This window comes from Podarcis filfolensis, assembly GCF_964270895.1.
Source record: "Podarcis filfolensis genome assembly, chromosome: Z".
In the NCBI taxonomy this organism is placed as follows: domain Eukaryota; kingdom Metazoa; phylum Chordata; class Lepidosauria; order Squamata; family Lacertidae; genus Podarcis; species Podarcis filfolensis.
The window spans coordinates 38,984,810-39,128,988 of NC_139617.1; the positions used below are offsets into that span (position 1 = coordinate 38,984,810).

At 44.8% G+C, this 144,179-nt stretch overlaps 1 protein-coding gene and 1 long non-coding RNA gene across 7 annotated transcripts; one reads left to right on the forward strand and one right to left on the reverse strand.

Annotated features, from left to right (window-relative positions):
* Positions 1-14,082: 14,082 nt before the first annotated feature.
* LOC310754809 lies at positions 14,083-17,216 on the reverse strand. Its single transcript, XR_014544043.1, has 3 exons — positions 15,955-17,216; positions 14,856-15,338; positions 14,083-14,408 (listed from the first exon to the last, which is right to left on the reverse strand). It is a non-coding gene; the product is annotated as an uncharacterized lncRNA (long non-coding RNA).
* Positions 17,217-18,488: 1,272 nt separating this feature from the next.
* On the forward strand, positions 18,489-117,059 carry MVB12B (multivesicular body subunit 12B). Of its 6 annotated transcripts, XM_083597065.1 has the most exons (12): positions 19,081-19,550; positions 32,184-32,306; positions 46,135-46,242; positions 49,054-49,150; positions 50,034-50,163; positions 50,362-50,484; positions 59,568-59,665; positions 93,549-93,604; positions 96,754-96,813; positions 111,866-115,312; positions 115,486-115,968; positions 116,131-117,059. In XM_083597065.1, exons 1-10 carry the CDS (start codon positions 19,485-19,487, stop codon positions 111,950-111,952), a joined length of 948 nt encoding a protein of 315 aa, XP_083453191.1. In that variant the 5' UTR covers positions 19,081-19,484; the 3' UTR covers positions 111,953-115,312; positions 115,486-115,968; positions 116,131-117,059. The 6 variants fall into 6 exon arrangements, with proteins under 6 accessions (XP_083453194.1, XP_083453193.1, XP_083453192.1 ...); XM_083597068.1 differs by lacking the exon at positions 19,081-19,550 and adding an exon at positions 18,489-19,003 and having other exon boundaries at positions 111,866-115,968; XM_083597067.1 differs by lacking the exon at positions 19,081-19,550 and adding an exon at positions 18,490-18,859 and having other exon boundaries at positions 111,866-115,968.
* Positions 117,060-144,179: the final 27,120 nt, after the last annotated feature.

The following is a 144,179-nucleotide window of genomic DNA, read 5'->3' on the forward strand; positions in this document are numbered from 1 at the left end:
AAACAGACGCTGCGGGTCTGGAAGCCGTTTCTCACAATGGCAAAGAAAGAAAGAAAGAAAGAAAGAAAGAAAGAAAGAAAGAAAGAAAGAAAGAAAGAAATTGATAGCAGAAGAGGTTAAGGAAGGACCTCTTTCCTGAATCCAAGCTGCAGGGAGAGATTTTGCAAGCCAAACTAGTCTTCTCTGTCCTGCTCTGATGGAGGGGGGAATAAATATCATCCATGGATGTATCATAAATGGTACTTCACACAAAAACACACATGGAATGGATGCAGAGGTGAAGTGTGTGGGGGGGGGGGTTTCAATTATTTTCACTTTCTGAAACAAGACATAAACTGAAATGCACTTAGCCTTCAAAATTCACACTTCCCTGAATTGTTCAGTGCAGTGCTCCAACCAAATCATGTTTACAAAAAGTTATACAGTAGGATGAAATGCATACAAAAATGTATATATCATAAGAAATCTGCACTAAAATTCTGCCAGGTTATTTGCATTGACTTTTAAGAAAAAAACAGCAAGGTGGAGAACTGGGTTTAAGACTGGAAAAATAAAAAAGGAAATTGATAGATGCATTTTTCCCAAATGCATCATATAGATAGATGATGGATAGATAGATAGATAGATAGATAGATGATAGATAGATAGATAGATAGATAGATAGATAGATAGATAGATAGATAGATGATAGATAGATAGATAGATATCCTTATTATAATTCAAAGGCTCTGATGTGTTAATGGATATTTGGCAATCTCTGGCTGAACAACAGTGATGTTTCTTCATGCACACGTGAGTTACTTCTATAACAGATCAAAAGCATGGGCAGGATTTCTGGATCACCTCAAACACAACACTTTTCGCACATTTGGCTGTCACTTATGACAGCTTAGCTTACGCATGGTTGTGCATCACTTGTCATTCCTATCATCAGCTGCTGGTGCATGGTGTAAGGTCCGGGGGGGGAGGCCTCTTGAACACTCTGGGACTCTGGGAGCGGGGCCCCAGGCACCTTACTTCCTCTGCCCACAGGTCTATTCTTGGACTGTCCAAGGAAGTTTCCAACCTATCTGCTGTGCTGCAATGGTCAAGGGCACTAGTGCATCTCGTTAGCCCAGCTGCACCAGGTGACTGGAGGAATTAATTGGGGCCTCTGTTTATAATCCTGAGCAATTTGTCCACCTGGAAAGGTGCTAATCAGTTTTGCCTTCTTTGGAAACAGGTCACCAGTCCAACTTAGTCCATTTGCCACAATACTTTTCTCTGCCTCTTCTAGCGCCTGGCTACCAGCTTGTTTAGACCACCACACCATTTCTTTCTTTCTTTCTTTCTTTCTTTCTTTCTTTCTTTCTTTCTTTCTTTCTTTCTTTCATATTTCACCCTACTGGGCAGCTGCTGCCAGTCAGTGCAGACTATACTGAGCTAGATGGACCAATGGTTTCTCTCTGTAGAAGGCAGCCTCCAGCATTCCTATCTGAGTCAGTCCCTTATTCCTTTAATTTATAGCTTGCCTTTCCTCTCCAATGAGCCCAGGGTGACTAACAAGCACACAATTAAAAAACAAGCAAAATCATTATAAAACTGATGCTAAAAACAATCTCAGGGATGCTAGGGACAGTACTCTTCAGCCACCAAATGCCTGGGTAAAGAGGAATGTTTTCAAATTCCTCCTGAAAGTTAGTAACAATGGAGACAGGAACATTCCATAATTGGGAAACCACCACTGAAAAGGCCCTGTCACAGGTAAGTGCCAACCTGTCCGCCCCCGGTGGTGGCACCACCAGCTAGGTCTGAATTGCAAATTGTAGGGTCTGAGGTGCTTAGCACTGGGTCCAAACTACTTGGGTCCAAAGCCATTTAGGCAGGGCTGTCTTAAGCATATGCAGCGCCGGGGTGCAAAAATCTGCCTGGTGCCCCCCCCATGGAGCTCCTGCGGCTGGAGCTTGGTCGGATGCCTGATGTTGGTGACAGGGAGGGGGTTACAAATCAAATAAAATGGCCAGGGACTCCGCCAAGCCAATTTCTTTGTCGGCTGCGATGCCCTCCCTGCTCATGTCGCCCTCTGTCTCCAGCGAGGCACCTAAAATTTGGGAAGCAGAGAAAGGGAAAGAGGAAAGTTAAGGGTGGCGGCCACCGGGCACCTAAGTGGCAAGCCTCTTCAGGCGGCTCATGAAAGCCTGTCCAGGGGCTCGGAGCGCCTGCTCACTTTGGTCCCGCGGTGCCATGGCACCTTAAGACTTTGACAATGACTCTGCTGTCAGACGCTGGGCAGGAGGGCGGGGGGTTGGGGTGGAGAACCACCCACAGCAGAAGAGCCTGCCAGGGCACTCCGACAGACGGACAGGCTCTTCCCCGGACTCAACTCTTGGGCCACGGACTCTCGGCCTGGCGCCCCTGAGAGCCTGGTGCCCGGGTGCCCCGCACCCCTAGCGCCTATGGGTAAGACGGCCCTGCATTTAGGGCTCTAAATGCTAGTGCTAACACCTTGAATTGTGCCTGGTAGTTCACTGGCAGCTGGTGCAGTGCTTTCAGGACCGGGGTCATATGACCTCTCTCAGCTGCCCCACTTAACCTAGCAGCCACATTCTGCACCAGCTGCAGCCTCTGAACAGTCTTCAAGGGCAACCCATGTAGAGCACATTACAGTAGTAAAAGTAGTCCTAAGAGCCACTGAGCCTCACCACGTGTCAGCTCAGCAAATCTGCTGACATGCACCACCTCAAATGTGATGACTGTCATCCCATTCACAACTGTAAGCTATCCCTGAATTTGCAATCATCAGAGCATACCTTCCAACATTTCTCTGATGAAAATAGGGACGTCCCATTCCATAATGATAATTTTACTATTTATACCCCACACATCTGACTGGGTTGCCCCAGCCACTCTGGGCAGCTTCCAACATATATAAAAAACATCATTAAACATTTTAAAAAAATCTTCCCTATACAGGATTGCCTTCAGATGGCTCGGGGGGTCAGATAATTCCATACTCTCCAACATTTCTAATGAAAATAGGGACATCCTAAGGAAAAATGGGACATTCCGGGATCAAATCAGAAACTGGGACGACTTCTGTAAATCAGGGGTGTCCCTGGAAAATAAGGACACTTGGAGGGTCTTTCAAAGTGTTGAGGGACTCTACCTTCAAAGGCAGAATACTTCATTTCACCAGATGCTGGGGACAAGCTGTAGGGGATGGCCATTACCACCATAAAGCCCACTATTTGTGATGTTCAGGCATTTGACATCCTTATGTAGCCAAAACAGCACTACCCCATGCAGAGGAAGTAGGGAAGGATGCTTAGCAGAGCCAGGAGGTTTTCAAAAAGGCACTGGCGGAGGAAGGGGGTGCAGGGGGTATGGCTCACCCCGGGTGTCACCCCTGAGAGGGGGTGACATCGCCATGCTGCCCCCAGGATGCTAGCCCCACCCCTGGGTGCACAGCATGTGCGCTGCTCCGGGTGCTGGAGCAGCTAGCCCCGCCTCTGCAAAAAGGACAAGATAAATCTACAGTCATACCTCATGTTACGTTCGCTTCATGTTACATTCTTTCAGGTTACGTCCTGTGGTGACCCAGAAGTACCAGAAATGGTTACTTCCAGGTTTCGTCGCTCGCGCATGCACAGAAGCACAAAATGACATCATGCGCATGCACAGAAGCGGCGAATCGCAAGCTGCACATGCACTGCTGCAGGTTGCACTCTTTTCATGTTGCGAACGGGCCTCCGGAATGGATCCAGTTCGCAACCAGAGGTACCACTGTATAGGGAGAAGGAAAGCCTAAAAGGGGGCATCTTTAGAATACTGACTAGCTTGGGGTGGGGAGATGGAAAACAAGGATGAAGAATGGAATCAAGAGGTTGGAATCCTAAAAGGTAGCATTTTATAGAATCATAGAATTGTAAAGTTGGAAGAGACCACGAGGAAAATCTAGTCCAAACCCACGTAGCCCAGGAATCTTTTGTCCAACGTGGGGCCTGAACCCACAATAGAAGTTCCCTTTAGCTATTTTGCTAAAGCAATTACTCTGTGAAATGGTGTTCCTGTACTTGTTATTTATTAATGGCTTCTAAGCAATTTAGAAGTGTAGAAAAAAAACACAAGTATGAAATCCATACATTATTAAAACACAAAACAATACTATCAAAACATTAGGATGAAAAAAACCCCAATGATTAAAATTTACAATAAAACAAGCCAGTTAAAAACTATGCCAACTTAAACTGTTATAACAAGGATTAACACAATCAGAATCTGGAAGTTCAGGTTCAGGGAGAAGCTTGCTAAAACAAGAGCTGGCAGAATGCCAATATGAATGACACCTCTCATATTTCTGCAGAAGGAACATTCCAGAACCCAGGTGCTGCCAGTGAAAAAACCCTCCTCTGTGTTAGCACCAACTGACAATCATCAGGCTGTGGCAAAACTATCATCTATGCTAATATCCATCAACGTATCTTGTGGCAGTGAGTTCCATAAGTGAACAATGGGTGGCATGCAACCTCCAGAGACCATTTTGGTTGTGACTCCTGGAAGACCTGCTCCCTGCCTCACAGGCGTTTTCCACCTGGCCTAGGAGAATGGGGCCCTGACTGACTCCAGCTACAAAAGCTGTGTACAAAAGCTGTGTTACTTAGGGGGTTTTCTTGAGGGAGGAGTTGGTTGGTGCTGTCACTGATATTCATTTTTTGTATCTTTATTTTTAGTTCTATGATTTATGTGCAAATTGTTCTGATGTGTTTTATTGTTTATGACTGCTTTTGTTATGTATCTAAATTGGTAAATGTTTTTTATAATTCGCCTTGAACACAATTTTAAACTATGGAAAGGCAGCGTACAAATATATTTTATGTTGATGGTGGTGTTGATTAACTCCAAGCACAGGAGTGGGTTGCTTGTGGGCCTCCTAGAAATGTATTCATCCATTCATTCATTCATTCTATTTATATACTGTTCTTCATCAAAAGATCTCAAGGCAGTTCACAAGATAAGAACTGATAAACCAATTAATCAAAAATAAATAAATTCCTAAGCAACATACATTTAAAAACCAATTTATTGTGGCCAGCCTTAGCCCTACTCAGAGCAGACTCATTTAAATCGATGGACATGACTAACTCAGGCCTGTTCATTGCAGAGGGTCTACTCTGAGTAAAACCTACTTGAATAAAACCCAGAATTTGCTTGGCCTTGTTGGAGACAGGTTACTGGGTCTGATGCCCCCTTTCATTTTCCAAATGCAGCCAATTTACACATTCAACCAGATTACAACTCCGAACACAATTTACTCATCGGAGGCTTTGCTGGAATTAAGCAAAATCATGCCACCTGACAACCACTGCCAATAAATAAACTGTGGTGACTCCTGGCCAGCTACAGAGAGGGGGTAATCTGACAATGGTAGAGAGCAGGACAGCGGCTCCCTCTTCAGGTTAGTTATGATACTGCCACACAATTAAAATGTCTGGAAGTTTTTTCCTTGAGACCTCTCAGCTGCGAGTCAGTGAAATGGGCATCCCCAGCTTTCTTCAAATCAGAAAACGTCCCCTAATGAAAGGTTTTCTGCGCAGATGGCATCGTTACCAATTTATGTGCCTTTCTGGATTCAGGCAAGAAGGCAACTTCCTAACTCATAAATGCTTTTGCCTGCTTTGTTCTGCCAAGGCAGAGTAACTTTCCCTTTGATGAGTTAATGAATACATTGCTGTGTTGGAAAAAAAACACACGAAAGCACCACCATTAATGGGCTGAGAGGAATCTCTAATTTCATTCGCCGTCCCATAAGGGAAGTGAAAAATCTGTCCAAGAGTTTCTCCATTGCTCTTCAAAATAAGTAAAGAGAAATAACAAAACTCCTTAATGACGGAATTTATCACCCCCTCCCCAATTGCCACCAAAATGAAACTAATTTTTCCCCACACTTCCCATTTTCCAGATTTCTGAACAGCTGAGATTAAAAAAATTTCAGCTGTTATATTTGTCAGTGCAACAGAACAACAGAGAGCAAGTGGCTTTGAGAGTCAGTCTTATTCGTGTTCAGTCAGAACACATTGTTGGTGACAAGACCTCTTTTAATGGCAGTTAGTAGGAATCACAATAAGGGGGAGTCCATCTGGTTGGCCACTGTGAGAACAGGATGCTGAAGTAGATGGGCATGTTTATACAGTGGTACCTCGGGTTAAGAACTTAATTCATTCTGGAGGTCCGTTCTTAACCTGAAACTGTTCTTAACCTGAAGCACCACTTTAGCTAATGGGGCCTCCCACTGCTGCTGCGCCCCAGTGGCACGATTTCTGTTCTCATCCTGAAGCAAAGTTCTTAACCTGAGGTACTATTTCTTGGTTAGTGGAGTCTGTAACCTGAAGCGTATGTAACCTGAAGCATATGTAACCCGAGGTACCATTGTATACTGAATTTCTATCCTGTCCTTCATCCCAAAGGAGCCCAGATAAAACCAGATAAAACATCTGGTTTTATTTGGCATTTTAAAGGTATACATTTTCGCCATTAAGGTGTCTGTCAGTGCTGTTAAATAAATAAGTAAAATACAACCCAGACATGTAATTTTGTCATGGGTTTTAACATGTAATATGTGTATGAACGTGTGGAGAGAGAGAGAGAGAGAGAGAGAGAGAGAGAGAGAGAGAGAGAGATGCCTGGTTTTAGTTAAACTTTGAAAAATGGTTAGGTCGCTTTTGTTCACTTTAGCACCTGAACAGCGTATTCAGTGTTAGTCCTACTCAGAGTAAACTCTTTGAAAAACGAATACCGTTTATTTTGCATACTAATGAAAAGGGTTTACAAAATACATTTTCAGCTACATTGCTACATATCTGCATGTCATGACTATGTTATACTTGTTGCTACTTTAGTTGGAGGTGATTTTAATGAGGAGGGCTGTTTCCATACATCCCTGATGGAATAAGATGGGAGAATCCTGCCGAAGAATTAAATACAAGAATATTACAGTGGCATGAGTACCTATTGTGCTCAGTCGCCAGGGAGTGAGGTTTTATGTCGTTATTTACATTCATTGTCTATTTATGGGGTGTGTGGGGAGGGGGGGTTAGTACCTCTGGTGGAGGTCAAGTTCCTTCTGGTGTAGTTTGTCCACCTTTGGCCTTCACTCTGCACTCATCTCACACCTGTGGCTCCTAGAAGCTGTCAGCATGCAACAGTGGCCAGGCCAAGAGGGGTCTTTCTGCATAGGCAGCCCAAAACCTCCACACACACTACCCAGACTTGCACCCCAGGCAGGTCTCTTTAGTGCTGCTAACACAGATGTTTGACTTCACCCCTGGAGGTGTACTCCATTGTCTCATGAGACAGATGCCAACAATATATTTAAGAAAACTATTAAAAAAATACTCCACATGCCTAGGTTTGATCCGTTAATTTCAGTGGGTCTACTCTGAGTAGAACTTAGTTGGAGAAACCCATAGTGTATATCAGTATCTTTTATGATACGCTTTAAATTGTGTTATACAAACGCCTTAGAGGGCTTGATGATTATATGAACCCCACTAAACAAATGCATAAATAAAATAAAGGAATTACAGTGCGGCAACATCTACACTTTGGAACTCCCTGCCTATTGATAGCTGACAGGCACCTTTGCTGCACTCATTTCAGTGCCTGCTAAAAACATTTTTGTTTTGACAAGCTTACCCAGAGACCTAATAAAGTTGATGTGAATTTTAATCTGTTTTTAGTTTATCCCCCCCCCAGTTTTTTTTTAAGTCTCAAATTATTGTTATTAATTCTAGATATTGATAATATTATTTCTTTATCTTTTTTTTCAAAACCTCTGAGGGTTGTTTTTTTAAAAAAAAAATACAATCAGTGTAGAAACTTTATTAAATAAAATAAATAAAATTTTGATGAGGACACTGCATGAAACCTGCATGTGTGAGCATCCTCGAATCCATGGCACTCCTTTCCCAGCAAGTCAGGACAGGGCCTGAACCCATTTTTATTTTAGAATTGTCATTGGAAAGTGACTTTGGACTGGTTGAAGCACTTTATTTATATAGAAGACTTATAAGCTGCTTAATCAAAGAAGCTCTGTGAAGTGGGGCATACAACTGTAATTAAAACACAGCTAAAAATCCACAGCACTTTACAAAAGATTTAGAAAGCATTATCAGTAACACAAGAGATAAAGTTATATAGGTGACTAAATTATGCATGTTGGTAGGCTTGCTGGCTTTTCCTTTTTTTCAATACAACAACCTGAGCAGTATTCAGCTAAGAGGAGGTGATGGCTAGTATCCCTTGGGCCTGGCAGGATGGAAGGCAGGGAGCCCAGCAGAACCAGAGACAATGACAGGCCACACCCATTCGTTCTGGTTTTGACCCTATCCACCTCTCTGCATGTTATGTACTGAGTTGAATAGGATCCAAAATGCAGCAGTCTGATTGGTCCTAGAACAATGCAGCAGTATGATTGGTCTGCAGGAGCCACCCAATCCGGCTCCAGATGGAAGTGAATCCACAACCTGATTGGCCTACAGAATTCCGGAATTAGCCAATCACGTGCAGCCCATTGTGTAAATAATGTATATAAAGCAGATACTATGAGCTGAATAAAGAGCATGAAATCCACTCTCGACTCTGAGTATATTTCACTGCAGAAATCCACAAGGGCAACATTAAGATTTCAGAAGAGGAAGCTGACTGGGTGTAAGTAAAAAAGGAGGTGGCAAGAGGGGACAACTGAGAGCAGACTGATGTCGGAGAGGCTGTGCCCCATTTGCCCAAGCAAACCAGTCAGTCTCCACCAGCACAGGCTTGAACACTACCCATAGGCAAAAAGAGGAAGCACATGTTAGTTTTTTGCATGAAAAGTAGCTAGTCCCTATGAGGCAGGGCGAGATGGGTGGGGAGACACACAGCTTGTTGTGGACGATGCCTCCATCCTGAAAAAAATTAAAACCACCACCATATGTTTGCAATATACACAGCAATGTTTCCTGGCTACTAAGTACCAATTAGATGCTTCCTTGGGAAGCCATGGGTGCCCCCTTGCTGCCGGATCTTATTGAAACGCAAGGTTTATAAAAAATATTATTACTCTAAAGATTGTCTCAGTAACAGCAGATCCATGGGGAAGCATTAACACTTCAAAATGTGTGCCAGTTTTTTCAGTTTGAGGAATCTTCTTGCATTTGTTAATGGGGCGTTGGGGGCATCTATTATGTATGGGGCGAATATTCCGCCTGCCAAACAACCGTTGCTGTCTTAAAATTATTCTCCATTCTAAAGCAAAGCGGGGGTGGGGGGGCGGCAGGCAGCGGCAAGATAGACCATTGTATTTCTGATAGCCTTAAGACCCTGAAATGAAAGGAAGCACAATATCAAATCCAGAGATCCAAGCTAGATCTGGACATTATGAGCCCTACTTATATTCCATAGCTTCTTGGATTGGCTAGGGGAATGGCCATAGCTCTGTGATACATCATGTGCCTTGCATGCAGATAGGTTCAGTCCTTGACATCTCCAGGTACGACTGGGAAAGACAATGAAGTCAATGCTGCACTCAACAGACCAATGGCCTGATTCTGTATACAGTGGTACCTCAGGTTAAGTACTTAATTCATTCCGGAGGTCCGTTCTAAACCTGAAACTGTTCTTAACCTGAGGTACCACTTTAGCTAATGGGGCCTCCTGCTGCCACCGCGCCGCCAGAACACGATTTCTGTTCTCATCCTGAAGCAAAGTTCTTAACCTGAGGTACTATTTCTGGGTTGGAGGATTCTGTAACCTGAAGCGTATGTAACCTGAAGAGTATGTAAACCAAGGTACCACTGTACAGTCATACCTCAGGTTGAATGCGCTTCGGGTTGAGCGCGTTCGAGTTGCGCTCCACGGCAACCCAGAAGTAACGGAGTGTGTTACTTCCGGGTTTCGCCGCTTGCGCATGTGCTCAAAATGACGTCACGCGCATGCGCAGAAGTGGCAAAAAGTGACGTGCGTGTGGGCAGACGTGCCATCACTAGTTACGTTTGCTTCTGGATGCGAACGGGGCTCCGTAACAGATCCTGCTTGTATCCAGAGGTACCACTGTATGTGGCTCTCCAGTGTTTCATACAAGGGGTTTCTTTTCTGGCCTTACCTGGAGATGCAGTAATTCAAGGCACCAGGAAGGAAGGCTGGCTTTAAAGGAAGGCAACAATGGAGGATCAAGGAGGGCAATGGAGGGATGGGGTGATTTGCAGAGGAGAACTGGAAAGCATTTGGAACCTGTTCAGCTCCCAGTAAATCACTGGGATTGTGACAGCCTTAAGAATTTTCCATGCCCCAAAATTTGTGGTGGGTAAAAGGAATCGCAAATCAAACCAAGAGGCATTGTCTTGTCACTTGGATATTTTCTAGAAAGACAGGATAAACACTGTGATAATAGATAAGCAAAATAAACAAATGAACATTGTTATCTATTTATGGATAAAAAAAGATTTGAAAGCCACCATTCAGCCTTAACAACTTTCTGAGGCAGCTTTTGAATCCTGTGAAAACTGCTAAAGGTTTTTTTGGGGGGAGGGGTCATTCAGAATGATATCTGTGGACCCCCTCCAGGTCTATGATCCCATGAGGTGTCAGGAACTGGAGTCAGGTGTAAGTCAGCAATAAAAAAAACATGGTGTCGGTGAAAGCTCTTTATTCAGAGAAGCCAAAACAGTGCAGACCTAGTGATCACAGCAACTCTTCCCAGTAGGTCTTCCCCCAATGAGGCAGTTGTGAGGACTGAATGTCTCTGCCTCCCCACAGCTACCTAAGTCCCCGACTCTCCAGGGTTCCCCGCCCCCCCAAGCAATCGGAAACTGTGTTTGTGCGCAACCAATCTCTTCTCTGCTCTTTTCATTTCTCTGCATGTTCTGAGAGACCAGGGGGGAGTGAAGCTGTTCACAGCAGGAGAGAGACTCCCTGGCTTCTTCAGCAGCTTGCTTCATCCCTGTCTCTTGGCCCACCTCCTCTTCTGCTTCTGAGCCTGGACTGCTCTCTGCCCAGCTTCTTCCTGCTCACTAAACCCTGTTGCCGCTTCAGCTTCCAGCACCTCCTCCTCCTCTTCTCCTTCTGACCACACATCACCGTCCCACCACCAATCCCCTGGCTCTGAGCCTTCTTCCTTTGGGGGTTGCCAGACCCTCCAGGTGTCCCTATTTTCCAGGGACATCCCTGATTTAGAAAAGCCATCCACATTTCTGACTTGATCCCGGAATGTCTCCCTTTTCCTTAGAATGTCCCTATTTTCATTGGGGAGATGTTGGAGGGTATGGAGTTATCTGGCCCCCGAGCCGTCCAAAGGCAATCCTGTATGGGGAAGGTGTTTTTTTAATTGTTTAATGTTTTCTTATCTTTATATAGATATTGCAAGCTGCCCAGAGTAGCTGTGGCAACCCAGTGTAAGATGTGTGGGGTATAAATAGTCAAATTATCGTTATGGAATGGGACGTTCCTATTTCCATCAGAGAAATGTTGGAGGGTATGGGTTCCCTAGCTGGTGCCTCCCACCACTCCTCTGAATCCAGCCAGTCCGTTGCCTGAGGTTCAGAATCTAGTCAAGAGGCTGCTAAACTAGTCAGACAAGTCTGTTTATAAGATAATCGCCTTAGCTGGCTGGCCAGGTACTGCCATTTACATGTCCAAAGATGTTGCCCCATTGCTGTGGAGACAAATAGGTGGGTCTTTCCCCACCTCACCTATTTGGATGCCACCATCACCCTAGGAAGAAGCACAATAGGCCAAAAGGATGCTGTCCGTGTGTGCGTTTTGGCTGATGCTGGAAGCTGACACCTCTCACAAAACCATATAACATAACAATCAAAAAGGCGACAGGCTAAAAAAATAAATTAAGCAGAGTATGTGACCAGAAGCTGTGTGCAGGTTCTGATTAAAACAGTCATCACATCCAATTACTAAAAATTGCAAGATGAAAAGCTCTGGCAAACAGGACCTGCTTCATCTGATGGCAAGGGGAAGAGATCACAGAACCAGGGAACCACCACTAAGAAGGCTCCTTGCCCACTTTGTGATAGAAAGCTGCTTTAACACATTCTGGCGATTACTGGTTCATCTTATTGCAACAGTGGGGAGTCTCAGACTAGGAAACCAAATACAGCCATCTAGGTATCTCTCAGTGGCGTAGCGTGGGTTGTCAGCACCCGGGGCAAGGCAAGTAATTTGCGCCCCCTAACCCGTGGATTTGCGCCCCCTAACCCATGGATTTGCCCTAACCCCAGATGTTGCGCCCGGCCCCCCCTGCACCCCCCACGCTACGCCACTGGTATCTCTGTCTGGCCCTTGGGATGCTTCTCTGACCACAGCCCCTATTTTGTCTGTCTCTTACTGCAGACCCAGGTCACTGAGCCTGAGCTTCCACAGCCGCTGTCTGCCATTAACCACCCTTGTGTTGCAAATGGAACAATCTGACAATCCAAAAGCAGCACAGTAGGCTAATAAGAAGATTTGACGTTTTCTTCCCCAAAAAGTTTTTGATTTGAGTTTCTACTGATATGAGGCTGCATTTTAATGTTGTACTTTTATCTTGTTTTTAAGTTGCATTTTAATCAATTATTTTATACCTGGTGTTAGCCGCCTTGAGCCCGGTCTTGGCTGGGGAGGGTGGGGTATAAATAAAATTCATTATTATTATTATTAATACTAATAACAATATACTTACAATACTTTTATATCACTACTGAATTATGTCTTAATTTACAATCAGATAACGTACAATAAATACATGGTGACACCAACTAATGAGAGTTAAGAAAACGTCCCAAAGTGAGGGATTTTAAGGCTAGTATAAGGTCACAAAGAATCACTAAAGTTTGAGGCAACATGCCTTCCAAAGTAGGTGTCTTATGCAGTGTTTTGCAGGGAGTGGGCTGAAGGATGTTGCTGCTCTAAACACAGCAACAGGACAGTCCTTCCTGTTATACTAGCCTTAAAATCCCTCACTCGGGACATTTTCTTAACTCATATTAGTTGGTATCACCATGTATATATTGTACGTTATCTGATTGCAAATTAAGACATAATTCAGTAGTGATATAAAAGTATTGCAAGTCTATTATTAGCCTACCGTGTTGCTTCTGAATTGTCAGATTAACCACCCTTGGCAGGATTGGCAGCAACAGCAGCAGACATGTTCCACGCTTATGATAATGTTTTATTCTTTTGCTAATTGTGGTGTTTTAAACGTGCATTATATATTTGATGTCCTTTAGTAACGTTTTCTTTTGAAATCTTTAAGATAATATTTTAGTTTCTTGTTAATCATGTTGCTTTGAACGTATACTTCATATCTGACTTTCTTCAGTAATGTTTTGCGTATTCTGGATTGTTTTATTTGATGTTTTAAGGGAGGCTGCAAAACACTTCTGAGATTTAAAAAAAAATAAATAAAGTGGTATAGAAATGAAATTAATAACAGCAGCAGCAGCAACAACAATAATAATAATAAATCATCCAGACTACAGCCAGTGTTCCTGCCCCATGCCCTCCTTGAGAGCTATTTCACTCATTCATGTCTGGAATTCTTTGCTGCAGGACAAAGTAATAGTTGCCGTTTCAGATTACTTTACATAGGAACCTGTCTCATTCCGAGTCAGAGCCATTGGTCCACCCAGCTCAGCACTGCCTATACTGACTGGCAGAAGCTCTCCAAGGTTTCAGGGAGGGGTCTCTCCCAGCCCTGTCTGGAGATGCACAGGAAACTTTTATATGTAAACCAGGGAGTTTTTATATGTGAAGCAGATGCTCTGCTCTCCGAGTTACAACCACTTTATGAACAATAGATCTATGGTCCAGGGGCCCAATACCTATGAATACCTATGTAGGAAGAAACCCAAGGAACATGATGAGATTTCTTTCGGAGGCTAAGGGCATATAGTGGGGACCCGACAGTGTTGGTTGTGATCACCCCCACTTTTTTCAATGTGTTTGGGTTCCCTGAATGTAACGCTGCTCCTTTGAGCTGCCTCCAACTAAGTTCCACTTAAAGAAATCCCTCTGAAATCAATGCACCTACGTTAGGCATGTCCACAAGTTTGAATGGGTCTACTCTGAGTTGGGCTAACATTGGGTGCAACTTTTTGAATTCAATTTTGGTTTTAAAATTGTGAAATGTTGCCACTGATGCATTTTCAGCTACTGATGGCTCACTGTTTTGCCAATTAACACTGCAGGTTCCTTGGTAGTCAATAGCTGAGGGAAAATATATTTTCATTTGAACAGAATAGGAAAACCTCCTCAAACAGCAACAACAACCCCCCCAAACAGTAAACCTCAAATAGAAAACGAGAAATAACCCCAAAGAAACAATTTTCCCCACCAGACCTTTACCCGCCTCAGCAGTGTTTGGTCCATCCTCCTCCTACCATATTGCCATCCACTATTTGTACCTGCCCAGTAGTGATGTATGGAAGTGAGAGCTGGACCATAAAGAAGGCTGATCGTCGAAGAATTGATGCTTTTGAATTCTGGTGCTGGAGGAGACTCTTGAGAGTCCCATGGACTGCAAGAAGATCAAACCTCTCCATTCTGAAGGAAATCAGCCCTGAGTGCTCACTGGAAGGACAGATCGTGAAGCTGAGGCTCCAATACTTTGGCCACCTCATGAGAAGAGAAGACTCCCTGGAAAAGACCCTGATGTTGGGAAAGATGGAGGGCACAAGGAGAAGGGGACGACAGAGGATGAGATGGTTGGAGAGTGTTCTCGAGGCTACCAACATGAGTTTGACCAAACTGCAGGAGGCAGTGGAAGACAGGAGTGCCTGGCGTGCTCTGGTCCATGGGGTCACGAAGAGTCGGACACGACTAAACGACTAAACAACAACAACAATTTGTACCTGCCTCAACCAGGTGAGGCTGGATGTCTCCAAGGCTGCCACCTGTGCTGATTGGTGCTCCTAATATTGGCAGCAAACGTTGGCTGCATGAGGCCAAACCTACATCTCCTCAGTTTTTCTTCCACATTTTTCACTACAGTCACCACCCGTATTTGGGATTAATTACTGAGAGGTTTTCTCCAAAGGTGGATTTTTTTAAAGCTAAAGATTAGTGTTTTTCCATCTTTAAGGAAAATCTGTACTTGCTAATACAAATTTAAATATGATATACGCTTGATATTTTTAGGATTGCTATTTTGAGTCAAAATGGTCAGTACTTTTAAACTGTTTTAAATTATGGAATCTGTTATGCTCTTTCTTTAAAAGGCACATTCTTTGTGCATGCATATTATGTGCCCTCCCAAGCTGTGATTGTCTTAATAACCCTGTGTTATATCGGATATTTATTGTCTGCAAACCAACTAAACTACTACAGTGGTACCTCTGGTTACGTTCTTAATTCATTCCAGAGGTCTGTTCTTAACCTGAAACTGTTCTTAACCTGAAGCACCACTTTAGCTAATGGGGCCTCCCGCTGCCGCCACACGATTTCTGTTCTCATCCTGAAGCAAAGTTCTTAACCTGAGGTACTCTTTCTGCATCAGCGGAGTCTGTAACCTGAAGCGTCTGTAACCTGAAGCGTATGTAACCTGAGGTACCACTGTATTTATTTATTTGCTTCCATTTATGAATAAAAAGGTAAAGGTATCCCTGCCCGTACGGGCCAGTCGTGTCCAACTCTAGGGTTGTGCGCTCATCTCACTTAAGAGGCCGGGAGCCAGCGCTGTCTGAAGACACTTCTGGGTCACGTGGCCAGCGTGACGAAGCTGCTCTGGCGAGCCAGCACCAGCGCAGCACACGGAAACGCTGTTTACCTTCCCGCTATAAAGCGGTACCTATTTATCTACTTGCACTTAAGAGTGCTTTCGAACTGCTAGGTGGGCAGGAGCTGGGACCGAAAGACGGGAGCTCACCCCGCCGCGGGGATTCGAACCGCCGACCATACGATCGGCAAGTCCTAGGCACTGAGGTTTTACCCACAGCGCCACCCGCGTCCCACCCATTTATGAATAGCTTCCCATAAAAACTCTGTAAAAGGTGTTTGACAATGAAATAGATTGCCTCAGGTGATGAACTCTCCTTCGTTGGAAGCTTTTAAACAGAGGTTGCATGGCCACCTGTCAGGGATTCCTTAGCTGAGATTTCTTCATTGCAGGGGGTTGGACTAGATGACCCTTGGTGTCCCTTCCAACTCTATAATTCTGCGATTCTATGAAATACCTTTCCAGTAAAAATAATAATATCAAAAATAAAAGCAATAAAAACAATAAAAACAATTCCACATGTAAAAACAATCAAAACAATTCTGTATGATATATAACTCAAAACAATTAACAGAATAATAGAATTGTAGAGTTGGGATCCCAAGGGTCATCTAGTCCAACCCCCTGAAATGCTAAGCATCCATGACACGGTGATCCATCCAAAGCATCCCCACCAAAAACAAAACAAAACACCTATTTAGAACTATAACATCAAACATTGATTAACCTGCCTGTTGGAATAAAAATAAAAAGTTTTCAGTAGGCATCAGAAGTTCAAAGGGGGGGGCTGTCTGATCTCAATTGGGAGGAGTTTCACAAAACCAAGCCCATAATACTGAATGCAAGGCTCCTGGTGAATCCAACGGGTGCATCTGGGGCACCACTAACACTGACTCCCCCCAAGTCCTCAGTGGCCAGGGATATAAGGGATCAGGCGGTCCTTGAAGTATCCTGGATTCAAATGGTTAAGGGCCATGTGAATTAATACAGGACTAAATGCAGTAATGTAAGGGTGTTTTTTTAAATATATATATATATATATATATATATATATGCAGTGGGGTTTTTTCTGGCAGTCCTCAAGGGTACACAGTACTGGCACTTCTCTCCCTCCCCCCCATGTTAAAAGTGTCTCACCAGCATCAAGTGAATACTGGCACTTTTTTTTCTATAAACAAAAAAAGCACTGTATATATGGATACACTGGCAGAGGAACGGGAGTGCGGAGGGAGCGGGCCGCCCCCAGCACCACTGTTCTGGTAGGGTGCCATCACGGCACACACACCCCCGGATACGCGCCACGCACCACGCCCCCACAGGCAGCGCGCCACGTCCCCAGAATGTGCGCCATGCCCATGGGCAGCACATCACGCCCCCAGGGGGGTGCCAGTCACCCCCCCGCCTGCTCTCTGCCCCCAGTAGCGGAGCATGCAGCTTCGCCGCTGTATGGATATGTTTGTGCAAGCCACTTTGAGAATAATTTGGAAACATGGCAAATAAATACCGTATTTTTTGCACCATAACACTCACTTTTTTCCTCCTAGAAAGTAAGGGGAAATGTCTGTGCGTGTTATGGAGCGAATGCCTACGGGTGGCTTGGGGGGGATCTGCTGCAGTCGTGAGCAGAGGATCCATGGTTCCCCTTCCTTCCCTCCTCCGTGGCTCGCTTTGAAACAGCAAAGCGGGAGAGGAGCCGCTTACACAGGTGTAAGCAGCTCCTGTCTGGTTGGCTGCTTTAAACCGTGCTCTCTGTCCCTCTCTCCTCCCCACTCAGCTCGCTAAATAGCAGCAAAGCTTTTCAGCTCTCTAAGCCGGGGAGGAGGGAGAGAAGCAGAGCCTGCTTGTTTTAAAGGAGCAAAGTGGGAGAGGAGAGGAGCCTTCTCCCCTTATACCCCTCTTCTGCATTATTAGCAGCATCCTTCTCCACACACCCCACGCATGCTCGTCCCTTGAGTGCTTTTCCTTCCCTCCCCACTTAAAACGTGGTTACAAAGCACGGATCCACATGGATCCTCAGGATTTTTGCATTGGGCTACCCCAAACTCACCGTCAGATCACATGTCTGTGGCCACAGCATGAACCACAAAAATCATACATCCACTGTTTCGTTTAGAATATTTTTTTTCTTGTTTTCCTCCTCTAAAAACTACGTGCGTGTTATGGTCAGGTGCGTGTTATAGAGCGAAAAATACAGTACATTTGATGGTAATAGCACCCTACGGAACTCACTGTTACAAGATGCAGTGACATTTGCTGATGATACAATGAACTCTAAAAGGATCTCTTCAAACTGGGTGAAAAGGGAACAAAAAGGCAAATGCAATTTGATGCAAAAGCAAGTGTAAGCTTGTGCACACTGGGGCAGTGTTGTGTACTGGTGAAGTGTGTTGGACCAGGACTTCGGAGACCAAGGATCAATACCCACAGTCATGAAGCACCCTGGATGAATTAAGGCGGGTCACTGGCCTAACCATAGCTGTCAATGTTTCCGTTTTTTAAAGGGAAATTCCCTTATTCCGAATAGGATTCCTCGCAAGAAAAGGGAAAAGTTGACAGCTAGGGGCCTAACGCTCTTCACGGGATTTTTGTGAGGATAAAATGGGGGAGAACCACACACACCACCTTGAGCTAACTGGAGGGAAATCTGGGATATAAATGCAATAAATAAATAAATAATTCCTAATTCCATATATGCAACAGCTAGGGTCTGAAATCGAGATGACAGCCCACGGAGGACTGGAGACTGCAGTGGATCGCTCAATGAAGATGCGCAGCAGCCTTCAGAAAGGGCAAAGGCCCATCTAATCTGGCATCCTGTACTCACAGGCTAATGGAACGTTTGAAAGCGTGGCCCGCGCGCAGCAGCGACTCTCTCCGCTCGCGGTGCCCAGCAGCTGCTACTCAGAAGCATTACTGCCTCCTGCGCTGGGAAGCTGTATATGCGCTCCTGAGCCAAAGCTGCATAGGATTGCAGCCGAAGAGGCACCTCTAGCTCTCGTGTTCGCCAGGTGCCACCCTGGGGCTCTTCTTCCCCACCACCAGGAGACGCCTAGGGTTCAACCACGTGCACGCCGTGCGTAGGGAAGCGAGAACGAGGCGTTCGGCTAGGGGCACCTCGCCCTATCGGGAGCCTCCCCCAAGGTAGTAAAGAGGGCGGGCGTGATTTTTAATTTTACTGTATTTTTAAACGGCAACTCTACGGGAGGCCTCGGCGTGGTGGAGACGACGAGGCCAAAGGATTCCATTTGGGAAGGGCTGCCTGGGCGTGCGCCCTGGGCGCAAAGCGTAAGTCTCCAAGGGGCCCCTGGTGGTTGCGCTTGGGACGCAGGAGGCTCGTTCGGGGCGGGGGCCAGGCTCGCCCATTCATTCTCTCTGGGCCGGTCAGGGTGCTTGGGAGGTGAATCGAGAAAGCAGAGCGAGCGGCAGTGCGGGCTCCGGGAGGCAGGGGGCTCTGTGCTTGCGCCGCGGCGCCGGTGTCTTCTCCTCCTCATCGGAGCGCCTCAGAGGCGGCGCCAGGCTCGACTCGGCCGCCTTCCTCCGCCCTCGCCCATGGCTCCCGCCGGCGGCCTCGGCTCCTGATGGGCTCCTGCGCTCGGTGCAACGGGCTGTTGGGGAGCGGGGGCTCGGTCTAGCGCGCCCGCCCGGGTAAGGATCGCCACCGCCGCCTGCGGGCCCTGAGAGGGCCGCCTCTCCTTCCCACTTGCCGCTGCTTCTCCGCTTCTCCTCCTCCTCCTGTTCCTGCCTCCGCTCCCCGCCCTGCCGGGCAATGAGAAGCTGCTTCTGCTTGAAACGGGGGAGCCGGGATCAGCCGCCGCCAGCGCCCCGGGCAACAGTTAAGTGTCTCCCCTCCAAGGAGCCTTCGGGGCCAGGCCCGGCTGGCCCACCCACCCCCTTTACCCCCCACTCCGGACTGGGCCCTGCGCCTTCTCCTTCCCCTGCTTCTCTTTTCTCCCTGGGGGTGAGGGCTTTGCATTGCTTCCTTTTCCCCCTCCCCACCTCACCTTTTGGTTTTGTGACCTCCAAACCCTACACACACCTTGTGTTGCAGGGGTGCCTTTTGTTGTAAGCGGGGCTTCCTCCGCAATAGATAGGATGCTTCTCCTGGATTGAGAGGGGGGGAGGTACTCAAAACAAGCCGACAAACAAACAACAAAACGTGCTCTAGGGTGCTAGTGATGGTGGGGGCATCCCTCAGCCGCTTCCTTTCATTGTGTGGACACAGCTTTCCCTTGTTCGAAATCCTCTGGGAGCCTGAGAATAGGTCTTCTTTTAAGGAAGAAATAAATGATTTCCTGGTAAGGATTCATAACAATGGACTGGCCTTCAGCCTAAATATCTCTTCCCATCCCTTGTCCATCTCCTGATCCAGGGGAAACTATAAGTATATATGGATATCCCAAACAATCAGTAGATTCTAACCAATCAGTGGAAATCCAGCCAGGCACATGCCATGGGGCTAGACCTACTCAGAGTAAACCTACTGAAACTAATAACCATGGCTTAATCAGGTCTGTTGTTTCCACTGGGTCTACTCTGAGTAGGCCTAGCATTGGATACAACAGCCCATGTTTTTCAATATGTCACGTGATGCTTTGGCTTTGGCTAGGTATTTATAACCCTCTGGCTACCAGCTGGTACCACCCTGCCATTTGTCGACTTTGTGAAGCACCACTGTATACTGGGTTGAACTGTTGACTGCTTGGCCTTGGCTGGTGCGCCCTGCTTTGATTGGCAGCTGATTTCCCAGTCCTTTGATGAGAATCTCTCTACACACATGATGACAGGTTTAATACAAGGGTTAAACCTGTCATCCGCTGTCTTCTTGGTAGGGTGTGTTTCTGGGCAGAGCCACAGCATATGATTCAAGCACATTTAACAGAGAGCCTGGGGACTGTAGTTTTCCCCATACGATTCCCAGCACACTTGACAAACTACAGTTCCCAGGATCCTTTGAGGAGGGTGTCACAGGCTTTGAATGTGCTTTAAGTGTATTGTGTGTTTCTTCCTGTTTAAAAAGTAAGGTAACATAAGACAGATCCATAGGACAATACATTTATGAGGTGAATACAAAAGTCACATCCTTGTGAGTGAGCTCTTGAGTTCTCCAGGCGAGGTCATGGTTTGGAGAACTTGTGGTCCTCTAGATGTTGCTGGACTCCAGCTGCCATCAGCCCCAGCCAACATTGCCACGGGTCAGGGAGTAATGGGTATTGGAGTCCACCTGGAGGGTCACAGGTTCCTTATCTGTGAGCTAGTTGTCAAGCAAAGTAGAGAGGGAGGCCAGAGGGAACCAACTACCTTAGTGTTAAGTCCAGGGGTCAGCAAACTTTTTCAGCAGGGGGGGGCTGGTCCACTGTCCCCCAGACCTTGTGGGGGGCCGGACTATATTTTTAAGGGGGAAAATGAACGAATTCCTATGCCCCACAAATAACCCAGAGATGCATTTTAAATAAAAACACACATTCTACTCATGCAAAAACACAGAGTCCCGGACCGTCCGCAGGCCGGATTTAGAAGGCGATTGAGCCAGATCCGGCCCCCGGGCCTTAGTTTGCCTAAGTTAAGACCATCAAGTCTGCATTGAAGTTGAACATTGGAAGATTCAGGACAGATAAAAGCAAGTGTTTTTTCATGCAGCGCATAATTAAATTAGGGAACTTGCTCCCACTGGAGGCACTGGTGGCCATTAGCTTGGATGGCTTTAAGAAGGTTGGACATATTCATAGAGAATAAGACTGCCAATGAGTTCTGCTTCCACAGTCAGATGCAGCAGTGCTTCTGAAGACCACAGGAGAGGAGTTGTGATTGGGTTCTGCTTGAGCGTTTTCCATTGGGGCATCTGGGCGACTGCTGTAAAAACAGGATGCTGGACTAGATAGGCTATTGGCCTAATCCAGGAGGCTCTTGTTACCATACGTTCTTATGAACATGGATTTTTTTTTCTTGTTCTTTTTTAAAAACAAACAACAAACAAAAAACCTGTGCAGTTTTTCATATCTTCACACCCACCTCTTAGTTACCACTTCAGGTTGGATGATTTCTACAACACTCCAGTCCCAGTTAATGTGAGCCATTTTAAAAACACATTGCAGTGAGATATTCTACCGAAAGTGTACAATCATGCAATGAACAGGACTTTGCACTTTGAAAGGGAAGCTTTATCATTTTTTTTGAAGATAGAGTCACAGAGCTGTGGAACTCCTTGCTGCATGAATACAAAGGGTATTATTAAGACATATCGCCATAGTATTTGGGGGTGGAGAGCTCTGTCCTAAGAGCACTTTAAACAAAGTGATAAACCTTGCAGGAAATGAAAACAGCACCTTTGTTGGGGTGACTGGTGTTGTGATTGCTCCATCTCGGCTGGAAAAATGAACAGCAATGTGCAGCTCCAGATTGTCAAGGGGTTAGAGCACTGTGCTTGCAAATAAAGGGTCACTTAAGTTTAGAACAGGGGTGGCTAAGCTGTGGACCTCCACATGTTTCTGAACTACAACTCCCATCAGCTGCAACCAGCGTGATCAATATTTGGGGCCCATGGGAGCTGTTGTTTAGCAATATCTAGAAAGGGTACAGGTTCCTCATCCCTGGTTTAGAAATGGAAAGAGGGTGCGCCACATAAGTGCACAGAATTACAAACAGTTGTGTGCGCGCATGTGCACACACACATACAGAGCAACATTCCTTTTATAAATCTAAAACTCAGGATCATTTGAATGAGTTCAGGGCTCTCAAAACGTAGCCTACTTTTTTCATACAAGGCATAATTGACAGTACGATTCTAATCATGTTCATTCAGAAGCAAGTGTTGTTTTTGTTAGTGGGAGTTGGTGGCCACTAGCTTAAAAGGGATTATATAGGAATTAAAAGTTCAGGCAGCCACATTCTGCATTAATTGAAGTTCCCGAGTGGTCTTCAAGGGCAGCCCCTGTAGCAAAATACCACAGTAATCCAATTGGAGAGGTTGCTAGACCATGAGAGTACATCTGTCCAGAAATGGTGGCAGCCAAAGCTAGAAAAACAGACCTTCTGTGACACCGAGTCCACCTGGGCTTCTAGTGACAATGCTGCATCCAGGGTACATACACCTGAGCTTGCTGTTGATAGTAGGCCTCTTCCACCCAGCTATACTGGTCACATTAAACAGATTCTCAAAGACACGGCTCTCTTACATGGCCTTTTAATGGATGGGGCTGTAGCTTAAGAGAGCCAGTGTGGTATAGAAGAAGAAGAAGAAGAGTTTGGATTTGATATCCCGCCTTTCACTCCCCTTCAGGAGTCTCAAAGCGGCTAACAATCTCCTTTCCCTTCCTCCCCCACAACGAACACTCTGTGAGGTGAGTGGGGCTGAGAGACTTCAGAGAAGTGTGACTGGCCCAAGGTCACCCAGCAGCTGCATGTGGAGGAGCGGAGACGCGAACCCGGTTCCCCAGATTACGAGACTACCGCTCTTAACCACTACACCACACTGGCTCTATACCACTGGTATAGTGGTTAAGAGCGGTGGACTCATAATCTAGTGAACCGGGTTCGCTTCCCTGCTCCTCCACATGCAGCTGCTGTGGAGCTAGTCACACTTCTCTGAAGTCTCTCAGCCTCACTCACCTCACAGAGTGTTTGTTGTGAAGGAGGAAGGGAAGGGAGATTGTTAGCCGCTTTGAGACTCCTTCGGGTAGTGATAAAGCGGGGTATCAAATCCAAACTCTTCTTCTTCTTAATTGAGCTGTGCATTTTTGCAGCCAAAAGGTCCAAGCTTCAATCCCAAACATTTCCAGGTAGGACTGGGAAAGGCTCTTTCCTGAAACCTTGGAGAGTCGCAGGCAATGAGTGTGGGCAATTCTGAGCTAGATGTTTGCAGGGAGCAGATATCATTGTTGTGGGGAGGGGACACACAAACACTTAGCATACCACATTGTCTGTGTTCTGATGTTTCTTTAGGTCACTTTCTTAGATCTTATGTTTAAAGCACTATGATATTACTTTTTAAAAACACCTGTGGCTTCCTTCGTAAAATGCTAGGGACAGAAGTTTGCTAAGAGTGCTGAGAGCTGTTAGATTTCTAACAGAGCTGCAGTTCCCAGCACCCTTAATCTCCAGGTCCCAGGATTCTTGGGCGAAGCAGTGACTGTTGGAAGTGGCCTAAGAGTGCTTTAAATATATGGATGTGACCTATATTAGATTAAGGTAGCTTCCAGGGAGTTGTCTGGCAGGATAAAGGTAAAGGGACCCCTGACCATTAGGTCCAGTCGTGACCGACTCTGGGGTTGTGGCGCTCATCTCACTTTATTGGCCGAGGAAGCCGGCATACAGCTTCCAGGTCATGTGGGCAGCATGACTGAGCTGTACGCTTCTGGCGAACCAGAGCAGCGCACAGAAACGCCGTTTACCTTCCCACCGGAGCGGTACCTATTTATCTACTTGCTCTTTGACATGCTTTCAAACTGCTAGGTGGGCTGGAGCAGGGACCGAGCAATGGGAGCTCACCCTGTCGCGGGGATTCGAACCGCGACCTTCTGATTGGCAAGTCCTAGGCTCTGTGGTTTAACCCACAGCGCCACCCACATCCCTCTTGTGTGAAAGGATACTCGAGCCAAATTTTTTAACATCTTAAAAAGTACGGAAGGAGAAGCAGGATGTCATCCAGGTTGAAAGCAATGTGTGTGACTTCCAAGGTGGACTGACTATGAGAGTGACATTTGATGCTTGTCACACTTGCAACAAGTATGCCAGCTTGTAGTGCAACATGAATTCTGATGCTCAGTCCTTGTTCATAGATCACATTGAGATCCCCCCATTTTGCTCCTTGCTGAGATACTAGCCCTAGAACAGCTGCCTAGCTCATGTTGGGTTGCTTCAGAGGATGTAGCCGAGTGCATCTGGTGCAGTTTTGTGTCATTGCAGGAAGACTTCTTTCCTGGTGCAAATTTGGGTGAGCATTTTTAGAATGAGTATTTTGAGGTTGCTGAAACTGCACTTCCTTTGCTCTCGCTCCAGGAAGCTTCACAGGAGGGCTTAAAGCTTCTGTCTGTGCAGGGCTGAGTGACATGCTTCCTGTTTGATAACAATGCTGGTATCAGGTGTGATGTGAAGGAAATGATCAGATTTCCCTTCCCCATTGCCGCATCTCCTTCAGCTCAGAGCAGAATTGACCTTGTTGCCTGTGGTAGGGCTGAGCTGCTTGGAGATTTTCCAGGACCTGTTGAGTGGGGAAAGTTGTGGCTTAGGGAGCAGAGCATCTGGTCTGGCTCAGCCTAAGGCAGCTTCCTGTGCCCCTGTACTGGGAAAGGAGCATAGCTCAGTGGTACAGCTTCTGCTTTGCATGCTGATGGTCTCAGGTTCAGTCTCCAGCATTTCCAGGAATGTCTGATGCCTGGAGAGCCACTGCCAGCCTAGCTCAGTTTTGACTGGGCATAAAGGCAACCAGAATGATCTGGGACGGAGCGACTCCCATATGAGGAAAAGGTTGCACTATTTGGGACTCTTTGGTTTAACAAAAATGCGAGTAAGAGGCTACATGATGGAAGTTCATTAGAAATAAGCATGTTGTGGAGAAAGTGGGTGAGGGTCACAGTAATGCTTCTGAATCCAATTTGCTGGAAACCACAGGAGGGGAGAGTGCTCCTGTGCTCAGGTTGACCACTGTGAGAACAGGATGCTGGGCTAGATGGGCCATTGGCCTGATCCATCAGGACACTTCTTACTTTCTTAAGGCAGCTTCCTATGCTCCTGTTCACTGTTTCCCCACCGCAAACACTTGCGTTGCCAACTGAAAACCAGGATGTTGCTCAAGAGCTGAAAAGGCATGTCATCTCCCAACCATGCAGACATGCCATTTTTCTATCTCACCTGCCGCAACTTCCAAAGCTAGGAAACCCATTCCTTGTTGCTCCTATGACAGTCATGGCAGCTTGCTATCAGTTGAATGCGCAAGGAGCCCACCAGCCGTGGAGAGTGTCTGCAGTATTTTGGCCTGGTGACTAGCTTGGCTGCAGTCATCATAGCAGGGCTTAAGGACCAAAGGAGGGGTTTCCCCCCAATGGCAGTAATGCATGGCTTTTCTTTTTTTTTTAAAGAGAAGTCATCCTGAAGTTGTGTATCAGACACAATACCCAGTGGCAAGTTCAAAAGATGGTAAATATTAAAATAAAGCAAAACAGGTGGGGTATTCAGGTGGGGTATTCAGGGGACCCAGCCAGCTGCTTCCTCTGATAGCAAAATCTAACGGTCTGTGTAGAGTTCAGAACAATATTTATCTAAATCTCCCAAGCGATATCCGGTCTCTTTTTAGGTCTGATTTGGACACATCCTGTAGGCAGAATAATAATGTCCTTAAAGAGGCAGCTAGCAACAAGACAAAACAGCTTGTTTGGATCAATGGAAAAGCACCGTGTAGCAAGGAACACTTCTTTGTGTTTGAGGTGTGTGAATTCTGAAACACACAGGGTTTCTATGAGGCTGGATTTTCTTTTTCTTTTTTTGCATTTTGTCTTTCCTGTGTCCAATGGGTTAACGTTTTGCTGAGATTTTGAGCCATTCCTTTCAGGCCAGGATAGAGCAGCAATTCTAAAACCTTTCAACACCCAGGGCCTTCTTGAGATGACTGAGAATTACTGCCTCTTCCCGCCCCCGCCCCCCATTACAAAAACATAGTATAAAGGCAGAGTCAGTCACAAAATGGAGGCAGTGTGGAATAATAATTTGGCAGTTAGTGACATCAGTTTCTATTGATATCTCATCCATCTTTGGAAATGGTTAATTTTTTTGCCACAGTGTTTTCCTTGTGGCAAGGAATCCCATAGCTCAGCTTTCCTCAAGTTACAGATACTTTGCTCTGGAGATATTGTGCCTTGGCCTCCCCGTTTTAGGTAGAATTTGCTCTAAGCCAGGCATAGGCAAACTTGGCCCTCCAGATGTTTTGGAACTACAACTCCCATCATCCCTGACCACTGGTCTTGTTAGCTAGGGATGATGGGAGTTGTAGTCCAAAAACATCTGGCGGGCCGAGTTTGCCTATCCCTGCTCTAAGCCAAGAAGGCTTTGTCTTTTAGATTCTTACTTCCCACTTCCACAATATCCCCCCCCCATCCTTTGTAATTTCTTCTCTCATTCGTTTCAGCTTTGTACCTTATTCTCCCCCTCAGCCAAACAGTTTCTTTCATTGCTCCTTCCGGGTTCTTTTAAATTCAGCCTTCTTCCTCCTACAGCAACTTTCCTCTCTTATCCCCTACCTTTCCATTCCCCATAAGTCAGTCAGTTGATTTGGCCTGACCCACCAGCTAGGCTCTTACTGCATTCCATCTCCATTGATGGAGGCAGCAGCACTTCTGAATACAAGTGGCTGGAAACCACAGGAGGAAAGAGTTGCTGTTGCATTCAGGTCCTGCTATTGGGGCATCTCGTTGGCCACTGTAAGAACAGGATGCTTAATCATATGGGCCACTGGCCTGACCCAGCAGGTCTTTCTTTCTTTCTTTCTTTCTTTCTTTCTTTCTTTCTTTCTTTCTTTCTAGGGAGTCTATCCGGCTACCAGGTCTGGCTGCTTGCCCTTCTGCCCCAGTACTGACTTCTCTTGTCTGGCAGTGGTCCTACAGGGTCATAGGCAAAGAGAAGAGGCAGTGTTTCCCATCGCCTGTTATCCAGTCTTTTTAATTGAAGATGCCTGGTATTGAATCTGAGACTTCTTGCCTGCAAAGAGTGGCCTCTGGAAATAAAGACATAAGAAGCACTCTTCTGATTATGTGAACATTCTAACATCTTAAAGTCATCAGGATAACCTTTTGATAATCTTTCTGGGAGCTTGCATAGCTCTGTGTTTATGCTAAGTCATGGTTAGTTCATGCTAAGCTGCCACCTCTCTGTCCCATTAACACCAGAAGCCCAGTAGGTGGTGACAGGAGAGAGGCCTTTCTGTGGCTGCTCCCCTAGATAGGATTCCCTCTCAAGAGAGGTTAGATGAGCTCCCTCCTTGTTATCCTTCTGACAGGCCTTTGGAAACTAAGGATCAGACGGCGCTGACCGCGTTCCAGTGTATTTTAATAATTGTTTTTAATTAGTTTGTTGTTATGACTTGATATTTTATAATAGATTCTTTTAAATGTTGAAACCCGACTTGATTCCCAGCTTCAGAGAAAAGTAGGATATAAATACATTTGATATAGAAAAAGAGGGGTGGTTGGCTTTTGCTGCCGAATTCCCCGAGGGACTGAGTTCCCTAAGTCTATGATCGGTCAGAGATGAATGGATGGAGGCAAGATGCAGTAAAAGCAAGGCAGATCTTTATTTTTCTGTTGCAACAGAGTTCCCTCCCCTCCTAGCAAGGAAGCAAGAGAGACCCAGAACCAAGAAGAAACATCTCTCTTAAGGGTTTGCATTTTGGCGTGGAGAAGAAGCACATCCCCTCTACGAAGAGTCGGAAATTACATCACACATAAAGTGGGGTTACTATGGCTCAGGCAGGCCAGGGTGTGATATTCCTGAGCTCTGATGCAACAGAAAAGTAAAGATCTGCCTTGCTTTCACTGCAACCTGCCTCCATCCATTCATTTCTGCCTAGTCATGGACTTGGGGAACTCAGTTCCTTGGGGAGTTGGGCAGCAAAAGCCAAACACCCCTGTTTTTCTGTATCACATTTAATAGTAAAAGTAATAGTTATGATTATGGTTGGGCTTAGTGTTAGATATGAGCTGAGCCGGTGTGCTCAAATGGACCCAGTGGCCTGACTGGGCATGTCAGTTTCCTAGGTGTGCTGTTCCCATGAGAGATAGTGCCTCTCTTACTGCTCACCATCCTGGAGATAATAAGTGACATACTATGCATATTCAAATAGGTGAGCCAGTCCAAAGGGTCTAAGCAATAGGAAACCCAGAAAATTTGTTTGGGGGTGGGAGATGGGAGAGAGAAGGGGAGGGGGAAATGGGGCAAAATAAGTGTGTGGGAAAGGCACATTGCTAGTTAGCATGCAAGAACTTCACTCATCAGCATTAATTAGACACTGGCGTCTTTCCACCACAAGTTGACTCCCCAAAGTGGAGAAAAACAGAATGCACAGTGGATGTAGATTTGAGTGTTCAGAGGCACCTGGTGTTTCCTCTGCTGGAAAGTGGGGGGTGGGCCCTGTTAATTGCTCCCCCATTCCGCCCCCTAAGAAAGTGGGAAATTGCCCCCGCCTAGTACAGAAAGGCCTGAGTTTTCTCCCTTTCCGCCTTTCCTCCCCCCCCCCACCATCCACCCCTTTTATAAAATGGGTCTTTGTGTGCCCAACGACAAAGTCCGAATTGATGCTGGGTTTCCTGCCCGCCCCCTGCCGCTCGCTCTGAGTCACACACCCACAAGAAGGCTTTTGTGCTTCCAAGCCGACAATGGCTTTGCTCTTTCTCTCTTTTTTACTGTGTCCCCCCCCCCCCGCCCCCACCGGAACCCAAAGGCAGATTATTGTTGGCATCTTCTAACAGGGGTGAGAGAACGTAGTTCTTTCTGCCAAAATACATCCAGGAATGCCTGACTTGGTCACTTGGCAAATGCTGCCCTTTTTTCTGGAAGATGGCCACTGTTCCACTAGGCTGCTCTTTATCATTATTTTAATTTATTAAATTACATCTATACCACCCTTTATCTGAGGATCACAGGGTAGTTTACCATGTGAAAACACAAAAATACATAACATGATAAGCAACAAAAAAATACCTCCCCCTGTTTAAAAGGCCATAGATTGTTTAATCAGCCAAATGCCTGGGAGAAGAGGAATGTTTTTGCCTGGTCCTAATGATGTATAATGAAGGCGTCAGGTGGGCCTTCTTGGGGAGAGCATTCCACAAATGGGGAGCCACTGAAGAAAAGGACTGCTGTCTTGTTGCCACCCACCAGCACACGAAGAAGGGCCTCAGATGATGGTTGCAGGGTTCAGGTTAGTTCACTGAGGGGTCTTCAGCCTTGACCACCTTGTAAGTCTCTCCACCTGACTGTTAACCCAAAGTGTTCTTTGTCCCTAGATATATAGTGGCTGGTTGATCACATAGTAAGGGGGGACGCTCTGTAGATCAGGGGTGCGGAGCAGTTTTCAGCCATATTCACATCTGTGGACCTCATTCCAAGCGTGGTCAAGACAGAGGTGAAAGTGGATGGGGCAGCACAAGTTAATTTGTACTGTTGTATTAAAGGCTGCATCACAGCAGCCAGGCACACACCAGCGGTTTCCACACACCTGCGTCTCCATCATGGCAGGGGAAATGCGTCATCACAGTTCAAGGACACACTCCAGCCAGTTGACAGCACTCAGGGTGAGGTTTGTGTTCTGGGTGGGGAGAGATCCTTGGGGACTGGACTGGGAGAATTTGAAGGCCTCACTTGACCTCCTGGCCCAAGATTCTCTACCCTTGCCATAGTTCTATGTGCTTTCAAGAGATGCTCCACTCACTGTCCTTCACTCATAGTTGGGCAAGACAGGGAGGAGCCACCCACTAAGCCAGGGGTGATGCCCTCCTGATGTTGCACTGAAGTTTCTCTGGGGCTGATGGGAGTTGTAGTCCACAGCTTCTGGAGGACATCCACGTTGACAGCCCTGTGCTAATCCCTGACGCTGTGTGGCACCTGGACCAGCCTTCTTTAACCCAGACTTTGTTGGAACTACAATTTGCATCATCTCCAGCCAGCTCAGCCCAGTGGCAAAGGATGATGGGAGCTGTAGTCCAACAACAATACCTGGCGACCCAAGTTTGAAAGAACACTGTATTACAGGAGATAGTGTTGAATTTACACCAGAATTAATTTTTGTTTTCTATGCTTATGGGACATAATAGGGATCTCAAGACCAAGGACTTCACTTCGCATTTCCTAAATGCAACATCATACTGCAGTGGAAAAATCTGGATGGCCTAAACCTATCAGCTTGGTACCGAACAATTTGGACTTTAGCAATAATGGGAGAAAATCACATGTAAAATATGGGTTAGTCAAGGAAAAAAGTTACCGTAGTCATTTTACACCACCCAGCAGAACTTTATTGCATATGCATGCAGCAAAGACTAACAAAAACACAGATCAAGGGCAGTTATGGACATTTGGCAACACTGGGACTTTTTATCCCCTGAGGACGTCATGATATGTCATGTGTGTTGCACCTGGCTTTTTAGTGTAATTCCCCCATTTTTCAGAGTGTTATATTGTATTGCTTCTATTTAAAAAACTGTATTTTTTCTTTTTTGGATATATACATTTGTGGATGGGGGGCTGCCTTTGGGTCACACCCCCAAGCTATATTTAAAGCCCATGGCTTGAGCCCCTAAGAATCTGAGAACTCTAGTTTGTTTCAAGGGTACTGAGGACTGGAGCTCTGTGAGGTATAGGCTACAGTTCCTAGGGTTCTTTGGGGGAAACAAAATGCTTTAAATAGATGGTGTGGGTGTGAACTTTCAATCTAAGTGAACCTGCGTTCCACTTTTGAATCCTTTTTATTTCTTCCTTGGTTTAGTATCCTGCACCATCACTTTACTGCCTGATTTGTCTCTTGTTAAGATCTGTGAGATTACAATTTCCCACCCATGGGTCTGATCCTAGTCACCTGAACGCAGCTCAGTGCTTTAGGTGAACTATTCTGTGCTATTTGCCTTAGCCGCTGAGAGAAGGCCCAAGGCAGGTGCTCACTGTGCACCTGGGGGTCACCTGTCTCCTTAAATAGGGGCCCTTGCAATGTTAGCATGCTGTATAATGTGGGTGTAGCCTTCTGAGTCTCCAACCACATGGAAATGATTGCATAACATGCTGCTTAGCCCTTAGGCCAGGGCTGGAGGACCTCTGCCGTCCTTTACCTAAATTGGAGCACTACGAAAAGTTATTTATTGCTGTTTTCTCCTGCTCCACATTCTTTGCTAGATTTAATTGCCCCCCTGGGCTTTGTCACCCAGCTGCAACCCCTTTCTCCTATGATAGGAGCTCCCCTGGAACTCCCACCTACATGTTGGTTCTCCTGGTACTTGCAGGGGTTGCAATCTTGTGTACCACTGAATGTTTCCACTCTGCTTTGAGGTCTGAAGCCTATTGGTCTTGTTCTGCCTCCCTAAGGTATGAGCTTTTGGGGGACTGGTCCTTAAGGACTCCAGTCCTTAAGGTTTTCAGTCAGTAAACTCATTATTTGCAAATGGGGTGATATGCAGACCTGGGTGCAGTTTCCTTCTCCTTTTTAAAAAGTAGGCTACCACCCTTGGGCGTCTTTTGCTTCTCTCAGATGAAGACCTGCCTGGGTTAAATGTTCCTCAGGCAGTGATCCTTAGCTGAACCTAGTTGAGAGCCTATCAGAAAAGGGAGTCAATTCAAGTGAGTTTTTATCAGCTGCAAATGCCACTTTGAGTTAGGTGTGCCCAGGCCAGGGTGTTTATTTTGGCAGCCTCTTGTTATACTATGTTATAGGGCAGCCCACTGGCTTTTTGCCCGCTGATCTTGCCCTCCCTCTAAATCTTCTTCACTCTTTCAGGAACAGTCCACAATGCCTGAGGTTAGAGAACTTGCTGATGCCTTGCCAGATGTGCCCATGGACCCAATCACTGGAGTCGGGGTCGTTGCTTCCCGGAACCGAGCGCCTACAAATTACGATGTCGTAAGTACAAAATGAGTTGTCTTGTATTTTCCCTCCTTAATACAAAATCCTAAATATCTCTCTCTCAGAGTTTTCATGGCATTGAATCTGGATTATGTGGGTTTCGAATTCTTTTTAATTTCGTGCACAAAAAATCTGCATTCATCCTGATGACTTGTCTCTAGTTGCTTTGCTTCCGTAAGCACTGCTTACTCACTTACTTACTTCCTCATATCCTAATAAGAAGTAGTTTTCTAGCGTATGAGATCTTTAGTTTCCAGGCTCCCATCTTTGCTCCAAGGTCTAGAGCTATGAGGCCACATTCCCTTCTGAACAACTTCCCTGGGGGCCAAGTGCCATAGTGAGTGGGGCAGGTTGTTCCTGGTTTCTGTGAGTGCACATGTACACCTCTCTGTCTTCCATCTGGCAATCAGAGTTCAAGTTTGCCTTCCCGCCAGGCAAAAATGCTTGAGTTCAGTGAGGGACATGGCCTTGGGAAGAGTTCCAAGAGCCACATGGAAAGGCCCGGAATGCTGCAATCAACCTCAGACCTGAGGTCCACCACCCCCTGGACTAGAAGCTTGGGGGTGATGAAGCAAATGGAAGTTTTTTGAATGCTTATATTGATATTCTTGAGCTTGGTTACATATTCCTTTAATACAGAGCGTAACACAGGCTACCACGTTTTGGTCTCCTTTCCTGCTATTGCATGGGGATCTGCCTGGGTTAAATATTTTTCTGTTTGTTCTGGCAACAAGTCTTGCTATGTAGCGATAGGCCTGTTGGCTTCCTGCCTACTGACCTCGGTTCATGTTACACACTTTGCTATGCAGAAAGCGCCTTCTGGAGATTTGCCCTCCAGTGGCTGCCATAACCTGGAGGGCTATTCATGCCTGTCATTAATTTCTTTTTGTTCTGCTTGTGTTATTTAGGTACTGCTTAATCATTGGCATTTCTGAGCAGTGTGCATGTAAATAAACCACACAGAGAATAAAAAATATGTCACAAAAGCAAAGGCTGACCAGCAGGCATTTTCTGCTGGAGTGAGGAAGACTTTGTCATGTGCCTGAAGTTCAGCAAGGAGGGTGCCTGTCTCATAGAATTGGAAGGTATCCCAAGGATCATCTAGTCCAACCTCCTGCAATGCAGGAATCTCAGCTAAAGCATCCATGACAGATGGCCACCCACCCTCTGCTTAAAAACCTCCAAGGAAGCAGAGTTCACAACCTCCCAAGAGAGTCTGTTCCACTGTCAAACAGCTCTTACACTCGGAAAGTTATTCCTGATGTTTAGTTGGAATCTTCTTTCTCATAACTGGAAGAGCCCTATCCTCCAGAGCAGGAGAAAAAAGCTTGCTCCATCTTCCATGTGACAGCCTTTAAGATATTTGAAGGTGGCTATCATATCTCCTCCCAGTCTCCTCTTTTCCAGGCTAAACATACCCAGCTCCCTCAACCATTCCTCATAAGGCTTGGTTTCCAGACCTTGATCATGTTGGATGTTTTCCTCTGTTCACTCCTGTGTCATTTTTCTCCAGGGGTTCGTCTCTTGGAATGGGCGGTCTCCCTCCTCCCTAGGGGCACCCCACCTGTCTTGCTCTTCCAGTGCAGTTCACTCAGCTGTATCGAAAAACTCTGCATCTTGTCCTGTAGCCTGAAGTGTGGCTGGGTGGGCCTCAGGTTGCTGCACCTTCTCTTCCAGCAAGGAGACCAGTTTGCACTTGCTAAAAGTATACTCTTGCACGTTCTGTAGCAGGAATAATAATAATTTATTATTTATACCCCGCCCATCTGGCTGAGTTTCCCCAGCCACTCTGGGAAGCTCCCAATCAAATGTTAAAAACAATACAGCATTAAATATTAAAAACTTCCCTGAACAGGGCTACCTTCAGATGTCTTTTAAAGAGATGATAGCTGCTTATTTCCTTCACATCTGAAGGGAGGGTGTTCCACAGGGTGGGCGCCGCTACCGAGAAGGCCCTCTGCCAGGTTCCCTGTAGCTTTGCTTATCGCAATGAGGGAACCACCAGAAGGCCCTCAGCACTGGATCTCAGTGTCTGGGCTGAATGATGGGGGTGGAGACGCTCCTTCAGGTATACAGGACCGAGGCCATTTAGGGCTGTAAAGATCAGCACCAACACTTTGAATTGTGCTCAGAAACGTACTGGGAGCCAATGCAGATCTCTCAGGACCGGTGTTATGTGGTCCTGGCAGCCACTCCCAGTCACCAGCCTAGCTGCTGCATTCTGGATTAATTGCAGTTTCCGGGTCACCTTCAAAGATAGCCCCACAAATATGGCACAGGTGTTGCAGGTCACAGTAGCCACTCCCTCACCATCCATGTCCTCTTGATTCTGCAGCAGCTCCTTCACCATCAAGAAGAAGAGTAAATTTATTATTTATACCCTGCCCATCTGGCTGGGTTTCCCCAGCCACTCTGGGTGGCTCCCAATAGAATATTAAAAACACGGTAAAACATCAAACATGTCTCGTCTCTGGTGGGTGGGAGTTCCACAGAATTGAGCCCACTGAATGCATGGCTTTTGAAGTTACAAGCTATGCACTTGAGCCATTGGGGGCCACCAGCAGAGACTCCCCCAGAGATTTCAAGACTCCCCCAGAGATTTCAGGGATCGAGCAAGGGTCTAAGGGATCAGGTGGTCCTTAAGGTATTCTGGACCCGACTTGTTAAGATCCTTGCAAATGGATACAACCTGCCCCAGAATGTATGGTTCCACATGGAAGCATGCATTGTTTCAGGCTTCAGAGCTGCCCTGCCCACTCAATCGCATCCCTCTGCGGAAGTGGCTCTCGTGCAAGTGTTGCATAATGTTTGCTCCGGACTTGTGAGAAATCTATATTTTTGTGTGACAGCATCTACTCTCTGGAATCTCACGCCTGTTGGAATGCCATGCACACATTCCAGCCAGGGGAGGGGAAGGGGCTGGGAAGGGGAAGTGACCTAGGGAAGAGTCCCAAGGGTCAGATTCTGCTCCCAGGCCTGAAGCTCCCCTCCTGTGTATTGTAAGGATACAGGTGGCAGAAGCTGGGAAGGAGCTTAAGAGAGTCAGCCAGAGCAGATGCTTTTGAGTTAGGTTGACTGGTTGATCACCCTATATCTGAGCTTGGATTTGGGAAGGGAGGTGCTTTTTGGGGACAGGGAATCTGAAACCAGCCAGCTGGAGGTATGTAGCGAAAAAGCAGATGCATGAACCTGATCCTTGGGGGGGTGGGGGAGAATGTGGATGTTGATGAACTGTTGTTGAACAAGAGTGTGAAGTCTCCCCGGAGCTCAGCTGGGTTTTTGGTTCTTGTCTTAGAGAATGTATTCTGATTGCTAAAAAGGATGCCTAACCTATGATGGAGTGTTCTAAGCAGCGACTGCACAAATTCAGCCGTGAACAATGTTAACATAAGAAATTATTTTTGGTGGGGGGGGGGGGAATACAACTCTTTTCTTCTACCCACATTCCTCAGAAACCTGCAAAAGATTATAAGCATGGGATGGAATGGAGGTGATAGATATGGGGAATGCAGGGTGGTGCCTTTTAATTTATCACTAATTGGAACATTAGGCATTTACCTGGGAGTTAGGCCAGTTTGAATTCAAAAGTAGACAGTTTTTAGAATCATGGAATTGTAGAGTTGGAAGGGACCCCTACGGTCATTTAGACCAACCCTGGTAATTCAGGGATCTCAACTAAAGCTGATTTGTGAGGGTTTCCAACTGGCAACTGTTTAACAATAGCAAAAACAAAATCACTTTTTCCTCCTGATCAAGGAGGCTGAAATGAAGAGAGCTTGTCAGAAGATTTGTGCATAAAAGTACAGTGACCTCAGCTAAACCAAAATGATGAAAACTAATTCCTACACTCGGAATATGCTCAGAGACATTCTGGAGTAGCCGGTGTTGGTTCAGAGTAGACCCAGTGATCATAGCTAAGTTAGGTTCATTAATTTCGGTGGGTCTACTGTGAGTAGAACATGGTAGAATGCAGTCCCATGTCTAATCGGAAGTATGTCCTTTCAAATTCAGTGGGGCTTACTCCCAGGTAAGAGGGGATAGGATTGCAACCTTGTTTATTCATATTAATGCAAACTAAACGTTTAGTGTATGTTCCACCCCCTTTTTTGGTAGAACTGTATGCATTGCATCATTTGGTGTATAAACAAAAGCCATCCTGAGCGGTATGATTCCAAAAACAAGCAACAGGTTGCTAGTCATGAGTGCAATAAAACTCTTGAAAGTGCATGAACCGTAGTGAAATTCAAGAGCTTGGTGGGGGATGAAAAGGATTGTGCATGGATCTTCCATTCCTCAGCCCTCCGGTTAGCAAGAGTTGATCAACCCTTGCGAAAACCATGCAGGCTCTCATCTTTTGCATGATCCATGCAGGTTGTAGACATTTAAGCTTCTCTGGGTGTGGAATTTGGAAACCCTTGGAGCAGATTTATCTTCTACTTTTGATGCAGCAGAGAGGGTGGGTAGCACAGGTTACCTAGGTAAAGGTACCCCTGCCTGTACGGGCCAGTCATGTCCGACTCTAGGGTTGTGCGCCCATCTCACTTAAGAGGCCGGGGGCCAGCGCTGTCCGGAGACACTTCCGGGTCACGTGGCCAGCGTGACGAAGCTGCAGCTAGCGAGCCAGCGCAGCACACGGAACGCCGTTTACCTTCCCACTATAAAGCGGTACCTATTTATCTACTTGCACTTAAGGGTGCTTTCGAACTGCTAGGTGGGCAGGAGCTGGGACCGAACGACGGGAGCTCACCCCACCGCGGGGATTCGAACCGCCGACCATGCGATCGGCAAGCCCTAGGCGCTGAGGTTTTACCCACAGCGCCACCCGCATTCCCTACAGGTTACCTATTTGATGCTTTTAGCACTAAACTGCAAGGGAGCTCTGATTGGGGAAGGGCACCTGCTTTGCATGCAGAAGGTCCCAGGTTCAGTCCCTGCCCTCTCCCGGTATGGCTGGGAAATACACTTGGTGGAAATACACCTGGTGGAACTGATGCCAGTCAGTGCAGACAGCACTGAGCTGGATGAACCAATGGCCTGACACTGTATAAGGCAGCTTCCTATGTTCCTAATAATTTTCACGCTGGACCAGGGAATTTGAAAGCTCTGTTTGGGCTTTAACAGACTGCTGTTGCCTAGGAATACTGTGTTTTCCTAACTGTAGTTGGAAGCAGTATTTTGAAAGGAAAAGGTATATATGTCGGAAGTTGGGGAGGAAGGCACTTCACTGAGCCAGTATTCCTGAGGTGAACAGTATTATCTCTGCTGGCTCATGTTCCTTTAGTTTGCAGCCCATTTTCTCCAATGCATTCCAGTTCCTCAAGATCAGTCTTTCCCCCAAACTAGATGTTTCTGGGGCTACTGTGTCCATCCACTGGCATTCCCAATGGTCGGTGGTGATGGGAGAGGCAGTCAACACCATCTGGAGGGCACTAGGTTGGGGGTAGCTGATCTAGATCAGCCTCCCGCAACCTAGTGCCCAAGTATTGCTGGAAGTCCTAAGAAGTTGTAAACTCCAATATGCACAGCTTGGCACCTTGTCTGAATCTGCATGCATAGGCATGACAGCTGGAGGCTCTGCTCCTTTGCCTCCCAAGCATTTTTACTCCCCCTTTCCACAGAACGAGGCTTGCAAAGCAGTGTACGAAGATCAGGGCTGCAATATAAAAGCCACAACACAAAAGGAAAAGGAATTGGGGAGGGAGGAGGAGGAAAAAACCCAAGGTCAGGTAGTACTGGGTATTAGTTATAGAGTTCAGCAGGTTATGAAGCTTAATCTAAGCAGCAAAATGAATGGACTGCTTCGTTCTCTCCCCTTCTGGTAGCCTCGCTGATGTTAGGAGAGACAGAGAGGGGTTTCAGTTGTTCACGTGCTATGACCCTGAATCAGTTGAACCAACAGAAGGGTGTTGCAGATTCAACAGTTTTGCCCCAAGTGACTCCTTAGTTGTGATTCCTGCATTGCAGGGGGTTGGACTTGATGACTTTTGGGTTCCTTTTCAGCTCTGCAGTTCAGGAAGGAGATGAGAGTGTCCTTTTGAGAGGCAATCCCTTCGCTTGATCCATGTCTTTAACAGGAAAGCAGTAAGGGAGGTAAAGGTAAATAAAGACATGGGGATAAGGGTTAGGCAGGTGCTTCCCCACCCCCGGCTCCAAGAAACCTCCCCATCTCCTTTCCAGAATGTTGTCACATCCATGTTGTTGTTTTAAGTATGCCAGTTGGGTACAAAATATGGATTTAGAGGGGAAATGGTGCACTTGGAAAGCTGATAATGTGCAGCTTGAAAAAAATGGGGAGGGGGTTAGACGTGTTAGGTGTATGTGTTTATTAAGCACTTAAATAACAGGTAAATGGAGGGACAGCATGTACAGGAATTATATCAAGGTAGACTTAAGTTTCCATACTTAAAATGCTCAAACCATATTGAAACACCTTCTTCTTTCTGGCCAGAACCACCTCTTCTTCACCTTCAGGCAGGTGATGCTCCATTGCATCCTTGTAAATACCCTTAAGGTGCTCCTTTTCTTTGGCACCTGTTAGTTCCTGAACTAAGGCAGGTTCATCAGTGAGTCATCACTGTATTGGCCCTACTTGGTGCTTGCTCCCAGATCTTGGAACTCCCTCCCTCGGGAAGCTAGACTGGCTCCCTCCTTGTCCTGCTGGTGGGTGAAGACTTGTTTAATTCCAACAGGCTTTGTGGAACTGACTGTTTTTAAGGAAACAGCTTTTAATACCGCTGTGCTGTTTTTTTACTATAATTGTACCTTGGAAGACAAACTGAATCTGTTCCAGAAGTCCATTTGACGTCCAAAACGTCTGAAAACCAAATTGCAGCTTCTGGTTGGCTGCAGGAAGGTCCTGCAGCCAATCAGAAGCCGTGGAAGCCCTGTCAAACGTTCGGGTTCCAAAAGAACGTTCGCAAACCGGAACACTCACTTCCGGGTTTGCGGCATTCGGGAGCCAAAGCATACAAGTTACAGGGCATTTGACAACCAAGGTACGGCTGTATCTGCATGTTAATGGATTTGTTTTCCTAGTGTTTTGATTCTGTTATAGTTTAATTACTTTTTAACTCTTACCTTTTATATATTTTTAGCTTTCTGTAGTTTATCCATGTTGTTTTAATTTTTGTAAAGCATCTTGAATCCTGGTCCGGGGATTCATAATGCTAATAATAAATAATGCTAAGAATAATGATGAGAGATAAGAGTTACCTGCTGCTGTGGAGGAATAATAATAGGAATAATAATATATTTCTTATACCGCACCCATGTGACTGGGTTACCCCAGCCGCTCTGGGCGGTTTCCAACAAAATATAAAGGGACAAAACAGAACATCAAAAGCTTCCTGAAACAGGGTTGACTTCAGATGTCTACAAAAAGTCATATAATTGTTCAACTCTTTGACATCTGACAAAAGGGCGTTCCACAGGGAGAGCTCAACTACCAAGAAGGCCCTCTGCCTGGTTCCCTATAACTTCACTTTTTGCAGTGAGGGAACCACCATGGATGGGGAATTTGCGCAGTTGGAAAATCTGCTTTTAAAAACAAAAATACCCGATCGCTAATATACAATTCAATCAATCAAAATCATAGGAGATTTCTCGACTGGAATTCCCTCGCCGATCTGGGGAACGGCAGTGTGCTGTAAAAAGTTGCCTGACAAGTCGGTGGAGAAAGTAGTTAGATGAGCAAAAAGCTCTGTTGATTCACTGATGCGTGATATTCCAACCCACCCTTTCCCCCAGGCCCTACACAAGTTCCATAGCTGCAGAAGCGGATACAAGTGAAAAAATTCTTCTCTTGTCAAATGCAAATGCTGTGCCCTGAATTGCTGTGACCTGCCCTAATATTTGGCGCACTGAAGAGGCCTGCAGATTTTTGTGGCATTCTTACTGATAGGTTGGAGGATATCAGGTAGCATTCCCTGAGTGGGGGCCATGCTTTAGAATTACAGAATTACAGTACCTCAGGTTTCATACGCTTCAGGTTACAGACTCCGCTAACCCAGAAATAGTACCTCGGGTTAAGAACTTTGCTTCAGGATAAGAACAGAAATCATGCTCTGGCGGCACAGCAGCAGCAGGAGGCCCCATTAGCTAAAGTGGTGCTTCAGGTTAAGAACAGTTTCAGGTTAAGAACGGACCTCCAGGACAAATTAAGTACTTAACCCGAGGTACCACTGTATATCAGTGCTTCTTTCAGGATAAAAAATGAGATGCTGGTACACATGATAAAAATGCTGTGATTTCCAGCACAAAATGGCTGCCATAGGCAGCAAAAACGGGTGACAGTAGTATGTACCAGCAAGTTCCGGCACAAAAACATCACCATTTCAAATACCCAGAAGAGAGAATGGCTGCATGGTGAGACCTTTTATCCAAAGAGCTCAAGGTTGATGTACACACTACTTCCCCTCTCCATTTTATCCTTGCAACAACCATGTGAGGTTGGTTGGGATCAGAGACAAAAACTGACCCAAGGTCACCCAATGGGCTCTGTGGCTGAGAGGGAATTTGAACCCTGCTCTCCCAGGTCCTAGTCCCACACTCTGACCATAGCACCACACAGGCTGGAGCTGGAATGCAACCTGGAAGTACTTTATAGGATGCCTGGGTCAATGGGAGCCAACGAAAAGAAGAGTCAGAGCTCTCTGTGACCCTGCCAAAATCAATGACTGTTTTCAGTCTTCCTCTTCCAATCAAAATCTTCTTTAGACATGAAGTCTTCCATTTACTAGAAAACGGTTTGCTATGCTAAAAGCTATTGGTATTTTGTAGACAGGACCTCCTGCTTTGTGTGTGTGCGCGTGTTAATTATTTAAATGGCATGTCCTTAAAAACCATTAACAAGTCCCCAAAGATAAATACAGGAGCCTCTTTTCAAGCTATAGCAGGAAATGAAATGACTTGTGGCTTCTGTTAATTATCTCAAATTGTTAGCAAGAAGGGCGGCTCCCTTGAAGCTTTTAATTTATCTGTTGAACTTGGAGGGGCTAACAAATGTTTTGTGCAGTGGTGGCAGAGGAGGAAATCTGTGTGTCTGTTGTATAATTTTCAGCGTACAGATTGTAACTTAACCTGCGTGTATCTGTGGTGAGGGAAGTGAGATGGTTTTGACAAGGACTGGTACAGCTGGGGTTTAAATAGCTTATGTATGTGTGTTTACCTTGCACATTTATGAACATTGATTCTATATTTGAAACCTTTGAATTCTTATAACAGGGGGAATAGGGATCCCCTTACAGCTCTCATTACCTTTAATAAACTGCAGCTCCCAGCATACTTTGGGGGAGCCATGCATGTTTAATGCGGCATAATAGTGCTTTAAATGTGTGTTGTGACAGTGGCTGTATTGGTAGCTGTTTGTAGTATGGCACATAGAAGGGCCTTGTGAATGTGGCCTCAATCTGTGGGGTGATAAAGAGCTACTTAGACTTGGCTGCTGTTACTCATTTCTTAATTGCTCCTTCTCTCACCTTCTTAGGCTTCCGTTTGCCTTGTGATGAGGTTCCTTTAAGTGTCTTCTTGCAAGCTATCCTGCTCAATTCCCTTCAAGTAATTAAGTAATGCTCCATTTAAAGAGGAAGGAAGGAACTGGGAGTTTAAGGACACAATTATTTCTCTTGGTGCAAACCTTCTGAGTTAAATTCTCTGACACGTGTCCTGAGGCTGAAACTTCAGCCCTTGGGGCCAAATGTGACCTTCCAGACCTCTCCACCTGGCCCTAGGGATTCTCCCAGCCTATATGTCATCTTCAGCAACACCCCTGTCTCAAGGCCACACCTCTCACTGGCACCAGCTGACTCCATATCTTCCTTTGGAATGTGTCCTTTAAACTTTGATTATGCCCCTTTCATCTTTGGGTTTTAGATAGAGAGGTGTGTGTGTGTGTGTGTGTGTGTAAAATCTAGGCTGCTGTACAAAGGTAAAATCTGCATTCATTGTTTTTGCCCATATTTGTATCTGGCCCTCTGTACAACCGGCATGTGGCCCCCAGAAGATTGCTCAGGTGGGAATGGGGCAGGATTTCCCCCCTAAAGATATTTTAAAAGTACTTTCTGAACACCTTCAGGTTATCCTGAGCCTGCTTGCAGCTTCCTTTTTCTGTGTGGATGACACAATTTTGGCTGCTTAATAATAATAATAATAATAATAATAATAATAATAATAATAATAGTTGTTGTTGTTGTTTCATTACATTCCACTTTTCTCCCAAGTTGAGATTCAAGGTGGCTTCCAAAATTTTAAAACATCATTATAAAATAAAAAGTAATAAAAACAAACTGGTTTAAAAACAATAGTCAAAATGCATCTAAGCACATTGAGAACCAGCAACTAGTATCTAGTAGCCCAGTGGCCAGCATTGCCTGCACCTTAGTTTTCAAAAGCCTGTCTGAATGGGAAGGTCTTCTCCTGCCAGTGGAAGGATTCCAAAGAGGGAGCCTGTCTAATGTGTCATGGGAGGGAATCCCACAATGTGGAAGCAGCCATCTGTCACCAACATCTATGCTTCTGATGCTGATGGGACCAAGGGAAGGTGCTCACCCATGGAGCTTAGCACCCAGGCAAGTGCCTTGGCACACATAGCCTGAACATCTGAAATGGAAGGACATAGTAATATACGAATACATTTTTGGAACCCTGGACTTTGCTATTTCTCCTCCTGTATCCTTCACATGCAAATACACAAGTGAAAATAATTTCCCATCTCTAGTTATGAGCTCCTAAGAACTGGATCAGGCCAGTGGCCCATTTGGTTCAACCTCATGTTCTCACAGTTGCCAACTGGATGCCCAGTCGGCATGAGAAGCCTACAGGCAGGACCTGAGTGTACCAACTTTTTCCCCACTTGGGATTCCTAGCACCTGGTATTCAGAAGCATGCTCCCTTTGGCGGTGGAGGCAGAATGTTGCCATCATGGCTAGTACCCTTTTATAGCTCAATCCTCCATGTTTTTTTGCTTAACCCTCCTTTCAAACCACCCAGGTTGGTGGCCAGCACTGCGTCTTGTGGAAGCAAATACCATAGTTTAGCTGTGGAATGTGTGAATAAATTCTTTCCTCCTAAATCTTCCAACACTCAGCATGCTTTATCTCTGTTGGAGTGGTTCTGCATTGGCAAATGCCCCAGACCTCTCCTTTACGCTGGATTATTCTAGTTTTGGATTTGACTGCTTCTGTTTTTACAGAACGGACTTCACCGCTTTTATCCAAGGAGGTGTTTGATCACAAGCTTTATCTGCATAGAAATGTAATTGTGTCATGGACATCCTCTCTTGGGTACATCTTGCAGCAAATATTTTCCCTTCAAAGTGGCTTTAGGGGAGGGAATTGTGGGGAGGTAAATGAACTTTCTCTTTTACTGGGTTTCTTCTTCTTCTTCTTCTTCTTCTTCTTCTTCTTCTTCTTCTTCTTCTTCTTCCTTTTACTTCCTTGCAACCAGCTTGGGAATTTTCTTCTTTTAACTTCAAATGTTGTAAACCAGGGTTTCCCAAACTTGGGTTTCCAGCTGATTTTGGACTACAGTTCCCATCATACCTTACCACTGGTCCTGCTAGGTGGGGATGATGGGAGTTGTAGTCCAACAACAACAAAATTCACAGGAGTGCAGTTTCTTTCAGGAAGTGTGAAATAGGTGAGTTCACATGGAAATAAAAGGCACAGACCAGATTTCTCTTGCATTCCAACTCTCGCTGGCAGCAGCTCCCCAGGGTTTCAGGCAGGCGAAGTTCCCAGCTCTACTTGGTGATGCCAGGGATTGAAACCTTTGAACCTTCTGCATGCAAAGCTGTTGCTGTTGCTCTGACCTACGTTCATTCCCCTGGAACCAAGGGAAATAAATAACCAATTGGGCGCTCAGCATTAAACAACGAACAATCAAAACAGGAACCTTCAATTTAGGCATATTGAAGTGTGTGTGTGTGTGTTCGCGCGCGCACATGTGCAAAAAGAGAGACTGAGGCTTTAAAAGCCCCTCTCTGAAGGTAGTGCAAACAGGATCTTAAGAACATATGCCAGTAATTAGATTAGGCTTTCAGCCCAAACCCTCACATTGATCATGCTGATAACAACATTACTTTCGTAAGAGGATTTTAAAAAATATTTTTTTAAAAAAAGAAAATGCAAACCTAGAAGCTAAAAATAGCAAAGTTGTCTAGACATGTCGTTACTTTGTAGGGATTATATAAGTCACACCATACCACTTCTGACCGTTTTCTTGTGTCTCTTAATGTTATCATCTGTGTTGCTAACAAAAAGCAGTGTTGATCAGGCTGGGAGAAATAAGTATTTGCTTTTAAATACTTAGTTCTGTCTCCTTAGATTTAAGGTTAGTATAGTAGACAGACTTTGTCAAACAGGAGGAAATTCATCCTCAAAAAAGAGAGAGATAGAGCTCTGAATAAAGTATGCATCTCTTTCTCTATACCTTAGTTTTATAATCATACTGTAGTTCTCATGGTTGCCAGTAGGCTTGACAAAAGAACAGGTGAGTGAGCAAATGGAGTGTTGCACAGCCCACACGAGCTGTTAAGGAAGGAATGGCATTTAGTGGATGGGGCTGCCTCACAGATCTCCCTTAAGAGGAATGAGTCTATAGTGAATAGACTGTTGTTCTTTTTATGAGGGGTGGGCGGAACCTGAGTTCAGATTCTTACTCTGCCACAAAGCATTTTGGGTGGCATCAACAGAATCACTTCTTTGGTTCTCACAGAAAGCCTAAATGGTCAGAAGCTTCTACTTGCCTGTAGTAGCTGCTGATTCTGACATGGGATGGTTAGCTAGAGAGTTCCACTGCAACTCCTTGAGGATTGCTACCTTGCTTCCCTTCTAGTGGAGCTGGGGTTCTTGCTGCAGCGCCAGTGGCTTATAGAAATTATTCTGCGAATTCTTCTTTCTTTCCTGCTATTGCAAAGAAGGAGAAGAGTTTCTTTGAAAAGGAAGGTGGGCATATGAATTGTCTTAAGTGAGAAATCATCCGAATGAATAAATAAAAACATGCAAGACGAACTGGCAAGCATCAGCCGGTGTTCAGAGAGAGAGGCTCAAATGGGGTGCTGCAGTTGACAACAGTCCCTGTCACCATCTTAAGCGATAGCTGCTACTGTTGAATGAAGGCTTCTGACAACTACGCATGTGTTTCAGATACAGCTCAAGCTGGGCAGTCCATGCCTATCAGACAACAGTAGCAAAGCCACTTCAGTTTCTCCATCCTGTGAAGAAGCTGGTGCTGGAATCTTTATATAGGGGTCAGAGAAGAACACATGACTTTCTCCAGCCTATCACTGACCAGACTCTTCATGCTGGATTTGCATCATATCTTGTCAACGTGTTATATTTATGAACTCTCCGCGCCCCAGCACCAAATCTTCAAATGGTTGTCTAAATTGGAGGGTGGATTAACTGACTGCCTAGCAGGCAGTATTTCTACCTGCACACCATGTGACCAATTTCCCTCAGTTTTTCGAACCACAGGCCTGTGAGGGAGGACAAAGGCTTTTGTGTTTCTCCCTTTAACCTCCAAAACACCTCAAGAAGTAGTGGCCAAAGGTAGTTTTACCTTGATTAATATTTTACATGAGGTTTTCTTTAATCAGTTGACTCGCTGGTGACAGTATTTTTAGGACTGACACACACACACACACACACACACACACACACACACACCCTTTGCTTTTGATCCTTCTCTCCATTGGAGGAGAGAGACTTAATGAGGTAATAAAAGCCTCAGGCCAGCGTTAATTAGGTGTAAAAGGCGAGCTGTGCCCCTTCACCTATCCTCTTTTTCTCTTCCTTCACCAACCCTAGGCTATTGATATTTTTTCCAGGTTGCACAGACGGCAGATGGCTTGGATGCTGACCTCTGGAAAGATGGCCTGTTTAAATCCAAGGTCACACGATATTTGTGCTTCACACGGACCTTTTCTAAAGAGAATGTGAGTGGCTTGCTTCTCAGGCTTGGGTGTTTGTTTCCTGGGCTGGTCAGGGGAAAAGAAAGGTTGTAGTAGGAAACAGAACAAACCAAATTTCTATCAAGCTTTCTTTCCTGGTTGCCTGTTGAAGGTTTTTAACTCGCCACAGGTGAGCAGGTAAATGTACTGTTCACATGCTGCATTAATGTTTTGATATCCCATTGAAGGAGAAAGTGTCACATAATCTATAGATATTGTTCAAGTGATTTGTTGCTACTTTAAGACTACTACCACCCACTCCATTTTGAGTTAAGTTGTGGCCTGTTTGGCATCAGTACTGATTTTCTCACCGATATTCACACATGCTTTCATCCCAGATGTCTTGATGATGGAATAAAAGCTCACACGTTTTGCTGCTTAAGAGAGTTTGGTGATTAAGTAGTCTGTTTCTTTTTTTAAAAAAAAAAGTTTGGAAATGTAGCTTTGGCAAGTCACCCCTTTAAAAAGAAGTTTCAGCAAGGGGTATGCAGACATCTTTGCATGGGATACTGTTGGAATGGGAGGATCCTAAATACTGACCCACATAGGCAGTTTGGGAAATGCTGGCTCAAGGGCAGTCAAGTATGCGGCCTTTCAGATGTTCCTGAGCTACAGCTCCCATCATACCTGACTAATTGGCCATGCTGTCTGGAACTTACGGGAATTGCAATCTAGCAACATCTGGAGGAGGGACGCGGGTGGCGCTGTGGGTTAAACCACAGAGCCTAGGACTTGCCGATCAGAAGGTCGGCGGTTGAAATCCCAGCGATGGGGTGAGCTCCCGTTGCTCAGTCCCTGCTCCTGCCAACCTAGCAGTTTGAAAGCACGTCAAAGTGCAAGTAGATAAATTGGTACCGGGAAGGTAAACATCGTTTCCATGCGCTGCTCTGGTTTGCCAGAAGCGGCTTAGTCATGCTGGCCACATGACCCGGAAGCTGTACGCCGGCTCCCTCAGCCAATAAAGCGAGATGAGCACCGCAACCCCAGAGTCGGTCACGACTGGACCTAATGGTCAGGGGTCCCTTTACTTTACTTTAACATCTGGAGGGCACCAAATGGGCAACCCCTGTGCTACTTGAAAAGGCTAAAAAGCGGGGTGTAACCTGCAACAGACAGTTGCAGTGTGAAGTGCTTCCTGTTCGGGAACTGCATTCCATTCCCCCTTCCTTCAGTTTCCCATTCCTGCTCATTCCACCAGCATTCCATGGCCATTGACCACACCCAGTCTTAACTGGGCTGGGCTTGCCTCCCACTCCCTGCTTTGTTCCCCTCCTCGCAAATATTTTTTTTGTACTTTTACAGACATTAGGATTTTCCCCTCAAGCCTGCAGGTTCCTCCCACTTTCTGTGTATATTGCACCTTTTCGCATACATTAAGGAACGACACTGACAGCCCGAACATCAGAGGATCTGTTGGTGTGTTCGTGAGGTTTTTCTTTCTCCAGTGCTTGATTAATCAGGGAAGACGTCAGTTTGGATTCCATGTACTGTTCCTTGTTCCAGCTGGCTTGCAGATGCTGCTCTTCTTTCTTTCCCCCCAGGAACTTTTCTTGTTTTTGGACCTTGCAACGAAATACATGTAGAGCTAATTAGCCAGATTCATTACATATGTCTTTGCTCTCCAGATAAGAGCTGTTTGCTGGATACGTTTAAGCACCCTGGGTTGTGTCCAATACTAGTCCTTCTCTGAGTAGACCCATTGATATGAATGAATATAAGGTAGTTGTTTCCGATTAACTTTGGTGGGTCTACTCGATGAGTAGGACTAGCATCAACTACAACCCTCTCACTCTCCCCCAAAGTTCGTTTGATCAAAGTAGGGTTCAATGTCACAATGGCCGTGTACACAGAACGAATTTAAATTACATGACTTCACCCCCCCAAAAAAATTGAATCTTGGGAGTTGTAGTTTAAGGGTGCTGGGAATTGTAGCACTGTGGGTAGTAAATTACAGTTCCCAGCGTTCTTTGGGGGAAGTCATGTGGCTTAAATGCGTGGTGTGTATGCAGCCAGATTAGTTCCCCATTTAAATTTTGAAGGCAGCCTTTTTGCCCCTTTCCTTGTCCCTAAATGCAACCCCCACTGAATCCCAAAGTACTTGGGTATCTTTCCACACCCCACAAGCACAGCAACACATAATTGATTAAAACTGATTTTTTAAAAAACTAAATTTCCCCCCGCAACTGGGCAGCAGGTTGAGTGGAGTTGGACTAGGTGAAGAATAGAATCATAGTGAATGAATTTCTAAATCAAATAGACAGGTGGCCTCTGCTTAAAAACATCCAAGGAAGGAGAGTTCACCACCTCTCATGGGAGTCCCTTCCACTGTCACAAACAGCTCTTAATGTCAGAAGGTTCTGACAGCTGTTAGGACACCTATATCCCCCTCCCAGAGCTACAATTTCCAGAGTTCCCTGGAAAGAGAGATTAATTGTTAAACCGTTCTGAGAATTGTAGCTTTGTAAGGGGTCTCCTAACAACTCTCAGCATACTTAACAAACTACAGCTCCCAAAATTATTTGGGGGGAAATCATGACATAAGCACAACTTAGTTGGATGCAAACCTACGGTAGTTGTCAAATTCAGCATCCTGGGAATGGCACTTTTAGTAATAGTACTGTAATAATAAAGGAGGAATTAAGTTTCTAGTCCTTTTGATTGTGACAAGTTCTTTTTCTCCATTCGCACACTGCGTATGTGGGGCAGGTGCATAACTGCACGCTCAGTTCTAAGAATTGTCATTTTGTTTGGGTTTCATTGCCTCTTGGCCTTCACTTTCCTTCTGTCTCCCAACAGAGCCACCTGGGCAATGTCTTGGTCGATATGAAGCTCATAGACATCAAGGATACTTTGCCTGTCGGCTTCATTCCTATCCAAGAGACCATGGACACACGTGAGTTGAGACTGTTGGTCTTTGCGGTGACCAGATCCTGTGCATACCCTCTTAGAGAAGGTGCTTTGTAGTGGTGACCACCTGCTGTGGAAATTATATCCGTGTTTTGTGCTTCATCCCAGATTTGCTCCCACACTATAATTTGTGTGGCTTGGATTTAGAGGCTGTGGGGAGGGGGGTCGGTGGGCTACCAGATCCCTTTGATGATGCAGTACAGGTTCTAGGTGTGTCTCTGCAGAAAGAAAAGAGGAAGAAAGAATTGTACATGGGCTCAGGGATTGGCCGATGTATAAAGATGCCAACATAACAAAGTAGACCTGATGATGATTTATGGACCATTTACTATCGGAAGATCTTGAAGCAAGTGACAGTAGGTAAAAATACATGAATCGTAGAATTACCAAGTTGGAAGGGACACTAAGAGTCATTTAGTTCAACCCCCTGCAATGCAAGAATACAGGGGGTTGGACTACATGACCCTTGAGTTACCTTCCACCTCCATTATTTTATGATTTGGATATTTTTATGTGTTCTGAACCATTTTGAGTTTTTCACATACTGAGCGATCTATAAATCATCATCAGGGCTACTACATGAGGTTGGTATCTTTACCTATCAGGTAACCCCTGAGTCCATGCACATGAATATGCATGTAGAAGAAACATAATACGTCAAATGATTTACACAAAAAGCAAATGCTTAAAACAGCATCACTATCCACTATCGGTATAAAAATCAGGGAGTACTACAAGGCGTGGGGGGGGGGGGCGTGGGAGTGTTCAGAGGAGGGCTACACTTAAAGAAGGTCTGGGTTTTGTAAAGAGGTTTGGAGTAAGCGAAGAGGGAACCTACCCCTGAACTCTCACGCTGTGGCGTTTTGCAGAAGAAACTGCTTTCCGGAAGAAGAGGCTCTGCATCAAGTTCATTCCGCGGGATTCTACGGAGGCCGCAATTTGCGATATTCGGATCCTGGGCCGGGGCAAACAAGCCCCTCCGCAGTATACGTTCATTGGGTAAGGGTCCCATCTCCTCCTCACCCTTTAAGTCAGGAATTTTGGAACTGAGGTTTTTCCAGATAGGAGTCCAGCATTCCCTACCAAAGGGACCCCACGCTGTTTCTTTGCCAAGACCTCCCAAGTGCTAGCCTATTTGTTACCTTGACCATTGACTTGAGCTGTGTGGCTGATTGTCTTCTCTTGTCTGCTGCAAAGGGAACTGAACAACATGGGCATATGGTACCGCATGGGCAAAGTCCCCAGGAACCATGAATCGTCTCAGCCCACGACACCTTCTCCACAAGCTCCAGCTACAACACCAGCTGCTAACCTTCCCAGGTGAGGCTCTTCTCAAATTCTTCAATGCCAGTGGGATTTTTATACAGTTTTATACACCACTTGACAGTATAAAGTAATAATAATAATAATGATGATGATGGTGATGATGTAGTTTACTAAAGCGTAAAACAATGAAATTGCCAATAAGAATTAATAATTTAAAATGTTCTAAAAGTTAAAATAACAGTAGACTAAAAATAGATTAATACTTGCATCAGCTTTCTAAACATGTTAGCAGGTTTGTCTAAACAAGAATGCTTTTAGCAGGTGGTGAAAAGAGTACAGAGAAGGTGCCTGCCGAATGTCAGTAGGCAAGGAGTTCCCAAGTGTGGGTGCTGCCAGACTAAATACATCCATACCTCATGTTACGTCTGCTTCATGTTACGTTCTTTCACGTTACGTCCCGGGAAGGGTTACTTCCAGGTTTCACCGCTCGCGCGTGCGCAGAAGCGCAAAATGACGTCATGCGCAGAAGCTGTGAATCGCAAACCGCACGGTGCGCAGACACGCCGCTGCGGGTTGCGCTCTTTTCATGTTGAGAACGGGCCTCCGTAACGGATCCCGTTCACAACCAGAGGTACCACCGTAATCAAGTTCTTACAAATGCAGAAGAAGTATTATGGGATACCTGTTAACTGATCATAAGGACATAAAACAAGCCTGCTGGATTAGGCTGGCCTGATGCCTGTGGGAAGCCTGAAAGCTGGGCATTATTACATAAAATATAGTCATTATTGCTACTACCTTTTTCCATGACAGGGACTCAAGACGGCTTATGGATAAAATAAGAACAGCTAAATTCATTGGGGGAACAGCTAAAAACAATTAAACTGTAATAAGAATAAAAAGCATTATATATATGCTAGCACTAGTCACCATATCCCCACTTAGAGTACTTCAACAAGCAATATAAAGGGTTCCTAGCAACTAGTATTCAGAGACATACTGCCTCTGACATTGTGACTAGTACAGGGGTCGGCAACCTAAGGCCCATATGCCGCAAGTGGCCCCCCATGGGGGCCCACGGACCCCCACTGACCGCTTGGGGACCCCCGCTGCCCGCTCAGTCGAGTCCCGTGCACCGCACTAAACCGGCGCGGAGCAGAGTGGGGACCGCCTTCTGCGATGCTGGCCGGTTTCCCATTGGCTGCGGGAAGCTCCTGCAGCCAATGGGAAGCTGCGTACACCTCCTCCATGCCAGAAGGATCGCTGGAAATAGCGTTTGCGCATGCGCACACACACACTCCGGCCCACCACGGCATCTGCAGGACCATGAACCAGCCCAAGCCACAAAAACCCCTGGACTAGTAGCTATTGATAGCCTATTCCGCTAATAAATTTTCTGATCCTCCTTTAAAGCTATCCAAGTTGGTGGTCATCACTTCCTTCTATGGGAGCACATTCCAAAGCGTAGCTATGCTGGGCAAGGAAGTACTTTAAGAGCATAAAGAGAGCCTGCTGGATCAGGCCAATGACCCATCTGGTCCAGCATTCTGTTTTCACAGTGGCCAACTAGATGGTTTTCAGCAGCTGATACTTCGAAGGTGTGGAGGCAAAGCATAGGCATCTTGGCAAGTAGCCATCATTAGCTTTCCCCATTTGTCTAATCCTCTTTTAAAGCCATCTAAGTTGGTGGCCATCACTGCCTCCGGCAAGAGAACATTCCTCGGTTTAGCTATGTACTGCATAAAGAAGAACTTCCTTTTATTTGCCCTCCGTATTCCAACATTCAGCTGCCTTTGGATGTCCACAAGTTCTAGTGTTATAAGAGGAGAAAAACTTTCTCCATGCCATGCATCATTTTATAAACTTCTAACATACCACCTCTATGTTTTCTCTAAACTAAAAAATTCTAAAACGTTGCACTTTTCCTCATAGGGGGGAGATAATGTGCTGTGTGCATGCTTTTTCTAAACAGAATTAAATCACACACTGGTGCAGAGATTCGCGGGAGTGAACTTACAACTAGGAGGGGAAATTATTAACTTGAAAGAACCAAAAATGGGCAGATTTGCCAGTCTGTACCCAGACTTACCCTTGGCGTGCTTGGGATTCATTCCTGCAGTGCCTCTCTTGCTATCCTTGAAACGGTCTCCAAACAATCTGTCAGCTTCAAGCAAAGATGTCATTCCTTTCTCTCTGTGTTTGTGCGTTCCTCCCCACCACCACCCCCCAGTGGCAGATATAATTGTACTTAACATCCACGCAGCAACAACAAAAAAGTTATCAGCTTGCGACAGACACTTTGGGAAATGGAACACACTCCAATTGCGAAAAGATGAGTCGGCTGCGTTTCACGTCCCACTTGCCCAAGACTGGGGATTTTGGTCTCAACTTCTGCATGTTAATGTTGAATTTCGCCTCTCCTCCCTTCCCAGCTCTGATCCTTGAGTGCCAAATAGCTTTTGATCCTGTGGGTGTGTGAAACATGCTCATGCGATTGCTAGACATAATGTCAGAAAGATGGGTGCAACGCAGCACCTAACCTAGTGTGTCGGGGTGGTGAGTCAGAAGTCAGGGACACAAGTACGAAAGAAGAACCCTGCTGGAACTTTGTTGGATTGGTCTCCCATAAATGTGTATAACAATAGCACCAATGGTCAATGGACCCTCCAGGTTCATGGGCAGTCTACCTCCAAATGCCAGTTACTTGGCTTGGGGTAGGGAGGCACATAAGATTGCGAATATTATGAATATAGGATGGTAAAGGTAAAGGGACCCTGACCATTAGGTCCAGTCGTGACCGACTCTGGGGTTGCGGCGCTCATCTTGCTTTACTGGCCGAGGGAGCCGGCGTACAGCTTCCGGGTCATGTGGCCAGCATGACTAAGCTGCTTCTGGCGAACCACAGCAGCGCACGGAAACGCCGTTTACCTTCCCACCGGAGTGGTACCTATTTATCTACTTGCACTTTGACGTGCGTTCAAACTGCTAGGTTGGCAGGAGCAGGGACCGAGCAATGAGAGCTCACCCCGTCGCAGGGATTCGAATCGCCGACCTTCTGATCGGCAAGTCCTAGGCTCTGTGCTTTAACCCACAGCGGCACCCGCGTCCCATATAGGATGGTACCTTATATCAATCCAGGCATTGCTCCATCTGGCTCAGTATTATCTACACTTATGGCCAGTGGTTTCAGGGTTTTTTGGCAGGAGCTTTCCCCAGCCATCCCTGGAGACAATAGGGATTGAGCTCAAGACCTTCTACAAGCAAAGCAGGTGTATTACCACTGAGCTATGGTCATTCTCTCAAGTTCTTAATATGCTTATCAAACCCAGAATCTATGGAATGCAAGTATGGCTCATAAGCATCAGTCAAAGTAGATAATGCTTAATTGGATGGATGAGTTTCAAGCCTGGTCGAGGATATCTTCCCATGACTCTGCTTTCAGGCAAAAGGTCTTAGATTAAACCCAAGGTATTTCCAGTTAAAATGGTAATGTAACAGGCAATGGGGAAAGGGGGATTTCTCTTTGCTCATTACCTTGGAATGCCACTGCCCGCCAAGAGAATGGAATACTGGGCAGAGGGGCAAGCAGCCAGACCTGTTAGCAGGGTTGGCTCCCTAGAACATCAGAAATACCTTCTGGATCACATCAGTGGCCCATCTGGTCCAGCATCCTTTTCTCACTGTGGCCAGCTGGATATCCCAAATGGAAAGGATCTGAGCACAGTGTGGGATCCTACTTGTAGGATCCCCATAAGTTGGATCTGAGCACAGTAGCACTCTTCCTCTTGCAATTCCCATCAAGTGGTATTTGGAAGCTTTATGCCTCCAGCCGTGGAGAGAGAACAGAGCCCAGAGGCTGTTTCCAGAATGTTGTTTAACAGAACCCACACTATTTGCATCTTGCTTGGATGTCAAAGCACCTGAAGTGGTTCCAACTCAGTGGGTTTCGTCTGCAGACGAGGGTGAACTGGGGGGGGGGCGTGTCTGGCTCTGAGAGTCACTTAAAGGAGCTGAGGGAGAAGCAGGGGAACTTAAGAGCAGTGTGAGCTTATATTTTAATGGGCTTCGATGCGAGTTTTAAACATTTACAAACGCTTTTAACAGTTGGCCCTCCCTGCAGAGCCCTGCCTGGACGAGAAACTTAAAATACATTGATGTTGGCTTCAGTTTTGCAAAAGAAGGCATAAGCGTCTAACTCTGGTGGTCTGGCACTAGTGGCTCTTTTTCTTTCCAGTGTATTTTAAAAGCTTGACTTGACATTTGCCTGTGATTTGCCTTCCAAGGGGGCCTTCAAAAGCAATCAACCACACCTCATATAAGGATATAAGGAAACTGCCTTATATTGAGTGAGACCATTATTTTGCATTGCCATTTTGTGTTTTTATGTTGTGAACTGCCCTGTGATTTTCAGATTAAGGAAGGTATACGAATTTAAATAAATAAATAAATAAATGTGTTGATTGGCTGCAGATCTCCAGGGTTTCAGCCCTAGCCCCACCTGAAGCTGCCAGGGATTGAACCTGGAGTGTTAGAGATGTTCAGTCATAATCCCAGCATCTGGATGATCACAGGTTCTCCACCCCACCTTTAAATGATGGACATTCATTGTTAGATTTTTTAATTTCTAAGCTACCCTTCAGGATGCGGGTGGCGCTGTGGGTTAAACCACATAGCCTAGGGCTTGCCAATCAGAAGGTCGGTGGTTCGAATCCCTGCGGCGGGGTGAGCTCCCGTTGCTCAGTCCCTGCTCCTGCCAACCTAGCAGTTCAAAAGCACGTCAAAGTGCAAGTAGATAAATAGGTACCGCTCCGGCGGGAAGGTAAACAGCATTTCCGTGTGCTGCTCTGGTTCACCAGAAGCGGCTTAGTCACACTGGCCACATGACCCGGAAGCTGTCTGCGGACAAACGCCAGCTCCCTCAGCCTATAGAGCGAGATGAGTGTGCAACCCCAGAGTCGGTCACGATTGGACCTAATGGTCAGGGGTCCCTTTACCCTTTACCTTTAAGCTACCCTTCAGTATTGCTGCTCACACAGCAGCTAAGGTGTTGGTAAAATGATTTTGAAACTGAATTAAACCTGGTTGTTGTTGTGTGTGTGTTTTTAATGTCAGGGCAGAGGAAAGCATAGAATCACAGCAGCCAAATGTAATATAGTAAGAGATTAAGAAGGTCTGTTTAAAAAAGCTTGGTCAAATGAGGAGTCGTTTGCCTAATGCCAGCAAGAAATGACAGTAGGCAACAAGTGAGCACAGGACATTAAAACTGAGAACAACAGGCAGGTCGAAAATGTAGGTAAACATTAGGATCAGGAACTTGCTATGAATGAGGAAAGCAATGGAAAAACCAGTGTAATTTTTTTAAAGAGAGGCATTAGAAAGGGTGGAGACTGCTTCAGAATAGATTGGGATGTCAGCTTCCAGTGAGTAGATTTTATTCTTTGTTACAGGGAGGAAGTGGGAGGGTGGTGGTGGCTTTCTCCTGAGTGCTTTTTCTCAGTCTTGAAAGGATGTTTCTCTCTCTTACCTGACCCGCATCTCTTTTGTGCCATTTTAATGCTGGTGGGGATGGAGGTGGGAGATTCTGGCTTTCCAGAATGTGCAGGAGAAATGATAGTAACTGGCACTGGCTCCTATTAATGAGAGCCTTCCTCTACCTCCCACCTCTCAGCATTACAGATTCTCCTGAAGTCTTAGTAATTACTGTTAATATCGTTCAGTGGCAACTTTTCACAGGAGCACCGTTGAATGGCTTAGTGCCTGCACACCGCACATGCAAATCGGCTCCTGTGCGCACCTAGTGATTTTGTATCCTCACTTCCGTCATGCCGTTTGCCGCAAGTGGAGTTGTAAGCATGTCATGCATCGCCTGTGCGTTCAGCAAGTGTGTCAAAACACAACTTCAATTAATTTGCTCTAATTATGGCTCCAGAGAGAGACTAGGGGCTGTATTGTTCCTCATTAAAAGACATTCTCCCTCCCCTCCCCCCCTTCTTTCTTCCTCATCCGCAGTCTCCCACTGTCGCTTGCTCTTGTGTATCCCATATGGGGAGAATTTCTGAGCAAGAACACTGACTTGCATTTTAGGGACTGGGTAGAGAAGGATTTGGTCTTTGAAAGGCCCCACAACTGCCCATTCAAATGCTGCATCCAGTAAATGGAGGAGGCGGAAATACTGGGGTGGCCTTAAAATATATATGGGGGAACTTCCAGCCCATGGGCCTAGTCTGGTGGGATATAAATCAAATATATCTGTATAGAAATGAAACTGTTGGTACCAGGGGAACCTCTCTTAGGAAGCGTTTTGGAGGTGGGAGGATAGCACAGCTTGACCCTGCTCTGGTTGCCCACCTCTGATGTCAGAGGGGGAGTTGACTTGATGGTCTGAGAGAGCGGGTAGGGAGACAGAGGGTACAAGTAGCCAGAGTGGTGTCCTCCAGATGATGGTATACTACAACTCCCAGCAACTCCTCAGCCAGCATGGCTAAGGGATGACGAGAGTTGTCGCCAGGCAACATCTGCGGGGCTACAGGATTCCTTGTTCCTGATTAAGTGCTTTAAGAGTCAGTGTTTATTATTATTATTATTATTATTATTATTATTATTATTACAGTTATTATATAATGTAATGAAATAGTTCCAGGCAGTCCTAGGATGATTGGCTGGAGGAATGTTCTAAACTTATTTTCTTCTTCTTCTTCTTCTTCTTCTTATTATTATTATTATTATTATTATTATTTTAAAAACCTGTAACTGATTTTAGATGTTTTTAATTGGAATTGTTTTTAGAATTTTTAAATCTGTGTTAGAATGTCTGCTGTTTGTTTGTTGCATTCAAACAGTACATCTGTTTTGCCACCCCGGGGGTCCTTTGGGAAGGTGCGTGGGTTAGAAATTCAATAAATAATAAATTATTTAATTTTTACAATGGGCTTGCACTTGCTTATTGATTGCCTGCCCTTCACTCCAAGGTCCCAGGGCCGCTTACAGTAGTTAAAGCACAGGATCGAAAGCAGTTTAAAACAACTTACGAACAGAAAAATAAAGAGTCCTAAACAGATACACCTAAAGGGTCAAAAGCCAGGGTGTGTATTATTTTTTTAAGGGCCCATCTTATTTTTGTGATGGCAGCCAGTGGTGAGCCTTCAATCCACGTGATGACACTGTGCCCGTTAAAATCCTGGTTAAGTGATCATGCTAAAAGTAGCAGCAATGGTTGAAAATGAAAAGGACCCCCACAGTACCAAATCAAGTTTCTCTTTCTCTCCCCCGACTCAGTCTGTGTATCCGTCTTCATTTGAGTGTTCCACTTCTTCGTATAAGATCAGAGCCCCACCACCACCACCACTCCCAATGCATTTCTAATAAGCCAACTTCAATGATTACTCCTCTTCTGTTTTTTATTTTTGCTAAATGCCTTCGCAGCCGCATCGGAATTAGCCCTGCGGTTTTGAACAGGCTCGGTGCAGCTTTTTGGCAGCTTCGATCAAAGGGATTTGGGGGTTTGAGTTGCGCCTGCTCTCCCTCCTCACGCACACCAGTCCCCCCCCCAAATCTGCAATAATTTGATGAAGAACTTCGCCCTAATTAAATATTCAAATGCAGGCCCCGCGTCAATATGGCTTCCCATTGGCTCGGAATGATGATTAATTGTATTCAAAACTCCGGCGGCCGCTGTTCATTTCAACTCTTCCATTGTTTCCAGATTGTTCCTCTCTCTGGCTTGCTGTTTCTCTCCTCCGCTCCACACCTCCATTCTCTCTCTCTCTCTCTCTCTCTCTCTCTCTCCCCCAACCTGCTTTTGTTCGGGTTGGGTGTGTGCGTGTCTGTGTTTCGGAATTGAAACTAGTAATTGATTTGCCATATGGTGCCAAGCTGCTCACATTTAACAATATGTGTTTAGGAACTTGGGGACTTTTATAAATTGGGCTGTTGTTGGTTTCTTGTGGGTGTGTGTAAGTGTAAGAGAGAGAGAGAGAAAGAGAATGTTCCACATCTAATTTCCTGTCTATAGAATAAAATGACAAGCAGTTTTAAAGGCATAAGGAAAACACATTTCTGCTGTTGGCTTGCAGGGATAAATAAGTTTATATCCATCCTGGCCAACCAGCAACGCTTACTTAAAATAAGGTCCCATCTGTACTATACGTTTAAAGCAGTACCCTATCCTTATAAACATTCATGGCTCTCCCCTCCAAAGAATCCTGGGAACGGTAGTTTATTAAAGGATGCTGAAAGTTGTTAGGAGCCCACCGTATTTCCCTCCCAGAGCTACAATTCCCAGAGTCCCCTGGGAAGAGGGATTGACTGTTAAACCACTCTGGGAATTGTAGCTCTGTGAAAGGAATAGGGTTCAGTTAAACATCAATACAGTATCATTGGCTGGTTGAAAAAGAAAACAAAAAACATACTGCAAACACCTATCGAAGCAATACAGTTTTCAGAAGACATCTAAAAGAAGACAGGGACAATTCCTTCCTAATCTCTACTGGCAGGGAATTCCACAAGGAACCAGCCTGCCCCACTTAAGGCTCAGTTCCTAGTGAAGACCTGCGGAACCTCAGGAGTATGTAGAACCACCCAAACCATCAGATAATCCCGTTAATTGAGACGGAACATAAAGAATCGGACCAGAAATGTTTAGGGCTTTCTGAATGCAGTCCACTCGCAGCTCATGTGCATTTAACTTGGGCAAATTCAGCTTTATGTGCTTGTCTGGAAAAAGGGGGAGGAAAGTCAGCAATCCAACCCGCCATTACACTCACCATGGGAGAACATTTGGAGTTGCAGGGAAGAGTGTTCAGCAGGCTTGGGAGACTCTGTATCCCCTTGGGAGAACACTTGGAGGTGAAGGGAAAGTGTGTTTTGACCGTATGCAATTTGACTTGCATCCTGCCCCATGTAAGTTGAGAGTCGACTGTTCCTTGACCCTGGCCCCAAAGGAAATCAGCAAAGTATTCAAAAGTTTTGGTATCACCACCAAGAAACCTGTTTGCCCTACCACCCACCTGTTGACCTCCTAAGAGCAACAAGACCTTTGGAAACCAATCTCAAGACTTAGACAGGTCATGCTTGGTTCTAGGACTCCTATTGCTGGCAACCTTGATCTTGTAACAACTTGTTTTGTTTCTCCTTGCCAGGCATATATCTCTGACACTTCCGGCCAGTTTTCGAGGGAAAGGGCATGGCACTCGACCAGACTTTGAGTACCAGCACTCCAATTTATATGCCATATCAGGTAAGACAAAGTGTTAGTTACTCGGTTTTTTTAAAAAAAAAACATGCTAGATAACTCAGAGCCATCTTTGACTGCCCAGGCAACTCAAACAGTCACCTGGTAGAGTCACTCTACCTTTATAGGAGCATGACGAAGCTCAGAATCTGTTGCAATGCTGCAGAAGATGGGGTGTCATGCTCAGATGTTGTTCTCACACGTCTTAAAAGGATCCTCCATGTCGCTAGCAGAAGCTTCAAGTTGTCCGCGGAAGCAGGTGGTCTGATTGGGTGCTGGATGCAGGGCTCAGACATGGTTCTTATAAGTCTTAAAAGGAACTGCCCTGTGATCAGAAGCCTCAGTTGCCTGTAGCAGCCATTGGTTCAGTTGGGTGCTACAGTCCGTGGAAAAGTCCCATTCCAGCCTCATCTCTCTATGCTGGTGTCAGCTGCCCACTAGTCCTTCCCACTGATGGGCCCCAGCAACTCGTGTTTAGAGCTGTACCAGCTGGAAGTCCATAGATTTCATATAGCAGTCATGACTAGGCGCTGTTTTTAGACTTTCTACTATGGATTTGTCTAATCTGCTAATTGGCTATGCCAGGGCCGGGGAACCTTAGGCCCAGGGGTCAAATCCAGCCCTCCAGGATTCTCTGGCTCTCTGGACTCCTCCCAGGCAACACACCTCACTGGCCCTTCTCAACCCTTGTCCTTGAGTGCTTTTGTCCAGCTGGGATGATTATTAACTTGTCCCAATGATGCGTGTTGGAACCTCTGTTTAAAGCACTCTCCGCATCCCTGCCTGTTGTGGCAGCAAATTCAATAGCTTCAGTATGCACTGAATGAAGAAGGACACCATTTTATCTGACCTGCATCTTCCAACATTCACCACAATAAATATAGTAAATGCAAACCCAATGTAAAAGAACAGTATATCTCTGAATAAGAGATGCTTGGACAAACTAGTTTCTACACCTTCTTCATGAGCTTCCCAGGGTCATCTGGCTGCCCATGGGTAGAATCAAGAGTTTCTAGATGTGATGGAGTTGTAATCCAGCAAAGTGACCCATTGAATTTGCTGGGCCCTGCCAAGGAGAAACTGGGATTTATCTTTTACAAAGGGAAAGAAAGTAAGCTGTGAAATTCTGGCAGGGGAGTACTATTGCACTGCAAGAAATGCAAAAAAAAAAAAAAAAGTGGGGGGGGGGAGGTGCTGTCAGCTGGTTTTCCTTCCTTGGCTTTTTCATGTGTTAATGGTGACTGGCACTTATAACAGAAGAACATGGCATTAACTCATGTACCTTAATGAAGGGGCTGATCAAATGGTAATCCTGGTAGGGTTTTGTTTTTGTTTTTACTCAAGCTGCCGCTGTAGGTTTCTTCCAGAGATGGAATGTAACGATCGCATAATTCATGTAGGTGTTCATTCCCCCCCATTTCCTCCCTTGTTACTCTGGTGTGGTCTTAATTGGTTTGGAAATGAGGAGAGCGGGAATGCTGCCCTGGCAATGATCCCGGATCGGGGAAGAAGGTTTGGGAGGAAGTCGAAGAGATTTCCCTTCCCCACCTCCGTGGAAACCACAGCTCTGCTCAGTTTTGGATGGGCTCTTCTGGCTTGGGAGGGAACCCCGCAGTTGCATTAAGGAAACTGCAAATGCTTGGCTAGATCTGACTACAGATCCACCTGGCCCTGCATTATTTCTCCAACAGTGGACAGTCACAGGGACATAGGAAGCTGCCTTATACTGAATCAGACCATTGGTCCACATTGCTCAGTGTCGTCTACACCAGGGGTCAGCAAACCTTTTCAGCAAGGGCCGGTCCACTGTCCCTCAGACATTGTTGGGGGCCAGACTATATTTGGGGAGGGGGGAATAAACGAACTCCTATGCCCCACAAATAACTCAGAGATGCATTTTAAATAAAAGCACACATTCTACTCATGTACAGTGGTACCTCTGGTTACTTACTTAATTCATTCCGGAGGTCCTTTCTTAACCTGAAACTGTTCTTAACCTGAAGCACCACTTTAGCTAATGGGGCCTCCTGCCGCCACCGCACGATTTCTGTTCTCATCCTGAAGCAAAGTTCTTAACCCGAGGTAATATTTCTGGGTTAGCGGAGTCTGTAACCTGAAGCGTATGTAACCTGAGGTACCACTGTAAAAACACCAGGCAGGCCCCACAAATAACCCAGAGATGCATCTTAAATAAAAGGACACATTCTACTTATGTAAAAACTCGCAGATTCCCAGACCATCCATGGGCCGGATTTAGAAGGCGATTGGGCCAGATCCAGCCCCCGGACCTTAGTTTGCCTACCCATGGTCTACACTGACTTCCAGCAGGGGTTTTAGGCAGGGGATGTTCCCAGCCCTCCTTGGAGATGCCGGAGTTTGAACCCAGCACCTTTTGCATCCAGAACAGATGCTCTATTACTGAGCTGCAGCCTCGCCCCAGAAGCCCACAACCAAGCATGAAGGCAGTTCTTAAATTATGGGGGAAATGAAAGTTGGGGTGGGAAGGTTATTAGAGCACCCAACCCCATTTCTGCCCCTCACTCATTTTAGCCACACCACGTCCCCCTCTGTCTAGCCTTTTGAAAACAGTTGTGAGCAGGGCCACCACAAAACAAAAGGGGTCTAGGACATCCCTCTCCTCCCCCCCACTGGTAATTTGAGCACTGCATAACAGTGATGCTATCCTGCTGCTTTCCCCTGGCATCTGATTCTTCAGGGCTGGGGAGCATTTTTCAGACTGAGAGATGCCATCCCTTTCTGGACTCTCTTCCAAAGGCCACCTGCCAGTGGTGGGCGGAGCTAGAGGCAAAACCAAGAGGAACAAAGGATGTGAAACTTCCCCCATTGTACAGTACGCTGGTTTCTACACACCAAGCAAGAGGCCTCAGAAGCCAAGGACACATTCCAGCCAGGCAAAGGACACTCAAGGAGGATGTCAAAGAAGGCCAGTGAGGGGTGTGTCCTTGCAGAGAGGGGGTGTGGCCTGGAGAGAGTTCCAGGTATTAGGCAGGGAGGCTACACTAGACCCCACCAGGCCAGAGGTTCTCCTCCCCTAGAGTACTTGAAAGTGAACACAGGCTGTCATGGCTAGTAGCTGTCGGCAGATCTATCACTCCTGTGTCATCTGCTCCATGCCTTTATAAGTGTTGCTTGCTGGTTCCTGAAGGCCATGCATGCTATTAAAAGACCCAGTGGGAAGCCCAGCTGTGTTTTGTTTTAAGCCTGTTTTCTCTCTATATATGCATGGCCTCACCTGTACTTCCGCTCCTTGGTCACAGTGAAGTGTGGCAGACAATGGCGATAACTGGATTGAGAAGTCAGAAACCGGCTTAATTAGGTTATAGATACTGTTTCCACCCACATACGATATGGCCCACGAGGCGTAATTAAAAGTGGTTGCTTAGACCACACATCTCAGGTAGCATCGTTTGAGCTTCTCTAAACCAGGAGGGCAAGCAGAGAGCGAGAGAGCAGCGAAATGACAGAGGCCAAGGAGGGATGTGTATTTACACAGGGGCAACAGATAATAAAGCATGGAAGTGAAGCAGAATCCTGAATGAAGTAGAAGTAGGAAGGGGGGGGGGATTATTTATAATAATGGGAGTCAAACAGAAGGGGGAATAAGTCACTTTAAGGGTGCATAAATTTTTACGATGGCGCATAAACAGCCATAGCTTGTCTTGTCTCTCTCCCCGTCTGTCCCCGCCAATAACGAGGGACGGACGGCGCCGAACATAAAGGAGGAATATAATCAGGCAGAGGGAGGGGACGGATGGGAAGGCCTGGTGGATTGATCGCAGAGTGCGTTTGTATATCCCAACGTAAAAGGTTGGAGGCTGACAGGTGGCCGGGTTTTTCCACTGTATAAAGCCATGTGGGGGCTGTCAGCCCCACGCAGGCGGCCTCGTTGCAATTGATGAATTGCCTGCTTTCTTGATTAAACCTTCCGTCACTTAAGAAACAATAAGCCCAGGCGTGGATGGGAGAGAGAGAGAGAGAGAGAGAGAGAGGGACACGTCAAGAAGTGTGTGTGTGTGTGTGTGTGTGTGTGTGTGTGTGTGTGTGAGGGGTGGGAGTCTGTTTTACCTTTCTGCAGATGTTGGGCACAGAGTACAATGTGTATTATTAAAATGAATGTGGCATTTATATTGTCTTGTTTCTTTTGTGGGAGAGAGGGCCTGTAAATTATATGTTAATAATCAGATGGTAGGCCCTTTCCAAGAGAGCGAGAACTGAGGTCTTCAATCAGTTTAATTGGTAGATTAATCAACCAGAGCTTTGGTTGACTAATCAAAGGACTGAGGATTTATTTTTCTGTGGTTATGTTTGTGTATTTTGAAAACCAATAGGCCTTTTTTTTGATACTGGTGTGTTACAGGATTAACTGTGTGTTACTGTAATGCTGAATGAAAAAGGAAATATACACAATGGCTTTTCTGCTAAGAATGAGTGGATTAGTTTTTCGTCATCATGTGCTTGCTTTGGTATGTGAAAAAGCCATCTATGATTAGATTTTGGAAATAAGGCAAGTGTGTTTAAATTTAAATCAATGTAGTTTGTTAAAAAGCAGAGTAATCTGCTAAAATATCCTTTCCTCAGTTGACAGCCTTCTTAGGTTTACAGCACAAAGCATTGTTGATTGCTACAAGCAATGTGTGTGACTTTGCAACAGCGGTCGGCTGATTGGTTAGGGTTGTTGAATTTACCTGAGTTTCTAGTAGACTCTGAAGATCTACCTGCAAAATTCAGGTCCTTTTATAGTTGAAAAACAGTGATGTCTCTAAGCATATTCTGAACCTAGGAATTTGTTTTCATCATCCATACCGAGCTGAGATCACTGTCTTTTTATACACAAATCTACTGAAGGGCTTCATTTCAGCCTCCATGTTTGGGTGGAAAAAGTTGGGGGTTTTGTTGTTGTTGTTTTGCTATTGTTAAACAATGCTAGTCAGAAACTGCTAATGATGCTTTATTGAGCTTCTTGCATTGTAGGGGGTTGGACTGGATGACCCTCAGGGTCCCAGCTCTACAATTCTATGATTCTATGAAATTGGGGGGGGGGGTATCTGAATTCCTCAAGTGTGACAGTGTTTTTTGCTATAGCCTTTGAAACAAGGATGTTAAAGGGAAGGTGAGTCCTGAGTCAAAATTATCTGTATATTCAAACTATTTTAAATCATGAATTATGCTCATATTTTAAAAGGCACAATCTGTGTAAATATCTGTTGGGTTGTAGCTAGTGTAGTGCTTCTTAGAGTAGACACTGTGAAATTGACTTTTAAGTTCATTAATTTCCATGGGTCTGTTCTGAGTAGAATATTCAGCACAGATACAAAAAAGTACTTATTCACGCAGAACATAGTTAATCTATGGAACTCACTCCCACAAGAGGCAGTGAAAGCTACCAACCACAGCTGGAGGCAGTAAGGCTTCTGAAAGCTAGTTGCTGGAAACCATAGGAGGGAGCGCTATTGTGCCCAAATCCTGCTAGAGGGCTTCCTCTAATGGGTATCTGGTTGGCTGCTGTGAGAACTGGATGCTGGACTTGATTGGCCATTGACCTAAGCCAGCAGGCTCTTGTAGTCCAATGCTATTATGTTAATTTATGTGGATACTATCCACTCTGCATGCACACAGGCTGTGCCTTTTAGAATAAGAGCATAACAGAATCCATGGTTTAAAATAGTTTGAGAGTATTTGTTGTTCTTTTGTCTCTGCTGTGGTTGTTTTAATAACTGCATCTGGTTTTTATGGTCTGCAGACCAAATAGAGTAGTACTGCAAAAAACAACCCCTCAGAAGCCTATTGCTAGATCCAGGTATGTTTAATCTCTCTCTCTCTCTCTCTCTCTCTCTCCCCCCCCCCGCCCCCCCAATTTGCAGAATACAAAAAGACACGTCCTTCTTTCCTCCTGTCTAAATTTTGGCATGGTAGAAAATGGAGGAAAGTGGTGGAAATGAAAGAAAGAATAGCTATTCAATAGTTTGTCATCCTGACCATTGAGTTGCATTAACAATAAAAATAATGAATTAGACTTATGTCTATAAGCAAGTTCCAGCCATGGTTAAGCATAGGCACAGGCAAACTCCAGCCCTCCAGATGTTTGGGACTACAATTCCCATCATCCCTAGCTAACAGGACCAGTGATCAGGGATGATGGGAATTGTCATCCCAAACATCTGGAGGGCCGGAGTTTGCCTATGCCTGGAAGCATATTTTATTTCAGTGGTTGAGATGCTGGTATACTAAATTATCCAACTACTATTGAAAGTAGCCTTATTTTTGGCTACCTCATGCTCTTTATTTTTAAATAAATATCAATTCATAGTGTGTGTTATTTAAATAAAAGCAATGTACAGTAACAGAAAAATCAAAGGAGCTCATTATAACATTTGTAGTTAATTTGAACTTCAGTATGCTTAATCCTAATTCTTTCTGCACAATTGATTACAATGGGACTTAGGTGTTCTGTTCAGCTGGCCACTGGATCACATCCTTTGAAAGATGTCAAATTGAGGAGTGCAAATATTCCATCAAAAGTTTGTGCTAAACGGATCAGCTTTTTAACACCTTGGCAGCTTTTGCAGTGAAGTTAATAAACAGCTTGTTTCAGGACAATATGTTAATGGTCCCCAAAGGGAAGAAGATTGGTCTGGCTTCCAAAAAAATGTGGGGGGGGGAGAGGAATTTGGCTGCAAGCAAAAGCCGTTTCAGTTGCAAGATGTTTCTTCTCTACAAACTCAAATGGACACACAAGCTTTCAGAAAGTTTTACAAATGAATCGTGCGTTACAGACAAATCGGTTGCAGATGTTTTTTTCTGGTACTTTTTTCTGTCGGACTCAACACTTGTAACTATGTTAGCTTAACCATTTAAATTGCCCTTACTTGGCCTCAGTGATGCCCTCATTTAGCCAAATCTAATAGACTCTCTGGTGTTGTGACATATCACCCTGTGTAGTGCAAGGATGGGGACTGTGACTCTTATCAGTGTTGCTGGACTCCAACTCCCATAATCCCTGAGAATTGGGCATAGTGGCTGGAACTGATAGGTGTTGGCATCTAGCAACATCTAGAGGGCTACAAGTTTCCCATCCTTGACATAGCCTGCAGGGTTCTAAATCCATTTGGAGAATCTATGTATGTAGATCAGACAGTCAGACCTTCCCAAGCCCAGCATGGATAGCATGGGGGAGAGGCATAGGAACATAAGAAGAGCCCTGCTAGATTAGGTGAATTGCACCTTCCCCAATAGCAACCACCTCATGTCATATGACCAACAAGGAAGGCCTTGTTCGTAGTGTTGCTACCGAGGACTGCCTGGTTGCCCCCCACGCGGGAGTGCCAACTTGAATAAAATATCAGGGCCTCAGGTAAACTCTACCCTGCATAATTGATCACAAGATGCAACACACACTATTTGAATGGCAATGCTCATTAACTTTGGGAGGAGCCCAGCCCCTCAAATATTTTATGGGGAGAGTGCTGAAGGAACCTCAGCCCCTAGGAGTTGGCTCCTATGGATCCACAACAGGGCCATTTCAGTGGTGGTTCCCTGGTAGTGGAATGCCCACCCAAAAGAAGTGCACCTGTCTCCATCTTTCAAGAGGGATTTAAGAACATTCCTGTTTATCCAGGCATTTGGTGACTGAAGAAGACTATTCCTGGCAGCCCCAAGATCACTAGATGGAAGAAAGTTTTTAAGCACTCTTACAACATTTCTTAAAACTGGAACTGATTTTTATATGTTTTTCAGTTGTAATTGTTTTTAGAATCGGTTTTAGAATGTATTCTTTGTTTTAAATCGTACATTTCTGGGGGGAGGGGCTCAATAGGCAGTAAGCAATAGCTCAGGATCCTCTTCTCACAGTCTCCAACCAGATGGGAAGACTGCAGGCGGGACAGGAGCACAACAGCCCTCTTGCATTCCTCATCAGCAGATCTCCAGAGCCATAGTGCCTCTGATGCTGGAGGGCTCTATTGCCATCATGACCAAGTAGCCATTGACAGCCTTGTCCTCCATGAATTGTGTGTAAACCTTTTTTAAAAAAATCTGTCCAGATTTGGTGGCCATCACTATATGTTGTGATAGCATATATTTAGATGTGACTTTTTGCATTGCAGGGAGTTGGACTGGATGACCTTTGGGACATTTTCCAAGTCTGCAAGTCTGTGATTCTGTATTCTGTGGGTTAATGATGCAAGTACTTCACCCTGACTCCCAGTGTTCAGCTTCATTGGTTGATCTTGAGTTCTAGTATTCTGAGAAAGGGATAAACACCTTAAACTAATTTCTTTCTCTCAGCCTTACCTGCCTTTATAGACTGTGAGAAGAATGAAGTGTGGGTTTTTTGGAGGGGGAAAGAACTGGATACACTACCTGAGCTCTGTAGGTGAAGAGGATGGGGGGGGGGGGATACACATTATTCTGGCTCCCTAGCTTTTCGCCTCAGATTCCCAGAAAATGTAGCTCAGAGGGGAATACAGGTCCTTAACAACTCTCAGCACCCTTAACAAACTCCAGTTCCCTTTCTTGGGGACGGGGAGCAAAGTCTGTTTAAAATGCTATCATGGCACTTTAAATGTGTGACTGGCCCATTGACTCAGCGCTGATTGATTGCTGGATAGCAACCTTGCATCATCTTCTGCCATACCTAGAGCCCTTTTGAAGGCTCTGTTATGGTTTGAGCCAGCTTTGACCCCTCTTTTGAAGGCTTCTTGCTGATTTGAGCCAACTCAGACCCCCGTTTTGAAGGCTTCCTACCGGTTTGTATCCATCTGTGCTTCTCTATTGTCCCCAGGGAGTTGTTGACTTTAAAACAAAAGAGAGTGGCAAAGCTGAAGATGAACATCTTGGCTGCCTTCACTGTAAAGAACATTAGGTCCCATAGATTAGACTTGAGATGGAACAGATCTGTCAGCTCGCTGAAAAGGAGCTCATTATTCCGCAGATTTGTCTCCCCATTGTCTACAAGACAATGAATGATGCCAGCCTGAGATCCTTTGTTATCTAGAGAGCTGGGTTTTTTTCCTTCTTCCCCTCAGCCCCCCTTCCTCCTACATGCCTGGGTTGTTTTATGGCATCAAAGATCTAGCGATCCACCGATAACATGGCATTCTCAGTTCTGCGTGAGACACCAATAATTTGACAGCCGCGCCTTCTGCTTCGTTTCATGTCTTGCACCAGGACTTCCAGGCCTTACTCCATCAGGCAGTGCTTTGACATTGTGTGTGCATAGCTGTGTTGTATCCCCATTCCAGAGCTTGAAATAGATACACAGGTGGCTTACAAGTCCCTTAACCAGCAGTGTTTGGGCAAGCAAGTTGGGGTGAATGGACCGAGGAATGGAGGAGAGTCATCATCCTGCATCATTGTCACCATAAGGTATGAACATAATATAAGAGCCTGCTGGATCTTATGAAGCTTCGTTCTACTGAATCAGATCATTGGTCTGTCTCACTCAGTATTGTCATCACCATCCTTTCTCAACCTTGGGTCCCCAGATGTTGTTGAACTTCAACTCCCATCATCCCTAACTAGCAAGACCAGAGGTCAGGGATGATGGGAGTTGTAGTCCAACAACATCTGGGAACCCAAGGTCTATACTTCTTCAGGGTTTCAGGACATTTCAGGCCTCACACAGAGATGCAGGGTATTGAACCTGGGACCTTCTGCATGCAAAGCAGATGCTCTAACCACTGAGCTACGGTCCTGGATAACATTTTTAGTTCATATTCAGTCTCTTAGCCACTATGCTTCTCTAGTTCTCACATGGAGTTGCTTTTGGCCTCCAGGTGCTGGTCCCTTTAGTAGGTTGCTCTTTGGACTACACAGCAATGACTCTTCTGGAGAGGTCCAGCTACCACTTGCTCTGCTGCTCCTTTTCTATAGGGCATGGCCATTGCTCAGTGATAAGAAATGATGCTTTGCATATTATAGCTTCAAGTTTCATCTCTGGGAAGGATTCCTGACTGAATCCTAGTGGAGTCACTGCCAGTCAGTGTGGACACTAATGAGTTATATGAACCAGTGGTCTGATCATTTCCTATGAAGTGGAATATCACAGGTATCACGTGGCAAAATATTTGTGCCATCTGCGATAGATTTCCTACTAATGATGGGGAAATGTCTGAACGTGTTGAGTTGGTTGTCATTACTTAAGTTACTGTAATTCATGGGGGTGATTTTGTTTTATACAGTCATACCTCGGGTTACAGACACTTCAGGTTGCGGTTTTTTTTGGGTTACGGACCACCAAAACTCGGAAGTACTGGAACGGGTTATTTCCGGGTTTCGGCAGTTGTGCATGTGCAGAAGCACCGAATCGCAACCCACGCATGTGCAGACGCGCTGCTGCAGGTTGCGAACACTGCGGGTTGTGAACGTGCATCCCGCATGGATCACGTTCACAACCCAAGCGTCCACTGTAATTTGCTGATAGCTTATTATCTTAAAATACTTAGGATACCAGATATGATATGGAATCTTGGATTCTGTTACTTTGCTTTTAATTGAAGTTTGAAATGTTATAGGATGGCAATGTGATTTTGTTGTTGTTGCATATTTTTGTCAATTTTGTAAACTTTTTTGAGTACAGTAATCTAGAACAGCAGTGTACAAATTAAAAATGAAATGAAGAAAGCATCTCCTACTCTTGTTACTACACACATAATTTTAACAGACTTGATAAGTACCTTAATATCACAGACTTCCAACCTGTATGTTGTAATCAGGAAAAGGATCTTGGGAGGAACAAATGTGGTATGGTGGTTAGAGGGTCAGACTCTCTAGACCTACAAGATCAGGATTCAAACCCTCATTCATCTATGAAGCCCACTGGGTGACCTTAGGCCAGTCACAGTCTCTCAGCCTAATGTACTTCTCTGGGTTGTTGTGGGGATTAAATGAAGAGGAGGACATTCATGTAAACTCCATGGAGGAAAAGTGGGATATAACTAATAGTAATAGATGATAATTTACATTTTTTCTCTTTTTTGTCCTATCACCATGTGCATTTATAAAACATAAACCAAACTTTGGAAAGAAGCACCTTGGCCAGAGCACTATTGGAAGATGAGGTCCAAATTTCAAGATAGCAGTTGGCGTGGAAAATAAAGCCTCCAGCCAATGGTTTGGTAACAGCTTTGTCTCAAGCCTGGGTCTGTTGAAGTACTTTGGCATTGATTAATGAGCGCTGGTGGCAGCTTGAATAGAAAAAATGTCCTTTCGCCATTTGCTTTGAAAAGGCAGAATGGCTGAAACCTCCAATTCTCTTGCAGAGAGAGGGCGGGAAATTTCATCCCATGTTGCCAAAAAAATGCCTAGTGCTCCCCTCCATGATAACTTTGTGCTCTTCAATGTGCGTTAACAGAAATAAAATAAAACCCTGTATCATTTCTTTGTAGGCGATGAGAACATTTTAATCAGGGCTTAGCCATTTATTTTTCACAGAAAAACTATTGTTTTGATCCATCTCTTCCCCCTCCACCCCTCTCCTCACTTTTCAAAGATAATTAAATAGTTCACTAAGCACAGTGTGGTGGCGCCTTTATTAACATAGGTAATTTTGAAAGGAGGATAAAGAAAAAGAGATGCCATTGTTTTAATTTGCAGTGAAAAGAATTGCTTTCAGCTTCTTGGAAGGAACATGAGGAGGTTTGGGCAGTTGTTGCAGCAGTGTTTGTCTGATGTTTGGGCCTGAGGGTCTGTTGCCAATGTTAGGCCTACTCTGAGTAGGCCCGGTCAGATTAATAGGCATGACCAGTGTAGGTCCACTGATTACAGTGGTAAAATAGAAATGATTTCTGAGTAAAAGAAAACCTTAAGGATCATTCATGGCAGGATAAAAGTCTGTAATTTTATCAGGACAAGTTGTTTGTTGTTTACTGTTATAATAATTGTTTTCTCAAAATTCATGTTCTGTGCCATGAAAATAAATAACAACAGTATTTTTTTTAAAGCTTCCCTGCTGCACTAAATGTTGGTGCCCCATTTGCTATGGAGAAAGTGGAGAGGTCATTTTGGTTTTTCAGGAGGTGTAGGAGGGTCACAATGGCTTCTCCCATTTTCTTCATTCAGCTCACCTCTCTCACACAAACGCACACAGTAGGAGTCTTCCAAAAATTGATGCTGGGTGATGATTTCACTTCCTTCTGAAGGAGGAATTTCTGGGGTGAATGGGGAGGAATTGTACTTGTCAGCCATTTTGTTTGGTTTTGGTTTGGTTTTTTTAAAGGTCCTATCACAAATTCTGTAAAGATGTATATATGTGTGTGTGTGTGTGTGTGTGTGTGTGTATGTTTTATAAAATCTATACACCGCTATTTTAAAAAATCTTACATTAAAACATAGAAAAGTTAAAATACTAAAGCAGATTAAAAATTACCTCAGCTTTCTAAGCTTCTGGGTAGACAAGAATGTTTTTAGCAGGTGCCAAAAAGAGTACAGTGTGGGCACCTGGATGATCTCAGTAGGCAAGGAGTTCCAAAGTACAGGCACTACAACACTAAATGGATGAGTTCTTACAAATGCTGTTATGTGGCACCTATAACAGTGTGTTGTGCTGATCGAAGTGGTTGAGTGGGCACATTTAGGAGAAGGCAGTCTCATAGCTAAACTTGGTCCCAATATGTTAAGGGCATTATATGCTAATAGTAACAACTTGAACTTGGCCCAGTAGCAAATCAGCAACCAATACCAATTTCTGAGCACAGGTGTTATTTACATTCTGCACCAACTGCAAGTTCCCAGATCAAGCACAAGGGAAGCCCCACATAGAGCATATCGCAGTCTTGAAGTACCCAGTGCATGAACTACTGCGGCTCCATTTCCTTGGGTGGTGTTCATGGCTCATTTGCTTTCTTTCTAAAGAACATATTTGCTATTGCTGCCTCTGGTGCCAGAACTCTTCCTAGTAAGTCACCATTTTCTCCTCAAATGTGCCCCCAGAATGGCAACGCATTGTGAGGATCAATGCTGATTGTGACATAACATCATTCAGTTTCTGTTTTACCAGGTGGGGAGTTTTCTTGAGAGGGAGGGAAGAATTAATTTCTGTGTTGATTGGTTCTGCTCTGTTTGATGGTTTAACAACTTTATGCTGTGTTAGTGATTTTTATTGTACACAACCATTATAACAGGGGTAGCCCTCTCAACAGGCCTCTATTTCTATTGGGATTAAAGGTGTTTGAGAGTCTTTTGCTATTCTGTAAAAAAGCAGAATAGAATAATTGGGCGAATGATTTGGGATGGGGGAATTTGGGGGCCAGGTAGTCACATTCAGGAGTTTCAGATGCAAACCAAAGCACATCAGGAGTTCCAGATTTAGGAATATATACCAAATCTTACACAAACAAGGTAAATTTTTAAGACATATTCCTTTAGAATGTCAAGTGCGTATACCCGCACACACATTTTGGTTTGATTTCTGCACATTAAGGCTTTGGACATGGAGGGAAACTAATTTAAATCTTAATTTAAATATGGGAACCTTTGGCCCTCCTGTTTTTGCCAAACTTCAACTCCCATCAGCACTGGCAATAATGGCCAAGAACAGAGATATGGGAGAAGTAGGTCAGCAATATCTGGGGGCCAAAGTTTCCCCTCACCTGTCTTAACTACTACGTCTTGGCTGATTTTAAATATGTTACCAAGTATCAATATACTTTTTCCTCCTTTTTTGCACTGGGGTTCCCCCCCCCCAAAAAAAATCCTCATTTCAGTCTATGATTGCAAATGCTGGAAAAAGAATTGATGTTGGAGAATGTCAGTTAACTTTTTTGCAAGTCTGCTTGAGCAACAGGGAATTTCCTTGAGAAACTCTTCTCCTTCTTCCGAGTTATTGAGTGCTTTAATTTGCACTGTGCACAATCCTATGTTCTTTTTTAGAAAAGAAAAGAAAAGAAATCCCCCTGCAGGATTGACTTTAGTTGCCCATGGCCATCAGATGACATTACATCTGTTAGGCATTCTTTTGTGGTTTCAGCAAGGCCAGCTTCATGAATGGGTTACAAGGCTCTGTCAACATAGGAAGCTGTTTTATTCAGAGCCAGACCACTGATCCATCCAGCTCAGGATTGCATTCATGGATTGGCAGCAGCAGCTCTGGGATTTCAGACAGGGATATCCCGGAAATTGAACCCTTGGACCATCTGCATGCAAAGCAGGTGCTCTGCCATTGAGCTTATGCCCTTTCCCCGCTGCATTCCACTTGGCTGCTGCCTAGAAAAAAACTGCTTAGCATGGGCAGGAGGTGTAAATTTATTGAGAGCCAAACCCTTTCCTGAGATGTTCAGCCTGGCTTTGCCCCAGTGTTTCTTAAAATGAGAGCTGATAAAGCAGAGATAAAGCAGAGAAACAGAGAACTGAGCAGAGAGAACTGAGAGCCAGTGTGGTGTAGTGGTTAAGAGCGGTAGTCTCGTAATCTGGTGAACCGGGTTCGCTTCCCCGCTCCTCCACATGCAGCTGCTGGGTGACCTTGGGCTAGTCACACTTCTCTGAAGTCTCTCAGCCTCACTCACCTCACAGAGTGTTTGTTGTGGGGGAGGAAGGGAAAGGAGAATGTTAGCCGCTTTGAGACTCCTTAAAGGGAGTGAAAGGCGGGATATCAAATCCAAACTCTTCTTCTTCTTCTCTGATCATGAGAACATAGATAGAGCCGGCAGCATCAGAGCAAAGGCCCATCTAGTCCAGCATCCTGGTTTCACAGTAGGCAACCAGATACCTTAATCTGAAGCCCAGAAGCCAGACCTGAGTGCAACAGTGCTCTCCCCACCTGCGATTCCCGTGAGCATATTGAGGCATACCATATTCAGAGGCATACTGCTGCCTCCGACAATGGAGAGCATGGCCATTGGGGCTAGTAGGAGGCTTGTAATTCAGGCAAGACCTTTGTGGCTTTGGTAGAGGGGCAAGCTGAATAATGGAGTTTGTGTACATAATCACCCCTGCCTGTCTGTATACTTTTACCCTCATGTATCCAGGCTGAACACATGAAGAAGACTGAAAGGTTAGGAGTGAGGAGTGTCAATTTCACTTCAATTTAGTTGATTCTCAGCCAGGAACCGCTTCAAGTTTCAGCATCCCCTTCTTCCAGTACAATGCACTGCTAATCACACATGCTTATGCGCATCATGTACTAGTTGTGGTAAGAGTCGCCTGCCTTTATCAGGAATCTGCAGTGTATTTGTTTGCTTGTACATGCCCCACCGTTTTAATTTTTTTAATAGGAAGCTGCTGCAGCGTTTGGATATTTAAACAGTTATTAAAGGAATGACAATTAACCGATTGCCGACAGAGATTTCCTTGAGTTGGGGGGGGGACGCCTCCCCGAAAATGGAGTACAGTTTGCAAAAAGTATCGCGGTGCAGTAATGACAATGAATTTTGATTTCCCGGAACTGATATTAGACTCCTTATTAAACTATGTACATCTGCTTTTAATTTAGTCCAAATAATTGGAAAATGCAATGAAGCTTTCCAATTAAAGCGGGGGCTTTATGCTGTTTAATAATACCCCCATAATATTATAGCTTATGAAGTGACAGGTGAGTTGGGTGAATGAATGAATAAAACATAAATGCGGCAATAAGGGACAGGAGAACGGGAGACAGTTGCAGGGGATTTTAAATGCTCAATGTAATTTGCATATATTAATCTCCTCTTTTCAGCCTTATCAAGCATTCTTCAGTATTTGAAGTTAAAATAGCGTTGACAGGCGAGAGCACGCTTAGTTTTTTCGAGGATTTATTACTTGTATAATTTCTGATCTTTAATAAGCAGATATGACTGATCCTCATAGTTCTATAGAAATCGTTTAATTGTTCCAGATGGCGTGTACTGATTATGCAAAATTACTTTTCACACAGTTTTTTTCACCCCCTCTTTTGGTGCTTGTATATGATGTGTGTGATGGAGTTCGGAGTAAAATTTAAAAAAAAATTATAGCAGCCTTATCGTGCTGTTTTATGGTGTGTTAAAACACACACACACATTCAGTTGAATTTAATCTACTGAATTACATTGGCCAACAGCTATTATAATGTAACAGAGAGATCTTTTTTCTTTTTCCACTTGGAGGCTTGATGAAGAATAATATAACACATTCACTATTGTTCATTACAATATCACACACACACACACACACACACACACACTCACAGCATTTCTAGAGAGAGAGAAGCCTATGGCTGATGAAAAATGCATAATGCATAATTTGTGCACTTAGATAAAATGCAAAGGAATTGTTCTCTTCGTTTTTGGAGAGCAGATCCATGTGCAGAACAAATGAAATAACCTTGTTGTGACTGCTTTCCTCTCATCAAGAATGATTTTCTTTTAATGATCAGGGTGGCAAATTGTATTTTAATTTTTAGATCACTGGCACGGGCTGTGTCCTGTTGACAGGTGTCACCGCCATCCTCCTTCATGGCTCGTCTAATTCGGATATCTCAATGGTCCCTTTTTTGTAATTGAAAAGGCATTTTGTAGTAGAGAGTGGTGGCTGCAATTCAGTCTCTTTAAAAAGTTCCCCCACCTCATGCTATGTGTGTGCAAATGTGGTTGTGGGAAGTCCTAGTTGAGAATATATGAGCTTACACTGTGGGGATAGGAAACCATTAGCTCTATGGATGTTGTTGGTCTCCCAAGTCCCATTATCTCTGACCATTGGTATGCTGGTAGGGGCTGATGGGAGTTGGAGAAAGTCTGAAGGTCACTGGTAGAGCATCTGCCTAGCATGCAGAAGGTCCTAAGTTCATTCCCCAGCATCTCCGGGTAGGTCTGGGAGAGAGTTCTGCCTGAAACCCTGAAGAGCCATTGGAGACAATACTGAGCTTGATATGTCAGTATATGGTATATGGTTCCATATGGAATCCAACACTTTTCCAATCCCTTATTATTCCACCTCTTGAAGGACTCAATTCTGAAGACTACAACGTAGGGATGGAGAATCGGGGACCCTGCAGCTGTTATTGACTAAAACCCATTATATAGTTGGACCATTGGCAGTGCTGGCTGGGACTGATGGGAGTCCAACAGCATCTGGAAGGCCTCGAATCTCCATATCTTTTTATGCTACAGTCTTGTTGTACAATGCTGTCTATCACTGCCACACCAAGGTTTCAGGCACAGTCTTTCCCATCACTTGCTAACCATTTCCTTTTAACCAGACTTTCTGGATATTGAATCTGGGGACTATCCACATGCAAAACATATGCTCTGCTACTTAGCATGGTTGGTAATAAAGTTTCAGTTCAAGAGAAGCTGGATGGAGAAGGATACTTGGGTATGTTTGTAAAAGCACTTTCCTTGTGTCTACATTAGTCAGTATGAAAGGGGAGCTGTTTAGCCAGCAAGAATTGTTCTCACCCTTAGTGTTGATTGGAGCCAAACAGTGTAAAAGGAGGTGCATTGCCCACTGAGAATTGGCCCATAGGAGAAGACATGCAGGAAGAACATCAATGAGTAGTTGTTATTATATTCTGTATTTTTCCCTGATAGGGGCTCAAGGCAGCTTACAGCTAAAATAGAAACAGCTAAAAACATAGTGGGGAATGCAATATTAAAAAACAAGTATTGATGTATTTACTTGCGCACATGCACACAATTATACATATATTAGGAGCATGGAAAACAAAAGGTGCTTCATTTTCAAGAGAATTATATGCAAGTTCTGTGCCCATGTGTGTGCACAGAAAATAGTAGATCTGGCTGGAAAGTGATACACGGAGAACTACATTGCCCATTGTAGTGCATTGCTAAATAATAATTTTGTATAATGATAGGATTATTGTATAATCTTAGAAAGGGACATGGCTGTGAGAGGGCATGGCTGTGACTATCATGAAGGGACCCTGCAGTTCTGAATTTTCAATTACACTACTAGACATGACTAACATAGGTCCATTATTTTCAGTGTACCTGCTCCCAAAGCCCAAATGTCCAGCCATACCAACATTAAACAATTGCTGAAGATTCCAAAGTTATTAATTTATTTATTTTTTAAAGGTGCATAGTAGATCTGTGTTAAAATGCATAAACATTGTAGGCCACTGGGAGGCTTTCCTAACACATTATCAAAATATCTATAGCTCTAATAATATAAATCAGGAATGATTAGAAAAATATTTGTCCTAATGAAGTAATCATTTGGTCGTAATGCATTTCATGACTGTAGCTTTCGGGTGTGTTAACCGGATGGACGTTGTATGGATTTTCTCATTTTCATCTCCAAAACGCTATCTAATGTTTCATTAAGAGTCACATATAATGTATCTTAAGTACAGTCATTAAATATAGTTTAAGGAGATTTATGTTTCAATATTGCTTAAAGATGGTTTAATAGGCCCATTTACTTGGGCAATATTAATGAGCTCTTACTACCTAATTTTAAGGATCTTAATGTGTATGAAGAGTTTGTGGCTGCACAAAACAACTTGGAAATGGCAAGGCAGCGGACAACTCCAGAGTTGCCATTGAAGCAAAACCCTCCAGTGCAACTGCATTCCTAACCCCGTAGCACTGCTCAGTTGATTTAAAGGGTTAAATCCCCCCACCATTTGGCAAGCCACACGGGTGCCCTTCACCTGCAACATGTTTCCAGTCCTCATGGTGACTGCTGGCATTCCAAACTCATCTTCCCTGTGGCTTTGTGAGACGAGTCTGATCCAGCAAGACAGTTATCTATAAAGGTTCATCTAGGCCAGCTTTCCTCCTTGCCACCACTCCCAGTGGCCATCTGGAGGCAACTAGGAAATCCCCAAGCAGAACATCGAAGCAACAACCCCCCTTTGTTGTAGCAACTGGTATTCAGAGGCGTTCTAATCCTGGATGTGGAAGACCATGACCATGAGCAGTACCAAAAGAATATAGGAAGCTGCCTTATACTGAGTTGGACCCTTGGTCCGTCTAGTACAGTATTGTCTACACTGATTGGCAGTGGTTGCCCAGGGTTTCAGGCAGGAATTTCTCCCTGCCCTATCTGGAGATGCCGGGGATTGAACCTGGGCCTTCTGCAAGCAAAACGGAATCTTTCCCACTGAGCTTATGGCCCTTCCCTAAGCATTGATAACTCCTATCCTCCTCCTCTTCCACAAACTCTTCCGGTTTCATTTTAAAGTCATCTAAGCTAATGATCATCATCCCCCATCTTGCAGCAGTGAATTTCATAAGTAGAACAGGGATGAAAATGATCCAACTTTGTGGAAATGATACTTTGGGTATCATTTAAAAGTTCCCTTCCCGCCCCAACCTTGGCCATTTTTCAAAGATAATTTCTGAAGCTGTTGTCCATCTGGGAGTCATTTCTTTCACTCTTCATTGTCTTGGTTTGGCTTCAGTGATGTCAGCTAGCCTTATCTGATCATGATGTGATCTTATTCACAAAAATAAGGAACCCACTGTATAGGAACATACACAAAGAGAAAAAGCGGGTTCAGGCTAGCATACACAAACACAATATATGGCAGACAAAGTACAACGAATGTACAGTGGAACCTCAGTTTTCGAACATAATCCGTTCCGTGAGTCTGTTTGACTTTCAAAACATTCAAGAACCGAAAATCAAAGGGTTGTCGGCAAAGTGAATGGTGAAAATGGAAAAATGTGCCATGGAAGCTGTTTGACTTCCGAGGCACGTTCGAAAACAGAAGCATTCACTTTGGTGTTCGAAAACCAAAACGTTCGGCAGCTGAGACATTCAAAAACCGAGGTTCCACTGTATTTGTCACAATGTACCTGCTATTACAAGGTACATGCAAGCGGTACTCTAGAATCATCAAAACAAGTACAATATTACAGTTAATGATATATTTTCATTATCTTCTCAATACAATCTCACCGCATGGGCTGAATACATCTTTTGATTTGGGCTGTTTCTTGTAGTTCTTCTTTAAGAAACCCTTGGTGTTTCACAATCTCTACTCATAAATGTCCACTAGTGGGCTTCCTCTGTGTTCTGCTAGCCAGCATGCAGCAGTTGCCTCTACTTGTACCCGATGTGGGACCTTGTTCACTTCACAGGTGAGTCAGCCTGCTCATGGTCCGGAAAAGTTTGCACTATATTGTTTGACTTGAGTTGCTACCATTTTCTTCTGTATTGTCAGCTGAAGGAGGAGTTTTCTCTTTGAAACTGGGATCAACCAGACTCCAGTCCTGTTTGCTACAGCTGCTCTGCCACTCCCAAGAAGTTCCTTGGGTCGGAAATAATGAAAATATATCATTAATTGTAATATTGTACTTATTTTGATGATTTTGGAGTACCGCTTGCATGTACTGTATGCCTTGTAATAGCGGGTACATTGTGACGAATACATTTGTAGTACTTTGCTTGCCATATATTGTGTTTTTTGATGCTGGCCTGAACCCCTGTTTTTTCTATTTGTGTATATGAACTTATTCACAACAGCATTCCTGTGTTGCTGATCCAGGAAGTGTTGCCTTTGGTTTTCCACTGGATATGTTTTCCTTCCATAATCTGGTCATGCAGCCAAGACAAAGTAATTGATTGTTGTTGTTGTTTTAATTTTTTCCCCCAGTTTTCTTTTTCATTAATTACATACATCTCATATCCATAACATTTGCTATGCATTCCTTCCTCCCTCCCCTCCTAGGCTTCCCCCAACTTCCGCTTCTGGTTTGTTTCTCCTTTCAACCACCTTGCTACCTCCTAAAAGAAAAAAATACTAATAACATATTTATAAAATAACATCAAACCTAAACACATAGAGATGAAAATAAGTACACCATATTATTTCTCTACCTTCTACACATTTTCTAATACTAATGATGTGAATGTTTATTTGACAAAGTAATTGATTGGGCGGGGAGGGCGGAGAGGATTGCACCAAAGCAACAGTGGAGAAGATAGCAGAACAACACTAAATAGGATTGGGGGGGAAAGTGAATATTCTCTCAATCAAGAATTTTCTCAGAAAATATTTCTCACATGCTGGAAGTATCACTTCCGATCCAGAAATGGAACAGAGAGAGCATTTGATGCAGTCGAGTTCATATGATTATATCGTACAACCTTTCCTATTGTTTTCTCATTCTCGAAGTCCTCCAATCATTTCTTAAACAAAGGTCTTCTATCCAGCTGCTATTTGGCCTCTTACGTACATTGTTATGAGATTGTTCTTGTTTACGTCTTCTAGCTTCAGCGATGTTTCAAACTACTCAGGTGGTTTATTAGTAGGAGATGATAGCAAATTTCTTATTTTCATAATTGGACATTTCTTCCCTGTGGACTCATGTTTAAGATACACATTGGAGGGGGGCTAGAAATCCCCTTTCCTCCCCCCATCTCCATCCCCATAACTAGCTAATAAGTGTTGCATTGTCATCAAGAGAGTAATGGTTTGCTGATTAGCACAATTAATGACAAATGGTGGTTGGAGCTGGTGGATTGGTTTAGCAGATGATGAATGCCGTGTGGCCCAGGTTGATTCCTGCCAAAAGTGCCTTACCTGGCTGCCTGGCCTTCTGTTCTCAAGCAGGTAGCTCTCATTAGTCACAGGGCATAGGTGCCAGCTTAAATTCGCTGTCATTTCCGGGTGGGGGGGGGGACTTAGGAACACAGGCGTGCACTTGTTCTCGGATTCATTTGAGAGTCGTCTGATAGCTTTCCCTGTATTGCTGATGTGGCTTTTGTTTTTATCTCTCACAAATGTCTGCTGTCTGTCTTAATCTAGTTGGGCCGAAAGCTGGCAGTGTGATAGACAGGGTCCAAGGAAGCTGACCCAAAGTAGAAGGCAATCCACAACAGTGAGGAGCAGATAACGGGAACCTGTCAAGCTTACAGGACTTGGAGAGCTCCCAGGGCCAGCAGGATATCGAACTGGCTCTTTTATATGCCCAAGCAGGGTCAGGTGACCTCTAGAGCCACACACCTCTGCGTAAGGCATCTGGTGATTTAAAGGAGCGGGATGCTGGCTTGGAGCAGTGGATGTGATTCCATTATATGGGCTTTCGGTAATCCCTTTTTCTGCTATTTCTAGTGGAGAACTTAAAAGAAAAGAACAGCTTTGATTGATGGGTTTATTGTGATTCTTCTCTCCCACACACCCCAAAGGCTTTTGCTAGATCTATTCTTGGGGTCTAATAACCTTGCCTTGTGGATGTCCAAGGATTATGACTTTCCCTCCCTAGAATTCAGTGGGGATTTGGGGGGCTGTGCAAGAGGGATAACCAGAGGCCTTCCAGAGCTTACCCACACGATTTAGTGATGGCCACCAGCTATAAAGGAGAAGAGGAGGAGGAGGAGTTTGGATTTGATATCCTGCTTTATCACTACCCTAAGGAGTCTCAAAGCAACTAACATTCTCCTTTCCCTTCCTCCCCCACAACAAACACTCTGTGAAGTGAGTGAGGCTGAGAGACTTCAGAGAAGTGTGACTAGCCCAAGGCCACCCAGCAGCTGCATGTAGAGGAGCAGGGAATCGAACCCGGTTCACCAGATTACAAGTCCACTGTTCTTAACCACTACACCACACTGGCTCACTATGCTGGAGGTTTAGACAAATTCATGGAGGACAAGGCTGTCCAATGGCTATTAGCTATGATAGTTGTGTTCTCCCTCCTGTTGGAAGCAGTATGCCTCTGAATACTAGTTGGGAACTGGAGATGAGAAGAATGCTGTTGCATTCAAGAGTCCCCTGGGAAAAGAGAATGGTTGTTAAACCACTCTGGAAATTGTAGGTCTGTGGAGGGAACAAGGATCTCATAACAACTCTTGGCACCCTTAATGAGCTACATTTCCCATGATTCTTTGGGGGAAGCCATGACTGTTTAAAGTGGTTTAAAGTGTTTAAAGTGATACTGCTACAAATGTATAGTGTAGATAAGCTGAAAGTCTTCCTTGGTTCATTCAAACTTCTGGTAATGAGTTCTGTTTTAGCTTTAGTTTAGTTGTGGTGTATGCAAGTTGTTCATACTTGACTTGCCTGCTCAATATTATCTGTCGAGGGCTTCCTGACCACTGAGCTAGTTAACGGATGCTGTTATCTATTCTTTCCACACAGTATTGTGCTTCTATGCTCTCCCCTCTCCCTTTATTAAGTTAAGGGTTTTTATTAAGTCATCTTTAACTGCTTTGGGTAGAAAGTTAAGGCACCAATCATTTAAATAAATGGGGATTCTTCCCAATTCCCCATTGATCTTGCTTCATGAAAAAGAGGACCTCTCCTAATGCTAATATCAGATGCAGTTGTTCATAGGGGAAAGACAATATGGTGTAGTGGTTAGAATGTTGGACCAGGATCTGGGAGACCTAAGGTTCAAATTCCCAAGCAGCCATGAAGCCCACTAGGTGAGCATGGGTCATCCACTCTCTCCCAGCCTAGCCTACCTTGCAAGGGAATTAATAAAATGGAAGTCATCAGTATCCCCTTGGTGGATTTTGAACAAAATAATTGAATAATCAAGACTTAAGTTGCCTTTGAAGGAATAGTTATAAGCATATTTACCTACTGAATTTTGAAACAGTGATGGGTTTCCTAGGGACCTGTTTCGCCTGGTAGTTTCTCCTTAAGTAATGTTGGGGGGGCACCCAAACCTTTTACTAATATGGGTGAAAATCCTTAATTTTGTGTTAGTGAAAGGGGGCTAATAATTATATAGTTAATTGGCATCTGGAAATTAGGACAATCTTAATTACAGAGCACCATTTCCCTAATAGCTACAAGGCTTGGGCATTTGATCTATATGGAGATTGGTGGCTATTATGCAATTAGCAATTACATTAATAGGGGCATCTTATTTTGACGGAATTTGCATATGCAAATAAAACATACCTAATAGAAATAGCACTGCTGCCCTAATGATTCTGATTCCCTTCCCCCCCAAAAGACCCCTCCCCAATGTTTTTAAATCACTCTCAACCTAATTGCTATCTCTTTTGTTTTATGTCTTCAGAATGGAACTGCATGCTAAAAATGCATGCTTAAGGAGGTTGAAGGAACCCTTTAATATAGAGACACATTAAATGAATAAATATAAATTTAATTTCAATGATATGGAAGCATGGCATGTAGCTATTGCCACATGTGCTTGGGGGGGGGTGTCTTTGCGTGTGTTGGCACCGCTGTTAAAGGACCACAAACAGTATTTATTTATTTATACATATGTACGTACGTACGTACATACCCATCTGGGCGGCTTCCAATACATATAAAAATATAATACAAAAATCAAACATTAAAAACTTCCCAATACAGGACTGCCTTCAGATGTCTTTTGAAGGTTGTATAGTTATTTATCTCCTTGATATCTGATGTGAGGACGTTCCACAGGGTGGTTGTGGCTACTGAGAAGGCCCTCTACCTGATTCCCTGTAAGTTCACTTCTCACAGTGAGGGAACCATCAGAAAGCCTTCAGAGCTGGACCTCTGTGTTCGGGCAGAACGATGTGGGTGGAGACAGTCCTTGAGGCATACAGGGCCAAGGTCATTTAGGGTTCTAAAGGTCAGCACCAACACTATATTTTAAAACAGCACAATTGAAAGCGTTGGTTAGACAGCTATTTAAAATATTCAGAAAATAATTAAAATCAACTAGGGCTGCCATACGTCCGGAATTTCCCAGACATAACCAGGATTTGTCCATCAAAAAGTGGCATCTGGGCGGAATTTTCAAAAATCTGTTAAAATGTCTGGGGAAACCCGGGCATCTTTTTTGGTGAATTTCCTTTAAAAATTACTCCAAAACTACTTCTTTTTAAAAGTTTTTTTGGGGGGGGGCAGGGAGCGTTTGTTTCCAGACTTTCACTTTTTAAAAATATGGCAAGCTTAAATCAAGTAAGCTAAAAGCAGATTAAAGCAAATGTCAGCACATTGCCAGATAGGCTTGTCTAAACAAAACATTTTCTAGTGGGCATCGAAGAGTGTACAGCAAAGGTGCCTTCTTGATGTCGATAGGCAGGAAGTTCTGAAGGGGGGGGCTGCCACGCTAAAAGATTGATTTATTACAGATTTAAGAAGGCATGCCTTGTAGGGGCAGGTGACAAGTTCTCTGAATTTTGCAGTGTTCTCCAGCCATGTAACGTGTATAAAAATGCATACAGGCAACTCCCCATATCTATGGGAGCTGCTTTCCAGGGCACTGCACATGTTTGTTGGACACACATAAGCCCGCCCTATTCCACCCTCACCCTATTCCATCCCCTTCTGAAGCTGAAAACTGTGTGCGCATCAGTGATCAGACTTTTCTCAAATGCATGCAAATGGGGAGTTGCCTGTATACTGTGAAGAAGTGTCCATAAAAACATATGTACTGGTAAAATTAACATGCAAAAAAGGACTATATTGATGGAAATCGCTTTGCAAAAATGTGAATATGAGGTAAAATTACTAATATACATAGGGGTGCCCTAAAACACTGATGAATTTTCATTGATGGCTTTTAAACAATAATCAGGGGACACGGCGGGGGGGGGGAGGGGGAAATCTCCATTACACAGGAGTGCTTCTGCTGATGGGGATCATTACGTGAATCCCCACCCTGTGCTGAAGTGTTTTAGCCAGCGCTACTCCTACTCAGAGTAGACCCATTGAGAATAATGGGCATGACTAGCTTAGATCTGTTAATTTCATTATGTCTTTTATGTGTAGAATCTAGTTGGATACAGCCCATATTTTTCTGCAAATTTAAAAACAAGCAAAAGATTACAGATCGATGCAGAAATGGGATGGAATAGATTTCTGAGTGAACACAGGCAAATTCCCCCACCCATCCTTTGGAAGGATCCCATCCTGGATGCTTTGAAGAATAGCTGTCTGGATGTGTGGGGCTCCTGGAACCCAGCTGGTTTGGGCTAATCCTCTTGGAAGCAGGATGGCAAGGCAGCCTCTGCTGAATGTACGACAACAGATGGCAGGCCCAACCCGCAAAATAAACAGCAGTATGTCTTTGCCATGCAAAAGCAGCCTGTTTGTCTTCTCACGGTGTTCTGTTGGGTTGGAGAGTTCGCCTGTTTCATTCACTTTTGCCACCCCATAGCCAGTATTCCATTCTCCTTTTGTATAGTTTATTATTTGCACCCTACTTTTATTTAAAAATAAGTCTCAAAGCTGCTTGCCGGAAAAAATTAAATGCAGCGTAATAGAACAGAAGACTAACTATTATTACTATTATTTGTTTGTTTTATATCTCACCCTTCCTACATAAGGAGCCCAGAGAGGCAAACAGAGTCACAATTTAAAAGCAAAGGAAAATCGTTCTATAAACAATTTCAATTTAAAACATCTAAAAGCAGTTGCATCGTTAAGGGGTTTGTGGGTGTGGGACGGATCCTTAAATGTTTCTCTTTTTTTGTACTTCTATCAAACGTGGAGTTCCCCTGATCATTCTGATACCTCCTTGTTTCTGAGGTTCCATAAACACTATTCATTTAAAGCGCATAGACCCTAAGAATCACGAGAACAGTAGTTTGCCTGTACACACCTACAATTCCCAAACTCCATGTTTAATAAGGGACAGTTCCCAGGTTTCTTGAGGGGCTGGATGCTTTAAATGTATGGTGTGCCCATAGCCTAAGTGGTTTCATTCTGTTTGCAATCCTTTGCACTCAGCAACTGAGTTTTCTATTAGAAGGAGTTAGAACGATGTAAGAAGCTCACTGCTAGATCATACGAAGGGTTCGGCTTCCTGCTTCTAACGGTAGCTAATCATGTGTCTCTGGAAGCCCTCAGACAAGTCCTGAAGGTAAAAAGCTTCTCCATGTTTATGCTCCTCAGCAGTAGGTACTGAGAGACATGGTGTCTCTGTAACTTAAGTAATAAAACTTTGCAATAAAGCATAAAACAAGGCAGGGGAACTCAGCCTCCATCAAGTCTGCCTGATTCTCATGTTATGGATGGAACCACAAAACAGGGCCTCTGAGGCTTATCTCAAAGGAAGCCACTTAGGGCTTTGAATGACTATTTTCAGTATTTTAAGTCAAGCCCAAAAACAAATAAGCCTGGACCGGGTAGCCTCAGACAGGGGCCACATGTGGCCCTCTGAACCTTAGAACTCTCCACAGGCTGCACTCTTCACTGGCCCTCCACACCACATAGCTGGAATGTGCTGGTGAAGTCTGATAGTGCCTCTTGCTTACCTAGATGGAGGGTAGAGAAAAGCTCCCCTACTGTACAAAAGTAAAATTTACATTCTTTGCTGTGCCCACTTTTGCCTCTGGAGTGGCTCAGCATTGGAATATGGCCGCAAGGGAATGTTGCCACAAGGGAATGTGGCCCTCAAGTTGAGAAGGGTTGATTGGAGTTGTGTGTTCTGGGCCTCAGGTGCTGGATTGTCTGACAGCAGCATTATGTGCTAATTTGTGGTTTTAGGCCGACTCCAAAAGCAACCACAGTGCTGAACAGTAGCTATGATAATTGCAGCAACAGTACCACAAAGTAGATATTAAGGAGTAGACAAGAAAAGCAGAATGCCCACTCGATGCATTGGGTCTCTGGCTTCCCTTGGCTTTTCCATCGTCCCATGCTGTGCTGGTGCATCCTGCAGCATACCAAATGTCCAACATGCTTCTTCAGGAGAGCCTAAGTCTGACAATGCCAGCATTTTTCACTTCCCTTATGTCCCCATTAATAAAGCAATGATCCAAAAGCAGCTTTGCTGAGTCTGATCTTTATGCTTCCATCACTCATGACGAGATAATTTCACACAGGATCATTTTTAAATTAAATGACGACGAAGGCGCACAGGGCTGTTTTTCCCCCCAGTGTTCTCTAGTTCATGGGAGTCTATCAAGTCATTAATGTGTCGTGACAAACCGCTTGACGGAAACAGGCGTAATTAATTATTTGCATAAATAATGACATGGAGCGGGCTCTTTTCGGCCTTATCTGTGAGGCTGACTGCTGAACCACTCAAAAAAGAATGAGGTATTTACATTTGCCTCAAACCATGCTCCGGCTCTGCAGAAAAGGGGGCACAGAAGGGGCTGTCGCTCTTCAATCCCTGGCATCTTCAGGTAGTGCTGAAACCATGGGCAGCTGCTGCCAGTCGCTGTAGGCAGTACTGAGTTGGATGGACCAAATGGTCTGACTCAGTATAAGATAGCTTCCTATGTTTCTAGAAGATTAGGCTCCTTTATTTTCAACAAAGTTGAGGTGGCAGCAGGGAGGGTCTGTTCATAGTCCAAATATACACAGCATTCTACGCCATCAAAGACGTGGGAGTGTTTATGCAGGCAGTACTTTCTTTTAAAATACGTAGCGCCTACTGCACGTATTAAGTCTGGGGAAAGCGTTATCACTTCCCTCAGTTGTATAAAATTTGTTCTCATTGCCATATGTTCACCGGAGATGATAGGTGTCTTAACTTCTGCTGGATTGTACCTTGCTGTTACTGGGTTGGTGGAGCATGAAGCCTGAGTTCCTAGGACTTGGGGGGTTTGAGGAGGGCATCCAACAGGTGAAGGAACAAGAACTAGGGGAAGTAGCACCCTGGCAAGAAAAGGCCAGTGCAGAGCCAGGTACTTTTCGTAGTTGGGTGGGGAGAGACTAGTGGGCTGTTAGGGTGACTGGAGCCACTCTGGAGACTTTCTCATCCTGGCAGCTCTCACATCTGCAGCTCAAAGTGACTCCCTCTGAGGGACAGCTTATCGGCGATCCAACAGTTCCTGGTTCTGCCTAGGGCTTAGGGGAAATGTCCCCTTCTTTCTCATCTGCTTTGGTAATTTTTCATTTGGAAAGGTTGCAAAATGGAGATACCTCTTTAGGGTGAAGAGAGGAGACATTGCACTCACTCTGATTTGGCTTTGTGACATCACCTAGCCAATTCTGGTTAGCTATGCTACACTGTGGAGGGGGAAATAGGTTTTTGTTTGAGGACCCTTATTCTGGTTTTGAAAATTGAATTAGCAGCATGATTTTGTAATATTATTACATTATCCATGTGATCCCTGGTTGGCTGGAATTGCCTCATCAAGACATGAGATAGACACACGCACACATTGTGTGTATATTGTAAATGAAAGTGGGGAGGCAACAGAAAAAAATGGAAAACAGGTGCATGAACTGGTGTTATTATGTAAGTTTTCAATCCCATTAAACCTTCCATAAGCAAAAATTCAGCAGTCCTTACTCCACAGCTACTGACAGCTATATTTGGCATACCTTTTTCCCCTCACCCGCTTTTAGATAATTTTTCTTGAGCTTGTCACATTCTTTGTTCCATAAAGTTCTTTATTAACATTGATTTGAAGAAACCATCTGATCTTTGAATGAGTCAAAAGGAACAATTGCACGCGTTTTCATAATCACCGTGAAATGCTGCAGATATGTATATACATAGGAGATAATAACAGCAATTAGTAGTTAGAATTCCTCCTGTTTCTGATCCCATTGTTTGTTTTTTCCTTTTGAGAGAACAAGTGCTTATTATTCATGGAAATGTTGTTCTGTTTCAGCTGAAACTATCTTTTCTCCTGCAACTCAGTATATTTAGCCAATGTGACCAATGGGAATGCATCAGTGTGTTTAAATTTGGGATAATGTTGGTAGCCTTTGCTAAAAATATAGCTATTCTGGAGGGAGATGAATTGCCGGTTTGACAATTTGAGGTTGAAGCACGGGGATATGATGCACACAGAAGAAGAGCAGGCGCATTAGAGTACATAATGTGCCAGTGCCTGGAGAAAGTGTGACAGTGCGCTTTCAGATACAATTGTATTCACAGCCCATCTTCTCCAAAGTGTCAGCCCTCTTAACAAAACAATGCAGAAATAGAACACTGCAAATAAGACCTTAGCTAATACATTATGATGTCACAGGTTTTTAACATGTCAAAGCTGGTCCATGGTAAGCCAGGAGCCTAAGAGCAAGTCAGGGCTGAATGGCAAATCAGGAAGCAAGAACAAATCAGAACCAAGAGTAAGGCCAAGTCCAGCAGCTTTATAGGGCCAGTTGGAACCCTGCTGGCCCCTCATCTCATCTGTCCCCTATTGTGCTGATAAATGTAATGCCACCTTTTGACCTTCAGCAACAGGGGGCACCAGAGAGCAAGTTAGCAGCTTCCTCCTCCAGCATGGGCTGACAAGGAAAGAAGAACATGAGAACATTTCAACATTGCCTTCTCTGAGTCAAACCATTGATATATCTAGCTCAGCATAGTTTACACCAGGCATGGCAAACTTGGCCCTCCAGCCGTTTTGGGACTACAGTTCCCATCATCCCTCACCACTTGTCCTGTTAGCTAGGGATTATGGGAGTTGTAGTCCCAAAACAGCTGGAGGGCCAAGTTTGGCCATGCCTGGTTTACACTGATTGCCTGTCGCTCTGCAGGATTTCAGACAAGGTCCATCCATACCAGGAGATACTAGAAATTGAACCCGAGACCTTCTATGTGTCACACAGATTCTCTACCATGGAGCTACAGCCCTTCTCAAAAAGTACATTTGAATCTGGAGTCTCTAGTTTGAGATCCCTAGCAGGAAATAGGGGGCAAGCAGCAGAAGATATTTATTGGAAAGTGAGCTTCCCACACTGACTGTGGTAAATGGGTCATGGCAATAGTTTGCCAGTGCTCTCTCCCTAAGGAGCAGCCACTGAACATGCCCATCTCCCCGGTCTCTCTTTTTCCCGTCCACCCACCTTGATACTTTCCAAAACATAGACTTCACAAATAATCTCTTGATGACAGACCTTGACAAGACTGATTCTTGCGACTCCGCGCTCACTTCTCTTTGACACAGCAGCATTAATAACAGATCTCATTGTGCGTCTTGACATTCTTATTTTTTTAAAAAAGCACAATCGTTCCGATAAAGGGCATCTGCTTAATTACAGGTTTCCTTAATTACAGCTCTGTGGAAGCTCATCTGCTTGGGCAAATCCACATTGTAGCGCTGAGTCGTTTTGGCATATATTTCCCCCACTTTTCATCTGCTGTGGGTTTCTCCACACGTGGCACTGGTGTCTTTCATAGCCTTTCTCCTTCCTTGAAGGAGCTCAGGACACTCTCCAGTTAATCCTCACAACAATCCTGTGCAAAATCTCCCCATGAGCCCCATAGCAGGTGGGCTCTGAACCTGAATCTAGATTTTTATAAATATTTGGGTGCTTCCTGTCTTCTCCAAAGCTTCTCAATTTAAAGAGTAGGTTTGGGGAGCTAGTGTGGTGTAGTGGTTAGAGGGTTGGACTAGGATGTGGGAGACAAGAGTTCAAATCCTCACTCTTCCATGAAGCTCACCGGGTGACCTAGTCTCTGCCACTCATCCTAACCTACCTCACATGGTTGTTGTGGGCATTAAATGTGGGGTGGGTGGGACTCATGCACCACCCTGAGCTCTTTGGAGAGTAAGGTGGGCTGTAAAGGTAAAGGGACCCCTGACCATTAGGTCCAGTCATGACCGACTCTAGGGTTGCGGAGCTCATCTCGCTTTATTGGCCGAGGGAGCTGGCGCACAGCTTCCAGGTCATGTGGCCAGCATGACTAAGCCGCTTCTGGCGAACCAGAGCAGCGCACGGAAACGTCATTTACCTTCCCGCCAGAGTGGTACCTATTTATCTACTTGCACTTTGACGTGCATTTGAACTGCTAGGTTGGCAGGAGCAGGGACTGAGCAACGGGAGCTCACCCCGCCACGGGGATTCGAACCGCCGACCTTCTGATCGGCAAGCCCTAGGCTTTGTGGTTTAACCCACAGCGCCACCCGCGTCAAGGTGGGCTGTAAATGCAATTAAATAAACAATTGGAAGCAGCCTTCTGTTGTGCCAGGCCATTGTTCTATGCTCAGTATTGTCTACACACTGACTGATAGTTGTTCTCTATGTTCTAGCTCCAGTCTGAAGAAGCACTTGAGCTCATATTATGGTTTCTGCCTGAAAATTTAATGAACAATTCAGTATAGTATATCAACAAAGCAAAAATAAGAGAGAGGCATGGCAGGTGCAAGGCAGTGACAGTGAGAAACCAGAACTTAAGAATGACAGGAACACACCAGAATTCAGAAGGCCTCTTGCTCAAGCAAGTCCCTGCTTAAACGGGAAGTCCTATGTACTCCCTTCCTGCTTAGGAGGATCCAGTGACCAGCTCAGGTGGGTGGCTGCAATCCAGCTCATGAAATGTACCTCCACTGAGAAGCTGCCATTCAGTAGTTCACCACATGAGGGAGCAGCACACAGATCCAGTAGCTTCTGCTGTTTATAGTTCCTTGCTGTTCCTTATGAGTTGTAGAAGTGGGTTGAAATAAGTCCTGGGGTTTAATCGGAAGGCGCATGAAACAGCCACCTTCCGAAGTTAATGCGTTCAGTACAAGGATGGAAAATGGAGCAGAAACCCATATGTACTCTGCTATGCATTCCACATACAGAAAATAAATGTGATTTTTTTAAAAAGTCCTCATGAAAGTTCATCAGCATTTTAACATGAATTTCTCATAATGTGTATGCTTTTTTCACACAGTCTTGCAAAACTGTTTTATCTAAAGCACTGCATTTTTGTATGTGATTTTCACCAATCTCTCAGTTTTTATGCACCCTTTTCCTGATTGTTTGCATTCTTTGGTGGGGGAAGTGTGAATTTCGAAGGATAGCTGTGTTTCCCTTGATGCATGGCTTGAGACAGCACAAATTAGGGAGGCAAACTGAACTTAAATGCAAACTGAATTGAATTTCTCCCCCATCTCTAATCCAAGCCCAGGCAAAATGAGGCTGAGAGATGGGGAGGGAGAGATGTTTTCCCAAATCCCAAAGTGTCATCATTTGGAGGGCATGTCGAAAACTTATGTAGACAAGACCAGCTTGAGTGTAATGGTTGTGCTGTGAGTAAGGGCTGCATTCTGACATGGGGGTGGTGTGGTAATGATTTATTAAAATTGTATACCGCCCTATACCCCTAGTTCTCAAGGCGTTAGTTTTTCTGATTGTGATGCAAGTGCTTCTGTCCTGTGTTTTAATGTTTCTTTCACCCTACAGCACCTGCTGTGCTACAGAACTGTGGCTTTTTGACCAAATTATTATTATTATTATTATTATTATTATTATTATTATTATTATTTGTATCCCGCCCTCCCCAGCTGAAGCTGGGCTCAGAGCGGCTAACAACAATAAAAGTAGCACAACATTCTAAAATCAATTCATTTTAAAATCAATTCAAAATCAAATTCATGGCAACCATTGGGCTAGAGTTCTGTGAGGATTACCAAAGGAGGGGGTCAGACTGTGCCTTGGCCAAAGGCCTGGTGGAACAGCTCTGTCTTGCAGGCCCTGCAGAAAGATGTCAAGTCCTGCAGGGCCCTAGTCTCTTGTGACAGAGCGTTCCACCAGATCGGGGCCACAGCCGAAAAAGCCCTGGCTCTGGTTGAGGCCAGCCTAACCTCCCTGTGGCCCAGGACCTCCAAGATGTTTTTGTTTGAAGACCGTAAGGTCCTCCATGGGGCATACCAGGAGAGGCAGTCCCATAGGTACGAGGGTCCTAGGCCGTATATCAGCATTCCACACTAAATTTCACTCCCACCAGGGGTGTGGTGTGAGTGTAATTGAACAATGTCACTACTTCCCCACCCCTTTCCACACATACGTGCTTCTGTTACCCCATGATCCCTCCATGAAAATAGCAAGAAACAGCTGAATGCTGGTGTATCCCCTCCATACACAATTTTTTCATTGTGCTCCCCCAATTGTACAGGTTAAGGGGGCTGCAAACAGATTTGTTTTCTGGAATCAAATAACACAGTATACTCTCATTAGTTTTCTGGACCTGGCTTTTACGTCGTGTGAAAGCTGAAATGTAATGTGGAAATTAACAGGGGAATGTCAGGGAGATGGAACAGACTGACACGTGAGTACAGTGTGAGAGAGACGTAGATTTTGGGGACTTGGCTGAAAAATAGTGCTGTGAATCACATCAGCATTGAGTGATGGCTAATGCTGCTTTCTTTGTGCTTGTAGCAATGGAAGGAGTGCCTTTTATGATCTCGGAGAAGTTTGCCTGCGCTTCCGAAGGGGTAAGTTTTTTTATCCATGTACATAAGTGTATATTTTCTCATCGCTCTGGCCATCCTTCCTTCTCTCTGCTCCTTCTCTATTTATTTGCAGCATTAGTACTCAGGCCTCTGGCCAAAGAAAGGCTCTCAGTGTGGCTTATAATAATCAGTTCTGAGACAGTCCCTGACCTCAGATTCAAAAGACATGGCATGTGAAGAAAAAGGAGGAAGAAGCAGAAGGAAAAAAGCAAGCTCAAACACAAGTTTTTAAAAGTTACAGTTGATGGCAGTCCTGGCTATCTTGCCATTGATATAAAGAGCAACCTTCCTCCTGAACCACTTTTAACATGCACCCATTCCAAGAGCAGAACTGGTGACAACATCCAGAACAGGAAAATAGGACAGCTCCTAGCACACAAGAACTACACATACAGAGGAACAGTATTAATTTTCCTTGCCTGGATGGCTCAGATGTAGTGATGGCCAGAAGTTAGGTCTGTATCTATTGATGGATTTATTGGGGAATGACCATGTTCATTCATTTCAGTGGGTCTACTCCAAGTAGAATTTAGTTGGGCACAACCCCAAGTGAATCAAATGGCCTCTTTCCCCTGTGCCTGTGCTGTCTCCAGCCAAATGAAACCCAACCTTGCACCCGCCGCCCTGGCTCCCTATTTCTGGGAGCTGCTTAGACCTTGAAAAATGTGAGCTATTCCGCACATGGAGCGCAAAGTAACTTGAGCTGACCCAACTCCTCTTGGTTGCCGTGGCGACGTTGGCTGGCTCCCAGCTGCCGCAGAGAAGGACAGCCTCGCTGGTCCTGTTTACCAATTCCTCTCTCAGAAGTTGAGAGGTCATTACGTCCTAATGAGGCAGCAGATGGACCTCGGCTGGAGTCCGGGCAGCGGCAACGCAGCCTTAAGAATAACCTCGTCCATCTTCCCTGCTTCTTCTTCCCCCTCTGCCTGGAGAACACAGTCAGTGCCCAAATGTCTGTTCATACAGTAAAAGCTCCTCTTGGGCTGTTAGCGTATTAGGCCAGGAATGGGATTTTTTTTTCCCCCAGACCAAGAGCTGCACTCCCTTCTGGGCAATGTCCCAGGATCCACATGACAGTAGTGGGCAGGGTGAAAGGCAATAGCAGGCAGAACAACAAATGTAGGTTTTACCTTTGTACAGTAGGCTCCGTAAACTAACACACCCCTCACTGTCTTCCATCCTGGCAAGCAAGAGGCACCATCAGAGTTCAAGGACACATTCCAGCCAGGCAAAATCACTCAAGGAGGGTGCAAAGCAGGGCCAGTGAGGGGTGTGCCTGAGGAGAAGGGGTGTGGCCTCATGAGAATTCCAAGGGCCAGATAGAGAGGCCTGGAGGCATTTGGCTCCTGGGCCCAAGTTTATGCTCCCTTGCTTTGGATGGTAATGTGTATTACTTGAGAGACTGAGGTGTGCTTAGCCAGCATTGCTGCCTAGCACACTCAGCACACCTTATTCTTATTGATGAGTTGGGCCCTGAAGTCCAGCTTGACAGCACCCCTCTAGCTCATACATGTCCAGTTTGCAAAGCAAAGAAGCTGGCCTGAGGCCACCCCTTTCACTGCCCCAAGAATGGCAAGTGGGGCTGGGGTAGTGGAGTGCCCTTCTCCTCCCCATCACATGGGCCATTGCAACAGGCAAATCCAAATCTAGTTCTTCCTCCCCCCCAAAAAAAAAAACCTTCCTGCCTGTTACTCAATTCAAAGGAGCCACTTTTCATTTATTTATTTTATTGTACTTCTATTTTGGCAACTTTCTAAGAAATTTCAGGCAGAATACATGTTTCCTCTCCCAACCTGCACACAAACACACATCACATAGTATCTCCCCAACAACCCTATAAGGTAGCTACAGAGTGCTGGTTAGCTAAGAATCACCCAATAAGCTTCCTGGCAGAGGATTTGGACCTGGGTGTCTCCCCAACTCTATCACACTGCTGAGACACTTAAAACCGCTAAGCCACACAGTCTTTTCAAATCTTAAGAGCAAGACCCTGGGTAATCCAGCCCAACTGAGAGCTCCAGTTCTCATTTCTGCAGCACGAACATCCTTATCCATCCCAAATACAAAGACCAAAACATACATGTAAATAGAATTAACACTGAGCTATCTAGAATTAAAAATCATAGAAAAAGCAAGATAAGAAGGAAAGGAAAAGGAAAAAGAGTGTCTCGCGATTCTCCGTCTGTCAATTATTCAAAATAATTATTCAATTATTCAAAATATTTAGGGCATACATTCCAGAATAATTCCCCCCCCCCCCAATTTTTTAAAATTGATTTTCCACATTTATCTCAAAATGACACAACAAAACACACAACAAAGAAAAACACACCACAATACAACAAAATTAAACACAGATAAAAGTTATTTCTTCAAATACCTAATTGATAACTGACTTCCTCGAATCTCCTCTAACTGAATTTCATTATATCACCTTTATAACAGTTCTCCAAGTTCATACATTCCAGAATAATTTCTAGCTGTGCTAGAATCCAGCTTTTTTCCATTCTGCTAGATGGTATTTTCTGAGTCTCCCCTCCCAGGCATCTCAGATTCAAAACTTTTCTTAAAAGCTACACATGTGAGACATAATTGTCTTTCTTCCTTTAGCAATTAGGAAAAAAACGCACAATTTTTGGGATGGGGGAGAATGCCAGCCTGTGAAGAATCAGATAGGCCACCTGTTCATCCACTGAGCCAACCACATTGATTATAATTGGTATTGGGCTGCTCTCAGTACTTTTTAATGGAGTGCAAAGGAGGTGTGACCTCCATTGTGATAATCAGGTATCTGCTTTGGCAGATAAGTGTACTGATAACTGACACAAGCTAAGTTCTACACTGCTCTCATTGAGGGTGAAGTGGAAAGAGTTCCAACCTAGTGGTTTTCCTGATTTTAAGCTTAATTTTAAATGGATTGTCCACTTGTTATTTTCAGGGGAGATACCCACGATGTATTGGGATCCTGTGACCCATTGGACTTTTGTGAGCCTCTTAACTAATCCCTGCACTTGCTAGGAAGCTGGAACATTCCATTTGCTGGAATTATCATTTTTATAAACTGATTGTTGTTGTTGTTGTTGTTGTTGTTGTTGTTGCTATTGTTATTATTATTTTGCATTTCCTTATAGATGCAGCCAGTCGATCTCCTGGGCATCACTATTAAATCCTTGGCAGAAATCGAGAAGGAGGTAAGTCCCTTCTGGAATCTTGTCTTTCCTTGATTCACCACCTGAGTTCTTTTCAGAGCCTGGATATGATTTATTCGCGTTACAAGGCTGTGGGTGAAATTCTGCACCACCATAACCCAAATTCTGCAGCATTCTGCAGCATCTGTATTTTGATGCAAATATGCATAACTTTCCCCACTTTGCACAATTTATTTTGTACATATAGATAAAGCTTCAGACCAGCACTTAACACAAGCTTGTTGGGATTCAGTTAATCACTAAAATAATACATACAACAGGGTGATTAACAAACAGATTTTATTTCTGCTGCAAAACATTTTGGCTTTCACCTTTGTCAGCTGCTCTGGTGGGGATATATTTATATTTTGAGACTGGGAGAACCCATACAGGGTGGTATGAAATCTTGCCTTTAAAATTTGCAGAAATCTAACTCAGCCTCTCTTCCAGCTTCTGAGGTTGTTGTTGTTATTTAGAGGCAAAACTGGGTGAGGCAATAAGTGTTACTCTTACGTTTATAAGAGGGGTTCTGCATTCACATTTCTCCATCCAGGGAAGCAAGAGGCAGTATCACAGTTCAAAGACACATTCCAGCCAGACTAACACACCCAAGAAGATTGCAGTGCAGGGCTATTGAGGGGCATGGCCTGGGAAGAGTTCTGAGGACCAGATAATGAGGCCTAGAGGGCCACAATTGTTCCCCATCACCCAGGCATGTGGGGGTGGGTATGGAGAAAGGGGATAGAAAAAGTTTCTCTCATAACACTCGAACTGGATGGCTTTCAAAGATTAGACAAATTTATACAGGATAAGGTTGCCATTGGCTACTAGCTTTGCCCCCTCAGAGGCTTTAATGCTTCTGAATATCAGTTGCTGGAAACAGCAGGAGGGGAGAGTCTGCAGGTTTTCCATGGGCATCTTGGTTGGCCACTGTGAGAACAGGATGCTGGACTAGATGGGGCCTTGGCCATTCTTATGCTTGAGGTTTCCCATCCCAGGTATAGGAAACGTTCAGCTAAATGGACCACTGGAGTCTGACTGTGTAAGGCAGCTTACAAAGTGCTGATTTCTAGCCCCAGGATCACTAATTGGCTATCCCTGTTTGACAGTAACATGATGCCACAAGTGCATACATTTTAAGATGAATCAGTCTCTCAGGATTCGACAAGGGAAGTGTTGTTGGCTTTTATGGCTTAATTTCACCATCTCAGCAAAGCCTCTTCAACTGCATTTCAAAGGACTTAATTTTATTCAGATCCTCCCAAGTTGCTGCCTCCCTCCCTCCCTCCCTCCCTCACGCCCCATGCCCCCACTCCTTCTCAGCAGGCCTCCCCTCCTGAGCACAGTCACATGTAATGGTCTTTAAACGAACACACTTGCTAACTGGCAGGAATTCAGGTTTGGTTGTTCATTTGTTTTTTAAATGTTGGTTCCAGCGATTCAGCTTGGGAGTTTTGGTTATTTTCTCTCCCCCCCCCCCTCACACCCCAATCCCAAATGACTGGAGAAATTCGTCTTGATTATAATTGCTCTTACCCACGCATATCTAATTTGTATCTTTTTAAGTGTTAATTAGTAAACAGTTTGAGCTGACATCTTTATGCGTTTGCATCTGTGAAAAATAGCGCTTATTGCTGCCTTAGCTGCGGGCCCTTGCTGCTCACTGCAACATTGCGACATTGACATAAAATTAATGAAGACATGGGTGCCAATTTTTTTTTGAGCTGCCTTTAGGAAGATCTCCTCCTTGGCAAGACTCTCCTTCATGCCATTTAATTTATTTATTTTTTTAAGGAGAGGGAGATGTGTACTCATACATCACTTTCCGTGCAACATCTTTGCTAAGCAGGCGTCCGTATTAATTTTCCAAGAACGTGGTGCACATTTCCCAGTTACCTAGGTAGCAATCAAACTTGCAACCGGGATAATGCCAAAATGTATTCTCCTTTCTTTAAAACTTTCCCCAGCCATTAACTTTCAAGATAACCAGGTGTTGATAATAAAACAATGCAAAAAAACATAAAAAAATAAACAAACTCTGCTCTCTTATAGTCACACAGTGTCATCTAGTGGTGGCATTAAATATTGCATTGGGAGAGAATGTACTTGTTCATTGCATTTATATTTAATTACTTTTTCTTCAGGGAGGCATACATTTAATCCCCACAACAACCACGTGAAGCAGGTGAGGCTGAGATGCAGCGACTGGCCCAAGGCCACCCAGCAAGCTTCATGGTCAAGTGGGGATACAAACCCAGGTCTCCCAAGTCCTAGTCTGACACTCTAACCACTACAGTGGTACTTCGGGTTAAATACTTAATTCATTCCGGAGGTCCGTTCTTAACCTGAAACTCTTCTTAACCTGAAGCACCACTTTAGCTAATGGGGCCTCCTGCTGCCGCTGCACCGCCAGAGCATGATTTCAGTTCTCATCCTGAAGCAAAGTTCTTAACCTGAAGCACACTTTCTGGGTTAGCAGAGTCTGTAACCTGAAGTGTATGTAACCTGAAGCGTATGTAACCCGAGGTACCACTGTACACCACAGTATGTCTCATACATAAAGTAGATGAACAGGGCATACAGTGGTACCTCGGGTTACATACGCTTCAGAAATATTACCCGGAAATATTACCTCAGGTAAAGAACTTTGCTTCAGGATAAGAACAAAAATCGTGCTCCAGTGGCGCAGAGGCAGCAGGAGGCCCCATTAGCTAAAGTGGTGCTTCAGGTTAAGAACGGACCTCCGGAACAAATCAAGTACTTAACCCGAGGTACCACTGTATTAACTTGCTCACAAAAGTGAAATTGTGACATTATGTTACTGACAGACAGGGATTGCCAGTTAGTGATCTGGAGCTGGAAATCTTCCCTCCCCCACGAACATGAATCAATTAGTCCCTGGTGGCTTAATCAAAATAGCAGTTGATCAAAATAGCAATTGAGGGTGTGGTAAAACGTTCACTCCAAAAGAGAAGGCATGGATGTCTTTTGGATTTTGAATAATAATAATAATAATAATAATAATAATAATAATAATAATAATAATTTATACCCCACCCATCTGGCTGGGCTTCCCCAGCCACTCTGGGAGGCTTCCAGCAAAATATTAAAATACCGTAATACATCAAACATTACGCAACAGAACTCCCATTCCAGGTATGACCACAGTTCTGATCTCCTCACTTCAAAACTAATATTGTAGAGTTGGAAAAGGTTCTGGAAAACGGTGGCTGAAATGATCAACAGAATGAGGTGACTCCCCTTTGAGGAAAGGTTGCAGCATTTGGGGCTTTTTAGTTTAGAGAAAAGGTAAGGGGTGACATGGCAGAAGTGTGTGAAATTATACACAGTGTGGAGAAAGTGGACAGAGGAAGGTTCCTCTCCTCTCATAACACTAGAACTCGTGGACGTCCAATGAAGCTGAATGTTGGAAGATTCAGGACAGAGAAAAGAAAGTACTTCTACACACAGCACATAGTTAAACTATGGAACTCATTCCCACAAGAGGTAGTGATGACCACCAGCTTGGATGACTTTAAAACATAATGCTACCACTGTCTACTAAACACGATAGCTGTGCTCTGCCTCCACAGTCTAAGGCAGTATGCTTCTGAATACCTGTTTCTAGAAATTGCAGGAAAGGAGAATGCTTTTGCATCATTGTAAAACAAAAACATCTTTGCCTGAGGTCAAAACAATCTCAGTTGGCACCTAGCAGTCTTCCTAGGGGAGAGCATTCCATAAACAGAAGAACACCTGTTCTCTTTTTACCTCCTGGGGTTTGGTCACATTCATAGGGGGGAAAGCTTTTTTCCTTCAGGTCACTGCCCATTCCACAACTTAATGTGGCTTAGTAACTTCTGAATATTCATTCTATTTGTTTACCACCTATCCTACTAGCAGCTACCAGTTACATGGGTTTATCACTAAAATTTGGAGGAACTTACCTAATGCTAAGAGCTGTCTCTGGGGAGGATGAATTCTGTGATCATATTTTATCCTCACAACAACCCTATTATGTAGGGCAGGCTGAGAAAAAGAGAAAGAGAATGCCAGTGCTCTGTCTAGTCAGGTTGTAAAGGATCAATTCCAACCTGTTATCTCTGAGGATGTGGACAGGCTGCTTAGACAAGTTAAACCAACCACCTGTTCTTGATCCTTGCCCATCCTGAGTCAGAGAGGGGCTGAGCAGTGGGTTCTGTGAGATAGTGAATGCTTCTCTCTGTGAGGGAGTCTTCCTGGAACCCCTTAAAGAGGTGGTTATTAAACCACTTCTTAAAAAACCATCTTTGGACCCGACCACTATGGCCAGTTATCACCTAGTCTCAAATCTTCCATTCCTCGCCAAGCTGATTGAGTGGGTGGGCATGGAACAACTCCAGGCATGCCTTCCAATAAGGATTCAGGCCCCATCATGGGGCTGAAACTGCCTTGGTTGTGCTGGTCAATGATCTCCGGTGGAATAGAGAGAGAGAGGTGAAAGCTGTTTCCTGGTTCTGCTAGATCTTTTGGCGGTTTTTGATACCATTGACCATGGTATCCTTCTGGACCCTCTAGCAAGGCTGGGTTCTGGGGGAACTGTTATGCAGTGGTTCTGCTCCTTCCTGGGCCGTGACCAGAAAGTAGTGTTGTGGGTGAATGCTAAGACCCCTGGGTGATCACTTGTGAGGTAAATCAGGGCTCCGTCCTCTCCCCCACACTTTTAACATCTATATGAAACCACTAGGCTTGGGCTGGGTGTTCACCACTATGCAGATTATACTCAGCTCATTTAAATTAGAACAAGTGTAGATGGTGAATGTCCTATGTGAGTGTCTGGAGGATGGATGGTGGCTAACGGATTGAGGTTGAATCCTGACAAGACAGAAGTACTATATCAGGGGGACAAGGGGCAAGTGGGTGTGCAGAACTCCCTGGTCCTGGATGGAGTAACTGTGCCCCTGAAAGACCAGGACAGCTGTCCATGGATGTGCAGATTAATTCTGTGTCCAAGGCAACTGTCTAACAGCTCCATCTGGTACACTGGCTGAGACCCTACCTGCCTGCGCACCATCTTGTCAGAGTGGTAGATCCCATGGTTATCTCCCACTTGGATTACTGCAATGTGCTATATGTAGGGCTACCTTTGAAAGTGATTTGGAAACTACAACTAATCCAGAATGCGGCAGCTAGACTGGTGACTAGGAGCGGCTATTGGGACCATATTACAATGGTCCTAAAATATCAACATTGGCTCCCAGTACGTTTCCAAGCACAATTCAGAGTGTTGGCACTGACATTTAAACCCCTAAACTGCCTTGACCCTGTATACCTGAAGGAGTGTCTCCACCCCCATCGTTCAGCCTGGACACTGAGGTCCACCTCTGAGGGTCTTCCAGTGGTTCCCTCACTGAGAAATGAAATTACAGTGGTACCTCGGGATAAGTACTTAATTCGTTCCAGAGGTCCGTTCTTAACCTGAAACTGTTCTTAACCTGAAGCAACACTTTAGCTAATGGGGCCTCCTGCTGCCGCTGCGCCGCCAGAGCACGATTTCTGTTCTCATCCTGAAGCAAGGTTCTTAACCTGAAGCACTATTTCTGGGTTAGCGGAGTCTGTAACCTGAAGCGTATGTAACCTGAAGCGTATGTAACCCGTGGTAACACTGTACAGGGAACCAGACAGGGGGCCTTATTGTTAGTCGCGCCCATCCTGTGGAACGCCCTCCCATCAGATGTCAAGGAGATAAACAACTATCTGACTTTTATAAGATATCTAAAGGCAGTCCTGTATACGGAAGTTTTTGTATGTCTGATGTTTTGCTGTGTTCGATGTTTGAATTTGTTGGAAGCCACTCAGAGCGGCTGGGGCAACCCAGTCAAATGGATGGAATGATGATGATGATGATGATAGATGTTGTTGTTGTTAACTGGTGCACAGTCATCTAGTAAGTTTCATCGCTGAACGGAGATTTGAATCTGTTGCTGAGCCGTTAACTGTCCAACTGACTGAAACCTCCAGCCAATCAGACTGACATTTGCCTACTCTTAGCCCTAATCCCACCCACTAAATCTTAAGGCAGCCCCCCCTCTTCTGCCAAATCCTGTGACCTAGCAACCAACTGCCAAACAGGTTGTCACATTATAACAAAACAAGGCCACGTTGCAGTTACAGAGGTCACAGAATATATCTTCCTTTTAAACAAAAATGCAATATATACGTATATGTATAAGCACATTTCTCCACCGAGTCCAACAACTTCTGGAGGGCCACAGACTCCCCATCCCTGATTTAAACACTCAGTTTCCTATTACATCCAAACTTGGTTGCTGGGCTTTATGTTCTGGTCTTTGGAAAAAAATAACACTCGTAGCTTCAACATCCAGCACAATGTCTGTCTTTGCATCCCCCTCCCCTCATCATCCCCATCCAGCCCCACATAGGAATATAGGAAGCTGCCTTATATTGTGTCAGACTCTGGGTCCATCTACCTCAGTACTGTAAACACTGACTGGCAGGAGAACTCCAGAGTTTCCAACAGCACGTGTGCCCTGGCCCTACCTAGAGATGCTCGGGATTGAACCTGGGACCTCTTGTGTGCAAAACAGATTCTCTACCAGTGATCTACAGCCCTTCCTGGCCAAAAGCTGCTTTATATTGAGTCAGACCATTGCTACCATTAGCTCTGTGTTGTCTACACTGAATGGCAGCAGCTCTCCAGTTTTTCAGACCTACCAAGAGATGCTGTGGGTTAAACCTGGGAGCTTGTGCACACAGATCAGATGCCCTGCCCTCCATTGCATAACAGTCAGCCAGGTGAAAAGCCCCGAATGACTCAAAAGGTTGCACATTAGCTTGTGACATTTTAGTGGGCTTTAAAGAAGGCTATTGCTCTACTGTGGCTTTTGGTTTAATCATGTCTTAGTAACCAGAACATCAAAACCAGGATCAGATTCCCTGCCAGTCAGTGCCCATAGCAAGGGCAGCTAAACAGAGCAGTTTATGTCATCGAAATCAGGCACTGCTTTGCAGCTTCTCTTTCCAGGAAGGTTTGCTCCAGTTTGGAATGTTCTACAGTTGTACCTTGCTTGTCGAACGGAATCCGTTCCGGAAGTTCGTTCGACTTCCAAAAATGTTCAACAACCAAGATACTGCTTCCGATTGGCTGCAGGAGCTTCCTGCACTCGGAAGCTCGTGTTCCAAAGAACGTTTGCAAACTGGAACATTCACTTCCGAGTTTGCGGTGTTCAGGAGCCAAAACATTTGAGTCGCAAGGCATTCGACAACCATTGTATGACTGTAGTTGCACTCCTTTTGCATCACACCTTGGCACCAGGCATTTTCTAAGTATGTAAGATTTTTTTATTAAAGTTTTTCACAATACAATAAAATAACAGCTACCAAAAATGCAAACACAACAAGTAAAATGCAGAGTCTTCTCCTAAAGGTAGTTCTCAGTCCCCATCTCACTTCCCAGCTCTTGCCCAGGGTCCTTTTTCCTTCCAGCCTCTCACCCTGGGAAATCCACATTACTTTGTCTCCCACCCAAGGCTCTCCATTAACCATCTACCACCCCCATGAGTACACAATCCCTGGACCATAACAAAGGTCCCCAGCATAGGACTCCAAAGAGAAATGAAAAAGAAAAAAGAAAGAAACGAGAAGGAGAGAGAGAGAGAAGAGCAAAATGAAACGAAATGAAATGAAAAAGACAAAAGGAAAAGTAACAGTAGAGAAAACTGATTTTCCATCTATCAGTTAACATTAAAAAGAAAAAAAAATTAAGACATTCAGTCCATGATCTTCTCCACTTTCTGTTAAACAATATTTAAGTCAGAGTTTCTCAGAACCATTCATTTATTTTTCCCACGGAAAGTCCAAGAGGGTATCAACCATGTTTTTTCTTTAATATTTACTTTACCTAGGGCTGCCATATGTCTGGTAATCAGTTAAAATGTCTGAGAAAACCCATGGTTTTGGGGGGTGAATTTCCTTTAAAAAGCTCCAAAACTACCACTACTTTTTCTATATCTTACCCAAAAAAATGCAACAACTTTTGTGTCCAGATTTTCACGTTTTGAAATATGACAACCCTACTTCAGCTCCCTTAATTCCCACCACCATTCCTCCGTATTGAGCAATAGTAAATTCTTCCACCTATGTCCATGTTAAAATCTCTCCACTGTGAGCACATATTGGAATAAGATTCCATATTTTTTCCTTGTCACTTAATTCTAGCCTACTTCCATAGGTTCAAATTCCATTGCCTGTTATATTTCCATTTCTTGTGTTTACAACCGTTGTGAGGAAGGCATTTCCATTTCACCATCTGCTTTCTTTAGTTTAGCTACATTATCCAGTGGCACCAGTCATTTCCCAACAAGAGAGGCATTGTCTGTCATGGACCGACAGCTTCCAGAATACATGCAGGTTGTAGCTTCACTAAAGGCAAGGTAGTTCTGTGACACCAGGAGCAACTGGATCATTCAATCCCACACGGTTGCAGAGACAAACCCAAACGCTCAAATCATGCTCCCACATTCTGGGAATGTCAGAAGCTGCCTTATATAGAGCCAGACCATTGGTCCATCTAGTTTAGCGCTGTTTTTGGCTAGGGAACTTCAGACCTGAGGGTCAGATGTGGCATCCAAGTCTTTCTGCTGTTATGGAGGCATCCTGAGTAGTGGCTCAAATGTATGAGGAACAACAAGGGAGAATTTAGAGGCTGGTTCATTCTTTGAATGTGGCACTGCCCCTCCAACCTCAGCCAGCCCCCACCTGCCTGTTGTGGGGGGGGATGATTAACAAAATCAGTCCTCCTGGCAAACTGGAAATATCCTCTCACTCACCCAAGTTTAGGATACAGTCATACCTTGGGTTACAGACGCTTCAGGTTGCGTTTTTTTTTGGGTTACAGACCGCTGAAACCTGGAAGTACCAGAACGGGTTACTTCCGGGTTTCGGCGGCCGCACATGCGCAGAAGCGCTAAATTGCGCTTTGCGCATGCACAGAAGCGCCGAATCACAACCCATGTGTGCGCAGACACACCGCTGCAGGTAGCGGACGCTGCAGGTTGCGAATGTGCATCCCACACGAATCACACTCGCAGCCCGAGAGTCCACTGTATTCCGCCATTCTTCAGCAGAGTTTCTTTTTCTTTGAGAAAAATAAGTGGCTCACGTAAATGTAAAGTGAGCTTTAATAATAAAGAAAACTAACAAAATAACAGCGACTGAGAGAAACTGAAGCAACATCATGAGGCAAGTCTGAGGCAAGAAACAAGAAGAGGCAGTTGGTTCCTCTCAACTGACATTCTTAACTGAACACACCCTGAAGGGAGGGGCTGATTCTAGAGCAAAACACACAAGCCCTGCCCACCAGATACCAGGCACTCTACTATTCAAATTATGCCCCAGTGTTTTTCTTACACTGCCTGCCTTCTTACATCTAAACCAAGGGCTGGCCCTGCCCATCAGCTGCTGCTTCTTCAGGTCTCAGTATTGCCCTTGTATAACTCAGAGAGAATGGGAACAAAATCAGAATTAGTTGGCTCTGCCTTTCATTGGCTCCACCTCCACCTCCTTTTGGGGTCTCTCCAAATGCTCATTGTACGGAAATCCACTTATCCAGACACGAGGAATTAATACCCAAGTCGTGCCATACACACCATAGATTCAGATATCAAACAGCCTGACCTGTGTGTAGTACTACAAACAAAAAATCAACCTTTAAGAAGCCTAACTTTCTGTGTTTTGCTGGTCCTTGGCAGCCCCTTCACCAGAAACCTTGTAGGGAAGAAGGGGGAGAGATCAGACAAATAAAAGTTCTCTTTCATACTTGTTTTGCAAGGTTTTCCTAGATTTTCCTAGTTTTTCCTTGTCATTTGAAGGTTGAAATTCCATTACCAGGAACACATTAGATATTTCCCCAAAGGAATCAGTGGAAATCATTGACTCATTATGTGAACACTTGCCTAACAAACAATTTCCTGAGAATGTATTGCGTTCAGATAGTGAAGCCTGAATGTGCTTCTGATATATAAACATAAGCTGTCTTAAATTACACTCAGAAAGTATCAGTGTTAACCTGTGCTGTTGCATATAAACTGCCTATGCTAACACAAAATATTTTTTTTATTACATTTATTTATTTATTTATTTATTTATTTATTTATTTATTTCCCACTCTTCACTCTAAGGTCCCAGGGTAGGTTACAACATTAAAACACAATATTGAAAACAGCAAAAATAGCAAATATAATAGCAAATATAAAATAGCAAAAATAATAAGGTGGGTCAAAAAAAATATACACATAAGGTATCAAAAGCCAAGGTAAAGAGGTGCACCTGCAGCATTTGCTGGAAGCTGTATAATGAAGGTGTCATAAGGTGGGCGATATTCAACAATCAGCTCGCCCACACTTCCTCTTGTCCCAGGTCTGACCGTTCTTTCTGTCTCCTTGTTGCTTTCCCTGCTGTTTGCCACTCAGTCGGAACAAACATCATTTGGTTTTTCTGCAGATTGACTTCTGTTCCAGTTCACCAATGGGCAGTGGATTACCCCAGGGTAAAGTGGCTGGACAGGCAGAAGTGTGGCTAAGCCCTAAATAAAAGTACAGGCCTGTGCAACAGGACCTTATCCCCTCTCCTGTCCCCTCCCCAAATATGCTCTGGAGGGTTGGGGAAAACTCTGGAACAGATTTGCAGGGGGGCGGGGGGGGGGAGAGCAGTAGCTGAGTCAATTGCAAAGCAGGTAAAACTTTCTTTTTTTTATATAGTAATTTTTTAATAATTTTAACATGTTGATATTATCATACATACAACAAAACTTCACTTCTTATACAATCATTTTGGACTTCCATCAGCACTTCTGATGACCCACCATTCTTATCACTTCTTCTGCATTTCTTAAATTCATATTGCCTTTAATTATCTTAACTAACAATTCTCCTCTTTACCATTTTTGCAATATTTCACCTTACAAAACTTCTTGCAGACCTACAGTGTAATCTGATCATCACAATTACTTTTCAAATAGTCCGTAAATTTACACCAGTCTTCTGTGAATCTCTGGTCCCTCAGGTTTCGAATTCTTCCTGCTAATTTGTCTAATTCTGCATAGTCCATCAGTTTCATCCTCCATTCTTCTTTTGTCAGTATTTCTTCTTGCTTCCAATTTTGTGTCAATAATATTCTTGCTGCCGTCGCAAAGCAGGTAAAACTTTCAATGCCGTCTTCCTGCTTTGCTTCGGCCCCCCCGAAGGGAGAGGAGAATCGCTGGCGGGCATTGGACCACCCAGCAGCAGCTGGCCTTGACACCAGACTTCTGGGTGGGGTAGGGTGGGGAGGTTAAAGTGGGGAAAACAGTTGGTTTGATGTGAATGAGTTTTGGATTAGGGGGAGGTTAAGGTTTTTTAATGAATTAGCAAGTCCTAGTTGTGCTTTGTTTATTATTTGAGTATTTTTTTAAATGGATGTTACGTTATATGAAATATTAATATATTACATGATCGCCCCCACCTTCTCCCCATGGTAATAGGCATTGTTTTTTTCTTTTTGCTGTAAGTTGCTTGGATACCTTTGGGTGACAAGTGACTAATACGTCTAATAAAGGAAATGAATGAATGATGCATCTCTGTGGGGAGGCAGTTCCACAGCTTAGGGGTCTCCACAGAGAATTACCCTCTCCTGGGCCGCCACCATCCCAAACTTCTGAGGGTGGAGGAACTACCAAGCTCCACCCCCTGCTGATTTCAGCACCTGAGAAGGCCTAGGGAAGGAGAGGGTCTTTCAGATGTTCAAGGCATTTGTGGGCCGTGGTGTGAGGATGAAGCCTGTGACACAAGTTATAGTGATGGCTGCTGCCTTAGACGGCTTTTAAGAGCTTAGACACATTCATGGAGGAGATAGGTCTACAAATAGCTAGTAGCTGTGATGTTAAATGGCAGGTCTTTGTTGTGCAGGTAATGACAGGGGTAGAGGACTCTTTTGACTGGAGGGTTCCAGGGTAGAAACAGCAATGCTAGGCTAGATGATGATGATGATGATGATGATGATGATGATGATTTATACCCCGCCCTCCCCAGCCAAGACCGGGCTCAGGGCAGCTAACACCAGGTATAAAACAATTGATTAAAATACAACTTAAAAACAAGATTAAAATACAACATTAAAATGCAGCCTCAATTCAGTAGAAACTCAAAAACTTTTTGGGGATGAAAACGTCAAATCTTCACCAAGGCCAACTATCCAGACTGGTCCTACGTGGGCCAGAAAAAAGCCAGGGAAGTCCCCAAATAGGAGTTCCATCCCAGAAGGAGAAAGGAAAAAAGAAAGAGGGGGAGGGGATCAAGTTGATTCCAAGCCAAAGGCCAAGCGGAACAACTCTGTCTTACAGGCCCTGCAGAAAGAAATCAGATCCTGCAGGGCCCTGGTCTCATGAGGCAGAGCGTTCCACCAGGCCGGAGTCAGTGTTGAAAAGGCCCTGGCTCTGGTTGAGGCTAATCTAACTTCCTTAGGGCCTAGGACCTCTAGGATGTTGCTATTTATGGACCTTAAGGTCCTCCGTGGGGCTTGAAGATCAAGCTGTTCTTACAACACTAGTGACCTCAGCTGCCTCCTCTTAATCTGGAACCAGCTTTCCCTCTTTAACAGCAAACTTCAGAGGTTCCATGCCAGCATAAATGGCACAAAAATTGGGCTACCGTGAATGAAGCAATGCTTGTTTGATGTGGAACCTAAGATACGTAGGCATACGAAACTATTTTTTAAAAAAGCCGAAATGCGACGGAGGCCCCTAAACCCAGACCCCCTGAGGGACTGAGCATGCTCAGTGGCCTCCAGAAGCCACAGAATGTTCAGCATCAGGTGAGATACAAGTGAACCGGCACCCTCTTATTGTATGCTGCACGAAGGCATGGCTGAGTAGCTGGTTGGAGTCTAGAGCAGGAGCACTCTTGTTAGGAGGTGAGAATTCCATTGCAGTGGCTTGTGGGCAGCTCCACTCTCGGGACGCCAATACTGACTTACCCTGCAGATTGCAGCATGTGCTTTGAACCCTCAGAAATACGCAAGAGCCTATTAATATTATTAGCAGGCTTCCTATGGTCGCAGGTAATGCTGGGCTAGATGGATCTCTGGTCTCATCCAGGAAGTAAGATGGGACCAGCCAGTAAGAAAACAGTATTTAGTATTCAAATATTTACTTTTGGTGTTGCACTGTGGTTTGGCCACAAGGTGGCAGTATTTCTACATGTACTGTTCTTCACACTAGGCTTTGGAGTAAATGCTGATTTAAGTAACAGCTCAATGAAGACACTTCTCTGGTTTAATCCTGTCTGGCAGGAGCCAAGGGCTTTTAGGGACATCTGCAGGAACAGATGATTTGGAATCCTCCACACACACACACCCCAGCTGAAAGAACTTCCATGTGTTGAGGAGATGGTTGTACTTACTCTGACACTGCATGTCAAAAAAAAAAAAAAATCCTTAGGCCAAATAGTTTAATGTGGCCCCCAGGCCTTTTTGTCTGGCTCTCAGAATTTTTCCCCAGACCAATTTAAATGTTAAAGCTTTGTGCACTAGCTTGGTTCCTTTCCGTCTTCCATCCAGGGGAGCCAGAGGCAAGAACACATTTCAACCAGGAACAGAAGCACTCAAGCAAGAAGGGTGCAAAGCAGGGCCAGTGAGGGATATACCATATTTTTCACTCTATAGGACACACTTTTCCCCCTCCAAAAATTAAGGGGAAATGTGTGTGCGTCCTATGGAGAAAATGCAGGCTCCTTGGCTTCAGCGATAGCAACACGAAGCCTCTGAAGTGCTCCGAAGAGAGCTCCCCCTGTGCTCTGGAGGCTTCGCGTTGCTTTCGCTGAAGCCCCCAGAGCGCAGCAGGAATTCGCGCTGCGCTCCGTGGGCTTCAGGCAGCTATCCGCAAGTCTTCGGAGCGCAACAGGAATTCCCGCTGCGCTCCGGAGGCTTGCAGATAGCCGTCTGAAGCCTGGAGAGCGAGAGGGGTCAGTGCACACTGATCCCTCTTGCTCTCCAGGCTTCACTTCACTGGAGAGGAGCTGCACCGTTTTCCCTCTCTGCGCAGCGCCCCTTCAGCGAAGTGGGAGGAGAAATGGAAGGGGCTCCGTTTCTCCTGCCACTTCGCTGAAGGGGCGCTGAGCAGAGAGGGGGAGAAATTTATTTTTTTCCTGTTCTCCCCCTCCTATGGTGCGTCCTATTGAGCGAAAAATATGGTATATGGTTTTGAATGAGTGCCAGATAAAAGGGAGGGGCAGATTTGGCCCCTGGACCACAGCTCCCCTACCACTGAACTAACACTCCCTCCACACACTCCCCACCCCAAAATCACTTAAGGAGATTACCTAATTTAGGGATTCTGGTCACATCTACACCTTACACTTAAAGCCCTTCCTTCCTTCCTTCCTTCCTTCCTTCCTTCCTTCCTTCCTTCCTTCCTTTCTTTGCAAAATCATAATATGCACTTCCATAAAAATACAGCAAGGAGAAATGCAGCAGATAAGGATAATATGAGCAAGAGATGCATGAAACTATAATTAAAAGCATCAGTAAATGCTAATGGGTTGAAAGGAAAAATATAATGATGTAAAGACCTGACTAAACCTTTTTTTCCCTCCTGAAGTCATCTTCCGGAAGGGAAGGGTGCTTCGTGCCAAGCCTCTATTGGTAAGGGGTTCCACAGGCCAGGGGCTGCCACATGAAAGACTCATTCCCTAGAGAAAGCCAACCAAACCTCAGTGGCTTCACCACCTCCCAAAGAATCTTGGGAACTGTAGTTTAAGGGTGCTTGGGTTTATAGCCCTGTAAGGGGGCAAGCTACATGTCCCAGAATTCTTTGCGGAGAAGCCATGTGCTTTAAATGCATGTGGTGGATGATGACCTAAGCCTCTCTTTGTTACCCAAACACAAGTCAGGATCTGCCTGGGAAAAAGTCTGCTTTAAAATCTCTAGGTGTCCATTCCTCAGCTGCCTTGGCTCTCTTGATGGTTGTGTGGTGTGGCTTATCTGTGAATCCAGCTCAACACATCTCTATTTCTGTTTCCCACAGTACGATTACAGCTTCCGGACAGAGCAGAGCGCTGCTGCCAGGCTCCCCCCGAGCCCCACTCGATGTCCACAGCTCCAGCAGTCCTGAAGCCCCCACCCCTGGGTGCCACGGAGAGGGGAAGCACATGTACTACTGAGAGGGGAGAGTGATTCCCCTCCTCTCCACGTGACCTTTTCCCCAAACCCCTTTATTCTCCCCTCCCCACAAAAGCAGTGTTACTGGAACCCTTTCCAGCAAAGGGGACTCTCTCTTTCTTTCTCTTTCTTGTGTCTGATGATTTGTCGCTGTCTTTGTACAAAATAACTGGATAGGATTTATTTCTTCTTTGTTTCTCTCTTTTTATTTTTGATATCTCTCCTTGCTTCAGAGATTTTGATTTGGCTGCGTTAACCCTTTTCATCAACTGTCTTGACCTCCCATATCTCCTTTCAGGGTCCACTCTGCATCATAACCGTGCTAACCAATGTGTTGGATTGATGGATGTGTTGGTCCATCGCCTTTTTTATGATGATGTTTGCTTTGTTTCTGATAACTGGTTCTGCCAGGTTAAAATCCAGTGAAGGCATCTTTCTCCAAAACGCCTTGCGCCATCTAGGAAGCCACAGCCACCTCATCTGTGGCTTTTAACAGTGATCTCCCAGCTGATTCTGGAATACCGCCAATCCAGTGCAGTCATACTGCTCATGTGGGACTCTAAAATCACAGCATATCATTGATTCTAAACTTGTACCTCAATCTCTATACAAGGTTGAGGTTTATGTCTGGACTGAACCGAGACAATAAACTGGGTTGTGCTTTTGGTTGGCTGGTGTTCTTCCATAACCTGTGACAGTTTCACTCGGCACTGGAGGAGGGAAGAAAGTAAACAAGAAAAGCCAACAATTTTGCCTTCTTTGCCATGAAAATCCCACACAGCCAATTGTCTGCAGTTGGAAATGAGCTGAAGACCTTTTGTGGCCTGGACTTCCCTCTGGCTCATGAAGAAGCCTGGAGATCCACTCTCCCAGTCCCACTAGCAAAGCCATTCTTCATCCAAAGATCATGCTATCCACCTTACTTGGTTTCCAAAGGCCTGTTGGTGGGGGGGCACTTCTTTTTTCCAGCTGAAAATAGACCTAGATATTTGCCTGGAAGCGTGGGAGATGCTCTGTGGTGCACTCTGTCTATCTGTCTCTGAATGCAGACTGCCTGGAAAGATGTCCAGACTTCCATTGTCTCCCCAGAAATACTTGAATGTGGCAGCTAAGAAGACAGCCAATCAAAACATGCCGGTCGCAGCAGCTGGCTCCTAAAGTCTTTGTCTCCCCTATTGGCTGCTTGATGATGAGAGCGACCACCATGTGTGCCTCTGGAAGCCTCCTGAGAAGGGAGTTAAGACTTCAGTTCACAACAAGTCTGGTCCCACTTCGCCAGTCCAAGGACAACTTTAAACTTCAGTCTCCAGCATGCTCACGACAAGTGTCTTGTTCGAGACCCAAATGCATGTCTTGGTGAAATCTGTTAACTGTATTATTATTTTTTAATGTTATTTTGGAAAGCCTGTGTGATCTCATGTGCTGCTGTTTGAGAGTCCCTGCCGGAGAGAACAAAATGTTTTTCAGGGGCAGCAAAGAGGGACAGGATTATTACCACTTCTCCCCACCCACTGCCCTCTTCAGGTGGAAAGGTTCAGCTGTGTAACATGTAAATAATGATTGTCTAACGGTCTTCAAATTAAAACACGGTGGTCATAGAAAGGCAGCTGCTCTTGTGAGTTGTTTGGCAAGCATGTTCTTCAATTGTTCTTCCAAGGTTAAGTGCATGGATGAAAGTTGATATAGACATACCATCTTCTTCCTGACGGTGTGGGATGTTCCTAGTACTTTATTATCTGTAGCCCTAATCTCCCATTTGGCTACTATTCTATGTCTAACAAAATTCAGATTTTTCCTATGATGACGACTTCAATGCTTTTTTGAAATACCAAATGTCAAATTCTTTTTAAAGTGTCTTTTTTTCTTCTCTTCTTTTTTGGTGCCTCTGCTTTGCTGGTGCCCTAAGCATGTGCTTAGTCTGCCTATAGGCTGACCCAGTACTGCTTCCAACTCCAGAGTTATAAGAATCCTCTCCAGCCCAAGTGGGTGGGTGGGCAGATCTTAAGCTTTTTGGTGGACTGAGTTGCTGCTGTTTCATCCACTCACAGTTCACAGCAGTGTTTACTTGATAAGAGTGTTTTCATGGGCCTTTCTCTCCTCCAGGTTTTTGACACATACTGCCCCGCCGTCTTTATCTGGAGAATCCGTCTTCTAAAGCAAGGGTGGGAAAGCAGTGGCCCTCCAGTAGCTTTTGGACTACAACTCCCATCATCCTTGACATTGACCATGCTAGCTAGGGCTGATGGGAGCAGGAGTGCCACAGGTTTCCCACCCCTGATCTACATGCTGCTGTCTTTGTCACTGTTCTCCCTCAGCCCTGTTTTCCCATTCTGAGCCCCAAAGATTACCCATGGAGCAGCAAAAGCTATGGCTGGAATGTACCACTTGAAACTGCAGGGGGGGACTCACATCATGGACTATTCCCCATCCAACACATACACAAAAGCCAATCTAGCGTGTCAGGGGAAAGTCTAGGTTACCCCCTTTTGATCTGACATGCTAGGTGACGGGATTATTGTTGGGGGTCAGGTCCACAAAAAGGCTTACCACCTCAGCTGAGAACTAGGCCCTATGGATCATTAGAAGAAATGAAAAAATGAAATGAAAAAAATAGATTGATAGTGCCAGGGTGATTATTTTGAAGACCAAGGCCCTTTTCTTACAAACCTGGAAAAAGCTGGTGCGTTGGAGCCTGCCACTGTTAATTTTTCCTGTAGGGGGCAGTCTGTACCTAAAATGAGAGCGTACAGAAACCACGTGAGACCCCCCCCCCCCCCGTTCCTTGTTGAGAGGCCCACAGAGACTTTCACAACCAGCCCTTTATCTACTGGGAAAGCACAGGTTTATCCTTGTCTTCCCCCAATGGAGGTTGCTGGTATAGCATTCAGTGTGTTCTGAACAGCCTACATTGTCTTGAGGCTTTTTCAAACCACGACAAATGCGTTTCACAGGTAATGCTTTGTCTCAGAAAAAGAAAGTGATGCAAGCTGTCTGTACATTGCCAAATGCAACGATTTGCACACACATCTCTTTTGTTGTGTGCACACATGTGCAAGTCTCACTGACCTTTTTAAGTGCTTCCTGTGGGTCATTCCAGCAACCGCCATGGGGGGAGACAAAGGGATTGGTTCCTTGGCATTGGCCATGTGTTCATCTAGATCAGGGGTAGGCAACCTAAGGCCCAGTCACCTTCTAAATCCGGCCCGCGGACGGTCCAGTGTGTTTTTACATGAGTAGAATGTGTCCTTTTATTTAAAATGCATCTCTGGGTTATTTGTGGGGCCTGGCTGGTGTTTTTATATGAGTAGAATGTGTCCTTTTATTTAAAATGTATCTCTGGGTTATTTGTGGGGCAGGCAAAGGAATTAGTTCATCCCCCCCTCCCCCCAAAAAATATAGTGCGGCCCACTACATGGTCTGAGGGACGGTGGACCGGCCCACGGCTGAAAAGGGTTGCTGACCCCTGCTCTAGATCTCAGAGACAAGCATGAGACAAAACACTGGGCTGGATATAAGTGGTGTTACTCCTGTGATTTTATAGTGGCTGAAAAAAGTGCAGCTGCAATTGTGAAAATGATTCCCAGCTTTCCTCAGCAATGCTGATGCCACGACTGAATGCATTAAGGAGCATCTGATAACGCAAATGGGTTTAAAATTCACTGGCAGAGCGTCTGCTTTGCATGCAGAAGATCCCCGTTTCAGTTTATGAAATCTCCAGGGCTTGGAGAGACCCTCCTGCCTGAGACCCTGGAGAGCTACTGCAAGTCAGCGTAGACAGTACTGTGGTACCTCGGGTTACGAACTTAATTCGTTCCGGAAGTCTGTTCTTAACCTGAAACCGTTCTTAACCTGAGGTACCACCTTAGCTAATGGGGCCTCCCACTGTTGCAGTGCTGCCAGCACGTGATTCCCGTTCTCATCCTGGGGCAAAGTTCTCAACCCGAGGTACTACCGGGTTAGCGGAGTTCAGTGGCGTAGCGTGGGTTGTCAGCACCCGGGGCAAGGCAAGTAATTTGCGCCCCCTAACCCGTGGATTTGCGCCCCCTAACCAATGGATTTGCCCTAACCCCAGATGTTGCGCCCGGTGCGGCCGGCCCCCCCTGCACCCCCCACGCTACGCCACTGGCGGAGTTTGTAACCCAAGTACCACTGTACTGAACTAGAAGGGCCAATGGTCTGTTTCAGTACAAGGCACCTTCCTGTCTTCAGATCTGTGGAGTAAATTGGTTAGTTTCCAAGTAGATATGGAAGACAATCTTCCATTAGGATTGGGTTGATTGTGACTCTTCAGGAGTTGCTAGACTACAATTACCATCAAGGTTAACCACTGGCTGTGCTTAATGTGTGTTGGGAGTCTGGCTGTGCCTGCTCCAGATGTTGTCGATGTGCTTCCCAGGTGCTGCTCAACTGCAGCTCCTGTCGTACCTGAACTTCGGTTATAGTTGCTGGGGCTAACAGGGGGTTTTGTTCACCAGCATTTGGAGGGCACCACAGAACACCCCCAAAATTGTTGAGCTGTTGTTTTTTTTTACAGAGACGCTAAGATCCAGAGCAACGGACGTATGGCAGCCCTACGACTTTCGAACTGGAGAGTCACACAACCCCAACCCCACCTCCCCCCCCAATTAATGATTAAGCTTGGTGCTCTGTTTTCAAAAAAACCATCAACTGTGGGTCTGTTTTGCCCAGGCGACTTAAGAGTGCTCAAATATAAAATGCATTAACAAGATCTTGACAATTTTTTATGACATCAGATCATACAGGCAAAAAGAAACACTTTTTTATGCAGTTGGGAATCTTCAGTTGTATTGTATTTGTGCGTGTGTGTGTGTGTGCATATGTGCGGTGTGTGTGTGTGTGTATTTTTAAGATGCTATGCATTTTATTTGTGATGGGACATTGAAAGTGGATTAACTCGTTCATTAATTAATCCTATTAATATTATCCTTTCATATTTATTTTAGATTGCCTTCCTTGTATTTTAAAAGGGAAGTTTGTGTCTGAAAATTTAACCTGTATTCTTAATATAATTTGTTAAATAAAAGTTTTAACCAGTTTCATTTTCTTCTTCTTCTTCTTTGGAGTTTTGAATTTTGGTTCGGGTGGAGGCATTGCATGTTCAAATGCTTCCCCCACCTGCTGCTTGTGAAAATCTAGCAGCTCAGGAAGCAGTGTACTTCTAACCTAGGCTTCTCCTTGAGATGCTAGAGCTTTCTTATTTAATGTGGTTGGCCGTTCAGATACGCAACTCATCCATCTGCTTTCTGATCTGATATTTCTCCAGAGTGTGGTACGTCTGATTATCGGTTGCTGGGAAGCACGAGTGGCGTGAGAGCTGTTGCACTCAGATCCTGCTTGTGAGCTTCCAAGAGACATCTAGATGGCCACTGTGAGACCTGGATGCTGGACTACATGGGCCTTAGGCTTGATCCAGCTACAGTGCTTCTTACATTCTTATAATAGGCTTTGGGGCTCTGATCTTTTTGGAGTACCTCCAAGGAAGATGTGCAGGCAGTATTGAAAAAGGGCCCACACTGGGAAAGCTAGCACCTCAAGGATCAGGTTGGGTTAGACTGCTCCTCCCTGAGGCACTAGCTTTCCATACAAAGGAAGGCATTTCTGTTTAGAGGAGTATTCTCAGACAATCTGAGTGTTCCGATTAGTATTCCATCCCAATTTGTTGCTCATCAAAAAGCAAACATACTTGCTCCTTCCATATTTCTATCCAAAAACAAAAGTAGGCAGGGTCATTGGGACTTACCCATACACTTCAAAAGAAGAGAGAGAGAGAGAGAGAGAGAGAGAGAGAGAGAGAGAGAGAGAGAGAGAGAACAGTTTCAATGCATTAATACTTAATGCCAATAAATTGTTTTAAAAAAGAAATGCTTTTAGCTCTTGGCCTGATTTCAAAAGCCCTTCTCAAGCAGTTCGCTCAGACCTCCAGCAAGAATGGTCTGTCCCTTTCTTAGCCCTTTCGGGGTCGGAGTGCAATTTTTCTTAGCCCTTTTGGGGTCGGAGTGCTGTTTGAGAAAAATCAGTGGAGGGGGTAGGAGAAAGAAAAAGTAGGCCCCTCCTGATCTTAGCTGTGGGTCTGCCTATTGCTGGTTTTGGCCCTTTCCACTACTAGCATGTGGCTTCCAAAAGATTACGACCCCCCCCCCCCAAGTGCAGGGATAGCCCTCCATATGTTGTTGGACTGCAACTCCCATCTGCTCCAACTAGCATGACCAATGGTCAGGAGTGATGGGTGCAGTTATGAGACTGATGGGATAGAAAGCAGAGAGCCCAACAGTAGGTGGTCCAGAGCCAACTAATTATAGTTCTGCCCCCATCCTCCTCCCTGCTGAATTCTACAAGGGCAACACGGAGACTAAGGAGGTGGAAGCTGGCAGGCATTGTGACCCCCTGGGCTGGTTGTAAGAAAGAAGGTGAGGGGCGCTGTCTGTCCAAGGGCAGATTGAGGTTGGTGGGGCAGTGCCCCATAGGCCCTAATGGACCATCCTCCAATGGAGTGCACCTCCTTGGTTACCTCAGCTCTAATAAAATGCTCTAAACAAAAATAAAAAAATTAGTTATGGAGTAACCTGAGCCCAGGGTGGGTGTGGGATAAAAGGCAAACTCTTCACCAAGTCCCATTGTCCCAGCCTTGTTTTGGCCTAAAAGCTTAGTTTCAGAATCCACCCAGTGCATTTGATGAATCTAGTAGAACAAGTTGTTAAAAATTCCAAGTAGGGAATTCTATGCTGGAGCCAACTCTGTTGATCCAGTTTTTTCCTTGGCCTTCTTCATCTCATTCCCCCAGTTGCTTCTTCCACACGTCACAGAGCAACCTGGCAGCCGGAGAGGGGATTTCATCACTCGCTTGGCCACCCAGGCAGTTTCCCCCTGTTCCAGCCTTTCCTTCTTGAGGCTGGGCAGACGCAGGGTGTGGTGGTCCCCTTGTGTCTCTGTGTGGTTGCATGCTTTGGGGTGGGGGTGGGAATATAAAATGGAATTATTTGGGGTGGGGCAGGGGGAAAACAATGCTCTATAATCGATTCAAGAATTCCAATGACAAAGAGCATTAATTCAGAGCCTATAGGAACAAAACACAGTTTTAGAATAGACTTGGGGTTCTGGACCAGCTTTTATAGCTTGATGGCTGTATGGCTAGGGCAGAATGCAAGGAAAGAGCTTATGGCATAGTGAGTGAAAGAGCCTGCTCATGGCTTCAGGATAATTCTGTGGCATGGTCTAGTACCACACAGTTTCAAACCGCTTAACTGACTGCTCGTCTCATGTAAGAAAAGGAAAGATAAGCTCCCCAAGCTTAGACAATTAGCATGCCAGGAAACCCAAATCCTTTCCCTGATGTGTAGATTTCTACAAGCTGTAGATTTCTGACATGCAATTGCTCTCCCTCTTGCTGTCTTTCCTGTAATCTGGAGCAAGAGAGGGTGGTCTGGAGCAAGAGAGGGTGGTCTAAACCACTGAGCCTCTTGGGCTTGCCGGTTGTAAGGTCAGCAGTTCGAATCCGCACAACAGAGTGAGCTCCTGTTGCTCTGTCCCAGCTCCTGCCAACCTAGGAGTTTGAAAGCACACCAGTGCAAGTAGATAAATAGGTACAGCTGTGGTGGGAAGGTAAACGGCGTTTCCGTGCACTCTGGCTTCCATCACAATGTCCCGTTGCACTAAAAGCAGTTTAGTCATAGTGGCCCAAGACGAGCACCACACCCCATAGTCAAATTCAACTAGCCTTTACCATCCAAGGGCCCTTTACTTTTATCTATCTCATGATGGTTCTGTGTAGTCAGGCTCGTAATTTACTAGATTCACAAGTGCTGCTCAAATGGTCCCATGGGTATTCTGTGGCTTAATGCAGTCATTTCCCATTCAGCTATTTAGGGTCAGTCCTCCTTCCATACTAGGGTTCTCTGGAGGTTTAGACAGGGATTCTCCCAACCCTACCAGGAGATGGCAAGGATTGAAACAGGTCTTCTGATGCAAAGCTATGGCTCTCCCCTTAAAAATATAGTGATAGCAGGGATGGTGGGAGTTCAAAACATCTGGAGGGCACCTGTTTGGGACATGCTGGCCGTTGTCCCCATTAGGAAGCTGCCTTATACAGACCATTGGGTCCATATAGCCCAGTGTTGTGTACACTGACTGGCAGTTGCTCTCCAGGGTGTCAGACAAGGGGCTATCCAAGTCCTACCTGGAGATGCCTGGAATTTGAACCGTTTGCATGCATAGCAGGTGCTCCAGCACTGAGCTACAGACCAGCCTTCGGCATTTCTCATGAAAATTCCCAGACAGGTAATTTAACTGCAAAAAGGAGGAGGAGGAGGATATTCCAAGTCTAGACAATAGGACAAGTTAATTCTCCTTAGTATCCACGCTGCACCTTCATGCCCTTATCCTCTGTGCCTCCTTACCCTCCTTAATCCTTGATATTCAAGCAGGTGCTGGTGATGGGTCCCATGGCATTTTGAAAGACACAACTCTCTCACACAGAGTGAGAGAAAGAGAGAGACCCCACCCACTTGCCTACATCGCCCCTTCTTGGTGATGACTGCGGTTCATCTGGACAAGGATATAAAAACGCAGAACATCAGAAACACAGGAATTGATTTAATTTGAAGGCCACTCAATGAGAGAAGCAGGAGGAGAGTTGGGGGGGGAGGTGAGGAGTGGGAAATGAAGAGGGGACTTTCATATGCAAAACTTAACCCAGACACATTGCTTCAAGCTTTTCTTTTAAAACAAACTGAACTCTGTTTCAGAAAGATGCGCTAAAAAAACTCCCATTCTTGCGAAGAAAAACCTAGATTTTCAAGCCTTCTGGGATCCATTGAGGAAACACAGAATGAAAGAATTGTAGAGTTGTAATGTACCCCCCCCCCGAGCCATCCAGTTCATGCCCCTGCAAAGCAGGAATTGCAGCTAAAGAATTCCTGACAGATTGTCATCCAACGTTTGCTTAAAAACCTCTGCTAAAGGAGAGTCCACCACCTTCTGAGGTAGTCCATTCCAAATAGGAAGTTGTTTTATAATGAATCAGACCATTGGTTCATCTAGCTCAGCATTGTCTACACTGACTGGCAACAGTTCTCCAGTATTCCTGAAAGGGGGTCTCTCCCAACCTTGCCTGGGAATTGAACCTAGGACCTTTTCCATGTAATACAGATGCTACACCACTGAGCTACAGCCCTTTCCTCTGATGGCCAGAGGGAGTCTTGTGTACAGAGGCATGATACCTCTGAATATCAAGCGCTGAGTCCAAGCAGTGGCTGCTGCGGTGATGCCCTGCTTCTAAGTGGTTATAGGCAGCTGGCTACCCAACAAAACTGACCTTTGATTTTGCTCCAGATACACCAGGAATTGGGGGGGGGGGGCTGGGGGCACATCAGATGTTGTTGGATCAAAACTCGCATCACCAGGTGGAGTCTAACAACATCTGGAAGGACCCTGGTCACCTGTTCGGTGGGCTACACAATTTGTGAAAGTGATGTCTCCCTCCTTAGCAAAATACGTGTTGACCAGAGCCGCCCCACCCACGAAGAGGGGCGAAACTGTCTCAGGCAGCAGAGGCACAGAGGCATTGTCCTGCACATCCCACTGCTTTTGCTGCCAGCGGAACACCCTGGGATGTGTTCTAGTGCATGGCATTGCCACTCATGTTCCCTCACCTCTGGGGCAGAGAAAATAAGCATCAAGGCCTTGTGGAATGCCCCCCCCCCAACTCTGCATAGGGGCATTCCAGCAGTGGCAGAAGTGGGGAGGGGGGGGCACAGCAGCAAAACAGGACAGGCCACCCCAGTTGTTGATGATATTGAAGGAAGGTGAGGACAGGTGCCTCACCTAGGCCCGAAGTCACCCCCCCTCAATAATCACCCCAGGCCTCAAAACTGTCCAAAATTCCCTTTCTCTCTCCTAAAAAATCCACAGCTAAAGTTTTCCTCTGCTCTATCACAAGATGCTGTGCATAGGCAAAATGTTACTTTTAAAGGCTAATGAATAGGCTCTGTTCAAAGCAAGCCTGAGAACTGAGTCTTATCTCATTCAGTTGCAACACCTTGGACATGCTGAACCGCTCTCATTCCCCCTTTCCTGGGAAGGGTGCCAAGAGTCCAATAGTCCCAAGACAGGAGCTTTCTGTTCATGCTCAGAGGAACTCATGGGGCAGGACTCTGGAAGAGGAGGAGAAAGGGGAGGGAACTAGAAGGGGAATATATGCTCTGTGCAAATGACTGTGAACCCGTGCTTGTTTTGTGAATCTATCACACTTGTTCCTTCTACCAGTTCATGGATGGTAGAAATAAAGCTTTTTCTCCGAAACTATTCCTTGAGTGTCTGTTGACACTTTCCCTTTCCCTTTCCCGGGCGCAATATTTTTCCCACCCGAGGGCAAAGCCTCATAAGGCTACAATATCAGAAATAACATGCCCTCCAACATTCCTTAGATCTCCTTGTATGCCCCACGGAGGACCTTACGGTCCGCAAATAATAACATCTTGGAGGTCCCGAGCCTCAAGGAGATTAGACTGGCCTTGACCAGGGCCAAGGCCTTTTCGGCCTGGTGGAACGCTCTGTCACAAGAGACCAGGGCCCTGCGGGACTTGACATCTTTCCGCAGGGCCTGCAAGATGGAGCTGTTCTGCCTGGCCTTTGGTTCAGTCTGACTCTCCCTCCCCTTTCATAAGAACTTGCATGAAAGCAGGCCCCCAATTTTTCTCACAGGCTCATATAAATTCAGCACAAACAGTTGGGCCTGGTGAGCATTTAAGGTCCCCAACCCTAATTTACAGGTTGCCATCTGTTTAGATTTTACTCTGATTCTGATTTGATTCTAGGATGCATTTTTATTGATTGCTTGATTTTATCTTGATGTGTTATATAATTGATGTTAGCCGCTCTGAGCCCAGTTTTGGCCAGGGAGGGTGGGGTATATATAAAAATTAATTATTATTATTATTATTATTATTATTATTATTATTATTATTATTTATTAAATGGAGACATTTCTCTTTCCCCCCAGCTGACTCCCCCATTTTTGTTTGTTTTTTAAAAAATAATATTTATTAAAGGTTTAAAAGTTACAGAAAAAAGAAAGAAAAAATGAAAAATTAAACAAAACAAATCAATACCTTACAATACATAGAAAAAAACAAAAAAACAATACAGCAAAACAAAAAGAAAAACAAAAACAATTAAAAGCACATCCAATATTTCCATATCTTTATCTTTCATTTACTTGTTTCATCGACCTCCTCACACCTCCCTTTTTTGTATTCTAATTCAATTAGCTATTTCAGCAAATCCTTTCCCTCTTTCTCAATTTTTGTTCTATAATTTATCTTAACACAATCTAACCTTAAATTTTCCACTTTGGCCCATTAACAATCTATTTTTACTTAATTCTTTATAACATTTCTGCTAAAGCCATATAACTTCATTCCAGCATCCTTCTAACATTCATTAATTTTGCAATATTTCTGTAGGTAACTTTAAATTTTTTTCAATCTTCTTCCACCGCCTCTTCTCCCTGGTCCCGGATTCTGCCAGTCATTTCCGCTAGTTCCATGACTCCCCCATTTTTGTGTCCCCCCCCCAAGCATTTCCTATCAGATGAAGGGTAAGTGCCATCACGACTTCACTGCACAAACACCATCCTTGAGAAAACCCCTTAATCTTTATTTTATTATTCTTTGGTAGATTTACAAAAAAGAAAGACACCAATAAATAAATTTCAGAAAGGGGCAAGATTAGATGCAGACGCACAATTTTATTTATTTTTTGTTCCTTTTAAAAAACAAGACTTATTTGCGCCACTCTGCCCTCCCCCCCCCTTTCCACCCAACGTGGCCCTGCCCTCTGCCTGCATACCTCCAACATTTCTCCGATGAAAATAGGGACATCCCATTCCATAATGATAATTTTACTATTTATGCCCCACACATCTTACTGGATTGCCCCATCACTCTGGACAGCTTCCAACATTTAAAAAGAATTAAACATTATTTTTTTAAAAAAACCTCTATACAGTGGTACCTCGGGTTAAGAACTTAATTCATTCTGGAGGTCCGTTCTTAACCTGAAACTGCACTTAACCTGAGGTACCACTTTAGCTAATGGGGCCTCCCACTGCCGCCATGGCGCAATTTCTGTTCTCATCCTGAAACAAAGTTCTTAACCCAAGGTACTGTTTCTGGGTTAGGGGAGTCTGTAACCTGAAGCGTATGTAACCCGAGGTACCACTGTACAGGATTGCTTTCAGACGGCTTGGGGTTTGGATAACTCTGTGCCCTCAAGCGTTTCTCCAGTGAAAATAGGGACGTCCTAAGAGAAAGAGGGACATTTCAGGATCAAATCAGAAACCGGGACGGCTTCTCTAAATCAGGGATGTCCCTGGAAAATAGGAACACTTGGAGGGTCTGTGCCTGCCCCTCAGAACTGGCAGGTCACACGGGGCTGGGCCTTGACAACCCCTCCTCTTCACCTGTTCTCCAGCAGCCACTATAAGCTGCCCAAGGGAGAAGGCTGGCAGCAGCGGCCATGGAGAGGCAACGGAATGCTCCTTTGCAGCCATCACTGCCACAGCTCAGGACAAGCGCCAGCTCATGCTGTTCCTTGAACTCAGTGGCAGCAACCCCGACAAGAGAAATAGGGACATTTGGGGATCAAATCAGAAGCCGGGATGGTTTTGGTAATTGCAGGACTCCCCATGGAAATTTGGGGCACTTTGAGGGTATGAAATAATGGGTACAAAAGAAGGGGTAAGTCATCTCCATGGCTTAACAATGATGTCCACGTCCATGAATTTTAAGGGTTAGCAAGCACTAAAAGGGTGATGTGATCATTTATTTTCAGGAGAAATATTTGCCTCTGCCATTGAAGAGAAACTGCTCACTTTCCCTCTTCTGTACAAAAGCCAGCATCTTTCCTTACATCAAAGGTGTGGAACCTCACAGCTGTGGGCCAGGTGTGGAACCTCACAGCTGTGGGCCAAGTGTGGCCCTCCAATCTTCTCTGTCTGGCCCATGGGACTCTCCCCTGGCTGTACCCCATCGACAGGCCACACCCCTCACCATGCCTGGTTTGCACCCTCTTTGAGCATTTTTGCCACTTGTGATCCTGACTCCACCGACCAGTGCAATATCGCCCCCAGGTGGTTGCACAGAATTGAAAGAAGTGCTTGGGTGAGACAAGGTTCCCCACTTCCACCTTTCACTGTGTGCTAACTTTATAAAAGGCTCAGGCCAAGAGGTGTGGGGCAGGGGGAATGATAATAGGACCTAACTTCTCCAGATCTTGGGGAGATAAGGGTGGCCACAGTTGGATCCTGTCTCTGCTGAGCTGTTCTCTTTTGAAGAGCCCTTTCAGATGTTTCCACTTTGCGACTTGCTGTCTTGAAAGATGTAAAAACTTTGCACAACGGCAAAAAAATAATAATAATAATAAAATAAAAAATCAACAGACTGCAACTTTCGGTTTGGGGAACATAAGGGCGGTTTTCCAAATGCCTCTGATAACCCTCTTCAGAAGCAGGGAGAGTTCTTTCCAAATGGGATCTTACAAATTAGCCCGTGAAAATATTCATTTAGCTGAAGCTCTCCCCGCACCCACTTCAGCCCCTCAAGGAAACCTCCATTTATTATTTGGCTGAAACGCTGGATAATTAGCTGTCTTGTCAACACAAAGAAGCTTTTTCTCGATGATGGTAAAATGCATCTGCTTCTAATATTTATAAAGAGTTTGCAAAGGCCATTAATTCTTCTAGTTGGGAACAAAACCAGCTGGCCATTTCTTTCCATTTGATGTGTGTGTTTTTTTTAGGGGGGGAGTTTTAATGTACATTTTTTCACGACTAAGGGCATGCATTTTTTGGAGAAACAGTCACACTTGGAGGCTTATAAAGGGGGGTGAAAAAAATGGGCCCAAGCGGGAAATGGTGTGTATTGTTAGCTAAGTAATTTCTCACCTTGCACCAGGGAAGCGGATCGGTGCCAACTTTAGCGCATTAAGTGACAGAATTCCACATGCTGCTGTAATGCAATCCATGACATGTTAGAAGGGGAAATGTCGTATGTTTTGAAGTTTCTGTCCCTCTGGGAAATGACACACTGATGTCAGCTCTCTAAGAAACTGCAGTCAACATAATCCATCCTGACACTTGAATTACAACATGAAGAGGGTTTTCTCTCTCTCTCCCCACATGATGATGGGCTTCTTCTGAGAAAGCAAAGAAGTGAAACAGCTCCTTTTGAAAGCAGAGCAGTGGTTAAAATAAAATACCTGACATGACAAGGGAGAGGAAAAATAATCAAATCATGGTGTAATTCTGCATAGAAAATAAGCTTTCTCACTCTCCCATATATAAAAACATAGCAAGAGCCTGCTGGACCAGGCTAATGGCCCATTTTGCCCATTGTCTTGTTCTCAGTGGCCAACCAGATGCCCCAATGGGAAGGCCACAAGAAGGACCAGAGTGCTGCCTAACTCCTGCTACTTGTGATTCTCAGCAGCTGGGATTCAGAGACATGCTGCCTCTGACAGTGGAGGCCTAACTTCTTCTTCTTCTTCTTTGGCGATCCCTCGTAGCCAAGTAAGATTGTCTTCCACAAACACAGTTTTAACAATGAGTCCGTCAGTGACTGTGGAGGCCAATTCTGGATCCACATGTCCTTCCACAGTGGGGACATTGGTTTCTGGGTGGGAGTTGATCACGATGTTGATTTGCCAAGTGTGCCTTCCTCTTAGCATGTTTCTCCCCTGTGTTCTGAGTTCAAGTGTCTTCAAAGTCCATGACACCATTGGTAAAGGCTGTTCTCCAGCTGGAGCACTCGCAGGTCAGTGTTTCCCAGTTGTCAGTGTTTATACTACATTTTTTTAGATTTGCCTTGAGACAGTCTTTCAACCTCTTTTGTTGACCACCAGCATTACGCTTTCCATTTTTAAGTTCAGAATAGAGTGGTTGCTTTGGAAGACGATCATCAGGCATCAGAACAACATGACCAGTCCAACCAAGTTGAGGTTGAAGAATCATTGCTTCAACACTGGTGATCTTTGCGTCTTCCAGTACACTGATATTAGTTCGCCTGTCTTCCCAAGTGATGTGTAAGATTTTCTGGAGACACCATTGATGGAATCTTTCAAGAAGTTGGTGATGGCATTTGTAAGTGGTCCATGTTTCACAAGCATGCAGTAAGGTTGGTAGTACAATAGCTTTGTAAACGCCATCATGACTAGTAGTCACTGTTCAGAGGCAATGCCTTTCTGAGCACTGGATGCTGTTGATCATCATGGTCCATTTGTGAGCCCCAATAGGAAGGCTCAAAGGATGATTAAGTACAGTCGTACCTTGGTTGTCAAATGCCTTGGTACTTGCACGTTTTGGCTCCCAAATGCCACAAACCCAGAAGCAGCCAATCGGAAGCTGCGCCTTGGTTTTCGAACCATTTCAGGAGTCGAACGGACTCCCAGAGCAGATTAAGTTCAAGAACCAAGGTACCACTGTAATAATAAGCATGGTCAGGACCTGAGTGCAACAGCATTCTCTCCACTTGTGATTCCAAGCGACTGCTATTCAGAGGCTGACTCCCTGTTAACAGTGGAGGTAGAATATGGCAGTCATGTCTAGCAGTCATTAATAGCCTTAACCTCCCCAAAGTTGTTTAATCCTTGTCTGAACCCCCCAAGTTCGTGGACTCTGCCGCCTCTACCAGCAGTGAGTTCCACAGTTTAACTCTGTGTTGCGTTAAGAAGTCCTTCCTTTTGCCTGTCCTGGGCCTCCAATGTTCAGCTTCCTTCCTTCCATTGTTGTTGTTGTTGTTGTTATCATTGCACATCCACAAGTTCTAGTGTCAAGAGAGAGGGGGGAAACTTCTCTGTCACTTTCTCCACCCCCTGCACACATACAAAACCCCCAGAAATATAGGGGAAGATTGATGATCCATCCTTTTTAAGGTCACAGCTGAAATTGGAACAGTCAAAGTTTGGCTTGATCGAACCAAAACTGTGTGTTAAATGACGACTGGATATTCCAGATGGGATTTCTCTGCTGTTCTCCAAGATCATTACAGTTGCATTTTCATCCAGCTTTGGGTTGAGTTGTTGTGCTTTTCTCATTTTATGTTTTTAAAGTCTTCCAGTATGGAAAATCCATGCATTAAGGCATTCTCTTTTCTCTCTCTTCATTTTCCTTTTGTCTCAAGCCAGTACACATACACGAATCTGACAGCAAGCAAACATACACCAGAAGAACTGGTTTTGGGAAGGAGGGGGAAGCATATCCTGTGAAACAATTCAGGTTTTTGCTGCTATAAGAGGCAAAATGATAGGGGCGTATAAAATTATTTACATTGCAGAGAAAGTGGGCAGAGGAAAGCTTTTCTCCCACATTCATAACACTAGACCTCATGGACCTCCAGCCAAGCTGAACGTTGGCAGATGAAAGAAGTACTTCAGGCAGCACATAAGAGGCAGGGATGGCCACCAAATTGAGCATCTTTGACAAATGCATAGAGGAGATAGCTATTCATGGCTGCTAGCCATGATGGCTTCACTCTGGCTCCATGGATGGAGGTAGCAATACTTCTGAATAGCAGTTGCTGGAAACTGCAGGTGACGGCAATGTCCTTGAGCTCAGATACTGCTTAAGTGCTTCCAACAGGCTTTCTGCTTTGCATGCAGAAGGTCCCACATTCAGTCTTCAGCATCTCTTGGTAGGACTGGGTAAGACCCCTGCCTGAAACCCCAAAGAGCTGCCAGCCAGTGTAGACAATATTGAACTAGATGGATCAATGGATCTGTCTCAAGGACTGGAATCTTTCTCTGTTTCTTTAGAGAGACATAATAATAATATTTTTTTATTTATATCCCGCCCTCCCCAGCCAAAGCCGGGCTCAGAGCGGCTAACATTAAAATGAGACAATATTCTAAAATCATTTCATTATAAAATCAATTCAAATCAGATTAATGGCAACCATTGGGCTAGAGTTCTGTGAAGATTGCCAAAGGAGGAGGTCAGGCTGTGCCTTGGCCAAAGGCCTGGTGGAACAGCTCTGTCTTGCAGCCCTGCGGAAAGATGTCAAGTCCCGCAGGGACCTAGTCTCTTGTGACAGAGCGTTCCACCAGATCGGGGCCACAGCCGAAAAAGCCCTGGCTCTGGTTGAGGCCAGCCTAACCATGACTGTAAGGCAGAGCATCTTCTGTGCATGTGGAAGGTACCAGGTTCAATCCCAGTCAGCTGGTTCAGTCCACTGAGCTGAATGGACCAAGGATTTTAATCTGTATAAAGCAGCTCCCTCTGAGTTTGTGTAGCATTCCTGCTTGTGGACCACCACTTGCATAGCGGGCATATTGCATTTCTTGCTTTAACTTGGTGTCCTGTTCCTCCTTCTGCAATGCCCCAAGATGACACACACAACCCAGGGTTTGTTGTTATTGTGTTGATCACCTTCCTGTAGCTAAAACATCTGAGCCACAATAGTTCTGGGGGGAAATTGTGGAGTTTATGTCTGCGATCTGCAAAGCTGTTCAGGCCTAATTAACTCTCTGTTTTCTGTCAGGGACAAAGAGTAAAATAAAGGTTTGGGTAGAAACGTGAGTTATTAATTGGAGGTGAATTAAGGTCAGCAGGCTTTTTTAAGCAGAAGTGGGGGCGGGGACTGTAAAGGTCTGGGCAAAGGGTAGAACTGTTACCAAATCATTCTTTGGCCATCTCTGTGTCAAGGCAGGAAGGGGTGTCTCAGGGGTCCTGTTTGTAAGGAACTGATTGTTCTTAAAAATGCACACTTCATGGCTGTGCAGTTTTCCCCAGTAGTGAACTCTGTCGGGAGTGGGGTACCTGTTTGGATGTGAGCAGTTCTTGAGCTGGAAACGAACATGGCAGGGAGATTCCCAGGCCGGTCCTCCCAGGTGGAAGCTGCTTGTTGCTCCCTGGAATGTAAGGTCCTATGAACTGCCTTGCTCAGTCATGCCCAAGGTCCAAGGGGCCACAAATGGGCAGCCTGTGGCCCTTGGATTGGTTTCATGCAGGTGGCAGGGAAAGGGGGAATGTGGGGGGGGGGGAGAGAAGGAGGAAGTGAGAAAGAGAGAGAATAGCAAAGATGGCAGAGGAATAGAAGGGAGGGTGGCAGGAAGGGGGAAGGAGCGGCACAGAAAACGTGGGGATAGGTGTGGCAGAAAGAGGAAAAATGAAGAAGAGAGAAATGGGACAGAAATAGATAAAACAGAGACAAAGAAAAGAGGGTGGCAGAGAGAGAGTGATGTATTTTTTATGCATTTTAGTTTTTGAAACTGTTCATCTTTTCTGCAATTGGATGATTTTATTTTGTCTTCTGTTTTTGATGTCTGTTTTGGTTTTTAATGACTATTAAATGCATTAATCCATTCTGAAGGAAATCAGCCCTGAGTGCTCACTGGAAGGACAGATCGTGAAGCTGAGGCTCCAATACTTTGGCCACCTCATGAGAAGAGAAGACTCCCTGGAAAAGACCCTGATGTTGGGAAAGATGGAGGGCACAAGGAGAAGGGGATGACAGAGGATGAGATGGTTGGATGGTGTTCTTGAAGCTACCAGCATGAGTTTGTCCAAACTGCGGGAGGCAGTGGAATACAGGAGTGCCTGGCGTGCTCTGGTCCATGGGGTCACGAAGAGTCGGACACGACTAGACAACTAAACAACAACAACAAATGCATTAAATTAATTAATACATTTTTATGTAAAACACGTAAGAGATTATGAAGATTATTATTATTATTATTAAGCAGTACACTAAATAAATAAAGATCAACAAACAGTGATACTGTACCCTCTTGCTCGTCTGGATAGAGGGTGGAATATGGTGTGTGCATGGTCTCACCCACTTTTGGTCATACCCAGTACTTGAAGGTTTTCTGTGAGGGAACGTGTCCCTAGAGCTGGAAAAAAATCCCCCACCTCTGTTTTGCAGGGAGAACCTAAGAGGGAACCACACACACACACAGGCCCAGACAGAGGGGGGGCATATGGGTCACTTGGCCTGGGCCTCCGATTCCAAAGGGGCCTTGGTCAGCATATTCACAACCGCAGGGGATGCACTGGGGCGAATGCGGAGGCGCAAAGGCGGCGGTGGCGGTGGGTGGATTCCCTGGGGCCATGGCTGGCAGCACGAGAGAAAAGCTTGCGATCCGGCTCTACAGAGGAGCATGGAATGGGCACCAGGGGAGGGGCCACATTATCTACCTGGCCCGGGCCTCTGCCTGGCTCTGCAAGGCCCTGCACACACACCAGCCCAATGAGGACATTTCTTCACAGTGGACCTACTACTTCACTTCCAATCAGTGCACATCATAGAATTATAGAGTTGGAAGGGGCCACTTGGATTATGTAGTCCAGGGGGAGTCAACCTTTTTATACCCACCGCCCACTAATGCATCTTTCCTGATGGTAAAATTTCCTTACCGCCCACCAGTGCTCGATGGAAGGAGGATTCAGCTTGTGCCGTAGAACCCCCCTACCGCCCATCTAGAATCCTGACACGCCCACTAGTGGGCAGTAGGGACCAGGTTGACAACCCCTGATCTAGTCCAACGTCCTGCAATGCAGAAATCTTTTGCACAATGTGAGGCCTCCTGCTGAAATCCTGTAACTCTTCATTCTGGGTTGTTGCAAGGGGGGGGGCTGTCCCAATTTTGTCCTGCTACAGCAGATGGCACTAATTCAGTCTCATTTGGGAAGCATTCCAGAATGCCAAACAACATGTGGGCAGCCCAGTATAAACCCACCACTTATGCACTATACTTGGGCCAGTGACATGTTGCAGAATGCACCTGGAAAGCCCCGCCACCAGTCTGGAGGGACCCTGAGTGTGCTGAGTCACCACTGAGTGTGCTGACTCACTTTTGGGAGGGAAAGGAAAACACAGAGGGGGGGGCACTAGAATGGAGAATTTTGCTCTGAAGCACTCCACATGCCAATTTATTATTATTATTATTTTGCAGACCACAACATTTTTTTCCTGCAGTTCCAACTAATTCCTAGCTTGCTGCAGTTTTGGAGGTTGCCCGTGCTTGCTTCTAAACTCTCTTTCAGAGGAGGAGGAGATTTCTAAACATTTTTTAAAGCCATGAGCCTCTCTGAACCGTAGGGATAACTTGCTCTCTGTGTGCATGTGTGTGTTTTAAACTAAATCCATGGCCAAGGATTGAGGTTTCACTTGGCAGTCCACCAGCATCTCACCAACACTTCCAGCCTAGCCGTGGGATTACTTCTCTGTATAATCCCAAGGCTGATTTATTTGAGCACGGACATATTTACAACAACCCGATAAGTAGCGGTTGCTATAAATATGTCTCGGGTACTGCACTCTTTTGCTTCTGCGCCAGCGAGGAAGGGAGCACTCCAGGAGAAATTGACCCTGAAACAAATGGAATGTATCTTAACATTCAAGATTTAAATGATGGGGTCTCCAGGTACTTGTAATAAGCTTGTTTTCTTGTGTCACTATAAAACCGTGGTCTCAGATGAGGGTAGGAGCAGGGAGGGGAGAGAGAGCAGGGGAAATGTTCCAAATGAACTGGAGTCCAGGAATCAGCCGCTTGCCTTAGCTTGCATCTGCAGCATTATTAATAACTCCATTTCCAGCATTTTGTCACTTCATTTCGTGGCTACTGCTTTCTGACATTGTACTGGCACGCCATGGGCCGAAACATGACCTCCAAGTTTCTTGAAAGTTGACTTCTTCCCCCTGCAAAAGGGCTCATATTTTTCTGCCTTTCTCAGGGCAATTAAGAACTTGTAAGATTTTGGTGACAAACCTAGACAGCATCTTCAAAAGCAGAGACATCACCTTGCCAACAAAGGTCCGTATAGTTAAAGCTATGGTTTTCCCAGTAGTGATGTATGGAAGTGAAAGCTGGACCATAAACAAGGCTGATCGACGAAGAATTGATGCTTTTGAATTATGGTGCTGGAGGAGACTCTTGAGAGTCCCATGGACTGCAAGAAGATCAAACCTCTCCATTCTTAAGGAAATCAGCCCTGAGTGCTCACTGGAAGGACAGATCGTGAAGCTGAGGCTCCAATACTTTGGGCACCTCGTGAGAAGAGAAGACTCCCTGGAAAAGACCCTGATGTTGGGAAAGATGGAGGGCACAAGGAGAAGGGGACGACAGAGGACGAGATGGTTGGATAGTGTTATCGAAGCTACCAGCATGAGTTTGACCAAACTGCGGGAGGCAGGGGAAGACAGGAGGGCCTGGTTCATGGAGTCACGAAGAGTCGGACACGACTAAATGACTAAACAACAACAGCAAGATTTTGGTGTGTAGGGTTTGAGTTTAAGAATTGAGGAAGAGTCTGCTGGGTCAATCCAGTGACCCATCTAGTCCAGTATCCTGTTCTCACAGTGGCCAGCCAGATGCCCCAAAGGGAATCCCACAGGCAGGACCCAAGGACAAGAACATTCTCCGCTCCTGAGGTTTCCAACAACTAGTTTTCAGAAGAGCTACTGCTTGTGGAGGCAGAGCAGAGCCCATCATGGCTAGTAGCCATGGATAGCCTTGCCCTCCATGAATTAGGCTAATCCTCTATTAAAGCCATCCAAGTTCCATAGTTCTGAACTATGTGCTGGACAAAGAAGTACTTTCTTTAGCCTGTCCTGAATCTTCCAGCATTCAGCTTCATTGGATGTCAATGAGTTCTACCATTATGAGGAAGGGAGGGTTTTTCACTTTCTCCATGCTCTGCATCGTTGTATACACTTCTGTCATGTCATCTAAAAAGTCTCAAACACTGCAACCTTTCCCCATAGGGGAGTCACTCCATCCACTTCATCAGTTTGGTTTTCCTTTTCTGAACTTTTCCCAACTCTACAAGATCCTTTCTGAAGTGAGGCAGACAGAACTGTACACAGCTCATGTTATCATGGTGAAGCGGTGAGCAGTGATGTGTGTATTTCTCTTTGCATTGAACCAGTGACAAACCTCAGGCCAAGGGGTCAAATTATTATTATTATTATTATTATTATTATTATTATTATTATTATTATTACCCTGCCCTACCCAGCCAAGGCCAGGCTCAGGGTGGCTAACAAGCAATAATAAAAACAAGTTAAATGAATACAACTTAAAAACAAGAATTAAAATACAACATTAAAATATTGAAACATTAAAAAGCAGCCTCTGGACTTTTCTTTATGGCCCATGGGACCAGAGGCCATGCCCCTTTCCACAAGCCCACAGCACTTCTCAGGCCCCAGCCCTCAACAGCCTCGATCCACACTCTCCCCAAGTTGAACTGAATCCTGCCCAAGTTATTTGGTCTGGCTGGAAGTCTCATTGAACTGGGATCATACATGTAGAGGGGGTTGTAGAAACCTCTCTGTCTTTAGCATGGCCGGAATTCAGCCTTGTATACATAAGTCTGTGTTGCTCCACCCACGTTTGCCAACCTCTGGCATGCAGTCCCTGGGAGGTTGCCTAAGAGACAACATGGCCATCAGGCTGAAAAAGGTTCCTCGCCTCCTGCATGAAACATTTCTCCGGTTCTCTGCAACCTCCCTGGCTGCTTGTGCTTCCTGATCTAGACATGGGGGGAAGGCTTGTGGGAGAAGTTAACCTCATGGCATCTTCCCCTGGGCTTTATTTGAAGACCAGGACATCAGGGGGCTGGCTACCAAGCACCTGGGATCAGACACTGACCTCCTTAAAAGTTGAAAGACATCAAACGCTGTAGCTGCACAATAAGCAGCCCCCCTACCTGCCTGATATTGTCCTCACAACCAATCGGGCTGATCCTGCCGATCATTGGATTTGGTGCTACCTAATGCTGGTCTCCCTGACTTCTGCCACGCCAGGGTCAAATGACATCAGATGCTACCACCTTCCCATGTTTTCCAGAAAGCCCAGCTGAGGACATCATAGAGTTTTCAGGAGATGCAAACACCCAGGGAGACTGCAGCAGAGTGCAGACCACAAGAGAGATGATCTGTAGAAGGAAATGAAGGTTATTAACAAATACCATTCACCACCATAAAAGTAAGATCAAACAAATATTATCTGGCAGTAGCTATTCCCATCAGGCTACCTCAGTGGGGGAGATGGGAAGCAGGGCTCATGCTATGAATTTGGCTGAAAGACAAGATCCATCAGGCATCTCCTGCTCCTGAACTGGTCATTATAACAACTACTATTTAAGAACTAGTGGCTGGGTTTGCTTTTTCCTCCCTGACCCCTATTCCTTGTGTGTCACGTTTTCTGCAATGCAAGCCTGTGGGCAGGAACTGCCTGGTTTTAACGGATTGTTATGTTAGTCACTCTGGGAGCCTTTTTGATTGAAGAGCAGGGTACAAATGCTCTAAATAGATAAAATAGCTCATTTGAACAAAAGTCATCGTCCCCGCCAGGTTACACTTCCGTTTGACCAAACATGTATTTAACAAATCTTTATTATACATCCACCCAATTGTTGGCAGTTGAGGCATTATGAATTTAAGTACCTATTATGAAGCAAGCTAACTTAGCCATATGGTGGGATTGATGTCATTCAGTAAGAACCCAATGGTTAACACTGGAGGATATAGAAGTTGATGGTGTTCCTATTGGGGTATTAGTATTAATGAAAAGTAAGCTTCAGTTTTTGGGTTGGGTTACTAACCCTTCTACATTCATGTCATTTAGAAAATGGAAAAACGGGCAAAAGCTTTAGCCCTAGGACTGCCACCTATAATTCCAATACAACACCATCCTCTATTTCAAAATAGAGATTGTGTAATGTGAATGTATGGGGAGGGAGACCATTTATATTATTTGAAACATTATGATAGGAAAGGGCAACTTCTTACTGTAGCAGCAATGCAAGTAAATTTAGAAAACAATCAGATTTCGTAGCTGTTGGGAGATCATTTCTTTCAATTAAAAATTGTAAGAATTGTAAATTGTAAAAATTAAAAATGAAGCAACCAGGAAACAAAATATGAAAAGATAGTAATAAAAAATAGCATAATGACTGAGGGATTAATTTCTCTTTTATAGAAAATCCTTGTTGAGAACCAATTTTGCCCCAATAAAATCTAAAGACATGGTGAGAATGAAATTGGGATATAAATATTGAAGAGGGTAAATGGAACCATTTTGGGCAAAAGCACCACAGAAATCTTGGCCAGCAACTACTGGAACATTCACTAAAAATTGTGTGTCATATATAAAGCCCAATTTTATGCTGGAAGTGATGTTAAATCATAGGTACATACTAACATATGTAGTAGGAACGCTCACAAAAAGAAAAATTTTGGAAAGAATTTCCAGCACCTTCACCTGCTCCTTGGCATTGGCATGCACTCCTTGCACCAGGCACAGAACCCCATTCAGGCTCTCCACCAGCGCCTCCTTCAGCCCTTGAGCCACAGGGAAAGGCTTGAGGCACCAGGCAAGCTAAGGGCCATGGAAAGGCTTGAGGCACCAGGCAAGCTAAGGGCCATGGCTGCCGCCATCACATACCAAACGCACGTGCAACGACGTGTTCCAATGCAAATACTGGCACCTGAGAGGATCTGGCCATAAGCACTTCTTGGAGTGCTCCCTGCAGCACAGATTGTTGTTGTTTAGTCGTTTTGTCGTCTCTTCGTGACCCCATGGACCAGAGCACGCTAGGCACTCCTGTCTTCCACTGCCTCCCGCAGTTTGATCAAACTCATGTTCGTAGCTTCAAGAACACTGTCCAACCATCTCGTCCTCTGTCGTCCCCTTCTCCTTGTGCCCTCCATCTTTCCCAACATCAGGGTCTTTTCCAGGGAGTCTTCTCTTCTCATGAGGTGGCCAAAGTACTGGAGCCTCAGCTTCACGATCTGTCCTTCCAGTGAGCACTCAGCGCTGATTTCCTTCAGAATGGATAGGTTTGATCTTCTTGCAGTCCATGAGACTCTCAAGAGTCTCCTCCAGCACCATAATTCAAAAGCATCAATTCTTCGGCAATCAGCCTTCTTTATGGTCCAGCTCTCACTTCCATACATCACTGCTGGGAAAACCATAGCTTTAACTATACGAACGTTTGTCAGCAAGGTGATGTCTCTGCTTTTTAAGATGCTGTCTAGGTTTGTCATTGCTGCAGCACAGATAGGATCATTAAAATAAGTTGCTTTCGAAAATTCTGGACAGAAGAGGGTTGCTGGTGGCCTCTAGTTCATCTGCCTCCTCTTCCTTCCCTATGGGCCCCATGTGGGATCCAGAGACATTATGGGGAAAGATCAAGGTGTCATTAGCTGCCTGCATGCCACTTTCCTGTCAGTTAAAAAAGCAACCCTCAAAAAAATCATTTACAATGGGAGGGGCCTGGACATGCACCAAGGACCTGTATGAGGTAGCCATGGTGCCAAATTGGGAACCCCAGGTATAAGCTGATTTGCGTGGCCATTTTTCCTAGAATATACACACACCCCAAATGTTGTTGGCTGTGTCCTTAATAAACTTCTCTTGGGTTCACAGTCAGAATGCAGCAAGCAAGGGGAGAAAGATGCATGTACAGTGGTACCTTGGGTTACATACGCTTCAGGTTACATACGGTTCAGGTTACAGACTCCACTAACCCAGAAATAGTACCTCGGGTTAAGAACTTTGCTTCAGGATGAGAACAGCAGCGGGAGGCCCCATTAGCTAAAGTTGTACCTCAGATTAAGAACGGTTTCAGGTTAAGAACGGACCTCCAGAACGAATTAAGTTCTTAACCCGAGGTACCACTGTATAAGAATGCTGTTTGGAGGTACACAACACAGTGTGACTTTAAATGAAACTATGGCCGAAACATCAGAGCTTAGATTGAAACGTTTTAAAAGTAGGCCATGCTGGAAATAGACATCCATGGTTCTGAGCAAATGCCAATATTCCAGCAGGTTGCGGAGCAGAAAGAGAAAAAGAGGAAGCAGGGTTATTCTGTCACTACTGCTCAGAACTGCCTATGGCTCCCCCACAACTGTCACCTAGCAGCAGTCACTCCACCAAACTCACTGCACTGTTTCCACCCCAACTGGCCATAATAACTTTAAGAACTAGTGCCTGAGATTGTGCCCCCCACTAGGGGCAGGTTTCACTAACCCTGTTTAACCCTGGGGCAGAAACCAGTACTCTGAGTATATGTTCTTATGTCCATCAAACTCAGTATCATCTACGCTGGCAGGACTTAGCTACATTAGTAAAAAAAAAAAAAAAAAAAAAAGGTCTTTGAATGTGTTATAAACATGCACCACCAGATGGTGACAGAGAGCACAAAACCTTTCTATAGTGTTTTTACATAGGGTTTTTTTCTCTCTTTTGCTTTAAGCAATTTAATTTCTTACTTATTTATAGCATTGGGTTTTTTCCCCCTGAGTGTAGATTCACTCTGACTGGAAGCAGCTGCCTAGGATTTCATACAGAACATTCCCAGCCCTTCCTGGGAATGGAATCAGAAACCTCCTCCATGTAAAGCAAACATTCTGCCGCTGGTCCATGGCCTGTCTTTCAGATAACCTGATTGCAAGTAATTAAGGAAACATAAGAAGTTGCCCTCTACTGAGTCGCACAATTGGTCCATTTAGCTCTGTATTGTCTGCCCTGACTGGCAGTGGCTCTCCAGGCTTTCAGAGAGGAGACATTTCAAGTCCTTCCTGGAGATTCTGAGGATTGAACCTGGGACCTTCTGCCTGCTTTGAAGATGAATATAGCCCTAGTCCTGGCTCAAATCAATCAAGATCTCTTTCATACCAGCTGAAATTAGTCATAGATGTCTGAGGATGTAACTCTGGTTCACTTACAGCAGACTAGGCCTACATTAAGCCTGCTTTTTGTCACTGAACTCTTACAATGTATGAAAACTTTTAAAGAATCTGAAAGTCATTCTCAAAATGGCCCTGTTTTAATAGGGAACTGCCCCAGAAAGTGTGGTTTATTTATTTTAAAAGCCCAGAGACACTGAAATTCTGCCTAAGCTACAGATTCTATCAATTAGGATTTGGGAGGGATAAATATTTGGGGGAGGTCAAAAACACCAAAGAGGAAGTTTGGACAATTTTGGCCAAATTAGAAGCAGGTTACGAAATCGGCCTTTAAGCCGACGGTACTTGGTTATTAATCCATTAAAGTCATCCAAAAAAAGCATAGCTGAGGATCCGATGGCCGCAATATACATGTCATGGAACAAGCCGTAAAACTTCCTAGAAAGGTGATTTCAAAGCCGCATTGGCCAAAGTTGGCAAATTGCAGATTTAATTATTGTGTCAGCCGTTCTTTCCACCCCACCCTGCTCCCCGCTCTAATCTCGGGGCCAAAATACATTGAGACATATGCAGGCGGTTAAGGTAATGAAGCGGCTATGGGATTAGGTGTGACTTGATTTTTCAAGGAAGGTATCGTCTTTGCATCTGATTTCTTTTCATGGCATGTGCTGCACCCCGCAAAACCTTAACGGGTTGGGTGAGGCTTTCTTGTTCATAAAGATCAAAGGTCTCCGGCCTCTTTCAAGATGCTTGCAGAATTTGTTTCCTAATTATCTCTCCTGGTCTGATCTAGGCTGTCTGACAAATACAGTTAACTCTTTGATTATCGGGTTGGAGATTGCTTTCGCCCAAAATGGCTGTGGGGCCATCGGTGACTGTCTTCCTCTCAAACCCTCGTAGCTTTTTCAGCAGACCAATTCTTTGTGATTTAATGTGGGAGGGGGGAATTAGGAAATGTGCAGCCCATCTCCATGTGTCATAATGCATGTGATGCTCATGATGTGTGGAATCCCTTGTTTGTTTGTTTGAATGGTGGGAAAGATGCACAATGAAGAATAGGGTCAGTTTCTCCAGACCAAGTGGGGGAATCTATATCAGCTTGAGGGTCACATTCCCACCTGAGCAGCTCTCCAAGGGCCATATGGCAGCAGTGGGCAGGGACAGAGGCAAAGGTGGGCAGAAGGGAAAATGTGGCATTTATCTTGGACACTAGGCTGCCTATTACACATTAACACACACCTTTGGCTGTTCCATTCAGTTAAGACACCAGCCAGCCAGGCAAAAACTCCTCCAGTGAGCAGTGTGGTCTAGGGAGAGTTCTGGGGCCAGACAGAGAGGCCTGGAGAGCTGAATTCAGCCTTTAAAGTGAGGTTCCCTACCCTTACTCAAAACAATAGGGTCCAAAGTATAACATGGGTACCTGAATTCACTTCCTTCCTGGTTCCTCTTGCTTTTTTGCTTTTTTATTAGTCATGTTGATTTGAGGATTTCAAGCTTAACTTTTAACATGGTAAACCATCTTACAGGTAGGCTAGAATTGTTGCAAATCAATCAGTAAAAAGAAGAGCATCTTAGGGAAGGAGTGTGGCTTAGTGGTACAGCATCTGTCTTGAACACAGAAGATACCAGGTTCAATCCCTGGCATCTCCAGGAAGGATACTGTCAGAAACCCCGGATAGCTGCAGCCAGTCAGTGTAGACAATACTGAGCTCAATGGGCCAATGAACAAAAGTATAAAATGGGCCTCAGTATAAAAGCACTTCCTGTGCCTCTGTGTTTTGCAACAGCAACTGATCTCATTGTATTTGTTTGAACTCTATTATGAACAGGGTACCATCGAGGTAAGATATGAGGTTGTCATCCATGCTAGTCCTACTCAGAGTTGACCTGTTGAAAACAAAGGACATGACTGACTTGGGTCTATAATTTTGGTGGGTGGCACATACTCTGAGTGCCACATAGTTGATGGCGTGGAATTCAACATCATATTAAGAAGATCGTTCTGTCAGTACAAGCATTTCTAATTGCTAGACAGAACTATCTCCTCACTCCTTCCCCTGCAACCTGTTCTGGGATTCGCCTGACCCTCCTGAGCAGGTTTGGGAGGGGACATGGGGGTGCACAGGGGAAGAAGGGGTAGGAAAGTCCTACACTAGTTACACTAGTATGACTTGTTCCACTGGCTTCTACTAGTGCAACAACTTAGTCAAATACAGCCCACAGTGACCGTGCTCATCATGGGCATTTTGTGCCAAACCCACAAAGAGATGTAAATGTTGAATATTTCCACCTCTTAACAACTTCTACCATTTTGTTTTCCTTCTGGTTGAAATCTGGACCAATTTATCAACTATGTCTCAATTAGAATTTGATAGGACCAACAGGGACCCAGTAATATTCTTCTGTGGCCTATGGACAGCCTAGTTGGCCTTATTGTTCATTTGAAATGAATGGGGAAGGGCCCATAAGAGTGTTCAGGGGCCTGTAAGATCTGACTGGATCCAGGGAATGGCGTTTAGCTGGCTGTCTGGCGGCGATAAATTCTTCCACATCACTTCATTTGCTTTTCCCCTCTTGGTTCTTTGGCAACCGTCTACACGTTCATTAATACCGTTTACAAGGTTAAACGGTCTCTGCGAACCATTATTTCAACTGGAACTGCCTGGGATTTGCTACGAGGTGATTCTTGATTTTGACTTCAGTCAAGCAGTTCCATTAAAAAAAAAAGGAGGGAGTCTGGCATGGTGACCTTGTCTCAGCACTGTAGGATTTAAAAAAAAAAAGAAAAAGAAATACCCTGGGATTTTCCTTCCCACCTAGGAAGTTATAAGAGCAACTGAATTGCTCAAGAAAGGAGACTGTAAACTTTACAGCCGCTCAAAGACGTGTGATTCTGCATTGCTCAAAATCTATTTTAAAAATATAAAATAAAACTGAGGGGCCGGTGGTTGGATGGAGACCCAAGTGTGGAACAATGTGTTGAATTAACTTTTAAAAATATTTCCTCTCTCAGAATGCTTTGAAGTGGTTTGAATCCTCCCAGATGGTACCTAATTACATTACATTTGCGTCTCAAGGAAGCCAAGGTTTGCGCTCTCTGTGTGTGTATTTGGGTGTGTTTTCCTTTACTGCCACTTTTCTGCTTTATTTATGTGTGTGCATGTATGAAAAATCTAAGGGATTACCATCAACCTCCTTCCCCCCTCCTCCCAATGACTTTCTAGAAAAGAAGCCAATATCCTCTTTCCAAAAACACAAGCTGTGGTAAAACAATTGAAAGCTTAGCAGACTAAGCTCAACTAATGTTTCAATGAATTTACTTAACGTTTTTTTATGAGGACTAGGAGCTCTCGGTTGGGATCTATCTGCCCCTGCATGATAACAGAGCTGCAATCCCAGATGCGCATTGAAAACCATGGGTATATATGAGAATCAAGAATTTCTTTTGTGGGGGCAGTGGGGTTAGCTGCTGTAGGAGACGGAAGTTTAAGAAATCTAACTGCATGATAATTCACGAGTTGAATTCTGTGTCAGCCCCCGCCCCCGCCCACCCCAAGCCCTGGATTGTGACCTGAGCTTTTTGATGATGCTTAATCATTGCCGCTCCATTTCTTCAGATGTGTATACCCATTTTCCATTTTAAATGGCATCATCAGCATCGTTGATGATTTAAGAAGGCAACAATGCCATGCCTGAAACTGTTCACTCCCAAAAGTAAATTTCACTGATTTATACCCAAATAAGTGCACATGGATTTGAGGCTAGGCAACCTGTTTGCACAGAATTATATGAGGCTAGAATGCTAACAAAAGTTTGCTTTAGGATTTCTCTTTGAGATTTCAGTGGAGCTCAGTTCCATGTATTTCTCTGCTAACAGCAGTGGCCAGCAGGGAAGGTTGGTTTTCTTGCATTCTCAAAAACTAAGCTTGAAGCAGCAACTATTGCTATGTGAAGAATTTAGTTGAAATGTTGGGATCTAAGAAAATGCAGTGAATATATTGTTTTCAGAGTTGTCTGATGAGGGTTGGGGGAAGAAATTGGAATCTGTTTTGCATTTAAAGGGGAAACTACCTAATTCACACTTTCTGTAACAATATGGAAACCAAAACACAGATATTCTTCTGAATGTGGCAATGATTTTTAAAAAGTGTACTAAGGTAAAGTGTGCATATTCTTCTCCTTTGGCGATCACTTGTAGCCAAGTAATATTGTCTTCCATGAAAACGGTCTTAACAGTGAGTCTGTAAGTGATTGTGGAGGCCATTTCTGGATCCACACGTCCTTCCACAGTGGGGAATGCATGTGATAGTGAACGTAACATAAAAAATTGCATTACATAGGGGGGAAACTGCTTTGCAAATATGTGTATATATTAGGCAAAAGTGCATGCAAAAATGTGTATATTAGGAGAAATGTGCACTGATGACTTTTTATAAGAACTGGAGGGTTTTTTATGCAAACAGGTATGGAAAAGTAGAGAGCCAAACTTAAGATGGGAAAAATGAGGACCAAGATTAATACATTCATTCATCCCTATATGTGACCAACCAAAACTAGCAACTTGGGTTAAGTCATGGGAGAATTCAGCCAGCTAATCAAACTACATTTGTACAGATAGTAAATTATTTCTCTCTTTTTTCACCAGACATTCCAAGGGGAAATGAGCAGACGAGTCTGACACACTAGAGACCATTGGAATCCCCAAAAAATTTTTGGAGGGACCTTTTTACCAGTGCTAATTCAGGGTAAAGTCCAGCAACATCCATCCCAGATAAATTCTGCAGGATTTGATTATTTGTAGGAGTATTTCTAATCCAGCAACTCATTAAAATAATAATAATAGTGGTGGTGTACAATAAGATCATAAAAACATCATGTGAAATGCTAAAATAATAAACTGCAGAACAAATGGCCAATGCTAAATCAAATTAATTATCTAAAAATGCTTGGCAGAACAGAAGCGTTTTCAGCTGGTGATGAATATAAAAACTGTAGGGGCCTGTTTGATTTCAGTGGGAACAGCGTTCCAAAGTACTGGTGCCACTACGCTAAAAGCCTTCATTTGCACGTGAGTTAGATGGGTTTGGGATAGCCAGGAGTGCTTCTCCAGATCATTGCAATGAGCTGCTTGTAGGCCATTTAAGGCTTTATGCACTAAAAATATTATTATTTATTATTATTATTATTATTATTATCATTATTATATCTGAAACATAATAAATAAAGTGCATGTGCATTGAGTTTGTTGTTGCTACATTTTCAAAAATTAAAGAAAAAGAGAACAGGCGATTCTGAATCATGGCTTTCATGATTTTTGCTTTGTTGCCATTCGTGTTTATTCATTAATTGAAAACAACCAGAATATGGTGACCAGTGCTCACGTCTGCTTTTAGGGCAGGGCTGAAATGAATGGACTTTCTTCCCTGCATGAGATCTTGAGAAGTTCCCCCCACTCCCAGACTGGATGGA

Excerpts from the sequence above, each read along its gene's own strand:
- MVB12B (XM_083597064.1), top strand. The coding sequence starts at position 19,485 with ATGAGAAGCTGCTTCTGCTTGAAACGGGGGAGCCGGGATCAGCCGCCG. Across the intron at positions 19,551-32,183 it reads CGCCAGCGCCCCGGGCAACA|GAACAGTCCACAATGCCTGA; the intron begins GTTAAGTGTCTC and ends TCACTCTTTCAG. Across the intron at positions 93,605-96,753 it reads TTGCCTGCGCTTCCGAAGGG|ATGCAGCCAGTCGATCTCCT; the intron begins GTAAGTTTTTTT and ends ATTTCCTTATAG.